Here is a 144,179-nt window from a genome sequence, read left to right on the forward strand (position 1 = left end):
TATGATGTAGTTCTACATTTGATTCTAAAATTAAGAAATAAAACTCTTTAAGAATAAATAATTTAGGACACATGGCGCAAAATTGAAACTCTAATTTGAAATTGTAATTTGAGTTTCTCTCAGTTTCACCTATTATTTTATATATATATATATTTCAATATGTTGAAAGTGGATTGTGCCAAAATTTGAAAATCTGCATCTTTTCTTTTTGTAATATACTAAAAAAAGAATTGAAGGAATTTTCCAAATTTGTCCTTTTACAAAAACATAAAAATAAAAATTGTCATATAATAATTAATAATAGTCCAAAAGACAGAGGGGCCATGATTGATGGTATGACAATATCAATTTCCTCCCAGCCCAAGTTCAGTTTTGCCCTTTCCCCCTCTCGTAAACTAATTATATTTCTGAAATTACAATTCTTGAAGCAATTTTCAAATATATTGGTTTTGGGAGCGGATTATGGCCAGTGCATTAGACCTATAGATATGATGACACGTATTTAAAAATGGATACATATCACAATCATAATAGGTCTAATGTCATTGGACATCGGACGTAACCTACTCCCATTGATTTTTATATAGACTTGTCACAGATATTACTTTATTATTTATTATTAACAATTTATTAACTCTTATGAAGTATTTTGTAAAAATTGGTGTTATAAAGTTATCCAACAATTTAAGGCATTCCATCTTTCCTCACAAAAGAGAAAAAGGAAAAAGAAAAGAAGAGATGAAAGCAATATTAGAAAAGAGAGTAATATTACAATAATTGAATTGACAAACTTTTACAAATCATAATATATATAAAATTTGTTATATCAGCAGACAGCGAGTAAGAAGGTTTTTTATTTATTTATTTATTTTTTATGGTGGGGGTGGGCGGAATATGTATAGAGACCTTTTCCTAATTAAAATGATGTTGATCTTCACTCCTCTCCTCAGCCACCACTTTAACATGTGGCCCAAAAGAAACACCCTTTATGCTGATTCATATCCCTGCTGGCACTACCGCCAACCTGACTTCCCAGTTACCCACCCAAAATTAAAAATGGTAAATATATAAATAAAATAAGGAAACACATTTAAAGAAAATTTATTTCCTACTTAAAAAAAAAAAATTAAAACCCCCACTTTATGTCTACTTGCCAAGTAATGTTACGTAAATAAAAAATTTGTCAATTTTTTATTTTCACAAGAGTAAGCAAGCTTTTGTTAGTTTTTATAAGTACTCCTCATTGATATTATCTTTTGTATTAATCACTCGTAATCTATTTCGTTAAATTTTTGTCTAATTATTTATGTATATAGACATTCTCCTAATTGCCAAGTTGTCTAGTACTGGTTGGTTCTAATTTGTTTCTTTTTCTACTACAAGTTGGACAAATTTGCCAGATTCTTTCTGATTAAGAAATTAATTTAATTTTAAAATTTTTGTTTTTGAAAAATGAAAAAGAAAAAGAAAGAAGAAGATGTTTCTCTTTATCCGGTTGTGGGTTCAAACTTTGAAAAAAAAAAAAAAATTTTTTTTTTTCTAAAACCTTAGAAAGTGTGTGTGTTTCTGTTTCATTGGTTTTACAAGGTTGTTAGGAGTGCATGTCTCAAGTGGGAGATCCAGCCATTAAGCTCTTCGGTAGGAATATTCCGTTGACTGACTCTCAGTTTCCGTCAGTTTCTCTTCAACACTCCGACTCTGACTGTCACACTCCGCCAATATCTCCACTCATGGTAATTCAAATTCCAGTTTTGTTTCCATTTATAGCAACTTGGGCTTAGGTATTTTTGTCACTTGGTCAGTGTGAGAATGTGTTTCATTGATGTTTGATTTTTTGCTTTCTACTTGTTGCTGAAAACATAAATTCTTGCATTGTTTTGGATTCTTTTCTTAATTAATCAAAATAAAGCTTTCAGTTTCACTTTTTGTTGAATCTGTGTAAAATGCCAATCATTCAGATTTGGTTTGAAAATTTTGACATAAAAAAGATGTGTTATTAACTTCTTGTCAAAAAGAGAGGGAGAGAGAGAATTTTTTTTTGGGAAGAAGCTGTTTGAGATTTTTCACTGTGAAAGTCTTGTCAGGATAATTAAATTTTACATTCAAGAAGATATTATCTTCTAAAATATATTGTAATTGGTATCACCACCATCAATCAGAGTACACGAAATTGTTCTCGATAAAAGAGAATTTTTATTGATACATGAAACATAGATGCACACTTTGCTACACACACCACACCATTCCTTTCACTTCCACTCTCACTACACTCAACTACACATTTTGGGTGAAGCTTTATTTAGAATACTTGAAAGAAAACCAACCTTTACCTAATTCAAAACAATTAAAAAAGAGACAAGACCAATAAAAGTAAATGAATGTAAGAAACCTGTTTAGAGTTTGGGTTCCTAAGATGATTCGGGTAGGTTCTTGGATGGGAAATGCTAGGGTTTAGATTATTGAGAACCTTAGCAACTCGGGTCTAGGATGTATCAAATGGTTTCTTGATGGATTGTATGAAATTATTTGATGGTTTGCATGAAGATGTTGATGGATTGTATGAATGTGGCTACTTCGAGAGAGTCATCACTCCCAAGAATGATATTTTTTCAAGGGAGTCTCTACCTCTAAGAGAAAAAAAAGGACTAGAGAGAGATTACAAGAAAAATAAGCAACTATTGGATTATTCTTCATTGTGGCAATTGATGATTACATTCATCTATTTATACAACTAATGACTTATTCTTATTGGCTACACATGCCTCCTTCTTATTGGGTCACTAATTGGGCATATGCTTTAAAGAATATATGCACGTGATCAATGTGCTACGTATCCATTAACCCTCACGCTTGAACTAACTAAAATACATGTGCTTTAATCAATCAAAGCTTGTGTCAAAATTACAAATGAGCTCCTTTTTGGCCAGTCAAGGTTCCCTCGTGTATGGAAATTAGGATGAGCTTAACCTAAAATTCGGGAGCCATTGGAGCATAAAGTGTCGATCGACACTTTGAGGCAGTATTGGATTGCTGATTGGACCACTCTATGTGCCAATTGGCAATCAATTCTGGTTATGGCTTTTTCACTTGTTTTAGCTTCTCTTGGGTTCCTAACATTGCCCTCCTCTTAATGCACCTTGCCCATAAGGTGAGGAAGTGGTAATGTACCCCTAAATGTCTCCATTCTCATCATTGAAGACATTTCTTTTATCTCTATCCAATTCTTGAACATAGGCTACCTCATATGCACTTGAATATGGTTGGTCCCCTTCTATCAAAAGTAACTTCAGAGCCTTGCACGTGTGACAATGTTCCATTTTTTGTCACACTTGTAGCACAACCTCTTCCTATGTTGGTCTTCTGTTTGTGCCTAGGAAATCTTTTGGATGGGTATCTCGAGATTTCATTCTATGACAAGGTCACTCTTAGATGGGAGGCTTGCCTGAATCTTGTGGTGCCTTGATAGCCTTCTTGGTACATAAGAAATCTTGGCAAGGCCCAAAGTGGCGTTTGATGAAAGATGATTCATCATCCTAACAGGTAGCAATGCTTCCATCTTTTAAGCCACTTAGGAAGCAGCTCAATTTGTGCCCCTTTGAAAGACCCTTGATTTGGTTGAAAAGAGCCTTGAACTGTTCCTTGTAATTGGCCACTGCTGATGTTTGTCTTAATCTTGCAAGAGCTTCCATTTTATCATCATAGGCTGTTGATCCAAGTTGAGTTTGTAAGGCTTATACAAATGCCTCCTAGCTCGTGATTAAGCCCAATTCCTCCTTGTCTTGGATCCACACCAAGGCCTCCTCCATGTGATAGGAGGCCATAAGAATCCTTTGATGTTCAGGGGTGTTGTAAAAGTTGAAGAATTAGTTGGCCTTTTATATTCAACAATAAGTATCTTCTCACAAGAATCCTGGGAACTCAATCTTAATGGGCTTTGGTAGATATGGAGCAAGACCTTTTCCTACCACTTGTTCCTGTCTTTGGACTCCTCAATCTCTAATGAGGGCGCCAAGGCTGCGTGGATCTCATCAAGATGGTTGCTGATGGCATCAATGGAATTTTGGTGGCTTTCTACAGATTCGGTAAGTTGTGGATCATTGCTCTGACACCAATTGTAAGGAACCCGATTGTGATTAAGGGTTCTTGAGATGATTCAAGTTGGTTCTTGAATAGGAAATGCTAGGGTTTAGGGTTTGACTTTTGAGAGCCTTAGGGTTTCAAATATAGGATGTATCAAATGGTGTCTTTGGTATGAGTGTTAGGATGGATGGGAGCACTCTAGGGTTATTGTTTGTATGGAATTATTTGATGGTTTGCATGGAGATGTTGATGGATTGTATGAATGTGACTACTTTGAGAGATTCGCCACTTCCAAGAATGAGAATACTTCAAGGGTTTCTTTACCTTCAAGAGAAATAAAAGGGCTAGAGAGAGATAACAAGAAAACTAAGTAACAATTGGATTATTCTTCATTATGGCAATTGGTGATTACCTTCATTTATCTATAAAACTATGCCTTATTGTCTACACATGGCTCCTTATTGGCTCACTAATTAGGCATGTGCTTTAAAGAATGTACACATGATTAATGTGTTATGTGTGCACTAGTCCTAACTAATTGAAATTAACTCTTGAACTAACTAAAATACATGTGCTTTAATTAATTCAAGCATGTGTTAGAATTACACGAGGAGCTTAGCCTAAGATTTGGAGTCATTGGAGCATCAAGTGCCTGAGTGGCACTTCGAGGCAGGAGTAGATTACCGGTTGGACCACCCTGTGTGCTGATTGGCATTCCATTCTGGTTAGGGCCTTTTCACATGTTTCAGCTTCTTTTGGGTTCCTAACAATTGAAGATACATTTTAGCCTATGACATTCACATTTGAAGCTAATTTATTTCACCTGCTGATAAGTCAAAGACAACAACTCACCTACTAAAGAGAGAAATTCTGCTTCTCATTTGTAATCTACCACTCTAAGATTAAAAGATATGCAAATTTACCAAAAGCAGTATGTGATAGAGTTCAAAAACTTTGTTATGGACTAATAAGATATAATTCAACTATGAATCTAAGTAACATCATTGGGCTCAAAATTGAAAAAAATATGGATTTTTGATATTGGGTGGTTTATAATTCTAATGCAAATTTGGTGTTTAAAGTTTGGTTAGTGTAGATTCATGCTTGTGTGCTGTAAAATAAAATTATCTGCAGTTAATTGCGTGCCTTTATTTTAATGTCACTGTTTATATTTGCTAATTATCTCTGTGGTTTTTTTATTGACGAATTTAGAAATCCAATTCAATTAAGATATGGAATAAGGCGTGCTAGATTTAGCCACTTTCTAATACATCAACTGTTTGTGTTACTACATGCCTGATTGAAGTTTAAGGCTCCGCCTTTAATACCAAAATTGTCTTTTAGATGCTGGATTAATGAGAATATTTGCTTCTGGCAATTTAAGTGATTGAGTTGTATCTCCAATTGTTATGTTCAATTTCAGTATGAATGTGAAGCAACAACAAAGGCAGAAGTGGATGAGCATCTCATGGAAGAGCCTTGCAAGGGGGATATTCCTTCTGGTTTAGATAATCAAGAAGATACCACGTGCCAAAATCATCCACTGGAGAATGAGGCCAATGTTGATAAAAAATCTGAAGAAGACCAAGTTACTAACAGTGATATTGGTGACCAAGAGAAGGTTTTAAAGAGGCCAAACAAGATCCTCCCTTGTCCTCGTTGCAATAGCTTGGAGACAAAGTTTTGCTACTTCAATAATTATAATGTAAACCAACCTAGACACTTTTGCAGGAAATGCCAGAGATATTGGACAGCTGGGGGAACAATTAGAAATGTTCCTGTTGGGGCTGGAAGGCGCAAGAATAAGCATTTATCTTCACAGTGCCATCAGGTAGTGGTGCCCCCTAATGTAGTATCAGTCACCAGAGCAGACACCCTTACCTCTGCCAGCAGTCAGCATCACTCGTGTACAGGACTTCCTTCCTCCTCAAAGGGAACTGGGGAAATCCTAAAGTATAGCAAAGATACTCCTCTATGTGAATCCATGGCAAATGTGCTTAATCTCAAAGAGCAGAAGGGAAGTGTTGAAATTGGGTCTTCAATTGTTGAGGATAATAGTGAGGAGCCCTTATCATCTGGCTCTTCCTTGGCTGCTGTTACTTCTGAGGAAAGTGAATTTTCAGAAAAGGAATTCAAGCCAGATGGTCTGCCTGGACATTGCGGAAATTTCAATCCAATGCATACACTGCAGTGTTACCCTGTTCCCCAATGGGCTTACCATTGGAACCAAGGTTGGCATACAATGATGTTTGGACTTAATAACTGTATCTCTAATAGTACTCATATGAGTTCTGCACCTGTGGTGCCAGTTCCTGGCTTTTCTGCACCAAGTATTACGTTCCCATTTCTACCTGCCTCGTACTGGGGTTGCATGCCAAGCTGGGATTCCAGGAATTGGAATACACCATTGGTTGGATCTACTGGCAGCTCATTAGCTTCATCTTCTACCAGCAACAGCAACTGTTCAGGTAATAGCTCGCCGATCTTGGGAAAACATTCAAGGGATGCAAAATCACAAGTTGAAGACACAATGGAACAGAACCTTTGGGTACCTAAGACACTGAGAATTGATGACCCAGAAGAGGCTGCAAAGAGTTCCATATGGTCTACTTTGGGTATTAGGCCTGATAAGGACAAGCCCATCATTAAAGGTGGTATATTTAAAGCTTTCCAATCCAAATCAGACACCGCTTCCCATACATCAGATGCTAATCAGGTTTTACAAGCAAATCCAGCAGCTTTCTCTCGCTCCCAATCTTTCTGGGAAAGTACTTAACAATTGTGGAGTTATGTTTATGTTTCGGTGGTCATTAAAAGTACTAAGGAAACCTGTGTTGTATTATGAAGTGCACAGGGCATGCTGTCATTTTTGTGTATGTTATGGCTACATCATGAGTTAATATTGTTTTAGAAGATTGCAGTCGCCCTGGAGGCCCTCTTGCTTGTGTAATCTTGATAACCAGTTCGATATAGATGTGGAAAGATCTATTTGGGATGTAAGTAGCCCCTTTTGTCATTTCTTGATATTCAATAAACACTTGCTAGCCTCTTGTCTTGTAGGCAAATATCGAACTCTCCAGTAAAGTAGTTGGAGAGAATTTCAGCTATTCATTAGGCTTTGTCATAGATAAAGGGCATCTACATCACTACTAACATTCAATATTTGTGACTTTTGCTTGAGTTTTGCCACTATAATTTGTGGTGAAGGCCAATTGTTCGAATCTTACGACTTCAAGTTATAGATTGAATGATATATGCATCTGATGTGTAATTCCTTGAAAGAAGAGAATTATCAGAGTTCAACACTGTGGAGCTCTTTATGTGTTTTCTGGGTTGTTGAGAAATACTTGTTGCTGTATCTTTTAATAATGGATTTTCTACCAACTGTTTATAATTTGTGAGTGTCTTAGGGCGTTTGGATGCAGCTTAAAGTTGCCGCGTCCACGTTTTGCTCTTTTTTTTTTTTTTTTTTTTTTTTTTTTTTTTTTTTTTTTTTTTTTTTTTTTTCGCTGCTGTGGGGACATGCGCGCACTGTGCGCGTACTTTTTTAGCAATTTTTTATTAAAAGTGAGTCCCGCAGCACTATTTACACATTTAAAAATTATTTTGCTACAGTGTTTTTAGTTTTCAGTTTTCAGTAATAAGTTCTATCCAAACGGACCCAGCTGTCAGACTGAAATGAGAGTTTGAGAGTTTGAACTTGAGTTTTTATAGGCTTGTTTTGTATTATCCTCAAAGCTAGCAGGGATACTAGAAACTACCTATTTTCCTGTAGGTTTAAAGTAGAGAGCATATGATTACACTCATATATGTGTCTATACATATATGTGACTTGCATTTTAGATATCATAGTCTTTTTGTAATATATTTTTCAGTACTGTAAGTAGTGAAATTTGGCATAAGATATCTTCCATTGGTGTTTTAGAAAATTAGATTGAGATTTTTGCTTAAAAACAAATTCAAAAGAATTCTGATTCAGGTATCATTTGCCTCGAGTGGATTTTTCAGATATTATACAGTTGATTCAATAGGTTAAATTATCAATTTTTTAAAAATGTTCAGACATTGTAATAATAGCTTTTACTTGTTTCTGCTACGTTAAGTTTGTTAGAATACGGTGAATGATTTTAAATTATTATGGGACTTGTGGCCTTGCTAATTCTGAATAAGTAGTTTAGACTTAGAGTCAATCATAGTAATTTCACTAAAACTAGATGATATCCCGTGCGATGTGCGGACTATTTTATAATTTTATTTGAAATAATTTTTATGTATATTAAAATCTACATATAATACTTAATACTTTTTTTTTGTATAATATTTGTGTTTGCCCACAATGTTGTTAATTTTGAAACTTGATTTTCTTAATTCATATTTTCTTTAAAGAAATTGTATAACACTATAAGATTATAATATTTACTATTAAAAATAGATTTTATTTTTCAAACTCAATAAATGATTTTGAAATCTACAAATAAGAATTTAAAGTATATAATATTTTTATATCCTAAAATTACATAAATTTTAGCAACCTATCAAACACTTTCTCAACCACTTTATTCTCACAACCAAATATAGAGACCTTGATCACAAAAACCCAATTAATTATCTCAATGAAATTGAGGAAATCATTTGTAAGTATCAACATAAAGAGAACGTGATTAAACAAAGAGAAATTTTCTAAAAACACATTCATTTATCAAGATTCAATCATTCTTTAGTTGGGCTTTTGTATCCTTAAAAAAAAAAACCGAAAAACACTTTTAAATCACCTTTGATTTTTGTTTTTATCACTATGGCTCATACTGCACAGAATTGCAGTAAAATAAACTTACAAAGAAACCTACAAATTATGAATTCTAACACAAAATTAAAAAAAAGAAAAGAAAAAGAAGCTAACTTCATAAATAATCAATTAGAATGTTTCTTTTTCTTTTTCTTTAGTTCTAAAAAAATACATTTATAACTTTCCCAAACCAAAATCTCAAACATCCAAAGACACTCCAAGAGAATCATAATCTTCACAAAAATCAAAATCGTAAGCTACCATCACTGAATAAAAAATGCAAGCCCCCTTCTTTGGTCATAGCGTACTCATACAGATTACGATCAAATGATATTATAATGTTGGAGTTATGTAGGTGTCATTGAAAGGTTGAAAGTAAATGACATTGTTTTTTGTCTAAGCGTATTTGAAATGGGATAGTATGAAAGGCTATGGACATGTGTATATAAAGGAGTAGAAGTGAAAAGGGTGAATGCAAATGCAAAGAGTTTTTTGTGTGTGTGTGTGAGATGAAAAGTCTTGAAACATTGAACCCAATAAAAAAAAAATAATAGTCTTAAAACATTGAATAATAATGTAACAAAAATAGTCTTGAAACATTGAACTAAAGGAAATAAAGAGTCTTTACTTTTAAATTTGTTCTTATCTCTAATGTGGCTGAAGGATATTTCAATTCTCTTCAGAGAGTGTGTCACATGGCAGAACCTAATGCTCTCTCGCATGAGGTCTTTGCTTTTATATATAGATATTGATGATTTACTCATTGGACACCTGGATCTTCTCTCATAGCCTTCATATCTTGGTAGGTTCTTTCAAATGGCTTCCCATTAAACATTTCAAATTCGTGCTACTGACTGCTTCATTATTAATTAACAATAGTAATAATCAAGAATTATATAAAAAATGTTAGATATTGTAATAGCTTTTAATTGTGATAGGCCAAACTGAAGGAAAAACTTTTTTTTAGAAGGATATCATTATAGCTAAATGTATGATTGCAATCGTGCTTCTTTTATTTTCTTTTGTCTGTTAGCTCCATTAGCTATACTATACATTAGCTTATAGAATGTTGGAAGATTGGTGTCTGCCATTAATATATGTGAAAAGAGGTAATTAAGTCAGAGGCATGTCACTTCTTTTCTTCTAATGACTATGTTCATAACATAATCTACATGGAATACAGGTAAGATCATGATTGGAATATTGCAGTCCTAAAACTTTGCCTTGTAAAGCAGCAAAGTGACTTGTTTTGCAATTTAGGATCCTCATTTGCATGTATGTTACTTGAAAGCTCGGATTTGTATTAAAACACAAGAGCTGTTTAGACCCCCAAATTAAATATTACGGCTCAGTTGATTTTACTCTAATTTAAACTAAGTTCGGAATAGAGTAAATGCGAGTGAACAAACAATAAAACTACTCAATTCAACACATTGGCGTTGAGGAAACCCACAATGGATGATGTAGAGGATTGTGGGTATGACAATCTCTAACTCTCAAGGGTTTGTGGCTAGGGTTTTCTCTCTAAAAAAACACTCATTTCAATATATGGGTAATGATGGTATATATATATAGTGTGTATGAGGATGTAGTGGAGCAGATATGACAAAATAGTAAAACAGACTGTTTTGCGGGTATCTCGCGGAAATGCCTTATTCGCAAGACACTCGCGAAAAACCAACTGTCACTATCTGTCATGACTCTTTGCATTTCAGTCATGTGCTGAACACATGCTTCACTTCGCGGGAAGGCTACTCACGAGCTACCCGTGAAAACTTTTTTAGTCTTCAATGTTGCCTTGAGTATTCACACACTCTCTCACACATAACCCTTACAAATAAATCACACATAAAATACAGGGAACACAAGATTGAGCATAATTACAATCAAATTTGGCACGGAATTAAAGCCAACACAAAATAATTGTAAATCACAACTTTACAATCTCCCCATTTGGCTATTTTGTGACAAAACACCCTATAACAGACTCTAGACTTAAACGTGAGTTTGGAAACAATGGCAAGCCTAATCTAGAAGCTGTGAAGCACTTGCATGAATACATCTGTATCCTGAAACACTTGCACACAAACAAAAACTTTCATTAAGCTCATGACAAGTTGAATACAAGGTATGTATAGGACCAAGTAAAATACGATCAAGGTAATAAGCAAGATATAAACTATGAAGCATAACTTGATCATACAGGAATAGTCATTAAAGAACAACTACAATGAGCATTTAACAAGTAAACAATTATTTGGACACGCAATGCAATTAAGTGCAAAGCAAAAATCAATTGCATGTCCAAACACACAACCAATGCAAAACACCAAAGTATTTGCATTTATGATACATGATCTAACTGTTGGGGTTTATACCCTAAAATCCAATTTATTGGCATGTTATAAATAATTAAATTGTTTAATTATATAAGACTATTTATAAATAAACTAATGGGACATTATCTTAGTCCATGAGATGCATAGTATGTGATTTATGTAAAAAGTCATAGAAGATATAAATTACAAGTTCTTTGTAAACTTAGAAGTTTAGTTCGTAGTCGGTGATGAAATTGGGCATTTCATCTGCGAAGACTATAACATATCAACTAAGATGATTTGTCTTGATCATGGAAATGAAGATTTCTAGTTGGTATGTTGATATGTTTTAAGAGTTAAGACATATTGAACTGGATTACTGTGAGATTTATTATTCTCCTAACGACTGTCAAATGAATCATAAATCTCACGACTTCTATTTACATCAATTCTAAATCCTGAGAGAATAATGAATGTGATCATGAGATGTAGGTTACTTTGATATATCAAGAGTGAGATCTATTAGTTTCGGTCAAAACCTCAGTATGTTGGGTAGCCACATTTAGTGTTGATGGAACATATATTCTCAAGATGGAGTTCATAGTCTCTTAACGGAGATACAAAATATTCCCTTGAGATAAATTTAATGGGTTTAGTTATTCAGAGAGTTGAGCTCAACCACTTTAGTAAAGAGTTACTAAAGTATATATTTATGAAATTGGATTTCATAAATATATAATAAATAACTTAAAGAATTAAACCAGGTACTCAAGGATAAGATGTAGTAATTTACAAAGTGACAGTCTACATTCATAACTTTGTATTACTACGAATATTTTATGAAGGGGTTGCATGTACAATAAAGTCTTAGAATATAATTTATAGATAAGGCCTAGAGTGCAATTATATTTATATAGTGGTATTAAATATAGTTAATGGTAACTTTGGACTTGTCAATAGTTGACAGAAAAGCTCAAGGCCCATTGGAGCTAGTGTCTTATTGGTCCATTTTGGTCCCACTCCAAGCCACACAAGAGCCCAATTGGAATGGCCCAAAATGCTAGCCCAATTAGATTATCAGTTATATATAAAGAGAGAAGCATACTGAATTTTAAGAAGATTTTTTTCATAAGTCTTTTTCATGAGTATTTTCATACAAGGAATGAAATGGCTTGTACGTGAGTGTTGGACACTCTCTTATTCTTTCATTGGAAACTGATTGAGAGACCACACATCTTGGGCATTAAGTGGAATTGGAGTGAAGATTAAAAGTCTTCCCAAGTGCTTCTGATCTTCAGTTTGAATTTCACCGCTCCAAGATACATTTTCTTGTTCTCTAATTCTGAAACTTACATAGTACATGTTATCAATTGCGAATGAAGTAGATCTGTTAATTTTTCCGCTGTGCATGTTTTGTATGAGATACAAACAAGTATTTTCCATGTATTTTTTCCAATAAATGGTATCAGAGCGGTCTTCAATTCAAATTGAATAACATGTTTTGTGAGTTTTGGAATTAGTGACAATAGTTTCATGTTGTGAGAAATTTAATTTTTTGCATGGTTGTTGAAACTACGATTTGATGAAAACTGATTTTGATGTTATGATGCTGTTTAAAATTTGAGTTTAAGTATGTTAAATTGGATTTTAAGGCTATAACATCAATGATATTTAGTGTAGATATCAATCTGTGTCCATTATGTTCATATGATGGTTGATTTGTTCATGAAAACGTTAAAAAACTGTCTTAGAAAAATTCTGGAAAATTCGAAATTCACGATGCTCAATTAACGATCGAGCATCTGTCGAGCATTGATCGAGCTGGCAGAAGTTTTCTCGATTGATTGAGGATCTGTCGAGCATCAATCGAGCTTCGTGGAATTTTTCTCGATCGATCAAGCATCTATCGAGGATCAATCGAGAATCCAGAACTTATCTTGATCGATTGAGAATCTATCGAGGATCGATCGAGAACTCAGAATTTTTTTGTAAATGTTTTTCACATATATAAAGAACAAAGATGTGTGTGATGAGATTACACATAGTTCTAACTAAAAGACCTAATGAAATCAAAGATATTAGTTAAATAAAACTCTTAGTCCTAAATAGTTTGGGACTTGTCTTTTAACAAACATTCTAATGAGATTGGAATTGTTGTATGTTTAAAAGTCCTTAATTTATTTTAATTAGAAGTTTTAATGAGATTAAAGCTTAATTAAAAGGTATATAGTTTCTAATGAAATTATAACCTTTCATTTAGGAAATTAAGGATAGAGTTCTATATAACTAATTTTTGATTTATTAGTGTTTAAGGAATCCTAAATAGTTTAGGACTTCCATTGTAGTTAGTGATTCTAATAAGATTAGAATCTTCAACAAGTGCAAGGTTATTAGTTGTGAGAGATCACAATTATTTAAGAAAAACCCAAATAACGAGTGGGAGTATTGAAATGACCCTTTGGTTAAGTTTATTGTAATGTGAATAGATACCTTGTCTTGACTTTGAGTCTTGCATTCCATGCGGAGGGTATTTGCTTCACGGGTTACAAGGTTAAACTTCTTTGTGTTTGCGCAAATGTTCGTTGCGCAAATGACGTGACTTAGTAACATCACATCGAATTTAAACAATTAAACACATTTGATGTGTAGTATTAAAATTGTGATTAGATCACAATGATTTCAAGACAATCCACTTGTTTCAAAATTTCTAGTGGGAGAGAGATACAAGGGTTGGATCTCACGGCTTCCATTATTGGTTCATAGTAGTGTGGGTAGGCATCTCGTCTTGGTGTATATGCCTCGCAATCCCAAAGGAGGGTGTTTACTTCATAGTACTACAAGATTGAACTTACCCGTTTAAAGTAGTGTGAACAAGCACCTTGTCTTGGCATATATGTCTCGCAATCCCAAAGGAGGGTGTTTTGTTTCATGGTACTACAAGTTTAAATATTATAAAGGGAGATGAAATGTGGCTACACATGATTTTAGATAATGGTGTACACTAGACTGTGTAATGTTAATCTTCCAAATGAGTTATGTCATTATTACTTAGAGGCTGAAGGCAATACGACATATTTTTGGTGTATGATAAAAGTTATCATGATAACACTAATAATAAGAATAGTTCTCAACCAATTAATGTGTTCATAATAAACTTGCTACCAAGGAATTATAGACATGGATTGGGTTGTAGTTGCACCTAGTATAGTATGTTTTTCAGGTTTTATACTATATGGTTATGGATGCAAAATATAATGTCCCTGTAATTATGTTCATAGTCTCAAAATAAAGTTGTCATAATTTTGTTCTCTAGCTACTATTTTTTATTGAATCACATTAACTAAGATCTAATTTTGGACATGGTGCTTAAAGGACTGAAGTACATATATATGTTTCGATTCAGCATTATCATAATTTCCTATGCATGATGCATTGATGGAAGATGGCTTATGATATAATCATAATCTCCATTGAAATGCTAATATGTTACATTGGCTTTTATCTCAAATGTACTAGAGCATGAGATGCAAGAGTTAATACTAGATTTAGACTTTATATTAAGTCTAAATGAGATGTTTTGGTATGAAATATCGTGCTACTAGACGATATTCAATATAAGTCATATTGAGTGCCAAGAAAATTTAAGGAGTTCCAATTCTATATCATTTTATGAAAATATTTTATTTTTAAAATGAATTGGAATTCTTGGATGTAGAGATTAAATGTTAATCTCTTATGGATATGATCCACAAGGCCTTGTTAGAATCATTTGATCAATTCAATTTTTTTTGAAAATGATTTTCTTTTATATTATCTGAATTGATGAGTGAGTTCTATGCAAAGGAAGACATCCTAAAAGCTAAGGCTAGGATCAATATGATTTAATTCAAATTCTTAGCCTAGACCGAAAGGTAACGGTGGTAAGAATAGGAATTACAATACCAAACAGTTGGGTAAGCAAGTTGCTCTAGTAGTTGCCAAAAGGAAATTAGACTCAAAAGCATTACCAAAAGGAAAGTGTTTCCGATTTTGGTAAAGCTAAGCATTGTCCATGATTATTTTCTAGATGGAAATTTACATGTTTTACTTTTAAAGAGAAAGTTTTCGTTCTTTAGCAATGTATGTTACACTTATGTCTAGTTCTTATTAATCTAAATTATATTCAAGATTGGTGATAGATGGGCTTGTAGAACCATTATTTTGTTATATTCCCAGTATATGAATTCTATTTAGAGAATAATACGATCTAGGGTTCCTTTATTGTAAAGGAATATATTTTCAATGACTTATTTAAGTCAGTGCATACATGAAAAAGGAATAAGACTCTTTTAGAAATAGTAAAGTACATGATTAGTATTTACATTTGCTTATTTCTTTTGGAGATATACTACAATTATTACTATACATTTTTTAAAAACTAATTTCAAAAGTTTGTTCCTAGGACATTAGTCAAATTGTGGATTGCGTGAAAACCTAGTATATGATACTTCCACTTTTGGGGATGTCCAGCACTTGTGCTAGAAAGGAAGTCTAACAAATTGAAATCAAAAGATAGAAAAATGTGTGTTTATGTGAGTATCCAAAAGGAATTGCAAAAGGTTATTTTTGGTAGTCATAAAGAAGAAAAGGTGTTTGTAGAGTACAAATACAAAGTTTCTTTAAGATGACTAAGTGAATAATCTTAAAGCAAAACATAGAATTGTTCTAGAAGAAAAATGTCAGAATTTGTTGTAAGATAACTATAGAATACATTTAGAAATGAGATGGTTGTATTAGATACACCACAAGAGATTATTCTAAATATATAGCTAGTACACAAGTACAATATCGTAGTGGGAGGATTATATATTACCAAATAAATTCATATTTTTGGGATAAACTTTTTGAAGTCATTCCATAAGGATATGAATTTGATCCTCGGTCCTACGTAGAAGCTATAGATAATATGAATATGGATTATTGGATCAATGTTATATAAATAGAATTAGATTCTATTTAAAATCTAGAACTTGTAGAGGCGCCTAATGACATTAAGCCTATTGTTCTCAAATAGGTCTACAATAAAAATGAGATTGATAGAATTGAAGGTTCAAACCTTCAAAGTCAAGACTAATGACGAAAAGATTTATTCAGAAAGAAATGGTTCGATTATGAAATGATTTTTTCACCAATAGTCAAGTTTGACACTATCTAGATTTTCTTATTCATTGTATTTCATTTGGATGAAATATGGTAACGGATATCAAGAAAGCTTCTTTTAGTAGCAATCTTGAGAAAGACATTTATATGATGTAACTAGACTTGTACATAACAAAGAACCAGTAGTGTTTAGTATGCAAGTTGCTTAAATTCCATTTATGGACTGTGGGAGTTCCTTTTTGAACAGTATCCAGGCCCAAGTTTAAACAAGGACCCCGGACTCCCTAATTGTAGTTTGAAGGGATTGGGCTTGGTCTACCACAGCTAAACAGGTTATTTAAAGACCAAGTAGTGCACAGGGTGAGACTCCTGCAATACACATACACTAACAATCGAGAATATACGTATTGACAGACTTAGATGATTCTTTTAGGTCTCCAAGACTTGCAAAATTTGAATCCTTTTGAATTCAAGCATGTACTCTGGTGGCTGTTTCTAGGATATCGGGAGGTATTCCCCTGTTTTCTTTGAGTTTTACAGAACTTTTTTTTTTTTATGATTCTATCTGTTCTTTTTCTTGCCGAATGCCCCCAACGTTGGCTGCTCTCCCCCTTTTGTAGTGTCACATTAGGGTTTTGGGGTACCATTGATTCTTCCCCCTTGGTCCCCTAGGTACTGGAGCCCCTGTTTATCTCAGCTCTTCTGACAACTGCTCTTTTCCTTATTTTCCATAGCTTCTTATTTTTTATGTTTTTTTCCTTGAAAGTGTCTTGCTGACTTCCTACTCTGAGACGCTTTTGACTTTCAAGTCCCCTTTTTGTCTGTCTTTTCTTTTCAGGCTTACCCCCTTTTAGCCACCCATTCCTTTTGTCATTTTTCCCAGTAACTGAAGTCTTCTTCTGGGAAATCGAAGGTTTCCCCAGCCATTTCCTTTTGTGGATTTCTTATTCTGGGTTCCCGAGACACCGACTTACTACCTTTGAGCCGTTGCTTTCCAAATCCTCAGGCCTTGCGCTGTATAACTGGTTGCTTCGAGAAAATGCCCATATGTTCCTTGTTCCTGGTACCTTTTGAACTATCTTAATCCTTCTTTAGCCATGCTGTACATCCAAAGGTCCTTGGCGATCCCCTCGGCGTCCTTCCCTAGCTCCTTTTCTTTCTTTAGTCCTTGCGGGCTGGGTTCTTTTCTTTCCCCTCTCTATTTTCCTATGGACTCTTCACTCCCTTTTGGGCCTCAGGTCCACCATCCCTCTTTCTTTTGTAGCCTTAATCTTTCTCTTCTTTTCCAATTTTTTTTATTTCCCACGGGTTGGCCCAATGTATTACTTCCTTGGGCATTTTATCATGTTTTCTTATATACATATATATATATATATATATATATATATATATATATATATATATATATATTTTTTTTTTAGACCTCAACATTTAGCCCCCCGAGCTCGTGGGTTGCCTGCAGCCCACGCGTGAGTAATGCAGAGTTTAAGTTCCCGTAGAGTTTCCCTCTTTGTTCATTCAGGGCCCCGACTTCCTTGACTTTGAAGTACCCTGGTCTTCTTCGCACGTTGTAACTCTCTTCCTCTTCATACGGGACGTGGCGGTTAACCTCTCATTTTTCTCTCTCTCTTTTATTTTATTTTATAATTTCTTATTCAAGAGAGTTGGGAAGAAAAACTTCCCCCCACTTTCCTCGTTTCCTGTAACTCCCATTAATAACTGCCAATAACTTTCTTCCTTGAAATTAAATTTTGCAACTGGCGCATCTTTCCACACATTGTCTTCCCTAACTACCGTTGGTGCCATTATTGTGATTGCTTCGTACATATATATTTTTTTACTTTTTCACTCTCAAACTTATCTCTTTCTTCTTAGCTAACTGTTGCCTTCCTCCCCTTCCTCACTTTTTTTTACATCCCTATGTTCTCCATTCTTCAACCTCTTTATTCCCAGCACGCCTTCTATTACGATGGCTTCTTCTTCATCATGGAGAAGGAGAGAGCACACTCCTATCCCCTCTGAAGGCGAGGGCTCCTCTAGCTCTGAGCAGCGCAAATCTCAGGGAGTTATAGAGCGTCCGACCTTCCCTTTATTGGACCAATGGTACACTCCTAGCCTGTTCTTCCTTGGGGCGTCTCATGGTGAGGCCCTCCATCTTCTCATACATGGGTGTTCTCTAGTAAGGCTAGTTTTGCTAGTTTTGCTCAGGTGCCAGACCCAAGAGAGATTTTAGATCTTCAGATCAGGCAGGGATCTCGTAAGGCGGTCCCTATCTTTTTCAATTTTGTCCCTGGCAAGATCTTTGGTTGGCCCATCTGGGTAGACAAAGAACTTTCTGATGGTGAGTTCGTGGATTGCCTGGAACGCACCGAGATCCTGAAGGCAATGGCAATTTCCAGGAACCTTGAAGGTTTCAGAGGTGCTAAGGGTCTCAGGCATTTGGTACGCCGTTGGTGTCCTTCCCTTCATACCTTCTTCTTTTCTATCGGTGAGCTTATGATTACTTTGGAGGATGTGGTCAACAACTTCCTCCTTCCAGTGTTTGGGGATGAGAATCCTTTTACCATCAATCTTTCTGACGAGAATCTCGATGTGGAAGATGGGTTTTATGCTCATTTTGGTGGGCGTGGTGCTTCTCCCAATGGGAAGTCGGCTAGAATGGGTAAATGGGTGATGAATCTTTTGTAGGAGAAAGACAAAGAAATTAGGCGAGCTAGGTTTCTAGCACTCTAGCTCAGCAAGTTCCTGTTTAGTGAGTTCCTCGGATACGGGATTAAATCCGCTTTCTTCCCTTTGGCGATCAGAATGGCCCAGGGTGTTCAATTTCCTTTAGCTCCCATGTTTTTGGGTCATGTTTATACTTAACTGGATCTGCTCCATGGAGATGAAGTTGAAGGTGACTCTTGCTATGTGATCACCTCGTCCCTCCATTGTGCCATCCTTTAGGTATTTATGTGGGACCGTTCTTCAGTTACTTTAACCAAATGTAGGAATTTGAAATTTGTAAAGGATAAATTTGAGGGATCCCCTGATGTAGTGAAAGGTTTATGTGGTAGTTCCACCGATAGTTACCCCATCATCTTTCGCTGGGCTAGTTTGAAAGGTGGTGGTCTTAATCTGGTCGAACTATTTGATCAGGCAGGGTACTTGAAGTGGCGATCTCCCCAGGAGTATAACCACAGGTTTGCTTATGACTCTATGTTAGCTTCTTTTCTTAATTCTCCAGGGAACACTTTTGATTTGCGTCCCGATGATGAGAGCAGCCTAGTCTACCTGGCCTGTATTAGTCCTTCATGGCTTTCGGTGCCCTCTTCAAGTGGCCTCAAGTATACCCACTACTCAGCACACTGGGTGCTACGGCAATTTGTCTTCGACCAGGATATCCTTCCTGTGTTTAAGGATGTAATACCTTTTCTCCCTTCTCTGGATCTATACATAAGACCTCAGGCCTTCTTGTATTGGTCGCGCAGAAGTTCCCAATTTGTGGTGCCCAACTCTCAAAGGGGAGTCTTTGCCTCTGGTGGTTTTGCTAGATATTGGAGAAGAGTACAGGAATCCTTTGTTGACTATGTGGGTTCTGGCAAAGTTGGGAGAATGCCTAGCCCCGCTATCCTCTCTGCTCTGACTTCTAATAGGCGCTTGTCTCTCCCTACTGCTGGTATTGTTTCTGCTACTGTAAGTAGTAAGACAGGTTTTGCGGAGTGGCATGCTTTCAGGGGTGGTTGGGTGTGCTATGCTCAGGATTTTTCGGAAGAGTGGCCAAGATGTGATCTTATGGTTGGTGCTTCCTCTAGAGTGCTAATTAAAAGAGGGGGGTGGAGGTGATTAGGGCTGCTACTCCCGTAAGTAAGGGCAAAGAGAAAAAGATTAGCCAGGAGAATGTTAAGCAGGCTGAACTTGAAGAAGGCGTTGAAGGTGTTGAAACGGGCCATGAAACCAAGAAAAGAAAAACTGCGAAGTCCCAGAAATAGCTAGTAATTTTTAAGGAACCTTGGGAGAGTGAGTTCCCTTACAGTGGGAAAAGAAGTTGGGCGTTCTTTAGCCCCCAAGTCTCGAGTAAAGACTAAGGTAGAGTCCTCTCTCTCTCAGGTTCCTGTGAGTTCTCCAGTCCAAGGTTTTTCGGGATCCTTTGATCTTGTATCCCAATCTCTTCTGGGACCCTCTAGGCATACCCGTAGTAAACAAAAGACCACTGGAGGTTCTTTAGAGAGAGAGAGAAGGGCAATGCCTCTTTCCTTCTTCTCTCCTTTTATTTTGGTGGTTTGTCATTGTTGTTGCAGTGCCTTTCTTTCTCCTTTAATTGATGCTTGACCATTTTCTTCCCTGCAGTCCAATTGCAAGTCTGACCCTAGGAAAGGCAGGAGTCAATCGTCTGGTGATGACGTGGTGCGTCCCTCTTCGTGCCTTTCTCTCTTTCTTCTTCTTCTTCTTCTTCTTCCCCTCTTTTATTTTATTTTATATTATGTACTTATGCCCATGTTTGTAGGTGGAAGTGTCCCCTCCTGTGGCGGGCGAGACTTTGGAAGAAGTAGTGGTTACCGCTTCTTCTGTTGGCTTCCCAGGCATGGAAGAGGAAGCTCTTGGTGGTGGTGCAGTTTAGGAAATCGGGCAACCTATGCATGATGTCCTACCTATGCCATCTACTGTTTCTCTGGCTACCCAGGATCCTAAATCCCCCCAGCCTCTTGCTTCCCAAGACCCCTAGCCTAAGCAGACTTCTCCTAGTCTTGCTAAAACTATGTTGCCTGATCCTTTGTTAAGCAAAGAGCCCTTGGGGGGCGCGTCTCCATCCATTCAAGCAGGTAAGCCCCTACTCTTCTTTTATGCAACGCCTGACCCTATTTTCATATGTTTTCCTTTTTAGACTTCCCTTCCTCTCTTCTCTTTGTTAGGTCAAACTAGTGGTAGATTTGCCCCTGAGGCTACTCTTTCTTTGGAATCAGAAGGTTCTGAAGGTGCGTGTTGATCCCCTTTACTGTACCACCTTCTCTTCTCTTCTTCTGTGCTCTTCCTTTGCCTCTTTCTCCTATGGCGAAGCTCCCAACATCCCTTCCTTCTTTTAGCTATTTTGCTAAGGTTTCCTCACCCTTTCTTAAACGTGCTGCTTGTTCCTTCACAGAGTCCTCTAGGGAATCAGAAGAGTGAGAGGGGGGAGTTCCACCACAGGAGACCGACACAGGTACTCTCTCTTCTCTTATTTTTGCACTTTTCTCTTTTTATTTTTATTTTTTTATGCCCTTTTCTTTCTTGACTCCGTTCTTCCTGTTAAGTTATGCCTGTTTTCGTAGGCACAGGTGCTGGGGGCTCTCAATTCATGGTCCCTGAGGCGGCCGCAGGAATTGCTCAGATTGCTGACTCTCAGGCCAAGACGCCTCAAGCTGTCCATAAGATTAAGAGTTCTCCAACGCCTGTGCGTGGAGATGTCTCGATGGGGGAAGCTTTAGACGCTGCTATTTTAGATCCCGCTTTGGGGCTTCCTGCCTTCTTGGCCCGTTTTGATCTTCTGGAATTCAACAACCTTCTTGCGAACCACTTTCATCGTTTTGGGGCTTCCTATGGCAACTTCCAGCATTTCTCCGTGCCTATGGAGGGTCTGCCGTTGCTGGAGAGGCTGCTCAAAGTCCATGGAGACTTCACCAGTGGCTTTGGGGGAGGCATGTTTCTGGGCAATATTCTAATGGAGCTGCTGTGTGCTGTGCTGATTTCCTTAAGGAATTCCTCATTTGACTCCTTATCTGAAGAGAAGCTCTTGGAATGGAGAGGAGTGGTGCAGGATCTTTTAGAGGCCAAATTCAACCTATCCTTCCTGTTAACTCACTTGCATTCACTAGCCTATATGCTATTCTAGAGGCGGGTTCCCAGGAGTATAGATGCTGAGATTGCTGCTGCCGAGGAGGCTCTAGCTCGTGCTCACAAGGTTTTGCAAGATTTGAAGGCTAAAAGGCAAAGAGTTCTACCTCCACCAGCTGTCCCCGCCATTTCTCCAGATGTTTCTTTGCTGATTGGCCTCCTCCCTTAGCTCTTTACTCCTTTCGGCTAGTTTAGATACATCTTCTTTTTTAGGCTGTATAAGATTTTCCTTTCTTAGACATTGTTTCTAGCTTGTCTTCCCTTTTTTTTTACATGGATTCTGCATCTATATTGCCTCTTTTGGACTACTTTCGTTCCTTAATATCATATAGGCTTGTTTTCTTTCCTCTCTCTCTCTCTCTCTCTCTCTCTCTTTAATGTATATTGCTTTGTTGTTTTTCTCTTCTCCTTTTGTGTGTGTGTGTGTGTGTGTATATATATATATATCGAGTCCTGGACCATGGTTCCTGCGGGTTTTACCGTAGGGGCTGGACTAGGTACCCTGGTGGTTACTTTATTGCTCAGGTGCTGAATTGGGTACATTGGGTTCCCCCTTCTTTTCTTTTAGGGAAGTCCCAATTCATGGACTAGGCAGGTCTTCTTTTGCCAAATACTAGGCTGAGTACCCTGGGTACTTATTATCTATTTTTTTTACTTGTGGTCCTAGGCCATGTATTTTGGACCAGTTGTGATGTGGGTCTTGGATCGTATGCCAGAGTTTTGCATCGGTCCAGGTATCCTCCTTAAGTTTATCCATGTTTGGATTTTTACAATATTTAGTCTGACCGTAGTTTAAAGGAAATAGACCAAGGCTTCATTGAATTAAAACATGGTTGTTCATTTTGAAGAACACATAACAGTTATTAGCATAGTAAGAAACCCAAAATGTTTGTTTTTTTTTTTCAAGGGTTCTTGGATAACGCTTCTTAAACAAAATTCATGATAAAGTAAAAGGGAAAGACAAAAAAAAAAACTTGGCGGACTAAAAAAAAAGGAAAAGAGGTTGTGATGCGCTGAGAACTTGTTTTCCTATGCATAGTACTACTTCAGCCACTTCCCATTTATGGCTCTGTCAGGACTGTTCCATCTTCCTTCGTGAGGTAGTAATACCCACTATCATGGGCTTCTTTAATGATGTAAGGTCCTTCCCATTTTGGGGCGAATTCAGAGGGTCTTGGGAGGTTTCTTTTTACATGTTCTACTGTCCTTAGTACCAACTGCCCTTCAGCGAAGGCTCTTGGGGATACCGCTTATGCATATGCCCTAGCCATTCTTTGCTAGTACCTCTGGCTCCTCCTTCTAGCCAGTTCTCTTTCTTCCTCAACCCCTTCCAGATCTGCCAACCTCTTTTCGTTTCTTGTGTCCTCAGTGTCCTCCTGGCTATCTTCAAGCACTACTTTTGGTGTAAGGACGACTAACTCCACAGGACTGATGGCTTCTGTCCCATAGGCCAGGGAGAATGGCGAGAATCCTGTGGCTGTTTTTACGGAGCTCCTATATGCCCAGAGTACGTCTGTCAAATGGCCACTCCATTTTCCACCATACTCATGCTTCATTTTTTTGAGGATTTTTCAGTATCACCCTATTAGTGGCCTCGGCTTGGCCATTTCCTTATAGGTAATACGGCGTAGACCTTCCATGCTTGATGCAGTATGCCTCAGTCAGGCTCTTCATGTCCTTGTTTATGAACAGGGTTCCATTGTTGATCAGTCTTTTGGGGATCCCAAACCTTGTAATGATATGTTCTCGAATGAAGTTTGCTACAGCTGCTCCAGTGGCGTTTTTCAAAGGGATAGCTTCTACCCACTTTGTAAAGTACTCAGTGGCTACCAGGATCCATATGTAACCATTGGAAGGAGGGTTTATAGGCCCTATGAGGTCAAGCCCCCAAGTGTGGAAAGGCCATGGTGTTGTCATGTTCTACAGTACATTTGGGTGAGTATGAATTGAATCTTCGAGTATTTGGTAAGCATGACAAGTTTTGACTAGTTCCTCAGAGTCCCTTTTCATTTTTGGCCAATAATACCCCAATAGTAGCAGCTGCTTATGAAGTCTTCTTTTTCCTGGATGACTCCCATAATCACTAGAATGGACTTCTCTGACTACTTCTCTGGCTTCCTTTAGCCCCAGGCATCTCAGGGGTCTCCATTGTACTCCTTCTTGAATAAGATCCCATTTTGTAAGAAGTACTTGACCACAAGTTTCTTGAGTTGGTGGGCTAAAGTCCCGTCAGTTGGTAGGATCCCTTGAGCCAAGTACTCCATAAGTGGAGTCCTCCAATCTTCCGTGACAAAAATGACATAGCTTTCCTCTTTGTCTATCGAAAGATGACACTTTTCGCACTTCTCCTGTATAGTTGCTGCCTCTTTGCTCATGCTGAGCCAATAGTACCCCATGCGTTGCATTCTTCTGTATAGACTAACCTTTTCTGCAACCCCACAGGCTTGGCTATGCAACTTTTCTAATCTCAGCCTCTCTTCCTTTTCATTGATACACCTAGATAGGATCCCTCTGGGTAATCGCCTGTATAGTTTCCCTTCTATCATTGTGTAGTCTTTTAGTTCTTTGATACTCCCCTCATGTCCTGACCCTTTTATTTTTTCTTTGACCTCATTTCTCCAGTCTTGCTGTTCTAGTTCCTCGGAGAACATCCTTCGGAGGACTTCTATGATGGAGTGTTCTTGCCTACTTACCCTTATCAGGGTGTTTTTTCCTTTAACAAACATTTGGGACCCTAAGGTGGCTAGTGCATCGGCGAACCTGTTTTCACTACTCTAGGTGTACTCGATGCTGAAGGTTTGGAATTCATGCTCCAGCCTTTATCGCCCAGGTCCTGTAGGCTGCCAAACTTTGTTCCCTTAATGCAATGTCTCATTTTACTTGAGAGACTACAAGATTGGAGTCTCCTAAAACCCTCATGTGCTTTACTCCTATAGCGATTGCTATTGTCAGCCTAGTCAGATACGCCTCATATTCAGCGGCGTTGTTTGAGCAGGAGAACCCTAGTTTGAAAGATAAGGGTAGGGTATCCCCATCTTCACAACTTAATACAATTCCCAGTCCATTTGAGGTTGCCGTTGTTGACCCATCGAACCTCATCGTCCACTTTTTTCCTGGGAGTTCTATCACTGCCACCTCCCTAGGGATCTCTTCACTTAGCGAACATTCTTCGCTTCCGAGGAATTGGGCTAGCAGGTCTACTATGGCTTGGCTTTTGGCAGCCTTGGGGGTCCTGATACCTATGTCGTACTGAGAGAGTAGAACCAACCATTGCGCTATCCTTCCTGTCAAGAGGGGTTGATGGAGAAGTGCCCTTATAGGGTGAGACTTAGTCACCAAAAGGATCTGATGGGTCGAGAAATATTGTATCTGCCTTTGGGACGTGTAGATCACCACTAGGCAAGCCTTCTCTATCTTGGGGTACTTGGTCTCAGCATTCTTAAGTGTCCTGCTCACATAATAAATGGGTTGCTCATTCCCGTCATCATCTTCTTAGCTAGTAGGGCTTCTATAGCTTGGGAGTTTAATGCTAAGTACAGCAATAGGGGCCGCCCACGTATCGGTGCTTGGAAGGTAGGGAGGCAGTTCATGATCTGTTGGATCCTTCGGAAGGCTTCCTGTTGCTTAGCTCCCTAAGTAAACTCAGTCCCCTTTTTCAACAATTTGGATAAGCCACTCGTGATCGATGCTAATCATGGCACAAACCTTCTGATGTAGGAGACCCTCCCCAAGAAGCTTTTGAGTTCCCTTGCAGTTGTAGGCCTCTTCATTGTGGCAATTGCCATGGCCTTTGCTAGATCCACACTTATACCTTTATGTTGTACCAGGAACCCAAGGAATTTCCTAGCAGACACCCCGAAGGCACACTTCATGGGATTCATGCATAATTTTTATTTCCTACATCTCTCGAAAACTTGTTCAAGTACCTGAAGGTGTCCTGCCCTTGTTTTTTATTTCACCACGATATCATCCACATAATCTTCCATCTCCTTGTGCATCATGTCATGGAAGATGGCTGTCATGGTTCGCTGGTATATGGCCCCTACATTTTTGAGGCCAAAGGGCATTACAGTGTAATAAAAATTTCCAATTAGGGTTCTAAAAACTGTTTTTTCTACATCTTTGGTGGCCATGCGAATTTGATTGTATCCACTATACCCATCCATGAACGAGAACATAGAACTCCCTGCGGCTGAGTCCACGAGGAGACCAATATTGGGCAGAGGGAACTCGTCTTTTAGGAATGCCTTATTTAGGTTGCAGAAGTCCACACAACAACGGATTTGGCCATTCTTTTTCTTCACGGGTACTATGTTGGAAAGCCACTTGGGATGTTGAATGGGCTTGATGAACCCTATTGCTAGCAATTTTTTGACTTCTTGGGTTATCTGAGCCTCCACATCAGTGTGAAAGACCCTTTCTGGCTGGACCACTAGCTTAACCTCTGGATCCACATTGAAAGCATGGACCACCCATTCTGGATCTAGACCGGGCATTTCGTCGTAGGTCCATGCAAACACGTCCATGTACCTTTGGAGTAGGGCTATTAACTGCTCCTTTTCGTGCTTTGTTAACTGGCTGCTGATGAAAATAGGCTTTTGGGACCCCAACTTAGTTCCCAGGTTTATTTTTGTTAACTCCTCTTCAGGCTAAATTTGGGCCCCCTGAATTGGTTCCTTGGGGATTTCTTCTTGGGTGACCATGCAACTTGGTGGCGGGACCCTCCCGCGTAAAGCATTCAGGCTTCGCGTATCTTCACAAATGATAAATCACCCTTCCTCCGAGTTCTCGTACTACAACACATTTCTGGGATCCCGAGGAGCTGGGCTCCCTCTTTCGTCTCTTTCTCTCCAAAAGGTTTCTCAGATCATGGGTACTTCCTCCTTCCTCTTCTCCTAGGATAGGCGACCCTAGGGTCCCTGGCATGGGGCTCTCGTCATCTGGCTCTAACTCATCATAGAACATGGTTTCCACAAAATTCACCTCTCCTTGGCTGAAAGGATTATGGTTGGCAGGAATCCTTACGGGCTTCCCATTTAATCTCCCCTTAACACATTGATGGTAGGTAAAGGGAATGAGGCGGTGCTTGTGGAGCCAGGGGCGTTCCAACAGTACATGGTAGGACACCTCCGAATTAATCACATGGAATCTTGTCAGGGCCACTATGGGTCCTACCCTTAGAGCCAGCTGCACATATCCTTCAGTTGATTCTGCCGACCCTCTAAATCCCGTTATCTCCATGGGGGCTCTTAGGATCCTTTTACCCGTTAGGCTGACGGCTTCCAAGGTGCTCAGAGCGATGAGGTTGAGTGACGCCCTTGTGTCTACCAATGCTCTTCTGACTGAGAGACCATTTATAGTGGCGATCAGGTAAAGGGGTTTGCGATGGTTAGGATGCTCAACTTCCATGTCCTCATCAGTGAAGGTTATTGCGTTTGTTGTCTCCAAGTAAGCCCGACTGGCATGGGACTCTGCTGTGAAGCATTCCATTCCTGAGTCTGCTGCTATACTCATGAGGGACTCTGTGGCTACCTTTCTAGCTTCTGGTCCAAATCCTAATTGGTTAAACAGCGATCTGAACTTGGGGTTCTTTTGGAGAGTCCTGATCGTGCTTGGGTGGAAGGATCCCTCAGGTTCTTCTGCTTCTGCTGGGTTCCCATGAATTACTATGGCCACCACCCCTTTTCCTTTGTGGTTAGGTAAAGGGTTCCTTTGTACCTCTGGTTCCTTTTGAGTGAGTTCCAGGGTTCCCTCCCTTAGCTTCTTGTGAAAAAGTCTACGGAGGGTCCAACAATCTTTGGTGGAGTGCTTGACATAGTTGTGAGTTTTGCAAAACAAGGGGTTCTTCCTCTCTTTTTCAGTTGGTGGCCTGGACACAATAAATGGCCTGAACATTCCATCTTCAATCCACTTGTCTAAAACTTGGTTCAATTCTTTCGCGGTACATGGGATTACTGGTGGTTCCTCGAATACTTTCCCGTCAGGCTTCTTCCTTTTCTCTCCTACTGATGCTGTCATGGCCTAAGGTACAAGCACCTTTTTCATTCTCATAGTCTGTGCTATTCTTCTGGTTCTCTGTAGTAGGTCAGCAAACTAAGTTATGTATATATTTTTGAGATTAAGCCTATAATCAAAGAGCATGTTGGATATGCAGGTCTCCACGAGCTCTTTCTCTTCATGGTCTCTGTAGCAGTCCAGAGACACATCTTCAAATCTTTTGATGGACTGGACAGGGTCTTCCCCTAGCCTTTACCGCACCATTTGGAGGCTCTAGAAGGTGACCTTGTCCTCTCCTGGGTAATACTTCACGCAGAACCTTTCCATCATTTCGTCCCAGGTTCTAATGGACCCAGGCTTCAGCGTGGTGTACCACGTGTATGCTCTGTCCACTAGGGACTTAGCAAACTCCCTTAAACATAGCTCTCGGTCTCCTGTGTAGGGGCCCATAATGTGTATAAACCTGCTCACATGTTCCACAGTGCTTCCACTCCTTCCATCAAAAGGATGGAACTTTGGGGGTTCATATTCTTTGGGATATGGCTTGCCGAGGAGCTCTAGCGGGAATGGAGGGTCCCGAGAAAATTGCTTGGGAATCCTTGAGAGCTTTTCCCGTTCCTGCTCTAGCAGGGCATTGACATCTACCAGCGTCAGGTACTGGGGGTTGGTTCCCCCTCCTACTGCTGACCCTCCTTCCGGCTGGGCTCTGTCCTAGTTGACCACAGGGGGAACATTATCCTTGATTTCTTGTGTCCTGCCTTCCTTAAGGAGGTAGATCTCTTACTGCAAATCCTTCAGCATTTCTATCATTCGAGCCATGGGGTCAAGCTCTTGTCCAGCATGCCTTTGTCCTAATATAACCTCCTGCTCTACCAGGGGCACTTCGTTCCTTTGTCTGGAGGCCACCTCGTTTTCTCCTACGGGTTCAGATGCTGCAGGTGGTACATTGGTACCTTTGCTGTTCCTTGCTCTTGGAGCCATGCTTTGCGGAGGGGTTGTTTCTTCCCTCTCCTTTTCCCAATCCCCAGTGAAGTTGCCAAAATGTGGGAGTTCCTTTTTAAATAGCATCCAGGCCCAAGTTTAAACAAGGACCACGGACTCCCTAATTGTAGTTTGAAGGGATTAGGCTTGGTCTACCGTAGCTAAACGGGTTGTTTAAAGACCAAGTGGTGCACAGGGCGAGACTCTTGCAACACACATACAATAACAATCGAGAATATACATATTGATCAGCAAGAAAAACAGAAGGGCGGACAAATGTAATAAAGGAACAAAGAAATAATTGCTCAGGATCTTGAAATCAGTGGGGGAATATTTCATTGATTTTCTTAGTTATGGATTACAATGAGCTCACCAAGACTTAATGCAAGGTTCAAACAAGCTCAAAGATTACAGACTTAGATGGCTCTTTTAGTTCTCTAAGACTTGCAAAATTTGAATCCTTTTGAATTCAATCATGTGCTCTGGTGGCTATTTCTAGGATACCGGGAGGTATTCTCCTGTTTTCTTTAAGTTTTACAGAGCTTTTTAAATTTTTTTTTTATTTATGATTCTATCTGTTCTTTTTCCTGCCGAATGCCCCCAACGTTGGCTACTCTCCCCCTTTTATAGTTTCACATTAGGGTTTCGAGGTACCATTGATTCTTCCCCCTTGGTCCCCTGGGTACTAGAGCCCCCTGTTTATCTCAGCTCTTCTAACAATTGCTCATTTTCTTATTTTCCATAGCTTCCTTCTTTTGATGTTTTTTTCCTTGAAAGTGTCTTGCTGACTTCCTACTCCGAGACGCTTTTGCCTTTCAAGTCCCCTTTTTATCTGTCTTCTCTTTTCAGGCTTACCCCCTTTTAGCCGCCCCTTCCTTTTGTCATTTTTCCCAGTAAGTGAAGTCTTCTTCTAGGAAACCGAAGGTTTCCCCAGCCATTTCCTTTCGTGGATTTCTTATTCTGGGTTCCCGAGACACCGACTTCCTACCCTTGAGCCGTTGTTTTCCAAATCTTCAAGCCTTGTGCTGTATTATTGGTTGCTTTGAGAAAATGCCCATTTGTTCCTCGTTCCTGGTACCTTTTGAATTGTCTTAATCCTCCTTTAGCCATGCTGTACATCCAAAGGTCCTAGACGATCCCCCCGGCATCCTTCCCTAGCTCCTTTTCTTTCTTTGGTCTTGGCAGGCTGGGTTCTTTTCTTTCCCCTCTTTGTTTTCCTATGGACTCTTGCTTGCTCACTCCCAAGTGCAGGAGATCGTAGCAATATAATTCTCGGAGTACCGAGGTCGAACCACAAGGAGCAAGGTAAATTTAGAGACAATATAATTAAATAACAATATGGGTGAAGAAGAAAAATAATTTTGCTTGGTGGCTGTTAACAAGAATAATAATAAAAACTGATTTAAATCAATAATGTAAATACTAGAGCATCAGGGTGTTTCCCTATATCGATATGAGATTCTTTGTGATCTAAGAAAATATCTATTTCATAATTGATTGTTTTTATACAATTAAAAACTTATGATTCGGTTGAACTGAGACAATTCAAGAACGCATGATAATCTCGATTAATAATGCGGTTAGAAAAGTTTTTCAGAAAAACCCATTCACTTTAAAATCTTATTTCTATTTGAAACTATTAGAAATTCATCTAAACAATAAGAAAAACATGATTGAACTTATTGAAAGCACGGAAGAACTAATACATCAAAAAAAATCTAATTGAACAATCAAATATGTTGTTGATAAAATCTTAGAAAGAATCACATTGAATAATCATACCGTATAGAAGAAACATAACCTCTAGCCCTAGCAAGAGTTTAGGCTGACATTAGAGAAAGGAAAATACAAGGTTTTCTCTCCCCCAAAATTCGTTCTCCATAGCCTCCCTCCAAACTCTAATGTAAAAATGTCCATAGAAAATAAAACTTTTCCCAATTTAATTTCCGTCTAGGTTTACAGCGGTAACTTGTGAGTTAATTTCGGCCTTCAAAACTTGAGAATTTCGAAAAACTCAAAACTGGAAAGTTGTAGATATTTAAGTCACAGTTCCAACCAATTTAGCCTTGTGTCAATTGGATTTTTGAGAAGAGAGATATGCCCAAAATACTGATTGGTACTCAGATCAGATTTGTCCTTTTCAGATTCTGCCTCTTTGATTTCTTTCCTTATTTGAATCTTCCAATCAGAGTAGACGATCCAAGCACTCCAGCTGCACCTCCTTAGACATTTAAGCACGGTCCTTTAACTCCACTTAATTCTAGTTTGGCCTTCATTCTCTCACAAATTCCTATAAACTCATCTTTCTCACACGATTTCCTGAAAGTAGGAAATTGCACACAATGAATGGCATCTTATTCAAGAAATTATGTAAAGATAAATAATAGGGACTAATATAAATCATGGCTTAATTATACAAATTAAGCATAGTAATAAGGAGATAACGCCCACATAAATACATAACAAGTATACATTTTAAGGCGTTATCAACTCTTCACTCCCTTTTGGGCCTCAGGTCCATCATCCATCTTTCTTTTGTAGCCCCAATCTTTCTCTTCTTTTCCATTTTTTTTTAATTTCCCATGGGTTGGCCCAATGTACCACCTCCTTGGGCCTTTTATCATGTTTTCTTATATATATATTGTAGACCTCAACATGGATTAAAGCAAGCATCTACATCATAAAATACCACTTTGATCAAGAAATCAAATTGTTTGATTTTGATCAAGTATTAAAAGGCCTTAGGTGTGTAAAAGCTATATAGAATAATAATTTTCTTAATGTATGTTGATGACATTCTAATCATTTAAAATGATGTAGAGATATTGTCATTAATGGAGTTTTTAGTTGTCTAGTCCAGTTTGATATAAAGTACTTGGAAAAAATTGGTCACATCCTAAGAATCAAACTTAGTTAAAATTCAGAATTTAGGATGTTTGGTCTATCTCAAATTGCTTAAATAGATTAGATTCTAGCTAAGTATAGCATGTAATACTTCAAGAAAGGATTCTTTCCTTTTAAGTTTGAAGTTCCTTTATATAGGATTGTGGTCCTAAGACATATAAAAGGAAGAGCATATAAAGACGGTTCCTTATATCAAATAGATAGGAAGTCTTTAAGCTATGCTACATGCTAGGCTAAATATCTATTTTGTGGTGGGCATGGTAAGGAAATATCAATTAATCAAAGATCACTTAATTTAGTGGGAGTAAAGCATATACTCAAATATCTTGGGAGAATGAGGGATTATATGCTTGTCCACAAAAGTGAAGTTTTGATAGTTACTGGATGTACAAATACTGACTTGTAGTTTGATTGTGATTCATGAAGTTGGACTTCAAGACATGTGTTCATCCTAGGTGGTGAAGATACACATTATGAAGTGGGACTTCAAGATATATCTTCGTCCTAGGTTGTGAAGATACATATCATGAAGTTGGACTTTAAGATATGTGTTCACTCTAGGTGGTTAAGATACATGTTAAGTGTAAATAATATCATCTCATTAGAGAGATATGAATACATGAGAAATAGTAGTAGAAAAGATAATTTATGCAATAAATTTGGCTGTAATTTGTTTCCAAGCCTTGCCTTAGAATGATTATGAATTATTCTAAAGGGAAATAAGTGTCAAATATATGATAAATTGTCTCTGAGGGCAAGTGGGAGATTGTTAGTGTTTATGCCCTAAAATCCAATTTATTAGCATATTATAAATAATTAAATTGTTTAATTATATGAGACTATTTATAAATGAACAAATGAGACATTATCTTAGTCCATGAGATGCATAGTATGTGATTTATGCGAAAAGTCACAAAAGATATAAATCACAAGTTCTTTGTAAACTCAAAAGTTTAGTTCGTAGTCGGTGATGAAATTGGGCGTTTCATCTACGAAGACTATAACATATCAACTAAGATGATTTGTCTTGATCATAGAAATTGAGATTTCTAGTTGGTATGTTGATATATTTTAATAGTTAAGACACATTCAACTGGACCGCTGTGAGATTTATTATTCTCTAACAACTGTCAAATGAATAATAAATCTCACGACTTCTATTTACATCAACTCTAAATCCTGAGAGAATAACGGACGTGATCATGAGATGTAGGTTGCTTTGATATATCAGGAGTGAGATCTATTAGTTATGGTCAAAACCTCAGTATGTTGGGCAGCCACATTTAGTATTGATGGAACATATATTCTCAAGATGGAATTCATAATCTCTTAACGGAGATACAAAATATTCCCTTGAGATAAGTTTAATGGGTTTGGTTATTTTGAGAGTTGAGCCCAACCACTTTAGTAAGAAGTTACTAAAGTATATATTTATGGAATTGGATTTCATAAATATATAATAAATAACTTAAAGGATTAATCCGGGTACTCAAGGATAAGATGTAGTAATTTACAAAGTGGCAGTCTACATTTATGACTTTGTATTACTACGAATAATTTATGAAGGGGTTGCATGTACAATAAAGTCTTGAGATATAATTTATAGATAAGGCCTAGAGTGCAACTATATTTATATAGTGGTATTAAATATAGTTAATAGTAACTTTGAACTTGTTAAGAGTTGACAGAAAAGCCTAAGGCCCATTGGAGCTAGTGTCTTATTGGTCCATTTTGGTCCCACTCTAAGCTACACAAGAGCCCAATTGGAATGGCCCAAAAGGCTAGCCCAATTAGATAATCAGTTATATATAAAGAGAGAAGCATACTGAATTTTAAGAATATTTTTTTCATAAGTCTTTTTCATGAGTATTTTCATACAAGGAATGAAATAGTTTGTATGTGAGTGTTGGACACTCTCCTATTCTCTCCTTGAAAACTGATTAAGAGATCACACATCTTGGGCATTAAGTGGAATTGGAGTGAAGATTAAAAGTCTTCCTAAGTGCTTCTGATCTTCAGTTTTGAATTTCACCGGTCCATGGTACGCTTTCTTGTTCTCTAATTCTGAAACTTACATAGTACATGTTATCAATTGCGAATGAAGTAGATCCTTTAAGTTTTTCGCTGCGCATGTTTTGTATGAGATACAAACAAGTTTTTCCATGTATTTTTCCAACACTAACAAGAGCATAAGTGTGTAGTACTCAAGATAATGCAAAAAAATCTAAAAGTACTAAAAAAATTGCTACAAAGCAAGGATACAAAAACAAAGTATTGAATATAAACTGAAAGTTTTAAACTAAGGTACTTTAAACGCTAAAAGAAAGCAATGTAAATAAAAACGTTCTAGAAACTATGACAAAAGAAAGAAGACAACTAAACTACCAAAAATTAACCAATATATCTATAAAGTGCATGTGCTATGCTATGCTCCCCCTCAAATTGTGCAACTCCCCCTTAAACTTTCTCCCCCATTTTGACCGAAATGACCAAAGGAGCTAGTCTTTGTCTTCCTCTAGCTTCCTTTGAATTTGATCCAATTGAGTTTGGAGAGATGTGAACTTTGTGTCAAAGCGAATGTGTTGAGAGTGCATGATAGATGCAAGTCCAGATAACTTAGTGCTAATGTCTTGAATGGACAACATAATGATGTCTAACTTCTCATCATGGGCATGAGAGCTAGAGCTTGAACTAGCACGAGGAGCATAACGCTCTTGCTTGGTCCCCTTCCAGGTGTGACTAATGCTAGCATTGAGAGTGCAAACGTTGATTAGATTTGGCCGTGGGTATGGTCTCTCATCTTCCAACAGGTGAACGCCTTTGAGCTTCAAAACTTTTGAGATAAGACAATTGAAAGGAAGGTAGTTCCTTGAGGCAGTTCTCTCAGCTATTTTGCTTAAGATGTGGAAGACATGAGAGCAAATATCAATCTCTTCATTATTGACCAGGTCATGGAGATATAAGGCTCGACCGAGATTCATGTAACCGGTGCTTGAGAGAGGATAGGGATTGTGGAACATGATTGTTGTGAGCAGCCTTAATTCAGGTGATAGTGATGCAACACTCACCGCTTTTCCATTGGAAGAGAATTCCAAGCCTTCTCCTAGAGTTTCCTGAAGTAAGTCCTTTTCAGGATCCAAATCATCATACATAGGAGGTTTTTTAAACAAGGGTCGGTTGATGCGCAATATGTCAGCAAGACACGTGGGTGTCACTGTGAAACTCATTCCTCTAACCCAACATTTTAGCTCATCTCCCTCAGCAATGGCCTTCGCATAGAATTCCTTCACCATATTCTCGTACGGTTCATTAAAGCTTGATAGAAGGAAATTCCAATCCTTGGTGGGAAACCATTTTGGAATGCTTGTATCGAGGAGATAGGATTGCTCAACTGAACTTTCAACAACAAGGGGGCATCTTTGAAATATTTCTCATAATCTTGAGATGTGGCATATGATCTGAACTTGTCAACATCATAAAGCCTTGTTGATGATCTATCATTTTTTATTTCGGGGGAAAACTGTCAAGATCTATCGCGGGTTCTTTTCCTTTGCTACTTCCTCCTTTTACTGCTGATTTCTTGAAAGGAGACATCTGCAAAATAGACACAAAGCACAAAAGGAAAACAAGTGCAAGAACACAAAGACAAGAACACAAACTTGATTAGTGTCAAGTTAGTTCATAAAAATAAGCACAAATTCTTAAAAAGAACAAAAACAGTGTTACACAGTCATGTTGAAAAGTGCTAAACATGTAACAACGTATATCTGGTGAGAATGATATGCAAAACATGACAAGTGAACAAGTGTGTGCATCAAGTGTGCATGTGGAGTGCATATGTAATACATGCGTAAGGCTTGACTAATCACATTTGGGTCAAAGTGTACAAAGCACATTCCCAATGATCAAGATATGATAAACAAGTCCAATCATGGTCATCCCCAAAGTTTGGTACTCAATGGAGTCCAAAACAACACCGAAATGCTTTTTGGGCATTTAATCAAACACTTGATATGCACTTATAAAACTAACAAGTAGGCAATGTATGAACATGAGTGAATCTTGCCTAAATACATGTTAAAATTTCCACAAGGGGCCAACACAAACACAAACAAATCAAGTGGGACAAATCCCAATCAAGAAATTGAAAGAAATTTCACACAATATAAAATTCTCAACCCTTTTTCAAAAATGAACCCAACTAAGGAGAACCTAGAATTTTCTGCATAATCTAAGTAAATAGAGAGAAAAGATTGAATAGACATACTTTAGATATGATTTGAAGAAGTTTTCTCTTAAGTTTTGGTTGGGTTTTTGAGTGAAAATCAATTTGGGGTTGAGAGAGGCACGAACGAGGCAAAGTGAGTGAAATAGGGCATGTTTGAAAAACTATCTATATTAGCCCTTTAAAACTGAAAATACGCGTTTTTCGCGGGTTACCTTCTCGTGAAATTACTCTCGAAAAATGCATCTAAAGCACAAAGTTTTTCGCAGGTAAGCATTACTTGCGAAATAGTCGCGAGATAGTTGCGAAAGTCTTTGTTTGAAATTTGTGTTTTCATGTTTTTGCCTTAATCCATTTTCGAGGGAAAAGCTTCATCGCAAGCTTCTCGCGAAAATGTATCTGAACAAGTTTTTGTTGAAAAACAAGGAAAATGCACTTTGAACAAAAACTCAAAACACGAAAGCATAAAAACACTTTCAAAAACATATAAAATACTCAAAAATCTTTTTGGGTTTGATTGACAAGCAATTGAGTATACAAATCACATTTGAACACGTACAATCACACAAATGAAATAAGAATTCATTGAACAAAGTCTTGTGTGTTGTGTGTGAGTATCAAAAGTGGAATAGTCCTTAGTCTAGAGTGAAGTTTCAATAATCAATTCAATCAAGTCATACACAACTAGTACTACGTCAAGTGGACTATCTCAATTATAGAAATGAACATATATGATCTCTTCTAAGAAAATGATTACATATCTTTGAAGCTTTTCATTTGGCTTCTTTACAAATCATAACATTTGATCATTTTTTAACAATACATCTCATTTTGAGATCGATGCCTGAAATTTTTGATATTTCAACTTTTTGAGTAAGCTTTTGGCTTTTTGAGACACCATACATTTCAATACAAGTCGCTTTCCCTTTTTCCTAGTCAAATACTAGTATGTGCAACGCACTTTTGCAGCTCAATATCTCTTTTAGAGATTTTACATTTGATGAGCTATGAAGCAAAAATATAAAAACGTGGGGAAAGATATAGGCACAAGTCTATGCATATATTAAGACCAACAAAACTATTAACTAATCATTCATGACAAGCTTGAAAATCGATTTACAACAGTCACACAGATTTCAAGATTTTTTCGACCAAGATAGATGTGCATACAAAACAAGCTAAGCTTGTAAATGCACTACGCCATTAGTACAAAGGTACTAGGTCAAACTCACATGTGATATACACAAAACAGGTGATCAAACTTTTTGGAGATTTTTCAATTTTTATGGGTTTTTGAATTTTTCAACACACTCAAAAACAGAACAAGAAAAGTAAGATCAACAAAAACAAGTACAAAACACAACTTGAAAAAGAAACATGTTATGAACCGGAAGCAATGACACAAGAAGATATTGCAAGACATGATGCATGAACCTATGACCCTAAACATTGGAAGTATTAATGCATGGACATACAGAGTGATCATGCATGAGTATTCTTCTTCACCCACAATTTACGAGTATTTTGGGTGAGAACCTTGAATGGAAGAGTACGACCAACATAGCTTTTCAACCTCGGAGTGAAGCTAGCAAGGCATAGAGAAATGTTCTTCAAAATTTCCATGACGTCTCCAATGAGATGTCCTTCATTTTCTCCCTTAGTTTGTGCTCCCTTTAGCCTTTTCTTTGAACTTTCTTGGCCACGCATAGAGTCATCCTTCTTGAGTGAATGAAGCTTGAAACAATTGGGTCTTGTGTGCCCTTGAACACCATAATGATGACACACATGCTTCATTTGAGGCGCCCTTTAATTTTTAGGTAGTGACTTCTCTTTATCCTTTGGTTTTGCACCAATGGTTCTCTTTTCAACAACAAAGGTCTCAGTCTCAAGCTTCACTTCTTTATGTTTCTCAACACTTTTGGCTGATCCGAACCTTATTTCCTTCTTGGGTTCGTTGCTGGAGCTTCCTTCTCTGGTATAACCCAAACCGGTCTTGTCATGTGAAGATTTTTGTGAGGACAGCACGCTGTCAAGTTTCTTGGTGGAGATTCGCTCAACCTTGACATTAGCTTGGATTATTTTAAGTTCAAGAAACTTGATCTTAGAGTAAGCTTCAACCAGCTCTCCCTTGAGTCCTTTTACTTCACATTTTGCCTCTCTAAGTTGCACAAGAGTACACCTATGCTCTTCTTCAATCTTCTTCATCTTTCTTACAGCATGGCTTGCAACCTTGGCATATTTTCCACAATCTTCTGGCAAAGATTCATATGCTTCTTGAAGGTTGTTCTCACCTTCATTTTGGCATACATCTTTATCTTCCGATTCTTCAACTTCCTCACCCTCGAAATTCTCACCAAGTTCATTTACCAAATTGCTCAAATCATCCTTAGAATCAACGGAGGTAATTGCCATGAAGGCCCTATAGTTCCCGTCATTGTCACACTCTTCATCCATGTCTGAATTTGAGTTTTCAAAGTCACTAAGAGTAGTGGCAAACACTTACCCTTCCCTCTCAAATAGTTGGGACATTCTTCTTGATGTGTCCATGGCCGTTGCATTTGTAGCACACGATTCCTTGAGGGGGTTGAGAGTTCTTCCCATCTTTATTCTTGAAATCCTTTCTACCACCTTTGGATGATGAAAACTTCCCTTTGCTAAAAGACTTCCCACTATTCTTCATTTTCAGAAATTTTTTGGAAGATCTTCACAAGGAATGCTACTTCCTTCTCCACATCATCTTCTTCAAAAGAGTCATCCATTCTCTCATTAATGGTTTTAAGAGCAAGTGATTTGCTTGGCTTGTGAGAAGGCAATCTGAACTCATATGTTTGGAGAGATCCAATGAGTTCTTGAATCTTGATCTCATCCAAATCTTTGCTTTCTTCTATAGCTGTGACCTTTGCATGGTAGCTCTCCGGTAAGGACCTCAAAATCTTTCTCACCACCTTAGCATCCTCAATCTTTTTACCGAGATTGAGCTTGGCAATCACGATTTCATTGAGCTTCTTATAGAATGAGTCAAATGACGCATCATCACTCATCTTGAGTTCTTCAAATCGAGTGGTAAGCATTTGGAGTTTTGTGTCCTTGACTTTCTTGGTATCTTCATAGGTAGTCTCAAGAATTGTCCAAGCTTCCTTGGCGGTCTTTACATGTGATATCCTATGAAATTCATCAATAGACACTACAAAAGATAGCATTAATTGCTTTACTATTGGCATTTTCCAAAGCAAGAGCTGCCTTGTCCCATTCGGACTTGGCTATCATGGGTCTAACATACCCATTCTTAACAGAATCCCATATGGACTCATCTATGGCGCAAAGGAATGCCCTTATATAGACTTTCCAAAAAGCATAGTTGCTTCCATCAAAGAATGGTGGAGCATTGAGAGATTGTGACTGATCCATCACAATAGGGGTCTTGGATCGCACTTTGGTAATGAAACCACAGCAAGTGCACCCGCTCTGATACCAATTGAAAGCTCAGATTTGTGTTAAAACACAAGAGCTGTTTAGACCCCCAAATTAAAATATTATGACTCTGTTGATTTTACTCTAACTTAAATTAAGTGCGGAATAAAGTAAATGCGAGTGAACAAACAATAAAACTACTCTAAGTCATATTCAACACATCACAGCAGTAAAATGAAAGCTAAAAGAGTAGGGAAGAAGAAGAATGCAAACATAAGATAACACGCCGATGTGTTATCGAAGAGGAAATCGAAGAACTCGGTGAAAAACCTCTTCGCCGCCCTCCAAGTGGTAAATTGATCTACTAGACAATAAGTTGGGATACACGAATAGCAATGGACCCTCCAAGCCTAATCTACCCAGTGCACCTAAACCCTCCAAGCTCCTACTCCAATAAGGCTTATCGGAACCATGTCTTGTCTAACTTTCCTAATCCCACAATGCGCCCAATTGCATCCCCCAAAACTTGGCTTCTTCCCCCAAAACTTGGCTTCTTCCAATGCTTTCCAGCAGCACTAAAACCTCACTTGACACTTAGAATGGGTGTGATAAGTGTTTGGGCTATCAACCTCTCAAGGATTTGGATATGGAGAAGTAGGAGTTGAGGAAAACCACAATGGATGGTGTAGAGGATTGTGGGTATGACAATCTCTAATTCTCAAAGGTTTGTGGCTAGGGTTTTCTCTTTGAAAAAACACTCCTTTTAATATGTGAGTAATGATGGTTTATATAGTGTGTATGAGGATATAGTGGAGCAGATATGACAAAATGACAAAATAGACTATTTCGCAGGTATCTCATGGGAAGGCCTTACTAGCGAGATACTCACGAAAACTAGCTGTCACCATCTGTCATGATTTTTCGCATTCCAGTCATGTGTTGAGCACATGCTTCACTTCGCGGGAAGGCTACTCGCGAGCTACCCGCGAAAACTTTTTTAGTCTTCAATGTTGCCTTGAGTCTTCACACTCTCTATAACACACACAACCCTTACAAATAAATCCCACATAAAATACGGGGTACACAAGATTGAACATAATTACAATCAAATTTGACATGGAATTAAAGTCAACACAAAATAGTTGTAAATCATAACTTCACATTACTGCATTGTCTATGTCATTTGATGCAATTTTGTTTATGGTTACTCAAATACCACAATCGCAATGATAAGACTTAAGAGTGCAAAATAGAAATAATGGATTAATATCTTGAACCCATTACCAGTATAAAAATAGTACTTCACTATCTTATAGTTGGAGTGAATTGTCAAAAAAGAAGTCATGAATGGGCTTGTGGAGTTTTCTGCCTGTTGATCTAGCAATGCTTGTGAAGTAAGGGTGGTGGGCAGCTTCGGGCTGAATAGTCTACTGAACATTGTTTTTAAACGCTGGTAAGGCAGGAAAACCATCCTAAAGGTGGGTACATGTTCAGGCAGGAAAATCAGTCAGATAACCCTTGGATCTCTGATCTTGTCACTTCTTAGGAATATTCATAGGGTGTATTTTCATTGAATCGTGGATCTAAGTGACCATTACAGACATGGAAGGATGGTTTGTTGAAGTCCTTGTTGAAACTGATGCTACTTCGATCTTACAAAGCCCTCTTGGTTGGACGGATTATGAACATTACTTCATTTGCTGTCCTATTAAAGCTATGAAACATTCTGCATAGTAGCACAGATATACCATGAAATGTCTCCTCAATTGAAAGAGCTGTTGTACTGTATACGAGATTCCTGAAGTTCTTTGGGAAGATAGATCTTGCTGAAAAACTCTAGTGCGTCTGGATGGCATGATTTTGGCATTTGGATTTGGGTGATTAAAATTCAAATATCTTGTTTGGACAGTTTAAAAAAGGTCTAGGATTTGAATTTGACAAATCCACCAAGGATTTAAAGGTTTAAAATCATTAGATTTGAAATAACACCTAAAATCAATGAATTTGAAATCAAGGCATTTCAAATCTATTAATTTAAAATCCATATCCAAATTCAAATCCAAGTTTCCAGATGCAACCTTAGTAATTTGTGTGTAAATGTGCAAGAAACATCCTACAAGTTGTTAACAAGCTGAGTGGGCCAAGAGGGTAGCTCGGTAGTACTGCTGCCCAATCTTCGCCATTGGAAACCTGAGTTCAAAGCCCCTCTCTCCCAGTTCTTGTAAGAAAAAAACAATTTGCCAAGTGGAAGTTAGTGGAGATAGGAAGCTCTTCCTCTCTTGTGCTAAACTTAGTTGGAGGCAAGTCTACACATTTGCACTTTTACAAAAAAGTGTCTTTTGCTGCCTGCTTCTATCAAGTTGATATTGTGCATCTCCATTTTGTTGTCTTCAAAGTTACTGAGCTATAATCAACAGATGTGGGTGAATGCAGTTGAGGATAAGCATCTCTTCTGGCTTGAAGTGTTCATTCTTTTTTCTTTTATTATTATTATTATTATTATTATTATTATTATTATTATTTATTTATTTATTTTGTGTGTGATGAATTTGGAGTGTTCATTCTTAAAGATTAAGGGAATGCATATAGTGGCCACCATTTAGTGTTGTTGATACCCATTTTCGCGACATATTTTTTTACAAGCCCAACTTCCTTGTGGACTCAATTTGTGTATTACATTTATTCTTTTAAGCATGGCCCAAGCCCAAGCGACTTATTGGGGGAAATTGAGGAAGTGTGGTTTGGAGGGTATGGGTCGGTTCCTTTCGGACATTTTGCATGAGCCTAGCCCATGCGTGCTACTAAGTGGGCAAGGGAAAATGGTAGCACCTCAGGCTTATGGAGGAGGTCTTGTATCCAAAATTTCCACCCCAAAACAGCTTTTATGCTCTGGGTGACTGTGGTCCAACTTTTCTGCTATACCATTTTTTGCCTAAAACACATAGCTAACCCTAAGTGGCTGGCCTGGTCTGCTGCAACAACCAAATGCAATCTCCAAGGACCTACCATGTCTAGGAAACATCAACCGATGAATTTAGTCTACTTTATTTCCCAAATTATGCAAAAAACAAGGCATCCCTCTTACCCAAATAAATCCAATCTGACCATAACTTTTTTGATTCATACCTTAGGGTTCAAAGCCTCTTCTATTGATCAAAAACAGTCACTTAGAGCACCCCAAGTTCAATACAAAAGGCCCCAATCAGATTCAAAATCAACCAGCCACGTTCTACCCATATACCTGAAACTTCAGAACAAAACCCCATTTAGCTAGTCAACAATCTCACAATTTCGAAGCTTGAGTGTAAAAATATGGGTACAGGGGAACCTTCCCTCTTTTCCTCACAACCTCTCTCAATTTCCTTTTCTCGGTGACTGTGGGTCAAAGTTTCAGACCTGTTGAATCATGTTTTCCCCATAGAGCTGAAACTTGAAAGTAAAAACCCACTGAGCCAAGAAACATTCTCACAATTCTAATCTTAGGGGTGAAAATATGGATACAGGGGAACCTTCTCTCTCTTCCTCACAACCTCTCTTAATTCCCTCTCCTTGGTGGCTGTGGGTCGAAATTTCAGACCTGTTATATTTTTATACTTTTTCTGCATTTTTGTTATTAGCATTTTGATCCTCTTTTGTTAAAACACCATTAGCCTTTGTTTTTAATACATTGTGAATTTTGGGCTTAATTCTCCACAAATAGACACTTTTAAAGAACTCAATAGGAAATTTGGGCCGTCCTCACATTTTTGGCCTTTGTCGCAAAAATGCCCCTGACAAGTGTCAATACTCTTAAGTAGTTAAGCAAAATGAAGGCTCAAGCAGTCCATGAAAAGGGATGCAGCTGTGGTGTTCAGATTTGAGAAGGAAGCTTTATTGCTGCTTAAGCAAAGAACTGCAAATCATCATTCAGGTAGGGTGGCAGAGGTCATATATAGCTTATAAAGCATGCATGAGATTTGCTATAGAGATTGGACTTCAATCATTTTTGGACGATACCAAGGAGGTAAGGCCATCACTCCATATGATGCACAGTCGACATAGTAGTTTACATTTATTGGGGTGTCCATTATCTTTTTTATTATACAAAATAGAATTCTACTCTAGCTTAATATAAGTGTATATGTGTGTGAAGTTTCCTCCTAGAGACTTGAACTCCGGCCCTTGCCCCCCCACACTCCACAAGTACTTATACTTGTGGAGTGACCATCACACTAAGGGTGTGCGGGGGTAGGTGTCCATTATCTGAACTAGCCGTGAACTTGCGCGTTGCACATGATAATTATTTTTATGGTAGTTTTATTAAAAAAAATTTATACAATTTAAATTAATTTAATAAAGAGTAATGTATTTTGTAATTATATTTTTATTTATTATAAGAATAATCATAAATGTAATATAGGAACAATCATAAATCATAAATTCAATAATTCTTCTCATACTAAAATGAAAAAAAAAAATACAAATTTTCTCAGAAATTCAAAAGGCAAGTTAACTAAAATATTTATTTTTTAATAAAATTTATTTATAATATTTTGTGAATCATTAAAAAGAATATAAAATATGGAAATTATTCTTTTAGTTTTATACAAACTTTCTCAAACTTATCTGCCTACCATCCAAAACACTGAAAAAAGTAACTAAAAAAATTAATAAAACTTAGCTATGATTAATTGGACTAATTAGGAAAACAATTTGTTATTTATAATCTATTAAGGTTATTTTCTTTGTAGAAATTGTAATTTCGGCCATCCAAAACATATTATCAAATAAACAATTATTAGCAAAATCTAAGAATTAAATTTCTATATATGCATTGTTATAAAATAATAATAATAATCAAAGTAAAATTACGAAAGATAAAATTTTTTCTCTCATCCAATAATTATTGTTTAGCCAACCTTTGCTTTTCTCTAAATAAATGACATTATAGAGTACTTTTAATACAATTATTAAGAGTACTTTGTCCATCACAAAGTGTGGGGAGTAAAAGGGCCCAAATGGGCATATGGGCCTTTGGGCTGTAACATGGAGGGCCGACCTGCTCCAGGATTAAACTCTATGAGTCGGCCCATACGCCAAGGGTCCGAGGATACAGCCGAGGACGAGCTTCTCCTCGGAAAAACCCTAGAGAATTCAAAGTTTCATTATGAAGGTCAAAGCACAACTCTGGAGAGACCAGTGGTTAAAAGGAGACATCTTGAATCTTCTAGATGCACCAGTATTAAAGAAAATATCAAGAATAAAGGCTGCTACCTCCGCATTAAAGGCTCTGCACCTACCTCCCTGGCCGCATTAATGGGGAGGTGACCCCTGAACAGTGAGGTGGAAACTTCTAGTCACTGTTCAAAAAGTATCAGGAAATGAAGTATAAAAGGGGGGTAAAGGCCAAAGAAAAAAGGGGATCGGAAAACTAAGAAAGAAATTAAGAACTTGTAATCTTGAAGGAAGAAAGAGAAATAATAAAGAAGTAGTCCTCGGCTCGAGTCCAAGGAGATCCATTTGTCATTATCGTTCGTTATTTACTTGTGTTTGCTTATAAAAGCCTGTTATCAAGCTCCCAGTACTTCTAACCTAGGTTTCAAGCCCACACTCTACAAATTTTATTGTTTAAGGCTCATTGGGCCTGAGCCCGTGATTGTCTTTGGGTCCAGGTACAATTGTGCACTTACACAAAGGATTAAAAAATAAACAAAAATGATTAAAGTCTCATAGTTTAACATCTAAATTGAGCACTATAAAAATCATGCTATCAAATTACAATAACTATCAAATTAAATTATCCAAATCATGCTATGTAGTAAGATAATATTAGATTTTTATATTTAATCATTTATACCGCAATAGGATAATATTTAACAATCAAAGAGAGAGATAAAAAAATGCAACAATTAAAAAAACAAAACTAAATCGCATTAACCTAAAGTAGATTAAAAAATATAAAAAATTATCAACCTAAAGTGAAGATGCAAAAAAAAAAATTATCCACCCAAAAATTGAGTGTGTGTGTGTGAGAGAGAGAGAGAGAGAGAGAGAGAGAGATAGAGAGAACCTTTTTTTTTGTAAGGGAAAACTATGTGTAGAATGAAAAAGATAGTGACAAATTTATAGTAAGAGGGTGTAAATAAGAAAAAACAAAAATTGAGGAAGATGAAGGGAAAGATGGAGAATGATATTAATGTAGAAGGTAGTGGGGAAATGAGAAGGTGAGGGAAGGAGAAAAGTTGGAGAAGTAGTGGGGAGATGAAAATGTATAGGAGGGAGAAAGGTTGGAGAAGTATAAATATGAGATAAAAAAATATTACAATAATTATTAGAAAATGGAAAGACAAAAATGATGACATGAATACTGACGTGGCTCAACGTGAGCGCAGTAGCATTAAATGCCTCAGCTTTTAGTAATATACAGATGGATGTTTTAGAGTTGATGACTGTTGGCATGTCTGGCAGCTCCACTTTGTGACAATTGTCATTTTTTTTCTTTTATCTTAAATTTGCTTGCTAATGTTTTAACCCAAGACCAACCAGGAATCCCACCCAACCTCTTGACCTCGATCCTGATCTCTAGGTTGTTGCCTTATTTTTCAGCCACTTTGTTCTATAAGATAACAGAAGGATAAAATTGCACTCCTGCTCATCCTCCCTGTGAGACTGAGGGGAAACTGGTAAATTAAAACCAAAAAACCCTCAAGGTATCTCCTATATTATGTTCAATATGAATCAGCAAGGGGAAGAATTCAGTGCCTTCTCTTGGCATGTCATTCCAGTGTATGCTAAAGGGCCCACTGGACTCTCTGCAAGAAACTATGCTGTTCTATATTTTTTGTTTGTTTTTTTATTGTGTATTCCATTCATGTAAGGACCACACAATACAAACGGACAATGGCAGTGCTGCATAGGACAAATGGATAAATACTCAGGAAAGCTACAGTTTCCTTTGAATAAGTTCTGCCGACTGTATAATGCATGCCTAATTGGTCACAACATGTATGTCATTATTTATTTTGTTGAATAATTCTAGAACCATAATAATTATCTGAACTTTTTCCACAATTGTTTTATGTGACAGATTCTGATTGATTATATGTCACTTTCACATAGACCTATTATTTTTCTTTTTACTATTCACAGTTTGTCACATCAGAATTGTGATAAAGTTCTCATGCAGTAATAGATTTTTTTGAATTTTGTTGGATGGAGTTCAGCTAAATCTATCTCCATATCCTAAAAAAAAAATGCAAATAATTGCAGTGAACTAATAATAAGATACTCTTCATATTAACATTACTTTCCTTGTTGAATGATTGATTCTCCATACAAACTTGCATTTACAAAATCTCGGTAAGATCACTTGCTTTGGCCAACCACATTTAAGATAGATTCATTGGGAAAATATGCATCCAGCAGAGAAAAACCCAAAGGAAGATCAAATATTTCTCAGCCCCTCTCAAAATGAGACCAACTAATTTTGCACTTCACCAAAAGTAAGATGGTGCGGACATAAGCTACAAGCCCCCAATTATACACATGTATGGGAGGAAGAGCAAAAAGAAGACGGCCCAACCTGTGGCCTTATGGAGAGAGCCTATTAGTTATTGGACTTGAGATTAAGCAAGCCCAAGCATTTAATAATTAGGGTTTCTTTATACATTTTGTTGTTAGCTATTTAAAGACTTTTTCTGATTATTGTAAGATAGCTTTTGAGAATTATTAAAAATGTGTGTTTTCTTTTTACACTGGTGCCGACTCCAATTTGCTTGGTGCTGACTCTAAGCAACCCTTAGGTGCTGACTCCTAGGGTTTATCTTATTATTTTTTCTATTCTATTGGAATATTGTGGTTATCCTACGTTAGTTTTGGTATCAAGGCAGACTTCCGGTCCATACAACACCACCGTAGCCAACCACTTCAAAGCAAAATCATCAAAAGAGCAAGCTAACCATGACAGTATCTTTCAAGTTCTTGCCTCATGAGATATTGAACAAACCCAAACCAACCCCTGCAATCCGTGTATTCCCCCAAGCCCCACATGAGTTTCTCACCCCCAAGCCAATAGAGAAGCCAGTGACGCCTCCTAAGCCAGTGACCACAATCCGTGCCCGCCTCTGATCACAAAACCCACAAACCACAACAAAAAAAAAAAAGGTAACCCATGGCAAACCTAAACAGGTAACCCACTGTCACAACCCATTACAAACCCGCCGCAGAGCCCAGCAGCCAGCAGCTGCCGAAACCAACAAGTCAGCACTCAGCCACCGCAGATCCATCAGTTACCCGCCGCCAACACCATCATCACCCTCACCGCCGCCGCTGAAGACGTTGAACCACCGCTGAAGCCGAGATCGAGACAGGCAACTGCTAGTCTCCTTGCTTCATGCCGCCGCTGCCTTTCCCGCCGTCGCGCAGCCACCAACCATCGATCCTTAGCGCCAGTCGGAGTCCATTACAGAGCCAACCTTTATTTTTCCTTTTATCCTTTTGTTAGCTTTGAGTTCTGTGGTACCTTTAAGTTCTCGTGTGACTTGTATTTTGTTACTTCTCATTAAAAAAAGAAAAGAAAAGAAAAGATATTATTGTTACTATGACAGCCAAATTGCATGTAGTGGGCTTGAATTGTTATGCACAGGTCTACTCCAAATCCACTCACTTGAGGAGCCAGGCCCGTGACTATCTAGTGCAATAAGTTGGCCACTGACTAAGGTACAATTCTTACTCTATTTTTTTTGGTGGATTCAATTTTGCCTCATTAAAAAATATTATCTTTATATTTTTTATGTGCATATCCCACCATACTCCATTGGCCTACCCATTTTGTGCTCAAATTAGCTGTTTTATTATTTGTGTTTTCTTTCAATACCCACTCTAAAATTCCAAAAAAAACAAAAAAAAACAAAAAGGACATAACCCAATTTCTTTGAAATATCTGATTCTCATTATTAATTGTGGAGCTTATTGGAATTTGACTTTTATTTGGGCTATCTCTTAATATTGTGAACACTGTCACTATTTGACTGCAATTCATTCCTTTGATTCATCGATCTAGTCTCTACATGCACTCTTGCTTGACCTTTAATTTTACATTGAGAATTGATTACTTGAATTTTTGGGAATCTCACTTGCATTCATAAATATTGTGTTGCATGCATCTACGTAGTGGTCGCATCATGTCAAACCCTGAACATCAATTTACTTCTGAATCTAGGCCCTCTTTAAAGCAACCATAGGAGACCTAGCAAAGAGTGTCCCTGATTTGCTAGATAGGGTAGGGTGAATTGAAGCATCTCAAAGAGAGACCATTAACCATGAAGGAGATAACATGCTTAGGAAAAATAACCATGGTCACTTTAATAGGGATCCAAACTTTGAACATGATCACTATAATCACTATGGCCCTAGGGATTATGATGATAGGATGTCTAAGGAGAAGATAGAAGCACCAACCTTTGATGGCTGCCTAGACCCATGGGTTTTCACTGATTGGTTACGTCAAATGGAGAAATTCTTTGACTATTACCATTGGGCTAAGAATAGGAAAGTGAGGTATGCTAGGATGAAGTTAATTGGGAGAGTTGATCTTTTTTGGGAGGACCTTGAGGAAACCCTTAGGTGACGACGTAAGCCCCCCATTATTGATTGGATTGGGATGAAGGATGCACTCTCGAGGAATTATCTTCCTCCAACTTATAGGAGCTCCCTCCTTGAGGAATGAGATCGCCTAAAACAAGGCACTGCTCCTGTGACTGAATACATAGAAAAATTCAAGGAATTCAAGAGGCGAATTCGAATAGTTGAGGAAGAGGTTGTCACACTCAATAGGTTCAAGAAAGGCTTAAATGTTAATCTACTATGTGAGATTATCACCCGAGGGGTCACTACCTTAAGAGAAGCCTATGACCTTGCCAGGAATTGTGAGTTAGCATCCAAATCTATCTTTTGGTGACGTTCTGAGCTCCGGAGTATTCCTACCAACCCTCAACCATTTGGTAGCAAACCTAAACTTGCCTTACCCCCTAAGGTCAACCCCAATAGCATCCCAATAGAAAAAGAGGACAAGGGAAAAGGTGTGATCAATGAGCCCTTAAGATTAGGCTTTTGCCTCCAATGCTTCAAATGCAATGGGATTGGACATGTCACAGCTAGATGTCCCTCTAGGACCCTTGTCATTCAAGAGGATGATGAAAAGGTAGAAAATGTTGAAGAGCTAGTGTATGATCCAAATGTTGAAGAAGTCCAAGATGTTGAGGCCGGATGGGAAGATGATCCCAGCTCCCTCGCGTGCATTAGAGCCATCTCTCCCCAGGTTGATGATTCTAAGGTTTTTTTTGGTGTCCCTAGAGTGAATGTGGTAAAGTGTGCTTTGACAGAAAAAAGGGACATTGATGATTGGCGAAGAAGTGTCATCTTCCAGACTTACACTAAGTGTGGAGACAAAACTTGCAAGGTTATTATAGATAGTGGGAGTTGCACTAATGCAGTGTCCTCTAACGTTGTTTCCCGCCTAGGCTTGAAATTGATCCCACACCCTAACCCATATAAAGTTTCTTGGGTGGATACTTCCTCCATAGCCATAAAAGAAAGATGTATTGTCCCACTTCAATTCCTCACCTACAAGGCGGAAATATAGTGTGACGTAATTCCCATGGATGTAGGGCATATTATCTTAGGTAGACCTTGGCTTTATGATTTGGATGTCACCCTTCATGGGTGATCCAATTCTTTCTCATTTATGTTTGAAGGCAAGGAGATTGTGCTTAATCCTTTGAAACCCAAGCCAATCGACATGAGCAAGAAGCTAGAAGCACCAAAGGCGAAAGGTCTGAACATCATAAGCCCAAAGGCATTTGAGAGGGTAGCAGTTCAAGAATCCATTGTGTTTGTCTTAGTTGCTAGGGAACTTCATGGAGAGACCTGTGAGGAGCAACCTGAAGAAGTGAGGTTTGTGCTCCAGGAATTTAAGGATGTTTTCCCTGAGGAACTCCCCGATCATTTACTGCCCATGCGTGATATCCAACACGCCATAGATTTTGTGCCCGGAGTGACCTTACCTAACTTGCCTCACTATAGGATGAGCCCTGCAGAACATGCCGAGTTGCAAAGGCAAGTAGAAGAACTACTTAGGAAGGGTTTTGTTCGTAAGAGCATGAGCCCTTGTGCAGTCCCTACACTTTTAACTCCAAAGAAAGATGGGACTTGGAGGATGTGTGTTGATAGTCGTGCCATCAACAAGATCACTGTGAAGTATCGTTTTCCTATCCGTCGGTTGGATGACATGTTGGATATGATGGCTGAAGCAACGATCTTCTCCAAGATAGACTTGAAAAGTGGCTATCATCAAATTAGGGTTCGTCCTGGTGATGAGTGGAAAACTACCTTCAAGACGAAAGATGGTTTATATGAATGGATGGTTATGCCTTTTGGATTGTCCAATGCTCCTAGTACCTTTATGAGAGTGATGACTCAAGTGCTTAAGCCTTTTATGGGGAAATTCCTGATTGTGTACTTTGATGACATCCTCATCTATAGTAAGTCTGGGGAGCAACACTTAGACCACCTAACTCAAATTTGTACAACCCTTAGGTTTATATGGTAACCTGAAGAAGTGCTCTTTCTTTACCGATAAATTTGTCTTCCTAGGTTTCATAGTGTCATCTGAAGGAGTTTTTGTCGACCCCCAGAAGGTTCAAGCAATTATGGATTGGCCCGAGCCCAAAAATATACATGAGATTCGAAGCTTTCATGGACTCGCTTCCTTTTATCGCCGATTCATCAAAGGGTTTAGTACCATTATGTCCCCCATCACTGACTACTTGAAACATAGGGAGTTTATTTGGACAAAAGCTGCTACTAAGGCCTTCAATGAGGTGAAGCAAAAGATGACTGAGGCACTTGTCATGCATCTCCCTGATTTCACCAAGCCTTTTGAAGTGGAATGTGATGCCTCAGGTATTGGCATAGGGGGAGTACTTAGTCAAGAACGCCACCCAATTGCCTATTTTAGTGAGAAGTTGAATGATGCTAAGCAAAAGTACTCCACATATGACAAATAATTTTATGCCATTGTGCAAGCACTTTGGCATTGGCGCCATTACCTGTTGTCTCGAGAGTTTATTATCTACTCTGATCATGAAGTTTTGCGCTATCTCAATTCCCAAAAGAAGCTGAATTTTAGGCACGGTAGTTGGGTTGAATTCCTGCAACGCTACTACTTTGTGGTGAAACATAGGGCAAGAGTTGAGAATAAGGTTGCTGATGCGCTGAGTCGAAGAGTGTCTTTGCTATCAGTCATGAGTGTTAAGGTTACTGGGTTTGAACGACTCAAGGATGACTATCAGTCATGCCTAGATTTTGGGGTGCTCTACACTAGCCTAAGTAATGCCTCACGGCCAGTCTTGGATGATTATACCCTTCAAGATGGTTACTTGTTCAAAGCCAACAAGTTGTGTATCCCTCGGTCATCGGTGAGAGATTTCCTAGTTTGGGAGATACATGCAGGAGGCCTTGCAGGTCATTTTGGCCGAGACAAGACAATTGAGGAAGTGGAACGTCAGTTCTATTGGCCTAGTCTTAAGAGGGGTGTTGCCAAGATAGTTGGTCAGTGTCATACATGTCAACTAGCCAAACATCGCAAGCAAAACACTGGCTTGTACACGCCTTTACCTGTGCCAGATCGCCCGTGGCAGGATGTGAGTATGGACTTTGTGCTAAGTTTGCGCTGCACCTTTAGGAAGCATGATTCTATCCTAGTAGTTGTTGATCGCTCCTACCATGTTCTAAGACTTCTGATGCTTCTAAGATTGCAAAGCTCTACTTTGATGAGATTGTCAAGCTTTATGGTCTTCCCAAAACCATACTATCTGATAGGGATGTTCGCTTTATGAGTTATTTTTGGAAGACCTTGTGGCATTTAGTAGGCACCAAATTGAAATTTTCTATGGCATTTCATACTCAAACTGATGGTCAAACTGAGGTGGTTAATCGTAGTCTAGGGAACCTCCTTCAGTGTCTAGTGGGTGAAGCCAATCGGAATTGGAATTCAATTCTTCCTATAGCCCAACTTGCATATAATAGCTCTGTCAATAGGTCTATAGGCGTTAGTCCTTTTGAGGTTATGTATGGATATACACCTAGGAAGCCCTTAGATCTTTTGCCCATGTCCCTACATGTTAGGATTTCTGAATCTGCTGAGGCATTTACACGACATGTTCATGATTTGCATACTAAGATTCACAAAAAAATTCAGGTAAGTAATTCTCGATATAAAATTCATGCTGATACTCATCGGCGTCATGCAGAGTTTTAGGTAGGGGATTATGTCATGATTCGGATCCAACCTGAACGGTTTCCCTCTGGGATCGTTAAGAAATTGCAAGCTTGTAGTGCTGGTCCGTTCAAGGTATTGAAACGAATGGGCCCAAATGCATATGTCATTGACCTTCATCATGATTATGGTATTAGCTCCTTTAATATTGAGGATCTAGTTGCTTATAAAAGCTCTACAACTATTCCTAATACTCCTTTTGATGAGCCTTTGCTTGATCCTATTGATGCCCCTATGCCTACCCCTTTACCCTTAAATCTGCCCTATGCACATAAAGAATCTATTGATGCTATTTTAGATGAGCAGATTTTTTCTACCAGGGATGGAGGAGTTCACCATTTCCTAGTTCAGTGGCACGGGCGACTAGATTTTGATTGCACATGGATTACTAGAGATGAGCTACAGCGACTGGATCCTGACTTACTGGAGTACTATCAGAGCTCTTCAGATTTCCACTCGACGGGGTCGAGTTCTTTTCAGCCAAGGGGAGTTGATGCGGACACAAGATACAGGCCCCCAATTATACACATGTATCGGAGGAAGAGCAAAAAGAAGACAGTCCAACCTGTGGCCTTATGGATGGATCCCATTAGTTATTGGGCTTGAGACTAAGCAAGCCCGAGCATTTAATAATTAGGGTTTCTTTATGCATTTTGTTGTTAGCTATTTAAACACTTTTTCTTATTATTGTAAGATAGCTTTTGAGAATTATTAAAAACGTGTTTTCTTTTTACACTGGTGCTGACTCCAGTTTGCTTGGTGCCGACTCCAAGCAACCCTTAGGTGCTGACTCCTAGGGTTTATCTTATTATTTTTTCTGTTCTATTGGAATATTGTGGTTGTCCTACGTCATAAGATGGAGTAGAACATAAGATGGAGTAGAAAATGAAGCATTTTGGAGTAGCCTTATGATCCTTAATTCCTTATATGCTTTGTATAGCATTAGCTAGACTTGTCCCCAAGACATACACTGCTCACTAACTCATGCAAGCTTAGGACATTGAAAGTTTTGTCAGGATAATGACACGGCTTAGTCTACATGGTTTGGAGTGTCTTCTCTCCATGAATCCTGGACCTGTGCTGCGAACTGCAAAGTCCAAAGAACATCTTCAACAGTAGGTCTATCACTTGGTTCACTGGAAAGACACCTGACGCATATCTCCATTACTGTCTTCAATGATTTGTCTGAGCACTCCTTGTGAACTGTATGATCAACGATACTCCTTCGCGCTATATCATCAGTGGTTATGCTTACTTGTAACTGCATAAGAAGAAAAGGCAAGTTGCTAGATTTAGAATAAATGACATTTTGAGCACAATTTGTTCAATAGTCTATTCTGGAATTGAAAGTGGACTAAACTCATTGTCCAACTAAGGGAATTTTTGCAACTCATGCATAATATTATAGTTTAGAAGTAAAAGAATCATTAGAAATTATGAAAGAAAATACTCACAAGATCTTTTAAAACGCTGACTTCATTGTAGAACATGATTGACCTTCCCAAAATGATCTCTAGTAAGATAACTCCTATGTCATAGACATCATTCTCATCCTCACGTTTCACCCTGTGAACATAGAAATGACAAAGCTATCTAAGAACAAGCACAATTTGTTTACATCAATCATTGATACTGTTTCAAGTTCCCCTCAATATCGATAGTTCATGTTCAGTGCATGCAAGCAGTAGGGGAAAAAAGGTTCTTAATTATATCATTGCAAGTGCAATGAAACTCTTTGAGAGAGAGAGAGAGATGCTGACTCTAGAATCTCAGTATAATTATAAATAGATGCTGTGTAGTTTAAATGCTCCAGAATATGCAGGAGCAAGATAAAATATAGAAAAGATGGTAGTTTCCATAGGTATTACATTTGTGAATAAAATAAGGGAGTTCCCATTTGTTTATCTTGGACCAATCTTTCAATGAAAAATGTAAAAACTGAGAATGGTTTGCTAGGATTATAATTGGATAGATGAAGAGAAGCGCTTCCTAAGTGTTATATGCCTGTGCAACCATGCAATCATATCTATTCAAAAGAAAAAATGCATAAGATGGAGGGTTTGCAATATTTTATGGTGTAGGGAATTGTATATTCAAGGCACAACTTTTCCAAAGACTAGCATAGCTGAAATAAGGTTGCTGACATGGGTAGCAGACTGGCAGTGTAAAAATGATCATATTAAAATTGAATGCATTTCAGTAAAAATAGAGTTGCTATTAATGAGGACCTCCAAATAAGATGGTTTGTTTCAATCATGACCAATCAGCTAGAAGTAATTTGACTTAGAATGAAGACACAAGAAGTAATTTATGTTAGCAGAAGAAAGGCGAGTGATGAAGAAGGATTTGTGTAGCCTCAACACCAAACAGTTGACATTTAAGGCTTTGTTGTTTTCAATTTGTACAGAAAGGCAAAGACAGCACTACATTAGCAACACTTTAGATAACAAACCATGTCACACATTCAATCAGAGCTAAGATGTGGATTTTGTACAATAATGGGAAGGGAACTTATTATTACCTTGCTTGAGAACTTACTCTTGATCCAGGGGATGAAAGTACAGCACCCATCTGAAAAAATTAAGGCCATATGAACTCAAGAGAATTGGCATCAAGGAACTAATATTTAGCAAAATGAAAGTACCAGCAAGTTTTATTGCCACATACCGTTCCCCTATTTTCGGCTAACAGAGGCAGTTTATAATAACTGCTGATTTTGACTTGAAGGTTATTATCCAATAACACGTCTGTTATCTTCAGGTTATTTGAATATACCCCTGGAACAATCCCAGTGTGCAGAAATTGAATACCCTTCACAACTCCAATTGCAGCTGCTATTCTTTGTGTCCAAGTAAATCTTTGTTTGGGAAGTCCTGCCAAACCAAGTGTTGTAATATGTAACTAAGGGAAGGCTTATTAGTGGAATACATAATTTAGAACTTGATTGTGAAGGATTTGAATATGTCTGAATTAGGTCGATGTAACAACTGATGAACATGGCTGTCCTTCCTAACAAAATTATTTGTCAGATAAATGGAAGTAAGATGCAATGGATACTGAATGTACCTGAGATGTAGCCCCTTAGTGTTCCATTTGGAACAAATTCAAATATAAGAAATATTCTGCTCATGCTTGAATCATCCTGGTAGCACTCAAAGCAATGTCCAAGAGAGCTAACCAAATGACAGTGTCTGAGTTTTGAAATCATCTCAATGTGGTGCGTATAGGTCTGGGGGCTGTATCTCTTTCTCATTTTCAAGCATCTTATAGCAATAAAAGTTCCATCAGAGAGCTTCCCTTTGTATACCTGACATTATAATTGGGATTGTGAATCAGTAGGAAGCTGAATTCATAAAAGCTAACAGTGGTTTAACAACTACAAACTGTCTGGACTCCTGTATCAACCTAGTATATCAGTATAATAGTACATACAGCATAAAAATTATAGCAAACATGTTTGCACTAGTGAAAAAATGCATTGTATGAACCAACTTAGGACAATGAAAGCAATAAGGTTGTACCTGTATTTCAAGAGACCATGTTAACTATTTGGAAATGGTGAAGGGTAGTTTAATTCATATCAAACATGCACTTGCAATTGCAATGTGCTCAGGGACGAAAGCAAGACATGGATGTGGTCATGGACATCAAGCATGTGTTTGTACGAGAGCATACTCAACAGGTGGTTCAAATATAAGGAGGAGAAAAGATTGCATGTTGGCATTTTGTTAAAACAGTCCCTTAGTTACTTCCTTTATGAAATCATTGCCACAAAAGAGGTTCAGTACAGTCTACAACACATTAGAATTGATTTAACCCTAGGGTATTAAGAATTAATACAGAAACCATGACAGTTTATCCTTGAAAATACTCTGCAAGGCCAGGGGACTAGACGAAATCCATCACCTAGACAAAGACATTCACCCAGAATGCATAAGTAACCAAGGTTATGTAAAATGTTCTTTTCTCAAATTTAATTAGAAAGAAGCTTGTAATGAAAGGCCTATTGTTTGGTTGTGTTATAGGTATGAAACTTCTTTGGTTATGAAAAAGGCCGTGTACATGAGTTTGTTCAAGGAAATGTATAAATGGCTTTGTCAGTAGGAAATCTTGGGTGTTCAAATAAAAAAAACAAGTGCTTAGCTCAACTCAACTATGCCTTAAGTCTAACTAAAAAGGTTTAACTACATATATCCTTTGCCACAATTCAGCCATATCTGAGGTCACAGACCTTAAATCTAGGAGATAAATGCAATAATAATGAAATACTTTCACAAGTTTTTACAACTCATTTCTGGTTTAACCGTTCGGAATCTGTACCTGACCATGTGAACCTTCACCTAAGAGAGATGATGCATCAAAGTTATTTGTAGCCTCCTTAAGCTCCTCCAAAGCGTAGCTTCGATAAGCAGGAAGGCTAGCTCCCAGCTTCATTGTTAGTGATATATACCCTACAAAGAAAAGATTTCAAACAGGTACATTTTCTTGTAAACAAAGAGCTAAGATTTCAGAGTCAATTCTTCTTTTCTCCAAGTGACTCAGTCCACTGATGCAAGCAACACTTGCCAAAGATTAAAAAAGAATCTGATATATACATTTTTTTTTTTTGGTAAGTAGAATCTGATACATTATTCAGCAAATGTGAACCAGTGAAGTCAAAATAGCACTGTTTTTTCAAAGAATAATATCCCCCACCCCCCCCCCCCCCCACCACAAAAAAAAAAAAAAAAAAGTTTCCATCAATAAATTTTTAAACTTTCAAGCAGGAATTTCAAATGGTATTAATGTTTTGGAATGGAGTTACTAGTTTAACTGGCTGAATCACCATATGGAAGGCCATCTTTGGTAATTAGATTAAATCTCCTAGTCAAGATTACCTTAGCAAACAGAATAGAGAGTACAGATAATGGGGATTCAAGATTGAATTTGAATATGTAGCAATGAAGGTGCATTTAGAACACATGTAATTGATGGAGGAGAAGGAAGAGGATTGGGAGGGGGCTTGAACTATAAGCATGAAGAGGGAACAACGCCTTAGTCTCAAATTTTTTGGGGTCGGCTATGGTCCGTGGATCTTAAAAGATTAGTTAGGTGCCGCCACATGTATTCTTTTTCCATCATTCCGTTCTATCTGAATTAATACTCTCCTCCTCTAGCCAAGTCAGAGAAAAAAGAAAAGAAAAAGAAAAAATAAAAACTAGAATAGGATCTTACTTGCATCTGAAAGTAGTTTTGCCGTGTTTATTGGTGATACACGCTCTGTTATTGACCTTGATGATAGTGCTTGAAAAGTAGCCTTACTGTGTACCTTCCTGACAGCCAAGAAAACTACTCCAACAATTGCAATTCCTCCCATAATCCCTCCTGCTGTTGATGCAAGAACTGCTTTAGCATAAGGTTTCTTATTCTTTTGTTCATGAGGAACTTTCACTGCAAGTGCTTCATTGTAACAAAAGCTAGAACGATGCTGATCTTGAGCTTCATTTGACAAACAATTTCTACCATACAGAACAACCCTGCTTTTGGTATCAAAATGCAAACAAGTTGGTAATTCTCCTGTCAAAAGATTTGAGGTTAAATTGACAAAAACAAGCTCAGAATTGCAAGTCATGTTTTGGAACAGCATCCCTGTGAACTTGTTTCCCGAGATATCAAGGTAATTAATTGAAGGCAGTGACAATAAGGATGGCAAGAATGGACCAACAAATGCATTTAAAGAAATGTCCAGCTTTTGAAGTTGATAATAGGAGCCTAATTCAGCAGGTATAGAAAATCGAAACCTGTTGTTTCTGAGCACTAGAGAAACCAACTTAGTAGGTAAGGTAGGAAAATGAAGCCCCAAAGAGTTATCTTCCAAATCCAGAACTTGAAGGTTTGTCAAGTTGCTAAGATCAGGCACTTCTCCTGTCAAGTTATTGTTTGAGATAGCAAGAACTCTTAGAGCCTGCAGAGTTGTCAGAGAAGTTGGCAGAGACCCACTAAGCATATTGTTCTTTAGACTCAGTACAGACAGAACTGGGAGTGAACTAAGCCAACCAGGTACTTGACCGGTGAACTTGTTATTGTCAAGGATGATTGTTTGGAGGTTCTTCAAAGATGAAAGTTGTACTGGAATATCACCACTGAAGTAATTTGAGCTTACATTCACTATTTCCAGTGAAGATAAATCACCAATACTTCCAGGTAGTGACCCCCATAAGCCCAGAGAAGCCAAAGAGAGCACTTTCAAGCTTGATAGACTTTTAAGAGTGGCAAAGAAAGTATCTGCGGAGAAATTTTCAGAAAGTGGAGGAAACCCATTGTTGCCAATAATGTGCAACTGTGTTATGTTGCTTTCATAGCACGCTACAGTAAAAGATGGGGTTGGTTCAATGCTACAGAAGTCCGTGGTATCATGAAAGCTACTCAAAGCTGGTTGGTAGTTAAGAAGTTGCAAGTTTTTTAGGAGGGCTTGAGTTTGAGAGGGTTGTAGCCACTGGTCTGAATGATGGATAGCAAGAAAAAGCATTAGCAGAAGGAGATGAAATGAGTGCAAAGCTGTTTTTGCCATTAGAACAGTGAATTTAGTTGGCGGTTGAATAAATAGTCTACAAGGGTTCTTTAAGAAACCCATGTTTCAGATACAGCATTGACTACAAGTAAACCTCTCTCTCTCTCTCTTCCTTCTATCTTTTTCAGAGTGATAGTTGGCTTGTTCTTGTCGAACTCTATAGAACTTGAAGCCAGGTGTTGGTATGACCAGTAGACACTTCAAGCAACGATATGACATTTTCAATTACACTAAACTCCCAAACGAGATGCCGACGACATTGTATCAAAAAGACAAAAACAGTATCAAAAACACTTTGGGGACGTCGGTTGCCGAATCGATAAACTTAAAAGGACATGTTGTAAATCGAAGGTTTCAAGTTTAATGCCTCCCATTATTAATAGGTTTAATGGATTTGAGGGATGTGTCGTAAATAGAAGGACTTGAAGCACCTTTTGTAAATCGAGGGGTCTCAAGTTTTATGTATCGTACTATCAATTGACTCAGTAGACTTGAAAGATATGTTATAAACTTAAGGTTTCAAATTTCATATAGGCGTAAATGCACTTTTAGTCCCTACATTTTGATTCGATTTTTATTTTGATCCCTACATTTTATTTTTACCACTTTTAGTCCCTAATTCAATTAACGCGTTTCATTTTGGTCCTTTCCGTCAGTCAACCGACGGAAATAGTTGAGGTGGCAGCCGGAGAAATTAAAATATTATAAAAAATATCACATCACCCATGACACATCAGCATATAAATTTAAAAAATTAATTTATTAATTTTAACTAAATAATAAAAATAAAAACAGAATTAAAAACTAAAATTATCATTTATTAAGATTGTTCTTCATGTTCTTCAAATAGTTCTTCATTTTACAACTTGTTCCTTATATTCTTCCCAAATCAAACCCAGCAACCAAGAAATCAAACCCATCACAAGAACACAAACCCAGCAACCTAAGAACTCAAACCCAGATCACTAAATGAAAACAAGAAGAAAAAACCCAAATTCAACCCCTCAAAGATCATCAAACCCAACACCATCAGATCTACCACAAATCAAGATCATCGAATTCTTCATGTTCTTCCCCAAATTCTAACACAATCAACACCGAATTCTCAGCAAATCAAACTCATAAACCCAGTTAACAAACCAACCCAAATTAAACCCAGATCAAGAAACCAATCACAACAAACCTGAGAAACATAATAACCTCCATAGATCCATAATTCATTTTCTTAAAAAAAGAAAAAAAGAAAAAGGAAGAATCCCATAAAACAAAACGAAAACCGCTGCTTTCTAGAAGATTCACCAGCAGTGGAATCGCTCCTGACCGTCCGATTGCAGGTTTTTTCTCGTCTACTTGAGAGATTCGAAGCAGAGCGCAAGCCGAGTTCTCTTTCGCCATCGGAGTTCCCAGTCTCAAAGCTCGAACCAGTGGCTTAATCGCGTCGGAGGAGGCTATGAACTCCTTGTTCTCGTCGCAGAGCGAGAGATTCAAAATCGTCGTGACGTCGTACTCTTGGAGCTGAGGATCGGCTAAGGAAATCAACGAGATTAACGACTTAACCGCGCCGGCTTTCGCGTGTTTGAGCCAATTCTCCAGCTTGTTCTTCACGATGAGTCTGATCTCCATGGGTTTGGGTATTTGATTTTCTGGGTTTGGGTATTTGTTATGGGTTTGGGTATTTTTTGGGTATGATTTCTTCCGTTTTCAGCTTCTTTTTCTTCGATTTGATTCTACTTTACATTTCTTTACTCGGATCAGATCTGTGTGTATCAATATTTGAGTTTGAGTTTGAGATGAGAGAATAGAGTTTGAGTTTGAGATGATTTTTTAAATTCTGTTTTAATTGAATTTTAGTTTTTAATTTTATTATTTAGTTAAAATTAATAAATTAATTTTTTAAATTTATATGCTGATGTGTCATGGGTGATGTGGCATTTTTTATAATATTTTAATTCCTCCGGCTGCCACCTCAGCTATTTCCGTCGGTTGACTGACGGAAATGACCAAAATGAAACGCGTTAATTGAATTAGGGACTAAAAGTGGTAAAAATAAATGTAGAGACCAAAATAGAAATCGGGTCAAAATGTAGGGACTAAAAGTGCATTTACGCCTTTCATATATTACACTCTTCGTGTTATTGTGTTTTCATAATCACAAAGCTGCATATATAAATATATATATATATATAAATATACGGGCTAGGTTCAAGTTACATGATCTAATATTTATTAATTAGATATAAATTTTGATAAATTCACCATTAAATTATATTATCTTTGTATATTCTTCATGTTTATAAAATTTAAAAATAATTAAAAATCAATAGTCATATTATTAATTAATTGTTTATATTCGAGTTTTTATAGTTTAAATAATGCATAAAAGATGAGTTTATGGGTTAAATGATAAATTACATCTAATTGACATAAAAATTAACGGATTCAGATCCTCTAGAATTCTTAGGTACTCTACCAAGTAGAGTTCATTAAATCATAACCACTCTTTAATGATTTAATGGTTTAGATTCTGCCATGTCAGCATTTCATTAATAATATTTTTAAAATAATAAAATAATGTTGTAAACAAAACAATTAAGATGATTGTTAATGAAATGTTGACAATAGAATACAGGCAATTAAATCATTAAAGAGTGGTTAGGATTTAATGAACTCTACTTGGTAGAGTACCTTAGGAACTCTAGAATATCTGAATCCAAAATTAACATATATATTAAGAATATATGGAACCTATAATTTAACAATTTAATTTTTAAAATATTAACGCAAATATTACTACACTCATTTTCACCCAAAACCAAAACACAGTATTAAATTTATAGCCTTCATGTAGAGAAATTGGGTCGCATTTACAGTGTGATTCTCAAAAAAGAGAGCAGCATTACAGTGCCTTTTAAGTCGAATGTCGTTATTATGTTGAATTTAATAGCACAATTATTATCACAATTATTCTCAGCCAAAAGATACCACAATTATTATCACATTGGCATCCCAAGTGGAATTGAACAGATCAGGTACATGACAACTGACAACTGACAACCGCCACATATCGATAACACGCTAGCCCACATGTGTGCGAGGCTACACTTAAAAAGATAATAAACACAAAATTATTTATTTATTTCATACTTCAATAGTTACCATGAGGAGGGAATTTGATCTGTCCGCATCTTCATTAAAAAAAATGAAAAGGTGTCAGTTGAGGTATAAGAGTATCAGCATTAGTTTATCTCAATTCTATCATATTTTACTATTTAAAAAGTCACTTTATTAATTATATAATACTATTTTACATTACACCAACATCTTAACTTTTATTTTACAATACTATACATTAAAATAATATAAAAATAATAGTATAAAAGTATTTTTGAATTCTCTTTGATCTCTATTTCTCTTCCTTTATCAACCTTTTCAGTCACACCACCACCACTGTCTACCTTCTCAGTCATACCACCCACCTCTGCTGAGCAAAATTTAGAAACCAAAAATCATTCACAAACTAGAAACCATCGTTCTGAATCAAAATCAAAAATCAAAAATCAAAATCAAAACCAAAAACCCACCACCGACCCACGCCACCGCTGCACCACTGACCTACACTCACATCAGTCACAAACCCACCACCACTAAAAACCCACACAACTCGCCGATCTCCACCGGTAAAAACCTAAATTACTCACCGATCTCTGATCCAAATCAAAATAAAAAATCAAAATCCAAAATCAAAACAAGAAACGCATAATCGACCCACGCCGCTGCTGCACCACCTTACCCACGCCCACATCAGTCACAAACCCACCACCACCAAAAACCCACACAACTTGCCGATCTCCACCGCTAGAAACCACAAAAAATAGCCAGAAATGAGAGACCGATTGAGAGAGAAAAGCTTGAGATTAAAGGGATTTGGAGATGGGTGGGTGAATCGGCGGCGATGGTGAGAGAGATAGAGGGGATGAGAGAGAAGAGAGAGGCTTGGTGTGAGAGAGTTTAGCAATGGAGAGAGAGATGAGAGACCATGGAGAGAACTGATAAAATATTAATATATATATATATATATATATTTTTTTAAATTGAGCTACAATGTAATTCTACATTTAGAATCACACTGTAGCACAATTGTAAATTGTAATCCTGAGAATTTACAACTTCCGCTGGAGTGGGCAAAATGGGCTTACATTTTCCATATGCCCATTCTAGTACTGATGCTCTAAATCTCTTGATAAAGACACCAATTAGTTTTTAGTTTAGGCGGAGATTGAACCCTAAATCTCTTATACAATTATCAGAGACTTTACTAATTGAGTTAAAGATAATAAATACTCTTAACTATTTTTTTTATTATATATAAGATAGAAATTCTACTGTAATTTAATTTAAGTGTATGTGTGTGTGCTTTAAAAAAAAGTGTATATGTGCGTAATATTCCCTCTTGAAACTTGAATTTCGGCTCTTGTCCTCCACACCTAATAAGAACTTATACTTGTGGAGTGACCATCATGTCAAGGGTACGTGATAGTAATACTCCTAACTATTAACAAAGAATTTTTGTATAAACACAATAAAATCTCGTAACATTTTTAGAACAAGTTGAATAGTCAATCTACCATAAGTCAAATTAAAATATTTTTAAAAATTATATGAAGACCTATTACAAATCAAAAAAAAAAAAGTATTGTAAAAATGTTATGAGATTTTGTGGTAATCTTAGCCTTTCTCATAGTAATTCAATGAGTAAAAACACTCCATTACTACCCAAAATAGAGATACCATAGTACATGCTAGCTTGTGTTTAAATTATGAGGTTGTTATGCTGAGGTGTGTCAACTTCTATGTCGTGTATTAGGTTGATATTATTTATATATATAAATCATTACCAACTACCTAAATTGCAACTATTTTTTGATAAATTATTAATTGTTTCAAAAAACTTAAGTTATTAAAAAAAATATAAATTTGATAATTTAATTAATATTTTAACAATCTTTTATAGCTAGGAGTGTATTTTATTTATTAAAAACACTTCATTTTCTTCTGTTTGCTTTACACTTGTGTAAGTGCACAATTGCACCTGGCCCTAAGAACAGTTACAGGCTCAGGCCCAATGAGCTTTAAACAATATGAATTTGTAGAGTGTGGGCTTGAAACCCAGGTTAGAAGTGTTTGAGGATTAAATGACAAGCCAAAGATTGCAAACACTTGAAAACAACAAGGAATATTGAAAATCAACCTGCTCGGACGTAAACCGAGAGCTGTTCTTATATTATCTCTTTCTCTTTTTTCTTTTTCTTTTTTCTTCCCAAAAAAGAGAGGCCTCCATTCCTGTTCTAGGTTTCTTCTTAAATACTCATCTTTTTGATACTTTGTACACGTGTTGCCCCAACTCCCCCTTAGCCTAGATATTTCTTTTCTTAGTGCCTTTGAATAGTAACCAGAAGTTTCCCTTCCACTGTTCAGGTGTCACTTCCCCATTAATGCGGCCAGGGTGGTAGGTGCAGAGTCTTTAATGTGGAGGTGGCAGCCTTTATCTTTGATATTTCTCTAACATCGGTGCTTCTAGGACATTCAAGGGTTCACCCCCTTTAACTATTGGTCTTGACCGTGTCATTCCCTAACCTTTACCATGAAGTCCCGGGTTCTCCGGTGTCCGTCCGAAGGGAAATTCATCCTCGGCTGGATCCTCGGATCCTCGGCGTATGGACCGACCGTAGTACTAACAAGTTCTAAACCCAAGAGCAGGTCGGCCTTCCTTAGCATGGCCCAAAGGCCCACATTCCCATCAGGATCTTTTTACTCCCCACAACTTGTTACCACTTTATTGAATTTAATAATTTAATTAATATTTTAACAGTCTTTTATAGCGAGGAGCGTATTTTATTTATTACCAAACTCCATTTTCTTTAGTTTTCTTTCCACTTGTTACCACTTTATTTATTAGTTATCTTTTTTTTTTCCCCCCTAACTCATTATTTGCAAGACTTGTAAGTTGTAAGAGTTTAGACCTCTATCTCATGCAATGAATCTAACACGGCTCTTAGCCTCATATACAGCGGTCTAGTGGGTCAACTACTCACCTACTTGAGAAAGGCTCCCAAATGTTGGGGCCAATAAGTGGTTTTTTTATAAAAAAATAAAATAAATTGATAATGTCAATATATATATATATATATTGAGTGATTTTAGGGACCCTATAACTTAATGAATAAATTTAAAGGTGCTATATATTGATAAAGCTTATAAACTAATATGAACTATGAATATAATTGGATGGTTTCAACCACCTAATAAATGAATATTTGAATAAATTAATACATAAATTTTTAATCTCCATGTAGTAAATTTATAGCATACTTAACATCACTAAATTTTTTTTACATAGGTCTTACAAATAGATGGGTCATCATTTATCAATCACAAGAAATAAGTTAAATCTAATTTATTTTCTTGTTAAAATGTAATTAATCACTTTCATTGCGATACTAGTTTGTAAGTTTTTCAAAGTAAAATTTATAGTGGTTTTAACATTTCCCCCCAAAAAATTATGGATCAATAGAATTCCAATCCAACCACCATTGTATGAATTAATCATATTAAAAAGTAAGAATAATTAATTTTAAATAAAAATTAGTATAATATAAAACAAATATAATTTAAGTGATATTTAAATATAAAAAGACCCATTTAAATTTATCACCTTAAACTTCAAAACTACATTGGCCCCCTACTCATATACAAAGCTTTATAAAGATAAATGCATAAGATAGGATTCTAATTTCTAAAATCCACAAAAATAAACTATTCAAGCAAGTATGTCTTATTATATTAATTAATAAAGGACAGGATCATGTATTTTACATAATCATGTTTTGAAACCCAGAACGTTTAATGAATTGGAAAAAGAAGAGTTTCAAGGTTTTTAAGGTTGGATCGAGATTCAACCGAGGTCAAACCATGATGTGTCATTTATTTTTTTAATATATTTGATACTTAAATTGGTTTATATTTATCCTAACCAACAAAATGTGAGTGGCCCAATGGTTTACATGCATATTTTCATCAATTTTTAGCAAAATAATGACATGGATGAATCGGGTTCTTATAGAACTAGTCCTTAGACCGGTTCCCAGTTAACTTGGTTGCACCAACCGGTCCGGTCCAAGTTTAAAAACAATGTACATAACTTCGTAAAAGAACTATAGAATCTCTACATTATTTAGCATAAAATTTTTGTAGGTATCATGTATGGATAGTATTTTTCTTAAATATAATACAATATGATCATTATATGCTAGCTATTTTTATTTTTAAAAGAATAAATAAGAAAGGAAAAAAAAAATCTTTTAACGTTGCATGAAAGTTGTGAGCAAGGAGTCCCAAATTCAGATCCTATAGATTTCTTAAGGTATTCTACTAAATAGATTTTCTTAAATGTTAACAATTCTTTAATGATTTAATGGTCTAGATTTTGCTATGTTAACATTTCACTAGCAATAATCTTAATTTTTTTGTTTGCAACATATTATTATATTATTTTAGAAGTATTATTAGTAGAATGCTGACATGACAAAATCTAGACTTTTAAATTATAAAAAAATAATTAAGATTTAAGGAAGTTTATTGATAAAGTACTTTAAAAAATCTAGAAAATCAGCCAAGGAATGCAACTTGTGCAAAACAATGTGATGATGCCGAAGAAATCACCAGTGAGCTGCGAGTACTCCTCCGATTGAAGCAACACTTGCGAAGAGAAAGTAGGTGATCGACAGAGAGCACCGGTGTGGTGCCGGCCAAAGACCCTCCGACGATCAAGTTAGAGTCTTTAAAACAACCCTAGAGTGCCAGAGTTGAGGTAATAGTGCGTACCTTTTGTCATGAGGGTTTTTGGGGTTTATATAGTGGTGTAGAGCCGAAATAAACGCCTTGGCGAGGAAGTACTTTCCTTTTAAAAGAGCAATTCGTGGATCTTTGCCTATTGTATTGAGCCCTTTCCTTATAGGAATCTTCTTGACTAAAGTCGAACGTGTAGCGCAAGAACTTTCCTTATATTCACATAAGCAGAAGTCAAGATAGGCTAAAAATGAGAGTTGGATTACTCCTTCAGCTTTCGCCTGCCAAGGTCGTCAGCCCATGTGTACCTCCTACACTGTCGTCAGCTTATGTACATCAACGTGATCCGTCAGCCAAGGACGTCGGCCCAAGGACCTTACGGCCCAAGGTCGTCAGCCCTGTCTCGTCCACGTGATCCGTCAGCTTATTGTCGCTACGTAAGGGATATAGCCCTGAATGCCAGAAAAGGCGGCATCCTAATGAGATTGGCTGACGGGTTGGGTATTCCCGTCAGCTTCTTAATGTGCCGTCACCTTATAATAACGTCACTATCAGCTGCCCCCCACTCCATTATCCCGTCAGCTATGGGCGACGGGTCATGGAGTTGGTGTTACCGGGGAAATGGTGTTTGCATGGTGATTTGTGCCATGTTCATTAAATGGTGGGACACATGTCATAGACTGATTGGCTCCGCGTCTGGACGAATGTGTCGCTTCGTCTTTCGCGCCTCCTCTCTCCTATATATACCTCACTGTTTACCTTTTTCCCACTTTTTTCGCCTTGTTCATCTTGAGAGAAAGAATCCGTCACTGCCAATTTTATCACATCGTCGATCGTGCAACCGTCACCTTCTCGAGACCGTCCACGTAAGTTTTCCTTTACTTTTTTACTTTTTCCAGTGACGCCCTTTAGCGAAGTCGTCTGCCTAGGATCTTAGAAAAACCCGTCGTTTGTAGGTAGTCAGATGTCTAGGGAGACGCTGAGTGATCAATCGTCAATCCGCGACGGAGCGGGTTACGACGAAGTTTTCCCATCAGGTCGTGAGCCCGCGGAGGGCCTATCCTGGTCATCAGAAAGAGAATCGTCAACTCCTTCTGACGGTGAAGTAGAGAGTTCTAGAGGAAGTGAGGTGTACGGTGATGAAGAAGGGGTAGCTGACGAAGACCAAGGGGTTCGTGGAAGGGAAAGTAGAAGTGACGGGGGTGAAAGTGACGGTGACGAGGAAGCCTCAGTGAGCACCTCGGGATCCTCTGGTGATGACCGTCCCTTCATCCTACCCCCCGAGTGGTCCGTCAACAATTTTCTCCCGACGATGTCAGAGAACGTTTTCAAAAGTTTGCGGTCCCGTTACCAAATACCAGACGACATTCCCATCCGTCTGCCTGAGGAGGGTGAGAGGTGCTACTCAGGACGAACCGCGGACGTCGGCATGTATAATGCCATGTTCGCGGCAGGACTAAGGTTGCCGCTGACAGCATTACACCGTCAACTGGCTAACTTCCTCGGGATTTCCGTCAGCTAGATTGCCCCCAATGCTTGGCGAACCTTCATTGGTGCCGAGATCTTGTGGGGTAGTCTAAGTGGTGGGAACCGTCAGCTGACCTTGGACGAGTTCTTTTGGTGTTACTGTCCTCAGCACATTTCCTCGTCAAAAGGAGTATATCATTTTGCAGTGAGGGATAAGGAGTTGAAGTTAGTGTCAGATATGCCCGACTCAAATAGGAAGTGGAAGGGCAGATACTTTTTTGTAGAAGGGACAAATTGGGTATGTCGTCAAGAGGAGTGGGAGTCAATGCCCAGTGGTTTTGATAACACATGGGCTTACGTTAGAGATTCAGGTTAACCCCGTCGACTCTTCTCGCCTCGTCTACTCTTTTGCTATCCTAACCCGTCACTTTTCATTGCAGCTAATAATCGTCCACGTATTACCGAGGAGCAGGAGGATTTCATTCGTCGAGTGACGGCCATTCCATTGGACGAGAGGAAGTGTCGGGATCTAATCACGTTAGATACTCTTCACTTATATTGTGGAGGTCCTGAACCGACGGAGGAAGCTTGCAAATTGAACGCTTATTCACGTCGTCGTAAGTGCTTTTTGACTTCTTGCCTTTATCCTGACGTTGTCTCTTTCTAACCCTTATTCTTCGCAGAAATGGAGTCAGCTAAACAACGGATTCGAGCTGCTACTGCAGCCAAGAAGAGACAGCAGGAGAAGGTTGGGGACGAGTCAACCCCACCGTCAACCCACAGGCCCGTCAGGAAGGTCGGGGCCAAGAGGAAACCTGACGGTATGGAAGACCGTCAAGGGAAGAAAGCAGCCCCAACCCCTGGGGACAAGTCTTCACGAAGGCCGTCGCCTCCCAGGCCCGTTCATGGGGCAGGTAAGGGGCCCATGACCTCGTCAGGCCCTATCTCCCAGGGGTCTGCTCGTCGCCTTCGGACCCACAAAGATTACGCTGTAGAGGTGACGGAGTCCATTTTGAAGGATGAGGAAATGGACCTTTGTGCCGAGCAGACCATTGACGAGATAAAGGCGTCAGGCCTTTTTGACCTTACCAGGGTGAGTCTCGCTTTCTATTTTGATGCCCGTCCAACTTTTTATGCCCTGACGTTGTCCTGCCCCCTTTTTCTTTCAGGCTATGGTTCGCATGAAGGCACTGTCAAGCAGGTGCTCTGCCAAGGAAGGGGTGATCACCCGTCTGAACGAGCGCGTCAAGTACCTAGCTGACGGTCAGGCGCAGTTCAAGGAGGCGAACAAAATCTTGGGCACGGAGTTGAGGGACTACAAGGAAAAGCTGACGGAGGAAACCCGTCGACGGGAGCTGGAGACAGAAGCCAAGGTGTCGGTGGAGAAGGAGTTGAGGTCCATCCTAGTCCAAGTGGAGACGGCTAGGAATGACGCTGTGGCGGAGTTTAAGGAGTCGTCAGCCTTTATAGACGCTTGCGCTGCCTACTACGGGGACGGGTTCGAGGACTGCTTGAAGCAAGTGAAATCTGCCTATCCTGACTTGGATTTGTCAAGGATTTCAATGGACGAGTCCATCTCGTCAACCCCTGCAGGGGACGCCGTTCATGAAGAAGCTGACGACAATAACCAGAGAGACAACAGCGTCGTCCTAGCCCAGCCAGCTGCGGATAACTCCGTCACTCTGACTCCAAATCCTCGCAACGGCGACCCAAATGCCGTCAGCCCTTCCCTCTCCTGTGCCCAGCCTTTTACTGTCGAAGACGATGGAGGACACTGACGCTCCCCTATGAACTTAAAGTTTTCTTTTTTTTTTTTTTTTTTTTTTTTGAGAAGTGTAGACGGAATAGTACTTGACGCCCATTTTTCTGGGCCTTTGTAAAGACATTGCTTACTTTAATCTTAATGTCATTTTATGCTTCAAGTATGTGTGTTTTTTTATTGCAATTCAGAATTGTTATTTATGTGCTTCGTCAGCTTAGGGGTGACGGGATTATTTTCTTTCAATTCAATTTTTTGAACTGATGACGGCGTCAGCTTCTTTTCCATAAAAACTCAGGGTCGTTTTTTATCATTCCGTCAGTTTCATGGGCGACGTCGTTGGACAACTTAATTGTATGCCTTAGTTTCTTAATGGCGTCACCTTTTTCTTTCAGCTAATCTAGCTTGGCGTATCCATTTGGCAATATGCCCATTATTTCTACGAACAATGCCGTCAGCTAACTTTGAACATAACACCGTTATTAGGCCGTCACTTCGAACAGAACACCGTCACTATGAACATAACACCGTCACCTTGTTGCATCATGGCAAGGTGACGAGCTCAAGAGGGAACATATCAGCATTTTATTGCCCTTGTGCATCTTATGCGTTTGGTGGTAAGGCCTTCTAGTAACGAGGTCGTCCACCTTGTTGTCCTTAGATTGGGATCGTCCACTTTGTGGATTTTAGGTGTAAGATTGTCCACTTTGTGGACTTATTTATGACGCCGTCCACTTTGTGGACTTGGATGTAGGCCGTCCACTTGGTGGACTTGGATGTAGGCCGTCCACTTTGTGGACTTGGATGTAGGCCGTCCACTTTGTGGACTTGGATGTAGGCCGTCCACTTTGTGGACTTATAAGCAGGTCGTCCACTTTGTGGACTTGGGCGTAGGCCGTCCACTTTGTGGACTTGGGCGTAGGCCGTCCACTTTGTGGACTTATAAGCAGGTCGTCCACTTTGTAGACTTGGAAGTAGAGGACCTGTTGTTTTCTTCAAGACATAAAAAATTCATTAGTCGTTTCTGAATGAACCTCCTCTTATTATGATGAATACATAAGCAAAATTTTGTTCAAAAATAGGAAAGATAAGTTTTCAGCCCTTTGGACTTAAAATAAACTGTAGACAAGAATAAGCTAAGACAAATAATTAAGGATCCTAAACTGGCAATGAGGAGTAACGTTCTGCTTGCTATCTTCTCCTGGTAGTACTTTCTGAGGTGCTCCGCGTTCCATGGGTGTCGCAGCTTCTGCCCGTCGAGAGTCTCTAGGTGATAGGTGCCCTTTCTTCGCCATGATATGATCTTGTAGGGTCCTTCCCAGTTCGGGCCGAGCTTTCCTTGTGTGGGATCTCTGGCTGTGCCCATTACTTTCCTTAAAACAAGGTCTCCGACTTTGAAGTCTCGGTGCTTGACTCGGGAGTTGTAGTGCTTGCTTACGAGGTCCTGGTATCGCGCGAGTCTCTGCTTAGCCACCGCCCTTACTTCGTCAATTAGATCCAGTTGTAAACGAAGCTCTTGATCATTTCTTCCCTCGTCGTGATTGGCCACCCTATAACTTGTGAGTCCTATCTCGGCTGGAATGACCACTTCATTTTCGTATGTCAGCTGGAAAAGGGTTTCTCCTGTAGGGGTTCGCACTGTTATTCTGTATGCCCACAACATGCTGGGTAGCATCTCAGGCCATACGCCCTTTGCCCCCTCGAGCCGAGTCTTGATGATTCGAAGCAAGGATCGGTTGGTGACTTCTACTTATCCGTTTGCCTGAGGATGGGCTGGGGAGGAATAATGGTTCTTGATTCCTAACTCTGAACAGAAGGCTTGAAAAGAGTCGTTGTCAAATTGTTTACCGTTGTCTGAGATTAAGACTCTTGGAATTCCATACCTGCAAACAATGTTTCTCCATACAAAACCCCTTATGTTCTTTTCAGTAATTGTGGCTAGGGCTTCAGCTTCAACCCATTTGGTGAAGTAATCGATGCCGACGACGAGGAACTTCAGCTGCCTTGCTGCCATCGGGAATGGCCCCATGATGTCCAACCCCCATTGGGCGAATGGCCACGGGGCAGTTATGGGGGTCAATTCTTCCGCCGGTTGTCGAATGATGTTACTGAACCTTTGACACTTGTCGCAAGCTCTTACATAAACCTGGGCGTCATTTTGCATTGTTGGCCAATAGTATCCGGCCCGAATCAACTTTTGTACCAATGACCGTGACCCGGAATGGTTGCCGCATATCCCCTCGTGTACTTCTCTCATAACATAGTCTGCTTCTTCGGGGCCTACGCACCTTAGGTATGGTCGAGAAAAGCCCCTTTTGTAGAGAACGTCCTTTATCAAGACAAACCGTGCAGACCGGACCTTCAGCTTCCTGGCAGCCTCCTTTTCATCAGGCAACGTGCCATCTTTTAGGTAGGAGATCAAGGGCGTGGTCCAACTGATTTCGGAACCAATTTCCTGTATGCAGACAACGTCAATTAATGGTGAGGGTTGAATGAAAGAAAGTACCTTGTCGATGGGGGTCATAGTTTTCGCAGATGCGGCTTTGGAAAGTCAGTCGGCATGTTCGTTTTCTCCTCTTGGAATTTGGACTATCTTGGCTTGCAGCCCGTCCATCCTCTTTTTTGCTTGTTCCCAGTACCTCTTCATTCTTTCACCCTTGCACTCGTACTCGCCGTTTACCTGGCTTGTGACGACTTGGGAGTCGCAATGAACAACCACGTTCATGGCCCCTACAATTTGAGCAAGGTCTAGACCTGCTATCAGGGCTTCATACTCAGCTTCATTGTTGGTTGTAGGAAAATCGAGGCGAATCATACATTTGAGCTCGTCGCCTTCCGGAGAGTTAAGCACGACCCCTACCCCGCCAGCCTTCTTGTTGGATGACCCGTCAGTGAAAATGCCCCATTAGGGAATCTTTTCCTCTTCGCCTTGCGCGCTGGTGAACTCAGCAATGAAGTCGGCCACCGCTTGTCCCTTGATGGCGACGCGGGGGCGATATTGTATATCAAATTCACTTAGTTCTACGGACCACAACGCCATCCGTCCGGCAGCCGCAGGGCTGCCCATTGCTCGCCGCAAAGGTTTGTCAGTTAGGACGACTATTGTATGGGCTTGAAAATATGGTTTGAGCTTACGGGCCACTGTAACCAAAGCGAAGGCAAGTTTCTCCATGGGGGGATATCTCTTCTCGCACCGTGCAATGCCTTGCTCGCATAGTACACGGGTCATTGGACCTTATCGTCTTCTCTAATTAAGGCCGCGGCGGCGGCTGCGGGGAAACGGCCGGATAGAGGAACGGTTCTTCTCTGGTTGCGAGGGGCTTAGCAATGGCGGGGAAGAGAGGTAGGCCTTTAAATCTTCGAACGCTTGTTGACACTCGGCAGTCCATTCAAAGGATTTTTTCAATGTTCGGAAAAAAGGTAGACATTTATCTGCAGCCTTCGACACAAATCTGCTAAGCGCGGCGACCCTACCGTTGAGGCTTTGTACTTCCTTAATATTTTTAGGAGGGGCCATCCCCATAATGGCCTGAATCTTGTCTGGGTTGGCCTCAATCCCTCTTTGGGATACCATGTACCCCAAGAATTTTCCTGCCGTCACTCCAAAGGCACACTTGCTTGGGTTGAGTTTCATGTTGTAGGAGCGAAGAGTATCAAATGTTTCCTTAAGATCCTCCAGATGAGCTTCTTCCTCTTGGCTTTTGACCAGCATGTCGTCGACATACACCTGGACGTTCCTTCCAATCTGCCGTGCAAACATCTTGTTCATGAGCCTCTGATAGGTTGCGCCAGCGTTTTTCAGGCCAAAGGGCATGACTTTGTAGCAAAAAAGGCCTTGGCTTGTTACAAACGAAGTCTTCTCTTGATTAGCCTCATCCATTCGGATCTGGTTATACCCGGAGAATGCATCCATGAAGCTTAGCAACTGATGTTTGGCTGTAGAATCCACCAGGACGTCGACCCGCGGGAGGGGGTAACTATCTTTGGGGCATGCTTTGTTTAAGTCCGTGAAGTCGACGCACATCCTCCATTTCCCGTTGTTCTTTTTGACCATTACGACGTTCGCCAACCAATCGGGGTAATACACTTCCCTGATAAATCCCGCTTCTTGCAGTTTGCGGACTTCTTCTGCTATTGCTTGGTCTCTTTCTTGGGCAAAGGTTCTTTTCTTCTGTCGGACGGGCGGAAAAGATGGCGACACGTTCAACTCCGTGCACCATGACCGACGGGTCGATTCCCGGCATGTCTTCGTGGCTCCATGCGAATACATCTTTGTTTTCTTTCAAAAAAGTTGCGAGTTTCTGACGTACCGCCGGGTCGGCCAGGGTTCCGACTTTTGTCGTTCGCTCCGGGTGGGCTTCGTCGAGATGTACGTCTTCGAGCCTCTCGACGGGTTCTGTCGCCACCCGACGTTCTTCTATGTTCATGGCTTGAATGTGACTGTCCATCTCCATCATGGCCACGTAACATTCTCGTGCGGATACCTGATTTCCTCTCAATTCTCCAATTCCATGATCAGTAGGGAATTTTATCATTAAATGGTATGTCGAGGTTACGACTTTCCATGAGTTGAGGGTTGGACGCCCTATGATGGCATTGTAAGCCGACGAGCAATCGACTACCAGGAATGTTATGTTCCGGGTGACTTGCTGTGGGTAGTCTCCAACGGTTACCGCTAAAGTGACGGTGCCAAGTGGGTGTACCCTCGCCCCTCCAAAGCCAATGAGTGGGGCATTAACCGGAATTAGTCGCTCCCTTTCAATTTGCATCTGTTGGAAAGCGGGATAGTAAAGGATGTCTGCTGAGCTACCGTTGTCTACGAGAACTCGGTGTATGTTGTAATCCCCTGCCCGTATGGTGACGACCAAAGCGTCGTCGTGGGGATGGTGAAGGCGCTGAGTGTCCGCTTCCGAGAATTCAATGGGGGGATTTCCAATCCGTGACCTTCCAAGCGCAGGACTTGCCGACTGGACGTTCTGGACCGTTCTGATGCATGTCTTTCAGGCTTTCTTGGAAGATCTGGCGCTCGTGGTGCCCCCTACAATCATCCTTATGTCTCCTACAGGTTGCCTGGGGCGATCATTATCTCGCCGAGGGGCTTGATTTTGTGGCGGGTCCGCCCTTTCTTTGTTGACGAACCTCTGTAACCTCCCTCGCCTAATGAGAGCTTCTATTTGCTGTTTCAGGTCGTAGCAATCGGCGGTGTCATGGCCGTGGTCTTGATGAAATCGGCAGTATTTATCCCTTGGTCTCCTGTTGGGGTCTCCCTTCAGTTTTCCAGGAAAGGCCAAGGTTTCCTCATCTTTAATCTGCATCAACACCTGGTCTATGGGCGTATTCAGGGGAGTGAAGTTCGTGTACCTTCCTGTAGGCGGCTTGGGTCGTCGATCATCTCGTCCCTCTCTGGTTCTCCCCCTCTTTCGTCCATTATCGGGTTTCGTATCTTCCTGTCTCTCCCTTTTTCTGGGTTTATGGTCGTCTCTGGCCAGCAAGGCATCCTCCGCGTTCATGTACTTCGTCGCCCTGTAGTATACGTCGGACATAGTCTTTGGGTCATTCTTGCATAGAGAGAATAAGAACTTACCCTCTTGTAGCCCGTTCGTGAATGCTGCCACAAGTATCTTGTCATCCGCATCGTCTATTGAGAGGGATTCCTTGTTAAAGCGGGCTATATAGGACCTTAACGTCTCGTCTTCTCGCTGCTTAATGCCCAGTATACACGCAATAGACCTCTTGTGCCGATGACTTCCAATAAAGTGTGACACGAACTGTGCGCCCAGTTCCTTAAAGGTGCTGATAGAATTAGGCGTCAGCCTGGTATACCAATCCCTCGCAGGCCCCTTCAAGGTGGTGAGAAAAGCCCTGCACATGATTTCGTCCGGTACACCCTGAAGATGCATTAGGGTTCTAAAAGACTCCAGGTGGTCCAACGGGTCTTTGGATCCGTCGTAGTTTTCCACATGGGGCATGCGAAACTTTGGAGGAACGGGGCATGAATTCACCAACGCTGTGAAAGGTGAATCCGTTCTATGGACTAGGTCGTCCAGGTTGCTCGACACCCGTCCTCTAAGGGCGTTCATCATCACATCCATGCGTTCCCTCATCTCCTGCATCTCGGCCGCGATATGAGGTGGTAGGGAGTCCGAGGCAGATGGCGGGTTTGTCTCCGGCCGCTCCAGCCTTGTTGGTGCGGTGCTACCTTCAGGCCTAACGACATTCCTCCCTTCCGGGCTTGCTACTTCCTGGTCCTCCCCTGGTGCACTTTGGTACGCAGTCACCTGCCGTAGTTGTTCTTCTAAGTCGTGATTCTGTTTAGTAAAGCGCTCGACGGCAGCAGCCAGCGTCTGAACTTGCCTTTCTAGCGCTGTAGCATGCGGTTTGTCGCCTTGGTTGTTGATTGTTGCCATCGATCGAGTGAGTACCATACAACTCTTTGTCTCAGGAACAGAGTAAGGCTGAATATCTCTCTTGTTCTTTCCAACAGACGGCGCCAACTGATGATGCCGAAGAAATCACCAGTGAGCTGCGAGTACTCCTCCGATTGAAGCAACACCTGCGAAGAGAAAGTAGGTGATCGACAGAGAGCACCGGTGTGGTGCCGGCCAAAGACCCTCCGACGATCAAGTTAGAGTCTTTAAAACAACCCTAGAGTGCCAGAGTTGAGGTAATAGTGCGTACCTTTTGTCATGAGGGTTTTTGGGGTTTATATAGTGGTGTAGAGCCGAAATAAACGCCTTGGCGAGGAAGTACTTTCCTTTTAAAAGAGCAATTCGTGGATCTTTGCCTATTGTATTGAGCCCTTTCCTTATAGGAATCTTCTTGACTAAAGTCGAACGTGTAGCGCAAGAACTTTCCTTATATTCACATAAGCAGAAGTCAAGATAGGCTAAAAATGAGAGTTGGATTACTCCTTCAGCTTTCGCCTGCCAAGGTCGTCAGCCCATGTGTACCTCCTACACTGTCGTCAGCTTATGTACATCAACGTGATCCGTCAGCCAAGGACGTCAGCCAAGGACCTTACAGCCAAGGTCGTCAGCCCTGTCTCGTCCACGTGATCCGTCAGCTTATTGTCGCTACGTAAGGGATATAGCCCTGAATGCCAGAAAAGGCGGCATCCTAATGAGATTGGCTGACGGGTTGGGTATTCCCGTCAGCTTCTTAATGTGCCGTCACCTTATAATAACGTCACTATCACAATGAGTCCTAATGCAAGCGAGGGATGTAACAAAAAACATGGTGGGGATTTTGATTAAAGAAGATTTAGCAAAAACAAAAAGGAAAGTAAATTAATTAAATCAGTCTCAGTTGTTTGACTGTATCATTGTCTTTTTTGAACGTCAGAAATTGGCACATTATAGCAAAAAAAAGGAAGCCAAGCCAACAGCATCTCGGTATTCTAACATTTTTGGAGCATATACATGTTTGTACTATCTTTTACATATGTGTTGGTATGGCCGACATGCTCATGTTTACGTATCACTTCTTTTTAATTAATGGGAAATAATGAATTTGATTTAATAATCAATATTTTAACACCCCTCTCTACTTTTTTTTTGTCTACTTTCTAATTAGTAATTATATTAAAGAAGTGTTAAAAAATATTCCAAAGTATTTTTTTTTTTTGTAATTCAAACTGATATGACCAATTTTTCTTAATACAAGCATCGATGTCTCTTCTCTTAAAAAAAAGTTTTTATAATATAATAAATAAAAAGCTTATTATAATCTTAATGGAAACGTAGAAATAAGTAATAAGTTCCGATTTAGGAAACAATTTGGTATCATTAAATAGTTGCATTTGGGGAATTGTTAGGAAAAATATTGAAATAATTATTCTCAAATTTTATCAATTATAAACGCATCATCTATATATATAATAAATATAAACCATTGCCTTGTGGACAGACTCGATTCGACGATACCACACATTTTCCTACAGTATTATGACACGAGAAAAAAGACAAACGTACGTGACTTGAAAAGTGGTTCACGGGTATTGAACTCAGAAGCAAAATAGAAAAAAAAGAAAAAAAAAAAAAGTATGCATCTGTGAACTGACCACATAATTTTTAATTTGATATGGAAAAGATGTAAAACCCCAATAAAGGTTCAGCAAGTTCTTTATACTTCTCTTTCATAGGAATCAGTTTTCACGGGAAAAATTCCATGTTTTGGATGTGGTGATGAGTGATGAGACTGTCATGTCTCTGAATAAAACAAATCAACACTCTCTCTTATTTAGTCACGGGTGTGTGGCCTTGGAATTCGTTTAAGTGCGGGGTTGCTTCAATTAAAAACGATGAATTCAATGATTGAGAGTTACATTATCACAGAATAATAGCTTTGACATAAAATAATTTTGTACGAACCATTATGCTGAGTAAGACCAATAAAAATATAAATCTATTCCTACCTAATTCCCTGTAATTAAAATTTGACAATTATGGATTACACTAACAAGCCACAATCAAAACTGTAAGCAATAGGTAATTGCGCAACACATTGACCCACATACTCGAATTGGGACAAAACCCATTTGTTTTTTGATAAAAAATTTGACATTTATTGTACTTTTGGGCCTTGGTCATAGCCAAGTTGCCAGTCATGTTGGGCCTAGGAAAAACCATGGTGAGTCTATAATATTCCTACCTAATTTCCTGTAATTAAAATTTGACAATTATGGATTACACTAACAAGCCGCAACTAAAACTGTAAGCAATAGGTAATTGCGCAACACATTGACCCACATACTCGAATTGGGACAAAACCCATTTGTTTTTTGATAAAAAATTTGACATTTATTGTACTTTTGGGCCTTGGTCATAGCCAAATTGCCAGTCATGTTGGGCCTAGGAAAAACCATGGTGAGTCTATAATACGTTGGTGGTGGGGTGGTCCACCCATAACAAGGAATTTTTTTAACATTATTATTTAAACATTTTCATTAGTTGTTAAGTTTGCAAAACCATATAACAAACTAGCATCTCAAGACTCTAAAACTAGAGTTTAAGGTAGAACTTGAGTCTCTAACACTCGAGATGCAAGGGATGGTAAGCTTACTTGGACAAAATATCCACGTGGAACTCGAGGCTTTGTTCACTAGGTTTCTCTTTTTTCTTCTTCTTCGGCATTCTACATCATCTGCGTTCTCTATATCCATATCTTTTTCTTCTTCAGATCTGTAAAGTTGTGATTTAGAAATATGTTTTGTGTTGGCTTTATTCCATGACAAAATGTGTTGTAGTTGCTTTAATTTGTTCCTTGTATTTTGTGGGATTTTATTATATTGGGTTTAGTATTAAGTTGGTGAAGAATCAAGCTTGAAATGAAGAATTAGTGCATTTTCGAGATTGGCTCACAAGTAGATCGCGAGAAGAGTATCTCGAGAAAAGGGCACGTGAGAAGCACATGCTGGAAGCTGAAGAGTCGTGTTAGCCTGGAGGATTTCGCAAGTGTCTTGCGGGTAAGGCCTTCTCGCGAGATACTTGCGAAAATCTCTGCCTAGAGGAATTTTAAAAGTGACTTTCTTATCCTTCACCCATACTATATATACCCTCATTACCCACAAATGTGTAAGGAGGTCATTCAGAGAGAAAAAACCCTAGATAAGTTTTCAACAACACACACACCCATCTTTTAGAGAGAGAGCTACCCATACTTAGTGAGAAATCATTGTAGCCTTTTCTCCTTCCCTCTCCCATTGCCATACCTTGAGAGAAGATTTTTACCCAAACACAACCCACACCTTTTTAGAATGTAGAGAGTGTTTTGGAGATCGGGAAGTGTTGGGGATTTGCCAAAGCAAGCCGGTAAGGCTTGGCGGATGCAATCGGGCGTATTGTGGGATCTGGAAAGTTAGAGAAGACATGACTTCGTGAAGTCCGTTGGTAGCAGGAGCTTAGAGGGCTCAAGTACATTGGGTAGACTAGGCTTGGAGGGTCTTTTGTTATTCGTGTACTCCAACTTTATTCTCTAGTGGATAGATTTACCGCTTGGAGGGCGACAGAGAGGTTTTTCATCGAGTTCTTCAGTTTCCTCTTCGATAACACATCAGTGTGTTATCTTGTGTTTGCATTCTTCTAGCTAGAGTAAAATCAATTTAGCCGTAACTTTTTTTTTTGGTCTAAATAGCTCTTGTGTTTTTAACACAAATTCGAGCTTTTAAAATCCAATTTTGATCTTCTTCTTTGGTGTTCTATATCATCTGCGTTCTCCATCTCCAGATGATCTTCTTCTTCAAATCTAGTTTTCTTCTCTAGGTCATCTTCTTCTTCTTCTTCTTCTTTTGATTCGGATCTTCTTTTCCTTTTCTCCTTCTCCTTCTTCAAATATGATTTTATGGACCTCGAGTTTCTCCAACTCGAGTTCCAAGTGGCTAAATTGTTCCACGCTAGCAGTAGAACTCGAGTTTGAAAGCCTCGATTTTGTCATCGAACTCGAGTTTTTCAAACTCGAGATGCTAGTTTACAATATTGTTTCAAAATGTTCTTATTTATTATATTTTTTTCCCACAATTGTGCTAGCCTGCAAATTACCTCCCATAACAAGGCCCTGGTTGTCCCATTTTAATGACTAGTTGTGGCACCTTTGTCCATCAATGTTCGTAGGGGTGATTATGGGTTGGTCGAGCTTGGATTTAGTATTAAGTTTGGGTTTATTTTGACTAAAAATGATTTCTAATTGTAAAATAATAGGACTGCAAAAAAAAATCTTTTAGGTGTTTGATTGTGTTTCTAAAAATGCGTTAGAAACTATTTCCAGGTGTCTGATTTTGTTCCTGAAAATGCATTAAAAAACATTTTCAAATGTTTGACATATATCTAATAAAATTATCTTAACACATAATTTAAACTCGAAAAGGGTCACTAGGGGTGGGTTGCAATCACTAGAGTGGTGGTTGTAGTGGTGTTGGGTGGGTTGATCTCAGAGAGAGAGAGAGAGAGAGAGAGGCTGGGATAGTCTTCGAAAATTGTTTTATGGAGTGAGAGAGATGTAAACTAATTTACGCCTCGAAATGGAGTTATTTCATGGTCAACCTGAAAATAATTTTTGGTTAACGAATATTTTCAGCCAGACCAAACACCTTAAAATGGGAAATTTCTTTTCAATTGAAACAAACAGGGCCTAAACCGCGTGCCAACTCGATTACATTAGGTCTGAAGAATTTTAAACTGTGCTCAGCGTGGATATGTAGGTTGTCAATTGAACTGATTCGATAATAATTTAAAACTATAATGTTCCTTAATTTTGCAACGATTTACCTTAGATTGTGGTTCACCTTTAACCAAAAAAGTAACCCTATTGATGATATGAGTTGTATGAAACTATGAATAACTCTAGCTTGGCTCGGAAAATTTTTGTTTTATGTTTGCTCATTTAGTAAATGAGTCAAGCTCAAATCTATGTTTAGTCTTGATTTTTAAACAAGTTGAGCTCAATACAAAATGACATATAGATAGTGTACCAATAAAAATACAAGTAAAAGCCCATGGAAAAAAATGAAATTGTTATGTTTTCCCCCTAAAGTTTGTATTAAAATGAAACTTCATCTAAATGAGTATTAGGATTTTATTTTACTCCAAAATTTAAGGGTGAAAAATGTTGTAGTTGAAAATTTTATGAGACTAAATTTCGAAATGACTAACCCACAATGGTGGAAATAATTTGTCAATAAAATTTAAAATGTGATATTTAAATGGGACTCTAATGATTTTATGTTAGTCCAAACCTTAGGAGTTCAAATATAGCAATCGAAATTTTGTGGACTAAATTGTGATATGATCAAACTATAACTATAGAAATAATTTGTTCATAAAATGCAAAACTTGTTATCCAATTAAAAATAAGAGCTCATGAGAGCTTATGTGGCAAAAAGTACTCATCTAGCTTCTTTCAAAGCACTTAAAGCCCGTTTGTAGTGGTATTGGGGTTTTGGTTTTGAAACAAATGTGAAAGTTGTGGTCTAAAAAAAGACAGAAGATAGGAGAGCGAGAGTTGTAGAGATGTTGTGCAAGAGAGAGAGAAAAAATCATTGTAGAAGAGATAGAAAAAAAAGCCACTTGTGACTTGTTTCAATCAACTCAGTGTGTGTAGGTCTCACGTTCTTCCATAATATTTACAACGTGCCACTTAAGTCTGTTACTTGAGTTTTGAAAACATCCTCTGAGGGGTTCTCTAAATGCATGCTTAAAATCACTTAAAGTGAGAACTATTATCTAAATATCATTAAGAGGGTTCTCTTACCAAACACACAACTTAAAAGTAAGGTACACTTGTTTGAGCATTAAAATCACACAAAACAGTTTTCAAATTTTGTTACCAATTATGGGCCCTTAGTTTTACCATCATGCCTCTTTGTTAAAGCGTTTAGGGTTTTACCATCATGCCTATTTAGGATATAAGCTTTAAGATTTAGGATTTAGGATTTAAGGCTTATGGTTATAGGTTTTAGGGGTTTAGGCTTAGGATCATAATCAAGCCACCGTAGTTGAGTTACTTTCACATATTTTTTAAAGTACACGTTAAAATAAATAAATAATTATCTTCAATGTAATGTTCGATTGTCAACAAGGCCTTAATCCTAAAAACTTATGTAGACTAAAGATTTCAAATAAACTAATCAAGGACAGTCACATCAATATATATATATATATATATATATATATATATATATATGCTAAAAGCTAAAGCATAGCATTTAATATTGCTACGCTCATATTGAGTCACATTAGCAGCCACGTCATTATTTTTTGTTTCCAATTTTTCTTATATATTTTTTTAAAACATTTTCTCATTTAAGGTGACTTAAAAACTCCATTATTTAAAAATTAAAATATCTTTTAACCATTATTTTTATTATTAATTTTCGAAAACTCTCCCTCCCTTTTACCTCTTCATCTCCCCACTACTTTCTACTTTAATATCATTCTTTCTCTACCTTTTTATCTTCCTTTATTTTGGCTCTTCTTATTCTGAACATCTTACTATATATTTGACATTTTCGTTTTCATTCTATGCATAGTTTTTTCACACAAAAAAGGTTACTCCTCTCTCTCTCTCTCTCTCTCTCTCTGTCTCATAATTTGTTTTTCATTTTTTGTTTGATTTTTTTTATTTTTATTGCATCAATTCTTTAGGTTGATAAATTTTTGTGTTAATTAGAATTCTACCTTGGGTTGATGCAATTTAGTTTGTGTTTTAAGTTATTATCTTTAATATTCTCTTTGATTAAATATTATCCTATTGCATTATACATATAGCATATAATAATATAATGTTATTATATTATATAGAATGACTTAGATAATTTGATGTTTATTGCTATATATTTTATTTTTACTCTTTTTTCCTCTCACTTTATTTTATTCAACATTTAAATCCAGTCACATTCTCTATACTATTAAATTATGCAGCATAAATCAAGAAAATGACTAGACACAAACCAGTTTTTCTTTACCATACATTGGGGGAATCAATTATTTGTGTGATAAATGGTCATATAATTTATAATTTTGATAGCACCCTTTGAATGTGTCTGGGTCTATAGTGTTAGGACATATGTGATTCATGTTAGGAACATATGTCATCATGTATTGGCTAATCCTTTGACAAAATGCACTTTACTTGTAATTGGGTAGATCTAGGATATGTTTTATGCTTCAAGGAACAAGGTTTCAAGTTCAAGTGTTAAAGCCATGCAAGTTTGTCCAAGAATCAAGTGATGAAGTGCTGAATTTTAAATCTTGACAGCTAGTATCTATCGAGATTTAATAAGCTGTTTAAGCCCTAAACTCGATAGCTGTTCAATAGATAGGGTATCTATTGAGATTTAAGAAAGTCAGTTTTTTAGTTTTGATTTTCATCAAATCCGTGACTACATGTTTAGGTTTTCTTTTCTCACAACCCTAAACATATATAAGGATTATTTTAAGGGCTGTCAAAGGTTGCACAATTGCACGAGTGTGAAGCAAAGTGTTGTTCATGCAAATTGTGACTGGAAATCTAATTTGCCCTAGTTCTTCTTTCTCTTGAAGAAGCTACTGTGTTTGTACACCGTAGGGTTTTGTGACCAAGCAGCTTCGTGATCTTCATCATGTTGATGAACTAAAGAACTTTACAACCAACATCTTTCTCAAGTTGGTGATTAAGTCATGTACTGAGATCCGTGCATCTATTGGTTAGTCACGTACTAGGAGCCGTGCATTAAAAGGAGAGATTGACACTACAGAACAAGTCCAATTGGGTATTAGGGGTAAGAGTTCAATTGTAGGTTGGTATAAGGCACTGAGATTCCTTTACTTGTAACCTCTTGTTGTGATGATAGTGAGTTCTTAGGAGTGGTGACCTTAAAATCACCTTGTGGGGTTTTTGCCTTGGAGGTTTTCCCTATTCATAAACAAATCACCATATCAACATTATTTTCCGTTGCATTTTATTTTAGTTGGTAATTTTTTTATGCTACCACACATATTGTATGTTAATCTAATTAGTTAATCAACTTGGCTAATTAATTGGTCAATTCATCACAAGGGGTCAATACATTCTTGACCAATCAAATGGTATCAGAGCAGGCACACTCTGATTAGGTTTTAATCTTTGTTGTGTGATCCATTGACCTTTGTTTGTTATGGATGGAGGACAGTCACTAATTATACCTCCTTTATTTGATGGTACTTACTATGTATACTGGAAGTCTTTTGATGAGAAAGTGTGGCAAGCTGTGGAGATAGGCTGGACCAAGACGAAGGAAGCGTTGGCTGATTAGGATGATGCTAAGATCAAGGTGGCAAACTCAACAGCAGGGCATTGAATGCTTTATTCAGTGTGGTCACAATAAGGAGTTAAAAAAAGAAGATATTCTCTATAGAAACTGCTAAGGAAGTTTGGACCATTCTCTAGACAACCTATGAGGGAACAAAGGCTATCAAGGATTCAAAGCTTCAGAGGCTCACTACAAGCTGTGAAGAGATCAAGATGGATGACGATGAGTTGTTTGATGAGTTTTATGCCAAGCTCAAGGACATAGTGAACTATGCCTTTAGTCTTAGGGAAACCATTCCCGAACCTAAGATTGTGCGAAAGGTACTCAGATCTCTACCTGAGAGATTTCATGCCAAGATCACCGCTATTGAAGAATCAAAGGACATCGACAAAATTCCTTTGGCAGAGCTGGTTGGCAATGTATAGACCTATGAGTTGCATTTGAAAAGGATTGGGAAATTGAGTAAGGGTAAAAGCATGGCATTGAAGGCCAAGAGTAGTGACATGGATGAGTCTTTAGACAATGAAGATTCTTAAATAAAGTCCTACATTATTAGGAGATTCAAGAAGTTTATGAAGAATGCCAATACGAAAGGCTTCGACAAGGACTATAGGCAATCTAGTTCTTCTTAGTCTAAGAGCCAAGACAAAGGGAAGAAGGATGCTAGGGATGGCGGTCAGTACACTGTTCCCTCAAGACCCAAGTGTTTCGGGTGTCAAGGCTTTGGACACATGAAACAAAGTGTCCCATATATCTCAAGACCATTGGGAAAAGCAAGGCACTTGCTGCTACATTGAGTGACACCGAATCCGAGGATGATTCCGAAAATGAGGATGACGGAATCCTAAATGCCGTCACCGCCATTGTCAATCATACTGAGGGGATTCTAGAAGATGTGGATGAAGAAGAGGACTTGGTAGAGTCAAAGTTTGAGAAGATGGATGAACAAGATGACATCCACATAGCCTATGTAAAGTTATACTAGGTCTCCAAAAAGCATGAGAAGTTGTATAGATTGGGCACCAAGAAGCTTAGTGATGTGGAGCTTGAACGAGAAGAAATCTCCACAAAGTTTGATGAAGCCAATTAGACTATTGGAATACTGAGGTTTGAGAATAATTTATTGGCTAAGAAGACCAAGAAGCTTGAAGCGGAGTTGTTTCAAGTCAGAGCTCAGCTAAAGAGAACTTCGAGTGCAAAGCTTGATGAGATTCTCAGCCTTCAGAAATTTGCTTCTGATCGAATTGGTTTAGGGTATGATTTCTCTTCTCCTAATACTGCTTCCTCTAGTACTACTGTTTTTGTTTCTCCTGCTAATAATGTTGAATTTGAGAACAATGATATCAAAACTGTGTTAGCTAATGAGAACATAGACAAGGGTAAATCTATCTTAGGAGAACCCCCTAAGCTTGCTAAGAAAGAAACTTAAAACCCTAGGGCTAAGAAGAGTAATGCTCATAAGTCTAATTCAAAGAAGTAGCATCTCTGTCATCACTATGGAGCTATTGGACATACTCGACCTAATTGCAATAAGTGGCTAGCCACTCAACAGAGCAACAATATGATCTCATCGAAAAACTAGAATCAATTCCCATCCTCTCTTGCTCCTCTTGGAGATCTCCTCAAAGCGCTCATGTTCTTTTTGAACTTGAACGGTTGCAATTCTTCCCCCTCTTCGCCGGTTCAAGGGTTCGCTAAAAGGAAAGGTTCTTCCAAGGTATGGAAGGAAAAAAGGCTCTAAGTGATTTAGTCACTTTTCTCTTTCTCACTCTTTTTGTGTGTTTGCATTTATGTGTCTTGCTTTATTGTTTTGAGTCAGTCTAGTTTATGCATTGCTTTATTTAACATATTTTTGTTTGTTTTTAGTTTTGCTTTATTTTGTTTTTCATAAAAAAAATTGAAAGATTAGAAAAATACAAAAACAGTGTGTGTTTGTGTACATTGGTACTTGTGTACCTTAATTGGCCAATGAAACAAAGTTTTCTAAACTTTGTATCTCTTGTAGCTTAGATGAGCATCTCTATGCACAACTAAGCAAGTAAGCTTTGTGGCTCATGTTTGTGATGAGTAAGATTAAGTAATCTCTTGTACTTAACACTCGTATTACTCTTTTTGATGGGAAAGACCAAAAAATCCTAAGAGAAAGGCATAAATAATCATCTCACCACTGTTGCCCGCCAATCACGAAATGACATCTGTATGCTTCGGCATAGCAATAGTGCAATGTCAAAAGCTTAGCATAATTAGGTATATTTCTTTTCTCTCTCTTATATCACCATGCATGATATGCTTAGTAAAAGAAAAATATGCAAAGAAAAATTAAAGTAAAAAGAATCAAAATGCTTTATATATGATTGTAAGCGTGTCTTCTAGGAGATATGGGAGTTATAGGATGTACCTCGAATGTGATGGTCCCCATCAAGTAGTTATGATTGTGTGTGAGTAAAATGGTTTTGCTCATATCTCAAATCGTCAAAATATGTAGGCGCTTATGCAATTTTGCAATGTTTTTCACACATAACATGCAATATTCTTTGCTACTTTTGATACATGTGCAAGTACAATGTGATTTGGATATCATACAGTTTACATGTGCAAATGTATGCTCATTAAACTGTCTTGACTTATTTTTGACATATAAAATTGGTTAGACTTGTTGTGTGTGTGTGTGTGTTTTGGGATCTATGTGCTTTACATTTTCTTTGTTGAGAGATGATTTTGAGAGCTTAAAATGTTGTTTGGATCCTTGGTTGTGTAGCATGCTTGATTGCATTCATGTCTATGTTTTTCTCTTCTTTGAAAAACTATTTTTAACCAATCTCGACAGCTGTTGGATACCTCTTGATAGCTAGGCTATTTATCGAGCTCTTCAGCTTCTTTTTATCGCAATCTCGATAGCTTCTCAATCCATCGAGAAAGTTTCTGTCTCTTCGATAAATGCTCGGTAGCTTCTTAATCCATCGAGCCTCTTTTGCTGTAAACACCTCTAGATAGTTTCTCGATAGCTGTACTTGTCAAAGTTTAGAGATTGACACCTCTCGACACCTCTCGATCTGTCGAGAATTATGGATTTCTATATAAAGCCTTCGACATGATTTTCTCTTATTTCACTCTGATCTCTCTTGACAGAAAATCACTTCTCTCTCTCCCAAACACTTCTCACTCAACCTCTTCATCTTCCTTACTCAATCTTCGGTCTTTTCCTTGCATTCTTCATTGGTATGATCTCATTTCTATCTCTTTATCATACATTTCATGCATTCTAACCTAACTTTTGGGGTTTTTGAAAAATTTTGGGGTTTTTCAAAATTGATGAAGTTTTTGTGAAATTTTTTGGGATGGTTTTGTTCAAATGATCTTAAAAAGTTCATGCATTGCATCACATTTGCATTTTAACAATGCTTCATGCATTATAGATGTGTGCTATATGTGTTGATTACATGTGTGCTAGTAGGATTAGATTGGGCTGAGCCTATGATGTTTTTACTTTTGCATGTCACATGTTTATGCATTTTCCATGCATACGTACCTTCATCTATCTTTATCTTGATATTGATTTGTGTTGGAGCTTTTTTGCGTGTTTCTTTCACTCTCTCTCGTTTCTTTTGTTAGTTGCTCTATTGCACCTAAGCGAAAATCTGCTCCATCTCGGAACCCTCTTCGTTCCGGGGCATCTTCCCCTGATCCTACTCCTTCACATGTTAGGTTCCATGATGATAAAGCCCGTAAGGACCTTTCAAAGAACTTTTTCTAACGAGGCATTTATTCAGAATGCCAAGTCATCCTATCAGACTTTTCCAATATTGACCTTCCCATTGTCATTCATAGTAGGGGTTGGGAGTCATTATGTGGCATCCCGGTCACGTGCCCTTCCATGATCATACAGGATTTTTACTCCAATATATATGGATTTGACTATTCTGTAACTCATTTTATCACTTGCGTTCGAGGTGCGCGCATCATAGTTACTCCGGAGCTTATATCCGTGGTGCTACACGTCCCGAGGGTAGCGTATCTTGACTACCCCGGCTATGATTGTCTTAAGACTGTGCTTAAAGACGAACTCATGTCTCTATTTTGTGAGACATCTTCTTCTTGGGGTGACCGTCAAAACACCTCTTGCTCAGCCTTTGCTAAAAGTCTGAGATTCCTTAACATGGTGATGACATTTATTCTCCATCCATTGTCTCACTATAACTCTATCACAGAGCCTCGTTCTCGATTTTTGTTATCCCTTTTAGAGCACATTTCTATTGACTTCCCTTCTCACTTTATTCTATCCCTCATAAATGTCTATAGGGATACGACAACCTGTGATAAACTCATTTTTCTTTCAGCTATCACGCAGATCATTCGCCATTTTTCTATCTCCTATCCCGACTTGGACCACATCTTTGTTATGTGTGCCATAGACACTGCTACCATTAAACGGAGCGACATGTAGCTTCAACCGAGGAGGACAAAGACTAAGACGAAGACACCTCCGGCTTCTTCAGCTCCATCCACATCTACTCTTTCCTATTTTGCAGGCAATGTGACTTTTGATGCAATCATGTCACAACTTCAGCGCATGGATGCTCGCCTTGAAACTCTCAGTGATGAGTTGTGTCAGGTGAACACTCGTGTCAATTGTATTGCACGACAACAGGCTCGTCTTGGTGGCTTCGTCAAGTCTCCCTCTCTTTCTCCAGAGGCTTTTGAGGACGAGGATGATGATGGTGACTCTGATGGTGATGATGCTGAGGATGAGGATGCTAGCTCTTCTAGTGCTGATGAGATGACTGCTTGAGTTACTTACCCTTTGTCATTGGTGACAAAAAGGGGAAGTAGTTTTGGGATGAGAGTAGTCATGTATTTAGGGGGAGAGTTAGTACATAGAAGATTTTTGTTAGGGGGAGTGACTATACTTTAAGGGGTGTAGTGAGGACTTATGTATCTTTTCTTTTCTTTATCTTTTAGATACTTTGTTCATGTACCTTTGGTCTTGTGACCACTTTGTGATAGTAAACCTTGTATTCATTATTGATATATATATATATATATATATATATATATATATATATATGATAAGGTTATTATTACAGTTTTTTCACCTATCTCTTCATGTATTGTTTCTTTTCTCTCTTTATGCACATGCTTCTTATATATTGTATGCAATATTTTATTTTTGTTTCACACTAAGATGCCTTGACGAGTTTTGTTTAAAGTGTTTCAGAAATACAGGTTGTCAAAGTCTTCCTTGTCATGAACTCTCTTCTTGCAAAGTTTTTCAAGAGTTTATGTTAGGATAGATTTTATTGTATTTAACAAGTGAGTATGAGTTGAGTGATTCATGACTTCTCTCATACTTCAGTTGTTTGTTGTGATTTTGATACGAATTGTCAAAGGGGGAGATTGTTAAGACATATGTGATTTATGTTAGGAACATATGTCATCATGTATTGGATAAACTTTTGACAAAATGCACTTTACTTGTAATTGGGTAGATTTAGGATGTGTTTCATGTTTCAAGTTCAAGTGTTAAAGCCATGCAAGTCTATCCAAGAATCAAGTGATGAAATGCTGGATTTTAAATCTCGATAGCTAGCTTGACAGCTAATATCTATCAAGGTTTAGTAAACTGTTTAAGTCTGAAACTCGACAGCTATTCGATAGATAGGGTATTTATTGAGATTTAAGAAAGTCAGTTTTTCAGTTCTTATTTTCATCCAATCTGTGAATACATGTTTAGGTTTTCTTTCTTCACAACCCTAAACATATATAAGAATTATTTTAAAAGCCGTCAAAGGTGGCACAGTTGCATGAGTGTGAAGTAAAGTGTTGTTCATGCAAATTGTGACCAGAAACCTAATTTGCCCTTGTTCTTCTTTCTCTTGAAGAAGCTATTGTGTTTGTACACCATAGGGTTTTGTGACCAAGCAGCTTTGTGATCTTCATCGTGTTGATGAACTGAAGAACTTTGTAGCTAACATCTTTCTCAAGTTGGTGATTAAGTCACGTACTGGGATCACATCTATTGGTTAGTCACATACTGAGAGCCGTGCATTAAATGGAGAGATTGTCACTACAGAACAAGTCCAATTGGGTGTTGGGGCAAGGGTTCATCTGTAGGTTGGTATAAGGTATTGGGATTCCTTTACTTGTAATTACTTATTGTTATAATAGTGAATTCTCGAGAATGGTAACCTTAAAATCACCTGGTAGGGTTTTTACCTTGAAGGTTTCCCCTATTCGGAAACAAATCACCGTGTCAACTTTATTTTCTGCTGCATTTTATTGTAGTTGGTGATTTGTTTGTGTTGCCACGCATATTGTATGTTAATCTGATTAATTAATCAACTTGACTAATTAATTGGTTAATTTATCACAAGGGGTCAATACATTCTTGGCCTATCACATCTTAGTGTGAAACAGAAATAAAAGATTGCATACAATATATAAGAAGCATGTGAATAAAGAGAGAAAAGAAACAACACGTGAAGAGATAGGTGAAACTATAATAACAACCTCAATATATATAACAATAAGAGTACAAGGTTTGCTATCACAATGTAAGAACAATGTATCTAAAATAAAAAGAAAAGAAAAAAAAATACAAAAAGTCCTTACTACATCCCTCATAAAAACACTCCCCCTAACAAAAATATTTCCTATACCATGACTACTTTCATACCTAAAACTACTCCTCCTTTTTGTCATGAATGACAAATGGTAAGTCACTGAGAAGCAGTCATCTCCTCATCATCAGAAGAGCTAGAAGCCTTATCCTAATTAGCATCTCCATCAGAGTCACCATCATCCTCAGAAGCCTCTAGAGAAGGAGAGGAAGACTCAACGAAGCCACCAAGGCAAGCTTGTCATTGAGCAATATGACCGACATGAATGTTCACCTGATACATCTTAGTAGTGAGTGTATCAAGGTGAGCATCCATGCTCTAAAGCTACGCCATGACTGCCTCGAGGGTCACACCACCTGCAGAAGAAGAAGGGGCAGATGAAGATGGAGCAAAAGAAGCCGAAGGAGTTGCCATCTCGATCGGTGGCCACTTCAGTCGAAGCTAGGCCTCGCTCCGTCTAACGATTGCTGCGTCAGTGGCACACATGACAGAGAAGTAAGGAGACACGGGATAGGAGACAGACACGTGGTGAAGAATCCGCGTGATAGCAGAAGGGAAAATAAGCTTATCACAGGTCGCCATATCCTTATAGACATCTTTAAGGGAGAGTATAAAGTGAGAGGGATAGTCTATTGTAAGCCTCTCAAGGAGGAACAAAAAAAATCGAGCATGATGCTCAGTAATAAAATTATAGAGAGACAAGAGATGCAAAACAAATGTCATCACCATATTCAAGAACCTCGGACCTTTAGCAAAGGTCGAGCAAAGGGTGTTTTGACGGTCACCCCAAGATGAAGGTGTCTCAGAATAGAGACATGAGCTCGTTTTTAGACACAATCTTAAGACGATGGCAGTGGGGTAATTAGGATGTGCTACCCTCGGAACGTGTAGCACCTCGGATATAAGATTTGGAGTGACTATAATGAATGTACCTCGAACATGAGTGATGAAATGGGGTACAAAATAATCAAATTTGTGCATATTAGAGTAGAACTTTTGTATGATCACGGAGGGACAAGTGACTGAGATGTCATAACGGGACTCCCAACCCCTACTGTAGATGACAGTGGGAAGGTCAGTATCACAAAAATCTGAAAGAATGACTTGGCATTTCGAATGAATTTCGCTCCGAGAAAAGTTCTTCGAAAAGTGCTTATGGGCTTTATCATCACGGAACCTGACATGAAAGGGGGTAGGATCAATAGAGGAAGAAGATGATGCCCTAGAACGAAGAGAGTTCTGGGACGGAGTAGACTTAATGCCTTTGGTGCCATTGCGCAGACTACGCGAGAGAGAGAGAGAGAGAGAGAGAGAGAGAGAGAGAGAGAGAGAGAGAGAGACATGCAGAAAAGTACCAAACATATTAATATCAATAAGAAGGAAAGGAATGGTACATATGCATGAACATGTGACATGCAACAATAAATACATCATGGGCTTAGCCCAATCTAATCTAACTAGCACACATGATTTCAACATATAGAACACACATCTATAATGCATAAAACATTGTTAAAATGCAAATGTGATGCAATGCATGAACATATAGGATCATTTAAGTAAAAACCAACCAAAAATTTTGCAAAAACCTCATCAATTTTGAAAAACCACAAAAATTTTCAAAAACCCAAAAACCTAGATCTATATGAATGAAATGCATGAAAAAGAGGAAGAACAAGATCATACTAGAGATGGGAAGATCAATCTAGGCCGAAGATCCACTGGGTAAGAGGTTTAGAGAGAGAGAAAAGTGTTTGGGGAGGTGGAGGGTCAGAAACTATCGAGAAAAATTCTCAAAAACTTCGATGGATTGAGATTGCATTAACTTCTATTGAGAAAGAAAGATCAAGAAGCTCGATAGATAGCTTAGCTATCGAGAGGTATTGAGAAGCTGTTGAGATGAGAAAAAATAGTTTTTTGAGGAAGAGAAAAACACAGAAACGAATGCAATCAAGCATGCTACTCAACCAAAGATCCAATCAACATTTTAAGCTCTTAAAAACATCTCTCAATAAGAAAAATGGCAAGCATTAAGATCTAAAACACACACACACACACACACACACACACACTAAACAAGTCTAACCAATTTTATATTTCAAAAACAAGTCAAGACAGTTTAGTGAGCATACATTTATACATATATCCCTTGTGATGGCCAAATCACATTGTACCTGCACATGTATCAAAAGTAGCAAAGAATATTGCGTGTTATGTGTGAAAAACATTGCAAGATTGCACAAGTGTCTACATGTTATGTTGATTTGAGATGTGAGAAAATCAATTTAATTCATACCAAATCATAAGTGCTTGGTGGGGATTATCACCTTCGAGATACATCCTATAACTCCCACATCTCCTAGAAGACACACTTGCAATCATATATAAAGCATTTTGATTCTTTTTGATTTTATTTTTCTTCGCATTTTTTCTTGTAAGCATACCATGCATGGGCATATAAGAGAGAGAAGAAAATACCCATTGATGTTAAGCTTTTGACATTGCACTTTTACTATGCCGAAGCATACATATGTCATTGACATTGCACTTTTACTATGTCGAAGCATATAGATGTCATTTCATGATTGGTGGGCAATAGTGGTGAGATGGTTATTTATGTCTTTCTCTTAGGATTTTTTAGTCATTCCCATAAAAAAGAGTGATACGAGTGTTAAGTACAAAAAATTACTTAATCTTACTCATCACAAACACGAGCCACAAAGCTCACTTGCTTAATTGTGCATAAAGATGCTCATCTAAGCTACAAAAGATACAAAGTTTATAAAACTTTGTTTTAATGGCCATCCAAGGTACACAAGTACCAATGTATACAAAACACACACTGTTTTTATATTTTTTTGATTTTTCAATTTTTTTTTTGTTTTTATGAAAAAACAAAAATAAAGCAAAACTGAAAACAAACAAGCAAAAACATGTTAAACAAAGCAAAGCATAAAACTAGAATGACTTAGAATAAGAAAGAAAAACACACAAGTGATGCATAATCAAAAAGAGAGGGAGAGAAAAAAGTGACTAAATCACTTAGAGCCTTTTTCCTTCCACACCTTGGAAGAACCTTTCCGTTTAGCAAACCCTTGATCCGGTGGTAAGGGGGGAGAATTGAAATCATTCAAGTTCGAAAGAAATATGAGAGCTTTGAGAAGATCTCGAAGAGGAGCAAAAGAGGATGGAAACTGATTCTGGTTTCCCGATGAGATTATACTGTTGCTCCGTTGAGTGACTAACCATTTATAGCAATTAGGTTAAGTATGACCAGTCGCTCCACATTGATGATAGAGATGTTGCATCTTCTATTTAGACTTTTGATAATTACTCTTCTTAGCCCTAGGGTTTATAGTCTCTTTCTTTACAAGCTCAGGGGGTGCTCCTAAGATAGATTTACCCTTGTCTACGTTCTCACTAGCTAAAACAATTTTAGTATCATTGTTCTTAGAATTAACATTATTAGCAGGTGGAACAAACACAGTAGTACTAGAAGAAGCAATATTAGGAGAAGAGAAATCATACCCAAACCAGTTCGATCAGAAGTAGATTTATGAAGGCTAAGCATCTTATCAAGCTTTGCACTTGAAGTTCTCTCCAATTGAGCTCTGACTTGAAATAGCTCCGCTTCAAGCTTCTTGATCTTCTCAGCCAAGAATTTGTTCTCAAATCTCAGTACTCCAATTTTCTGATGCTTCACCAAACTTCGTGGAGATTTCTTCTCATTCAAGCTTCACATCATTGAGCTTCTTGGTGGCCAACCTATACAATTTCTCATGCTTTTCCAAGATCCTGTACATTTTGCATAGGCTGCGTAGATGTCATCTTGTTCATCCATCTTCTCAAATTTAGACTCCAACAAGTCTTTTTCTTCATCCACTTCTTCAAAAATCCCCTCAGTAGGATTTATAGTGGCAATGAAGGCATTTAAGATTCCATCATCCTCATTATCTGAATCATCCCTAGACTCAGTGTCACTCAAGGTAGCAGTAAGGGCCTTGCTTTTTCTAATGGTCTTGAGATACGTTGGGCACTCTTGTTTCATGTGTCTAAAGCCTTGACATCTGAAACACTTAGGTCAGGAGGGAACAGTATACTGATTGCCATCCTTAGCATCCTTCTTCCCTTTATCTTGGCTCTTAAACTGAGACGAATTGGACTGCTTGTGGTCTTTGTCAAATCCTTTAGCATCGACATTCTTCATAAACTTCTTGAACTGCCTTGTGATACAGGATTTCATCTTAGAGTCTTCATCGTTAGAAGACTCATCTTTATCACTGCTCTTGGCCTTCAATGCCATGTTCTTACCCTTACTAGATTTTCCAATCCTTGTCAAACCCAACTCATAGGTCTGTAGATTGCCAACCAGCTCTATTAAAGGAATGTTGTTTGTATCCTTGATTCCTCAATTGTGGTGATCTTGGCATGAAACCTCTTAGGTAGAGATCTGAGCACCTTTCTAACAATCTTGGGTTCAGGAATAGTTTCCCATGATTAAAGGCCGAGTTTACTATGTCCTTGAGCTTGGCATAGAACTCATCGAACGACTCATCCTCTTATATCTTGATCTTTTCAAAGCTTGTAGTAAGCCTCTGAAGCTTCGAATCCTTGACAGCCTTAGTTCCTTCATAGGTTGTTTGGAGGATGGTCCATGCTTCCTTTGTAGTTTTAGTAGAGGAAATCTTCTTAAACTCCTTATTCATGACTGCACTGAATAAAACATTCAATACCCTGCTGTTGAAGTTATCCGCTTTGATCTTTGCATCATCTCAGTCAGTTGGTGCTTCCTTAGGCTTGGTTCAGCCTATCTTCACAGCTTGCCACACTTTTTCATCTAATGACTTCAAGAAGGCTCTTATGCGTACTTTCCAATATGCATAGTTAGTGCCATCAAATAAATAAGGTATAATAAGAGACTATCCTCTATCCATGACAATAGGGGTCAATAGATCACACAACAAAGATTAACCCTGATTAGAGTGTGCCTGCTCTAATACCACTTGATAGGCCAAGAATGTACTAACCCCTTGTGATAAATTAACTAATTAATTTGCCAGGTTAATTAATTAATTCAATTAACATGTAATACGTGTGGTAGCATAAACAAATCACCAACTAAGTTAAATGCAGCAGAAAATAAAGTTGACACAGTGATTTGTTTACAAATGGGAAAAACCTCTAAGGCAAAAACTCCACCGGGTGAATTTAAGGTCACCACTCTCAAGAATCCACAATTATCACAATAAGTGGTTACAAGTAAAAGAATCCCAATACCTTATACCAACCTACAGTTGAACCCTTACCCCAATACACAATTGGACTTGTTCTGTAGTGACAATCTCTCCTTTTCGATGCACAGCTCCTAGTATATGACTAACCAATCGATGCACGGATCCAAGTACATGACTAACCACTAACTTGAGAAGGATGTTGGCTGCAAAGTTCTTCAGTTCATCAACACAATGAATATCATGAAGCTCCTTGGTTACAAAACCCTACGACGTACAAACGCAACGGCTTCTGTAACCAAGGACATATGTCTCCGGTCACAATATGCTTGAATAAAACCTTGGCATTCACTTGCATCATCTGAGACAGCTCTTAAAATGATCCTTATATATGTTTAGGGTTGTGAGAAAAGAACGTCTAAACACATACACATGGATATGTGTGAAATCAGATTTGAAAAACTGATTTTCGTAAATCTCGATAGATAAGTTATCTATCGAGCAGCTATTGAGCATCAGGCTAAATTTGTCTTTTAAACCTCGATAAATGCCATCTGTCAAGCTAGCTATCGAGCCTTTAAATGAAACACTTCTTCACTTGTTTCTTGGACAGATTTGCATGGCTTTAGCTCTTGACTTGAACAACATGTTTCTTGAAGACTTAAACCATACTAGATCTATCTAATTACAAGTGCGTTTTGTCAAAGGATTAGCCAATTCTAAATGACATATGTTCTTAACATAATTCACATATGTCCTAACATACATTATATGCACGGATTATCTGGATTTATAGAGATTTTGGATTATGTGGATGTAGATACTTGATTTTGCACCCATAATTTAATCTTGGAAGATGACTAGAATGACCATTTATATACTCAAAATTCATAATTGCATTACATGCATTAATTTATTCATTGCATATCATAAAAATGATCTTGAGGTTCTAACAGTCGTGACGATATGCCTAATTTTCAAATTGGATCGTTGGATTAAAAGATATTGCATGATCAAGTTTGCACAGACTGCGTGCATTTTGTTTGGGTGGAACCAACCATGCATGATTAATTTAAATTAATTCTGATTGGTTAAAAAATTAAAATTAATTAAATAATTTTGTGGTTGGTTGTCAATTAGTGTCAAAAATAGACTTGCTTGCATGGGAATAAAATGGGTAATCAGATAACAACAAAATTGTGGATAATCAAGACCTTTTGGAGTGTTTATCTACAAGATAATCATCACTTTAGAGACATGAATATCCAAAAAAAGGGGTTTAATTTTAGCATAAGGATTAAGAATGCGTCTAAGTGCAATTCGCGGCTAAAAAATCCTCAAAAAAGGAGTCCAAAGTGGACCAAAATTCAAATGCGGGTCTGACACCCAAGAGGGCCATTCGACACATGAAAAGTGCTAATCGGCACTTCCCAAGTGGCGATCGACACTTCTCAAGTGCTGATTGGCACAAACCCGAGGCCCAGCTCGAGGACTCCTGGATTGATATAAACCTTACCCTTTTTAATTTTTTTGGGATAAGGACGCGTTCCAATTCGTATCTGATCATTCAGCTAATTTTTGGAAGCATTCCAACCCCTATAAATAGAGGATGCCTCTCAAAATTCTGCATACTTTTTACACTTTTTGACCCCCTACTTTCTAGCTCTTCTCTTTTTTTTCAATTCCCTCTTACGTTAAAGATGTTTTGGAGGCTTTTGCCATAGGAATTTCTTTTTTGTAAGCAAAGTCTTTTAGGCTTCAAAGAGTTGAATAAATTTCTTTGAATCCTAAAATATTCTTTCATTAAGAAGAGCACGCTCATGCAAGAGGTTTTTTTTTTTTTTTTCTTTCTATTCTTCTCTATTAATTTTGGTTAATGATGCATGAAGAGGTTTAATATATTTTATTATTTCTAGTTCTTGATATAATTGCCATGCTTTGTTTGAAATGTTTTTTAATAATATGTTCTTTGATGATTGTTTGTTGTGACTTCTTTCTTAAATCTCAGAATCTACTGACTATCAAAGATTTCATTAAACATAAAAAAAATGATTTGAATTTATTTAGATCTGATTTTTTTAAACACAAAGTTGATATGTATTTTCATTAAATACAGATTTGATTTTTTTAACTCTCAACCTGTATTTTCATTAAATATAGATCTGATTTTTTTAACTCGCAAAACTGATTTGTATTTTTAGCAAATACAGATCTGACTTTTGTTACACAATTACAGATTTCGAAATTTAGAAGAAGGGATTGAAAATTAGGTTGAAGTCTTTATTTTTTATTTTATTTTTTATTTATCAAGTAGATATACTCTGGGGAAGCAGTAAGGTTGATGGACTTAGATGCAAACCCTTTTACTGAGCCAACCAACGTGGATCAATTAAAGAAATACCACGTTTGAGGTAGTAGGCTGAAAACACCACATTTGAAGTGGTTGTGAATTATGCTATTTCCCTTCCTAGGTTTGTCCAAAAAAAAAAAAGGTAGATTGAAAACCCAAAAGGGTGATTTATGCAAAAGGATAGTAAAAAAAGAGAGTGAGAGAGCCTGCTAGGTTTAAAACCTGAAAAGGTGGCCTAGGAAAAATTTAAGGCAAATAAAAATGAACTACGTGATGACCAAATCCTTTTGCCAAGGAGGTACGTAGGCAACCATACATTGGTCCGGTCATAACTTCCTCAAACCCACCATTTACCCATCAAGCAAAAAAAAAAAAAAAAAAAAAAAATTGTTCCCAAAATTCAACCATTCCATTAAACCATGTCATTACACAAAATCCAAAAACCTAAACCCTAAATAGAGCCCTAAATCTAGAGGTCCTAAATAATTCCTAAACCTAAGAGTTTCACATCAACTTTTAAAATAAACATGTTCAAAGCCAAAAAATAAGAAGATCATTTTTTCTTTAGTCTTTTCTTCTTTGGTTGTTCTTTGATTTTATCTGTGCTAGGAACTTTGTCATCTTTGACCCTCCTTTTAAACTCATAGTTGTTAGCCTCATGTCCTTCTCAGTTGTCTTTGAGAAATTGTTTTCTCATAGCAACCATGCCAGCCTCCTTGTCCGCAATCTTGTTCACCAGCCAATTAGAATAGTCTGTGGTCATCCTTTGAAAGTGAACCTTAACAAAGGATTGATCCACTTGGTCAGCCATCTCCAAGCCCAAAAACATGTTCCTTATAGAAATCGGATTTTTTTTCACAGGAGTGAATGGTTTTCTTCTTTTTCCACCAAGCATCCTTGTTCATATTGGAATTGCCTCAAGAGTTTATCTGCCTTATAGAAAGTTGCTCTCCTTAATCCAACTAGGATGATGTGATCTGATCCTAGAGACCACAACAAAGGGGGTGGGCACTTCCACCAATAACAATTCCATTGAATTGAGACACTGGATTTCTTGTTCAAGAATTTCACTTAGTCGCTCTCAGTTTGACACTCGATTTTGAGGACAGTCCTACTGAGGAAATTGTCAGGGCCATAATTAGCAATAGTAGGTGTGGCAATCATGTCCAGTCTTTCCATCAACCATATCTACAAAGCCAAGGGACTCCCAAGAAAGTTGTGTGACTCTCCACCATGAAATACATAGTCCAGTCCCATAAGAGTTTCCGCTAAGATCAGAGGAACATCACCATCTTTAATCTGACTCACAACTCCTATGGCTTAAGCATCCATAAATCCAGGCATTCTAGAGCAAAGTGAAACTTTTCCCACGGAGCAAAAAGCTAAGCCAAAATTCTTTTGCATGTTGTCAGTCACTCCATGAGTACACTTATTAATCAGTCTTGAAAGAACTGTACGAAGATTCACCATGTGCCCTTCAATCATGCTATTGGTAATTGAAGTAGGAAGTCCAAAAGCATCAGACAAAATCTCCTTGTGTCTGGGATCATAAGAAACTGCTACAGATTTCTTGCTAGGATCATAACCCAGAATAGCTGAAAATTCTTCAATTGTGGGACAAAGTTCAACAGTTTGAAACCGAAACACATGATCTTCAGTATCACAAAATTTCACAGCAGCACGGAGGAAATCCCACTTGATCTTGACATTCCTCAAAGCTCTGATTCCCCCTAGTTTGTTGGCTATAAAATTGGTCTTGGTACTAAAATCAAAGCTACGAACCCCTCTATTGATATCATGAATTGTTGAATAAGAAAAAATTTGGTTGTTAGGCATGGATAACTCTTGCTTGTGATTATTGTCTCTTGCTAACCTTGATGTAGAGATGTGCTTGAAGGATAGATGTCAAAATAAGCTACCTGAGTCCTTAACTAGGTTTAAATAAGTTTTAAGAATTTGTAGCTGACTAGGAAATTGTTTCATGGTCTCAAATGGAGAAAATATTTTTCAAAAAGCTCAAAAATTAAAAAAAAAAAACGTGTTGGAAAATCGCGAGGAGTTGGCCCAAAATTGGGTGTGCCTATTGGCACCTTAAAGTGCCATTCAGCACTCCCCAAGTGCCAATTAGCACTTTCCAAGTGCCAATTGGCACCTAGCTTGGATAAGACCCATTTACCCTATTTTGTGTTTTTGGGCACTTTTCAGATCCATTTTTTACTCAAAAAGTTTTTTTTTTTTTTTTTTTTTTGTTAAACTGTGGCATTCAGACATGCCTTGTCCATTTGTTTCAAAAAATCACTTGCATCACTAATTTCAAAAAAGGGAGAGAAAATTAATCAAATCAAGATTTTTTTTTAAAAAAAATCATGAATTCATCTCTTAAACTAGGGTCATTCGGCTATGCCTTACTCCTCTTTAACAAATAAAAAAAAAAGTCACTCATTCCTTTTCAAAAAAAAAAATCTTTCCAAGAAAATAATTCTTTTAAAAAATGAAGGGTTATCATGCATACAATTTTCAAATTAGGGGCATTCGGTTGTGCCTCATTCAAGTGAGTGCAAATCCCATTAGAATTGGTCAGATAAGCTTAAATTTTTGCTATAAAACTTCATCAGGCGAATTCTAAACTTTTCTCATCTAAAGTTTTAACAAGATTAGAAACAATCCAAAGGACAAAGAGCTAAAAGCTGAGATTAATAAAAATTTGTCTAAGAACTTCTTGTTCTTGAAAGGGAAATTAAAACACAAATCAAGCATCATTGGGACTCCAGGTCCGCCTGCACAAAGATCTCCTCGACCCACCTCTAGAGGAGCCGCCCTCAGTGTCTCCTTCCTGACTTGCATAAAACTGAGACTCTTGTTACCAGTTCTGAAGTTCAAGATTTTTGATCCTTTCCTCCAAGATCTTTTGTTGGTATTAGCCAAATATATTCAACTCGCCTGAAAAATCAACAAAGACAAGTGCTAGATCAATTATCAGGAAAGTCCAAGAAATAACACTCAGAGAGCATCATCTTATACCCAGCTCGCTTCATTGATCACATATTGAGAAGATTGAGTGCGTGCTACCAGTTGCAAACCTCCAATCATCGGCATGCTTTCTTCCACAAGATAACATTGACTTGAAACACAAATTCACCAGTTCATGAACAATTCAAAAAAAAAATGAGGACAAGAAACTAAAAGATTTAGGAACACACTAGGTCAGGCCAACGAAAATTTAGGGTATGCTCTGGACTATCTAAAGTCATGGAGCTGTACGACCCATCAGGATTTATCACTTTATATTACCATGTAGAAAATGAGGATAGGTCTCCATGAAAGAACTAGAAGAGCCTCTAGCATGACTAGGAGGGGGATTCTCTTCTTCAGAAGATGAAGCCTGAAAGTGCAACATATAGATATTGTCACAAAGCTGAAATGCATACCTAATTTCAGAAGGAAAGAGAGATACCAAGGTTACAGAAATGCTAGCTAGACAACCCTATAATTGAGTTTGAATGAATTCAAAATAATCTCTTGGTGTCCTTGAAACAACATAGCCAATTCGAGTGTGAGCAATCTCTTCATTAGTTAGATGGTCAGCCAATCGAATGGAGGGAATGATCACCGAGATCCTCCCATGGCCACACTCAAACAATGCTTGATGACCATTCAGCTCTAGAGGCCATTCACACTCAGCATACTCCTCACATCCGAGCAAAGGATCCAAAGACATCTAAAAATCACAAAGAACCTAGAATGAAAAGAAGATCAAATGACAATCAAACACAAAAACCATTAAACACAAAATCCCACAAAAATACTCACATTAGCAATAGTTAAGTTGTCAATCAACATACGCCAAACTTCCAAAGAATGCTTGGAAGGTGTTGACAAATGGTATTTGGGCAACCAACGGAGAAACCTTGGATATATGCCATCAACATCTTCTTGAACTTGAGGATCAACCCCAAAATATTCATTCATCCAAACCTAAAAAAATCAACATACATCATTATGACATAGCCAAAGTGACTTTCCAAAACCCACACATAGCCAAAAATTCCAAACCTCACTTGTTCCAAACCTCCCTTGCCAAACAAACGGTGCACCTCCTAAGCTGGAGAGACTATGCTTGGAAAGTAAAGTCATGAAATACCGAGTCATGAAATGCAAGAGAGTTGTGTAAGCCATGCCACCCCAATAATAGTTTTTGATTCAGTCAATATCCTTCAGACTCCACAAATAGCGCAAGCTCACAGTACTACACAAGTCTAGACACAAGAAAATCCCAATGAAGATGAACATGCATGTGTTGGTTGCTATAGTTTTACAGTTCTCAATATTCTCATATAGCCCCATCAGAGAGACATTTTTGCTCTTTAGTTTTGAAGACACTACGCCTAAAAGACTCTTAATCTCTTTCAAAGTAAGGAAATCATTGACCTTGATTCTTTTGCCACCCAATTTTAAGCCATCAATGACAGAGAAGTCATAAGGTGTCAATAATACCTCACCAATGCCTAGAAAATGGAAAGTGCACGTAGTGTCCCAAAACCGTTCTGACAAAGCAAGGAGTAGTTGGAGATCCTTGTACTCATGAGTTTCTTGATTCAATAAAGTTTGGAAAAAAGTTTAGAAGCCTGCTTCATTAATGATGTTCTTAATATCTGGAGACAATATCTTCCATATGCCCTTTAGCATTTGGAGGCTACCTCGACTCTTGAGGTTTTGCAAAACAAAGTTTAGCCCGTCATCAAGATGACCACAAATTACTTGTTCGAAAATACTCACTCAAAAATAAAATCCCATGTCCAAAAAAAATCCCATGCCCAAAAAAAAAATTTCATGTCCAACAAACAAAAATATTTTTCATGTCCAACGACATAAAAAAAAAAAAAAAAAATCCCATGTCTAACAAAAAAAATTCTCCAATGTCCAACCCAAAATTTTTCCATGACCGACACCAAAAATTCGCGTGTAACACAAAAAAATCCATACCACCAAATTTTGTTTTGCCATACCCATATCCCATTCATCAAAAATGAATTTGTTCAACCAAGCCTACACAACAAATTTTCATACCTTTAAGGCCTTGAAAATTGAAGACAAAATTCATCCAACAGTACCACAAATTACACACATTGCCGAAATTCATGAGTCATCAACATTGTCCAAATTTCATCATGCCAAATAGCTCAACAACTCAAAAATGCTCCAAGGCCAAGATTACAACATGATCATAAGAATTTCCAACCAAACCATACAATGTCCAAAAATTCAACAAGAGCAAACAACAATAAATTGACAATGTCTCAACACCAAACTCTCAATGAAGCATGAAATCAACAAATTTCCCAACAAGAAAAAAAAAAAAACTCACCTTGAAGTCCATTTTGGAGTGTGGAGCATGGGTCTTGGGGTCTTGAAGGAGCCCTTCTTCATCATTCCATTCAAGAGATGGGTGGTATTTTTTCTCATTAAAAGTGAGAAAGGAAGGCCCATTGGAAGATGCATTGTCAATGCAAAAAAAAAATGGAGGTTAGGAGATGGGTTTCAAAAAATGGGTTTGTAGCAAAAAGGTTCAAGAACACAAAGATCTGAAAAGATATTGAGGGAGATGAGTGAAACAAGGTTGAGAAGCTTAGGAAAGTGATTTTTTGGAGAAAAAATGGTGTAGTGAGGGAGAAAATGCAAGTGGAAGGGGAGAGTGAATAGTAACAATGGAGGAAGAAAGAAGAGGGAAGAGGGAAAAGCAAAAAAAGGAAAAGAAGAAGACAAGTGAAATGGGGGCCAAAAATCCCCCCCCCCCCCCCTTTTCTTTGTAACCTGAGTTGTTGAGTCAACTCCCAAAAGAAAAAAAAATTTGAAGGAAAATATATTTTCAAAGTTGATCAAGAATAAAGAGATACCATTTTTTAAAAGAAAAGTTTCAAATTCTAAATTCTAAATTTCAAATTTCAAAAAAAAAAATATTTTTCAAGGATTGCAAAAATCAATCAAGGTTTTCTTTCTAAAAATGAAAAATCAAGAAAGAATAAATGAAGATCACACATCTAAGAACAATGGAACAACATATCACTCATCATCTAAAGTCTAATTAAAATTTTAATCTTTTGCAGGCAAAACCCTAGGTTCCAAGGTACAAAAGCCCCTTAGTTTACCTTCCATCAAGATCGAGATAGGGAAGTCCCTTAGTCGTCACACTTTAAGATTGAGATAGAGAAACCTCTCATTCACCCCAGGTTCCAAGGTAGAGAAGCCCCTTGGACACCTTCCATCAAGATCGAGATAGAGAAGCCGCTTAGTCGCCCACAATTCAAGATTGAGATAGAGAAGCCTCTCAATCATCCCAGGTTCCGAGGTAAAGAAGCCCTTTGGTTACCTTCCATCAAGATCAAGGTAGAGAAGCCACTTGGTCACCCATAATTCAAGATTGAGATAGAGAAGCCTCTTAATTGCCCCAAGTGCCGAAGTAGAGAAGCCCCTTGGACACCTTTCATTAAGATCGAGGTAGAGAAGCCCTTTGGTCGTCAAAGTTTCAGATCGAGGTATAAAAGCCCCTTGGTTGCCCATAATTCAAGATTGAGATAGAGAAGTCTCTTAATCACCCCAGTATCTAAGGTATAGAAGGCCCTTGGACACCTTCCATCACAATCGAGGTAGAGAAACCCCTTGGTCGCCTACAATTGAAGATTGAGATAAAGTAACCTCTCAATCATCCCAGGTTTTGAGGTAGAGAAGCCTTTTGGTCACCACAATTCAAGATTGTGATAGGGAAGCCTCTCAATCACCCTAGGTTCTAAGGTAGAGAAGCCCCTTGGTTACCTTCTATCAAGATCAAGGTAGAGAAGCCCCTTGGTCGTCACAATTCAAGATTGAGATAAAGAAGCCTCTTAATCACCCTGAGTTCTAAGGTAGAGAAGCCCCTTGGACACCTTCCATCAAGATAGAGGTAGAGAAGCCCCTTGGTTATCTTTCATCATGATCGAGGTAGAGAAGCCCTTTAATCGCCCCGAGGTAGAGAACCCTTTGGTTACCTTTCATCAAGATCGAGGTAGAGAAGCCCCTTGATTGCCCCCACATGCTGATTGAGATAGAGAAGCCTTTCAATCCACCACAGATTCAAACTAAGATAGAGAAGCCTCCTAGTCACTCCAGATTTCAAGATTCACTTCAAGCTTATCAGTTATCAAGTAGGTCAAATATTCACAATTTTCATTTGTCAAAATAGCAAAACACTAGTTATATGTTCCAAGGTTTTAGGTTCTAGGGCTAGGTAATCTTTGAAAGATCCACCTCAATTAAATCAAGGCTGCTAAAATCAATGTCTTTATTTTACATTGACATTCGCTTTACAAGCTTTGTTAATGAGTGGCATTCTGTAGACACTTGATTTTGCACCCATAATTTAATCTTGGAAGATAACTAGAATGACCATTTATATACCCAGAATTCCTAATTGTATTACATGCATTAATTTATTCATTGCATATCATAAAAATGATCTTGAGGTTCTAACAGTCGTGATGGTACGCCTGATTACCAAATTGGACCGTCGGATTGAAAGATATCGCATGATCAAGTTTGCATAGTCTGTATGCATTTTGTTTGGGTGGAACCAACCACGCATGATTAATTTAAATTAATTTTGATTGGTTAAACAATTAAAATTAATTAAATAATTTTGTGATTGGTTGTTAGTTAGTGTCAAAAATAGACTTGCTTGCATGGGAATAAAGTGGATAATCAGATAACAACGAAATTGTGGATAATCAGATAACAATGAAATTGTGGATAATCAAGACCTTTTGAAGTGTTTATCTGCAAGATAATCATCACTTTAAAGACCTGAATATCTAGAAATGGGGTTTAATTTTAGAATAAGGATTAAGAATTCATCTAAGTGCAATTCCCAGCTAAAAAATCCTCAAAAAAGGAGTCCAAAGTGGACCAAAATTCAAATGCGGGTTTGGCACCCAAAAGGGCCATTTGGCACATGAAAAGTGTTGATTGGCACTTCCCAAGTGCCAATCAGCGCTTCTTAAGTGCTGATTGGCACAAACCCGAGGCCCGGCCCGAGGACTCCTAGATTAAGATAAGCCTTATTCTTTTTGATTTTTTTAGAGATAAGGACGCGTCCCAATTCGTATCTAAACATTCAGCTAATTTTTCAAAGCATTCTAACTCCTATAAATAGAGGATGCCTATCAAAATTCAGCACACTTTTTACACTTTCTAACCCCCCCCCCCCTTCTTTCTAGCTCTTCTCTTCTTTTCAATTCCCCCTTACGTTAAAGACATTCTGGAGGCTTTTGCCATAGGAATTTATTTTATGTAAGCAAAGTATTTTAGGCTTCAAAGAGTTGAATAAATTTCTTTGAATCCTAAAATATTCTTTCACTAAGAGGAGCAACCTCATGCAAGAGGTATTCTTTTTTTTTTTCTTTTTCTTTTTTTCCTATTCTTCTCTATTAATTTTAGTTGATGATGCATGAATAAGTTTAATATATTTTATTATTTATGTTTTTTGATATAATTTCCATGTTTTGTTTGAATTTTTTTTAATAATATGTTCTTAGATGATTGTTTGTTGTGACTTCTTTCTTAAATCTCAAAATCTGCTGACTATCAAAGATTTATTTAAACATAAAAAAAACTGGTCTGAATTTATTCAGATCTGATTTTTTAAAACACAAAACTGATATGTATTTTCATTAAATACATATCTGTTTTTTTAACACCCAAAATTGATCTGTATTTTCATTAAATATAGATTTGATTTTTTTAACTCGCAAAACTGATATGTATTTTCATTAAATACAGATATGATTTTTTTAACTCTAAAACTGATATGTATTTTTAGTAAATACAGATCTGATTTTTGTTACACATTTGCAGATTTCGAAATTTAGAAGAAGGGTTGAAAATTAGGTTGAAGTCTTTTTTTTTAATATGTGATGTATGCATAAATTTATCTCATGAATGTGGATCCTCTTTCAAAAAGTTTTTTTTTTTTTGCTTGTAAAAGCAAATCTGAATTTTGTTTTACAAACCTAAAATTATTTTTTACGTTTCAATTTTCTGAATTTTCATTATATGTACGAAATGTCTGGATTTGCTGAAAATCTAAATTCTGCAGATACATTGAATGTATAGAATTTTGTAAATCCGAAGGGAAATTGTGTAAATTAAATGTACGGATTGTTTGGATTTGTAAAAAGAATGAATATACAGAATTGCGTAAATCCATAAGGAAACAGAGTAAATTAGATATACGGATTTTCTAGATTTGTAGAAAAATTGAATGTCTTGAATTACATAAATACAACGATAAATTGTGGACATTCTATGTAAGGATTTTTTGGATTTGCAGAAAATATAAATTTTGCGGATGCATTGATTGTATAGAATTGCATAAATCCAATAGGAAATTGTGTACAATAAATGTATGGATTGTTTGGATTTGCAAAAAAATTAAATATCTAGACTTGCATAAAATTGACAGGAAATTGTTTACATTAGACGTACGGATTATCTAGATTTGCAAAAAAAAAAAAAAAATTAAATATCCAAGATTGCGTAAATTCAATAGAAAATTGTGTACATCATATGTACAGATTGTCTAGATTTGCAGAAAAATTGAATTTTTAGAATTGCATAAATTCAATGGTGAATTATGGACATTATATGTACAGTTTTTCTAGATTTGAAGAAAATCCTAATTCTATGGATACGTTGAATGTATAGAAATGCTTAAATTCAGTAGGAAATTGTGTACATTAAATGTGCAGATTGTTTGGATTTGTAGTAAAATGGAAAATCTAGAATTTTGTAAATTCAATGGAAAATTATGTACATTGTATGCACAGATTGATTGTATTTATGGGGAATTTGAATTATGTGGATACGTTGAATGTACAGAATTGCGTAAATCTAACGGGTAATTGTGTACACTAGATGTATGGATTGTCTAGATTTGGAGAAAATATGAATATCCAGAATTGTGTATATTCAATGGGAAATTGGCTACATTATATGTGCGGATTGTTTGGATTTGCAAAAAAATTGAATATCCCGAATTGCATAAATTAACTGGGAAATTGTGTACATTAGATGTATGAATTGTCAGGATTTGCAGAGAAATTGAATATCCAAAATTGCGTAAATTCAATGGGAAATTGTGTGCACTAGATTTTTGGATTGTTTAGATTTGTAGAAAAATTGAATATCCAAAATTGCATAAATTAACGGGAAATTGGGTACATTAGATGTATGGATTATTTGGATTTGCAGAAAAATTGAATATCCAATATTGCGTAAATTTACTGGGAAATTGTGCACATTAGATGTACGGATTGTCTGGATTTGCGGAGAAATTGAATATCTAAAATTGCGTAAATTCAACGGGAAATTGTGTGCATTAGATGTGTGGATTGTCTGGATTTGCAGAAAATTTGAATATCTAAATCTGTGTACAGTGAACGAGAAATTGTGTACATTAGGCGTGCGGATTGTCTGGATTTGCAAAGAAATTGAATATCCAAAATTGTGTAAAGTCAACGGGAAATGGTGTACATTATACGTACGGAATGATTGGATTTACAGAGAATTTGAATTCTCTGGATACGTTGATTGTACTGACTTAGTTGTTCTGATTGTCTAGATTTGTAGAAAAATTGAATATCAAGAATTACGTATATTTAATGGTAAATTTTGGACATTATGTGTGCGGATTGTTTGGATTTGTAGAAAATATAAATTTTGTGAATATGTTGAATGTATAGAATTGCGTAAATACAGTAGAAAAATTGTGTACATTAAATGTGCAGATTTTCAAGATTTGCAAAAGAATATCCAGGATCGCGTATATACAACGGGAAATTGTGTACGTTTTATGTACGGATTGTCTTGATGAATCAAAATTATGTGAATACGTTGAATGTACAGAATTGTGTAAATTTAACAGGAAATTGTGTACACTAGATGTACGCATTGTCTGGAATTTCTGAAAATGTGACTATCTAGAATTGTGTAAATTCAATGAGAAATTGGGTATATTATGTGTATGGATTTTGTGGATTTGAAGAAAAATTAAATATCCTGAACAGCATATATTCAATGGGAAATTGTGAACATTATGTGTATGGATTGTTTGGATTTGCAGTGAATCGGAATTCTGTGGATTCGTTGATTGTACTGAATTACGTAAATCCAAAGGGAAATTGTGTATGTTAGATGTATGGAATATCTGGACCTGGAGGGAAATAGAATATCTAAAATTGTGTAAATTAAATGGGAAATTGTGTACATTACATGTATAGATTTTTTGGATTTGCAAAAAAAATTAATATCAACATTTATGGAAATTCAACTAGAATTGTGTACATTTGATGTACGGATTTTTAGGATTTGCAAAAAAATTGAATATCCAAAATTGTGTAAATTCAATAGGAAATTGTATACATTAGATGGAAGAATTTTTTTTGGATTTGAGGAAATATTGAATATCTAGAATTGCGTAAATTTAACAGAAAATTGTGTACTTTAGATGTAAAAATTTTTGGGATTTACGGACAAATTGAATATCCATAATTGCATAAATACAATGGAAAATTGTGTACATTAGTTGAACGGATTATCTGGCTTTGTAGAGAAATTGAATATCCATAATTACGTATATTCAATGGGAAATTGTGTACATTTGACATACAATATTTCTAGATTTGCAGAAAATTGATTATCTTAAATTGCCTAAATTCAATGGAAAATTGTGCACGTTAGATGTACGAATTGTTTGGATTTGCAGAAAAATTGAATATCCATAATTCCCTAAATTCAAGGGGAAATTGTGTACATTAGATGTATGGATTGTCTAGGTCTACAGAAAAATTGAATATCTAGAATTATAGAAGTCCAATGAGAAATTGTATACATCATATGTACGGATTGTCTGGATTTATAGAGAATTTGAATTCAGTGGATACGTTGAATGTACAGAATTGTGTAAATTTAAATTTTGCGAATACGTTGAATGGACAAAATTGTGTAAGTCCAATGGGATTGTGTACATTAGATGTACGAATTGTTTGGATTTGCAGAAAAATTGAATATATATAGTATTGTGTAAATTCAACAGGAAATTGTCCACATTATATGCACGAATTTTTTGGATTTGGAGAAAAATTGAACATCCAGAATTGCATAAATTCATTGCCAAAGTGGATACAATATATGTATGGATTTTCTATATTTGCAAAAAAATTGAATATATAGTATTGTGTAAATTCAATCAAAAAATGTGTACATTATATGTACTGGTTTTTTTGATTGGCAGAAAAATTGAATATCTAGAATTGTGTAAATTCAATGGAAAATTGTGTACATTAGATGTAAGGATTATCTAGATTTGCAGAGACATTTAATATCCAGAATTGTGTAAATTCAACCGGAAATTGTGTACATTATATGTATGGATTGTCTGGATTTACAGAGAATCTATATTCTGCAGATATGTTAATTAGACTAAATTGTGAAAATCAAACAAATTGTCTGGATTTGCAGAAAATATGAATATCTAGAATTGTGTATATTCAACGGGAAGTTAGGCACATTATATGAGCAGATTATCTTCATTTGCAGAAAATATGAATATTTAGAATTGCGTAAATTCAACAAGAAATTGTGTACATTAGATGTACGGATTTTCTAGATTTGAAGAAAAATTGAATATCCAGAATTGTGTAGATTCGACGGGAAATTGTGTAGATTCGACGGGAAATTGTGCACATTAGATGTAAGGATGATCTGGATTTGCAAAAATGTTGAATATCAAGAATTGTGTAAATTCCACAGGAAGTTGTGTACATTATATGTACAGATTGTCTAGATGTAGAGAATCCGTATTTTGCGGATATGTTGATTGGACTAAATTGCGTATATCCAAAAGGAAATTATGTACATTAGATGTACGGAATTTTTGGATTTGCAAAAAATGTGAATATCCAAAATTGCATATCTTCAACGGGAAATTGGGTACATTACATGTACGGATTGTCTACATTTGCAGAAAAATTGAATATCCATAATTGCATAAATTCAATAGGAAATTGGGTGCATTATATGTACGAGTTGTTTGCATTTACAGAAAAATTGAATATCTAGAACTGCGTAAAATCAACGAGAAATTATGTGTATTAAATGTACGGATTGTCTGTATTTGCAGATAAATTGAATATCCAAAATCGCGTAAATTCAATAGGAAAATGTGTACATTAGATTTGCGGATTGTCTGGATTTGTGGAAAAATTGAATATCCAAAACTGTGTACATTCAATGGGAAATTTGTGCATTAGGTGTGCAGATTGTCTAGATTTGTAGAGAAATTGAATATCCAAAATTGCGTAAATTCAACGGGAAATAATGTACATTAAATGTACGGACTATTTGGATTTGTAGAAAATCTGAATTCTGTGGATGTGTTGATTGTACTGAATTACGTAAATCTATCGGGAAATTGTGTTCATTAGATGTGCGGATTTTCTAAATACCCAATTCTAGATATTCAATTTTTTCTACAAACCAAACTATCCGTACATCTAGTGTACAAAATTTCCTATGGAATTTACACAATACTAGATATTCAATTTTTTTTGCAAATCCAGACAATTCGTACATCTAATGTACATAATTTCCCATTGTGTTTACGCAACTTTGTGCATTCAACGTCTCCACAAAATTCAAATTTTCTTCAAATCCCAACAATTAGTACCTGCAATGTACGCAGTTTCCCATACATCTAATGCACACAATTTCCAGTTAAATTTATGGAATTCTATATCTTCTACAATTTCCTGTAGGATTTACATAACTTTGTATATTCAACGTATTTGCAGAATTAAAATTTTTTGAAAATGTAGACAATCCATACATGTAATGATGCAATTCTAGATATACAAGTTGTTGACAAATCAAGGCAATTTGTACCTCTAATGTACACAATTTCTCGTTGAACTTACACAATTCTGTACATTCATTGTATCTGCAGAGTTCCGTTTTTCTGTAAATGTAGGCAATCTGTATATATAATGTACACAATTTCCCGTTGAATTTTCAGAATTCTGGATATTCAATTTTTTTGCAAATCTAGACAATTTGTACATCTAATGTACACAATTTTCTGTTGAATTTACGCAATTCTAGATATTCAATTTTTCAGCAAATCTAGACAATCTGTACAACTAATGTACATGAAAGTTCAATAAGTGTGTAAAACACCTATGAACATTTAGACCCCCAATTTACAAATTACCAACTCAAGCTTATTATCAAATAATGTATGTGCGGAATATGAAAATAAGCTAAATCAGAATTGGTAAAACAATCTAACCCAAAATTAACCACAATTACAATAGCAATTAAAAGGTAAAGATTAAGGGAAGAGATATGCAAACACAAAGACAACACAGTGATGTGTTATCGAAAAGAAAACCGAAGTCCTCAGCGTAAAACCTCTCCGCCGCCCTCTAAGCGATCAATAATCCACTAGAGAATGAAGTTGGGATACATAAATAACAGAAGTCCCTCGAAGCCTAATCTACCCAATGTACGTAAGCCCTCCAAGTTTCTAGCTCCAATGAGGTTACGCCGAACCTTTGTCTTCTATAGCTTACTGAATTCCGTTATAGCTCATAGCATTAATAAATATCAATTGGTCCCTTCCTAACTATTTCCCAAGCACCAAATAACATTTTCATAGATATGGGTATGGTGAGAAAATGGTTTGGCTAAATGTACCTCTCAAGGATATAACAATGGAGAGGGTGAGAGTAGAGAAATTTGGATAATCAAAGGATGGAAATTGTGGATGAGTCAATCTTGTTTTTCTCTAGGGTTTCTCTCTTAAAATTATCTCTGGAAGCTCTCTACAATACGTGGGTATAAGGGGTATTTATACTGGTGTGTGTTTGGAATGTGAAAGGTCAGTTTTTCCCAAACATAGTGGTTTGGTGACTTGACCTCGCGACTTGACTGAGTCGCGAGCTAACTGCCTGGCTAGACTGAAAGTTTTGTCCTGTAGTGCTCCAGTTGGCGTGACTCTTCAACTCCTCTGCATGCTTCACATGTGTGCCTCCTTTGGCGACTTGCCAGTCGCGAGATCCAATTGCGAGGCCCAACTTGTGTGCACACTCTTGAGCTTTTCTTCACACTCTCTCACACACTACCCTTACATGATTCCCACCTAAATACAAGGTTTCTAAATGAAGAATTACAAGTAAATTGGCACGGAATAAAGCCAAAAAAATGATCGAATAAATTCAATCTTACAGTACACAATTTATCATTGGATTTAAGTAATTCTATACATTCAATGTATTTGCAGAGCTCAATTTTTTTGAGAATCTAGATAATTCGTACATATAATCTAACACAATTTCCCGTTGAATTTACACAATTCTAGATATTAAAATTGTTTGCAAAATCTAGATAATTTGTGCATCTAATGTACAAAATTTCAGGTTCGATTTATGCAATTCTATACATTCAACGTATCTGCAAAATTCAGATTCTTTGTAAATACGACAATTCATTCATATAATGTACACAAGTTCCAGTTGAATTTTTGCAATTCTCAATATTCAATTTTTCTTCAAATCCAGACAATCTGTGCATCTAATGCGCACAATTTCCCATTCAATATACACAATTTTGTACATTCAAACGTATTCACAGAATTCAAATTTTCTTCAAATCCAACAATCTATAAATATAATGTACACAATTTCCTGTTGAATTTATGCAATTATGGATAGTTAAATTTTCTTTAAATCCAGACAATCCGTAAATCTAATGTAAACAATTTCTCATTGTATTTACGCAATTCTCTACATTCAATATATCGGCATAGTTCAATTTTTCGGTAAATCTAGACAATCGATACATATAATGTACACAATTTCCCATTGAATTTACACAACTTTGAATATTCAATTTTTTATCAAATCTAGACTATCCGTACATGTATTGTACGCAATTTCAATATGAATTTATGCAATTCTAGATATTCATTTTTTCTGCAAATCCAAACAAGATGTACTTCTAATGTACATAACTTACCGTTGAATATACTTAATTTCATACATTCAACATATTTGTAGAGTTCAAATTTTTTGCAAATCCAGACAGTTTGTACATATAATGTACACAATATCTCATTGAATTTATGCAATTCTAGATATTCAAATTTTCTACAATTCTCGACAATCCGTACACCTAATGTACACAATTTCTCATTGAATATATGCAATTCTGTACATTCAATGTATCTGCAAAGTTCAAATTTTCTATAAATCTAGACAATTTGTACATATAATGTACACAATTTCTCGTTGAATTTACGCAATTCTGGATATTCCATTTTTCTGCAAATCCAACAAGTTGTACTTCTAATGTATATAATTTACTGTTGAATATATGTAATTTTGTACATTCAACGTATTCATAGAGTTTAGATTTTTTGCAAATCCAGACAGTCTGTACATATAATGTACAAAATTTCTCATTGAATTTATGCAATTCTAGATGTTCAAATTTTCTACAATTCTAGACAATTTGTACACCCAATGTACATAATTTCTAATTTTACTTATGCAATTCTGTATGTAGAATGTATCTACAAAGTTCGGAATTTCTATAAATCCTTACATATAATGTACACAATTTCCCATTGAATTTATGCAATTTTGGATTTTCATTTTTTTGCAAATCCATACTATCCGTACATCTAATGAATACAATTTCTCGTTCAATTCATGCAATTCAAGATATTCAAATTTATGGCATTTTGGATATTCAATTTGAATGCAAATCTAGACAATCTGTACATATATTGTACACAATTTCCTGTTGAATTTATAGTACTAGATATTCAATTTTTCTACAAATCCAAACTATTCGTACATCTAATGTACATAATTTCCCTTTGAATTTACGCAATTCTAGATATTCAATTTTTTTGCAAATCCAGATAATCCGTACTTCTAATGTACATAACTTACCATTGAATTTATGCAATTCCATACATCCAACATATCCGCAGCTTTAAGACTTTTCGCAAATCTAGACAATCTGTACATATAATATACACAATTTCTCATTGAATTCATGCAATTCTAGATGTTCAAATTTTTTGCAATTACAGACAATCCATACATCTAATGTACACAATTTCTCTTTGAATTTATGCACTTCTGTACATTCAATGTATCTGCTAAGTTCAATTTTTCTATAAATCCAGATAACCCGTACAAATAATTTACCCAAATTTGCATTGAATTTATGCAATTCTAGATATTCATTTTTCTGCAAATCCAAACTATTCGTACATCTAATGTACACAATTTCTCATTGAATTTACGAAATTATGGATATTCAATTTTTTTAGCAAATCCAGACTATCCATACTTCTATTGTACCCAATTTCTCATTGAATTTATGCAATCCTGGATATTCAATTTTTCTGCAAATCTAGACAAGCCATACATCTAATGTACCTTGTTTCCCATTGGTTTTACGCTATTCTGTACCTTCAACATATCCGCAGAGTTCAGTTTTTCTTTAAATCCGAACAATTCGTACAAATAATGTAACACAATTTCTCCTTGAATTTACGCAATTTTGGATATTCAAATTGTATGCAAATCCAGATAATCCATGCATCTATTGTATACAATTTCCTATTCAATTCATTGTACATATAATAATGTAAATAATTTCCCGTTGAATTTATGAAATTTTGGATATTCAATTTTTCTTCCAATCCATACTATCTGTAAATGTAATGTACACAATTTTCCTTTCAATTTATGTAGTTCTGGATATTCAATTTTTTGCAAATCTAGACAATCGGTACTTCTAATGTACATAAGTTACCATTGAATTTACGCAATTTTGTACTTTCAATGTATTTGCAGCATTAATATTTTTTGCAAATTCAGACATTCTGTACATATAATGTACACAATTTCTCATGAAATTTATGTAGTGTTGGATATTCAAATTTTCTGCAATTCTAGACAATCTATAAATCTAATGTACACAATTTCTCTTTGAATTTACGCAATTTTGTACATTCAATGTATCTGCAGAGTTCAGTATTTCTGTAAATCTAGATAATCCATACATGTAATGTACACAATTTCTCATTGAATTTACGCAATTCTTTATGTTCAATGTCTATGCAAATCCTGACAATCCATACATATATTGTACCCAATTTACTTTTAAATTTATGCAATTCTGGATATTCAAATTTTCTCCAAATTCACAAAACTCGTGCATATAATGTTTTCCCGTTGAATTTATGCAATACTAGACATTCAATTTTCTTGCAAATCCAAACAATCCATGCATCTAATCTACACGATTTCTTGTTAGACTTATAAAATTCTGTCCATTCAAGGTATCTGCAGAATTTAGATTCTCTGCAATTCTAGACAATCCGTACATCTAGTGTACCTAATTTCCCATTAGATTTACACAATTCTGTTCATTCAACGTATCCACTGAATTTAGGTTCTCTATAAATTCAAACAATCCATACATATGATGTATACAATTTCCCGTTGAACTTCTGTAATTCTGGATATTCAATTTCTCCATAGATCCAGACAATCCATACATCTAATGTACACGATTTCCCCTTGAATTTACGAAATTATGGATATTCAATTTTTTTGCAAATCCGGACAATCCGTACATCTAATGTACACAATTTTTCATTGAATATAGGCAATTCAGGCAAATCTGGATATTGTGTACATCAAATGCACAAATTAACTGGATTTTGTAAACAAATTGAATATCTAGAATTGCGTAAATTCAACGGAAAATTGTGTTAGATTATATGTACGGATTACTTGGATTTTCAGAAAAACTGAATTCTGCGAATACGTTGAATGTACAAAATTGTCTAAATCCAAGTGGAAATTGTGTACATCAGATGTACGGATTGTCTAGATTTGCAGAAAAATTGAATATCCAGAATTATGTAAATCCAATGAGAAATTGTGTACATTAGTTGTATGGATTGTCTGGTTTTGCTAAAAAATTGAATATCTAGAATTTCATAAATTCAACGGGAAATCGTGTACATTATATGAACAGATTGTCTGGATTTGCAGAAAAATTGAATATCCAGAATTCTGAAAATTCAATGAAAACTTGTTTACATTATATGTATAGATTGTCTGCATTTACAAAAAAAACTAAACTCTGCGGATACAATGAATGTACAGATCTATGTAAGTTCAACGGGAAATTGTGTACATTAGTCGTACGGATTGCCTTGATTTGTCAAAAACTTGTATATCCAAAATTGTGTTAATTCAACTATTAGCAGTGTACAACACATGTATGGATTGTCAGGATTTGTAGAAAAATTGAATTCTGCAGAAACGTTGAATGGACAGAGTTATGTAAATCCTATGGGAAATTATCTACATCAAATGTAAAGATTGTCTGGATTTGCAAAAAAAATAAATTAAATATCCTGAAATTGTGTAAATTCAACGAGAAATTGTGTACGTTTATATACGAATTTCCTAGATTTACAGAAAAACTGAACATTGTGAATACGTTGAATGTATAAAATTGCGTAAATCCAAGAAATTTTGTAGATTAGATGTACGTATTGTCTGGATTTATAGAAAAGTTGAATATCCATAATTGCGTAAATTCAATGGAAAATTGTGTACATTATATGTACGGATTGTCTAGATTTGCAATTAATCTGAATTCTATGGATACGTAGAATTGCGTAAATTGAATGGGAAATTGTGTAAATTAGATTCACAGATTATCTGGATTTTGCAGAATATCTAAATTCTAAGAATACGTTGAATGTACAGAATTGCGTAAATCCAACAGCAAATTGTGGACATTAGATGTATAGATTGTCTGTGTTTGCAGAAAAATTGAATATCCAAAATTGCGTAAATTCGAAGGGAAATTGGGTACAATGTGTGGATTGTCTGGATTTGCAAAGAATTTGTATTCGGTAGATACGTTGAATGTACAGAATTGTCTAAATCCAATGGAAAATTGTGTACATTATATGTACGAATTGTCTAGATTCGTAGAAAAATTAAATATCTAGGATTGCGTAAATTCAATGGTAAGTTATGTACATTAGAAGTACAAATTGTTTGGATTTGTAGAAAAATTAAGCATCCAAAATTGTGTTAATTCAAAGGGAAATTTTGTATGATACATGTATGGACTGGCAGAAAAATTGAATATCCTGAATTTTGTAAATTTAACGGGAAATTGTTTACATTATATGTACGAATTTTTAGGATTTGCAGAAAAACTGAACTCTGCGGATACGTTGAATGTAAAAAGTTGCATAAATTCAATGGGAAATTGTGTGCATTAGATGCACGAATTGTATGGATTTGAAGAAAAATTGAATATCTAGAATTGCGTAAATTCAATTGGAAATTGTGTATACTATATGCATAAATTGTTTGGATTTATAGAGAATTTAATTCTCTGGATACATTGAATGTATAGAATTGCATAAATCAAACAAGAAATCTTGTACATTAGATGCATAGATTATCTAGATTTTGTAGACAATTTGAATATCCAGAATTGCATACATTCAAGGGGAAATTGTGTTATGATAGGCCAAAAACATATTGACCCCTTGTGATGGATTAAGTTGATTAATTAGCCAAGTTATTAATTAATCAAATTAACATGCAAACACGTGGTAGCACAAACAAATCACCAATAAACTAAAGTATGCAGCGGAAATTAAATAACACAGTGATTTGTTTATGAATAGGGAAAACCTACACGGCAAAAACCCCACCGGGTGATTTTAAGGGCACCACTCCCGAAATTCCACTATTATCACAACAAGTAGTTACAAGTAAAGGAATCTCAAGTACCTTACCAACCTACAGTTGAACCCTTACCCCAATACCCAATTGGACATGTTCTGTAGTGACAATTTCTCCTTTCAATGTATGGCTCCTAAGTATGTGACTAACCAATTGCGCAGATCCCAGTACGCAACTTTAATCACCAACTAGAGAAGATTGTTGGTTGCAAAGTTCTTCAATTCATCCACACGATGAAGATCAAGAAGATGCTTAGTTACAAAACCCTACGGTGCAAAGACATAGCAACTTCTTCACAAGAGAGATGAACTAGGGCAAGAACTTTGTCTCAAGTCACAATTTGTATGAACAAGGATTTCTCAATGCTTGTGCAACTTGTGTACCCTTTGATGACCCTTAAAATAATCCTTTTATATGTCTAGGTTTAGGAGAAAAGAAAGACCAAAGACACATCCATGGATTGGAATCAAAACAGAACTCAGAATCTATTTTTCTTAAATCTCGACAGATAGAAGTATCGAGAAGCTGTCGAGCAGCTGTCGAGCCACGGAGCTGGAACAGCTCTTTAAACCTCGACACATGCTAGCTGTCGAGCTTTAATGAACTTGCACTTTTCAACTTGTTTCTTGAACAAACTTGATGACTTTAACACTTGATCTTGAAACACAGTTTCTTGAAGTATAAAACTCATCATAATCCTACCCAATTACAAGTAAAATGCGTTTTGTCAAAGGATTAGCCAATTACATAAATGAATGACATATGTTCTAAACAAGTGGAATACATATGTCCTAACAATCTCCCCCTTTGGCAATCCGTGACAAAACCACAACCAACAAATGAACACATGAGAGAAGTCATAAATCACTCAACTTATATTTACTTGTTGAATACAATAAAATCTATCCTAACACAAACTCTTGAAAAACTTTGCAAGAAGAGAGTATATGACTAGTAGACTTTGACAACCTGTATTTCTAAAGCACTTTAAACAAAACTCATCAAGGAATCTTAGTGTGAAACAGAAATAATAGATTGCATACAAATAAAGAATGATGTGTATAAAGAGAGAAAAGAAACAACACATGTAGAGATAGGTGAAAGAGACATACATCATCACATATATAACAAATATAAGCACAGTGTATGTAAAAATGGTCACAAGACCTAAGTACAAGAAGAAAATGTATCTAAAGTGGAGAAAAGAAAAAGATACAAGTAATGCTCACTACATCCCTCAACACTCCTCCTATCAAAATTGTCCCTATACTAATGCTCTCCCCCTAAATATGACTACTCTCATAACCCAAAACTACTTCCCCTTTTTGTCACGAGTGACAAAGGGTAGAGTGTCAAGTAGACATCTCAACGGTAGAGCTAGAATCTCCATCATCATCATTCGAAGCATCATTGTCATCACCATCATCATCCTCAGACACAGAAGCCACAGGAGGTGGTGGAGGAGAAACCTCAGGAGCAAAACCACCTATGGTAGCCTGTCGCCGAGCAATGTGACCAACACGAACATTCACCTGATACAACTCTGTAGAGAGTGTATCTAGGCAAGCATCCATGCGCTGAAGCTGTGCCATGATGTCTCCTAATGACACATCGCTTGAAGAAGAAGAGGGAGCAGATGAGACATAAGCAGATCTAGATGAAGCGCAACATGAGGAAGGAGCTGCTGAACCTATCTATCGCGACCTAAACTGCGCCTCACTACGTTTTACGGTAGTGGCATCTATGGCAACCACGACATGAAAAGGGTCGGAGACAGGAAAAGGGATGAAAAAGTAGCGTAGAATCCTCATGATAGCAGAAGGAAAGATGAGCTTATCACGGGTAGTTGTATCCTTATACACATCTATGATAGAAAAGATGAAATGTGAAGGAAAATCAATGGTGAGATCCTCAAGAATAGACAACAAAAAATGAGCACGAGGCTCTGTGATAGAGTTGTAGTGAGAGAGAGGATACAACGCAAAATTCATCACCATGTTTAAGAAACGAGGACCTTTAACAAAAGGTCAACATGTCGTAAACTGGTGCTCACCCCAATCAAAAGGGCGCTCACAGAAGGTGGTGATCATCTCATCTTTGGACACAGTCCGCAGACGCTCACAACCAGGGTAATCAGGATGTGCAACCTTTGGTATATGAAGCACATCAGATACCAACTTCGGTGTGACAACAATGCGCGTACCTCGAACGCGAGTGTGAAAGAGAGGTACTGAAGAATCAAATCCATGCATATCAAAGTAAAACTCTTGGATAAGCACGAAAGGACATGTGACCGGGATGTCACACAGTGACTCCCATTCCCTTTTGTGAAAGACATCGGGAAGATCAGTGTCGACGAAGTCCGCCAAAACAACTTGGCATTCCGAATGAACACCTTGTTTAGAAAAGTTCTCCGAGAAGTCCTGATGGGCTTTCTCATCACGGAACCAAATAGAAAGAGGAGTAGGATCGGAAGATGAAGAGGCCCTAGAACGAAGAGGGTTCTGGGTCGAAATAGACTTACGTTTTGGTGCCATAGACACTACTAACGCAAACGGAAAGAAAGGGGAGGGGAGAAAGAAACACTCAGAAAAGTCCCAAAGAAATTCAAATATGACAAGTTTATTGAAAAGAGAGAATGTATGCATGGGGAATGCATGAGCATGTGACATGCAAAATAAAAACATTATGGGCTCAACCCAATCCAATCCTACCAGCACACATATAGTTTGCACACATCTAAATGCATGAGAATATAGTTAGAATGCTAATGTGCTGTAATGCATGGAGTTTTTAAGATCAAATCTACAAAACCCATCCCAAAAATTGCAATAATAACTCATCAATTTTGAAAAACCCCTAAATTTTTCAAAAACCCCAAAACTTAGGTTTCAAAACATGAAATGCATGTAAATGAAAAACATTAGATGCTTACCAAGTGAAGAAAAACTTGAATAAGCATGAGGAAACCTTGGGTAGAGGTTTCGAGTGAGAGAAAGAGGTTTGGGAGGTGAAGAGACAGGGCTATCGAGAGAGAGATCGAGAGAAAAGAAGACCGAATCACACAGAACCTATATATAGATCCTCAACAAATCTCGACAGATACAGGTGTCGAAAGGTATCGAGACATCTGTCGAGGAACACAATGTCGATAGATAGAGCTATCAAGGAGGTGTCGAGGAACAAGGCAAAGACACGAGAACAAAAGCTCGATCGATCCACCATGTGTCGAGAAGCTGTCGAGAGGTCAGGAGGTTTCTCGATCGATCCAAAAGGTGTCAAGAAGTTGTCGAGATTGCGATAAGAAAAAGATAAGAAGCTCGACAGACAGCTAGGTATCGAGGAGGTGTCGAGCCAGCTTTTAAAAATAGTTTTTCAAAAAGAGAAAAACACAGACATGAATGCAATCACGCATGCAACTCAATTAATGATCCAATCAACATATTAGACTCTCAAAATCATCTCTTAACAATAATTTAAAGCATATGGATCCCAAAACTCACACACACACACTAAACAAGTCTAACCGATTTTATATTTCAAAAACAAGTCAAAACAGTTTAGTGAGTATACATCAACACATGTAAACCTTGTGATGGCCAAATCACATTGTACCTACACATGTATCAAGAGTAGCAAAGAATATTGCGTGTTGTGTGTGAAAACATCGCAAGAATGCATAAGTGTCTCAAAGTTATGACGATTTAAGATATGAGAAAATCACTTTAACTCACACACAATCATAATTGTTTGATGGGGACTATCACCTTCGAGGTACATCCTATAACTCTCACATCTCCTAGAAAACACGCTTGCAATCATATTTAAAGCATTTTTGCTTTTATTTTCTTTGCATATTTTCTTTTTATTAAGCAAATCATGTATGGGTATACAAAGGAGAGAAAAGAAATACCCAAATATGTTAAGCTTTTGACATTGCACTTTTGCTATGCCGAAGCATACAGGTGTCATATCATGATTAGCGGGTAACAATGGTGAGATGGTTATTTATGCCTTTCTCTTAGGATTTCTTAGTCCTACCTGTCAAAAAGAGTGATACGACTGTTAAGTACAAGAGATCACTTAACCTTACTCATCACAAACAAAGAGCCACAAAGCTCACTTGCTTAGTTGTGCATAAAGATGCTCATCTAAGCTACAAGAGTTGCAAAGTTTAGAAAACTCTGTTTCAAAGGCCATTTTAAGGTTTACAAGAACCGATGTACACAAATACACATTGTTTTTGTATTTTTCTAAATTTTTCAATTTATTTATTTATTTTATTTTGAAAAACAAAATAAAGCAAAACTGAGAATAAACAAACAAAAACATATTAAACAAAGCAAAGCAATGCATAAAAGAAAGATGCATATGCATGAAAGCAAGAAAGGAGAAAAATGCAGATGCATGAAAGCATGATTCCAAAAGCAGATAAGAAATCAAGTAAAGAGAGTCCTATTGTAGATAGAAAGAATTAAAGCAGAGGACAAACAAGAAAGACAATTAAGTCTTAGGCTCCTTTCTCACCCACACAGCACGAGTCTTTAGCTGTGAAGATGAAAGGCATGTGTCCTAGTATGGCTACTAAAGGACATAGAGGAATTAGAATTTCCCTGAAATTGAGTTAAAAAGCTCAAAGCTTTTAATAACTCACCAAGAATAGGTACTGAGCCTTTAGAAAAAGGCTGAGACCTATTGGACACTCGCTTATGAGGAAACAACTTGAAACAATTAGGATGAGTGTGTCCAGAAACACCACAATGGTGACAAACATGAGCAGTTTTAGGGCTACTCAACACCCTAGAAGGAGGTCTAACCTTAGAGGTTGACAAAGACCTTAACTTGGGACAATTTTACCTAATATGACCAACAATATGACAATGATGACAAGTGAGGACAAATTCAGAATTTTTATTCAACCTAGGAGGAGTTTTAAACATTGGTTTAGAAACTTCAGCGTTAATATCATATTGTTTATGTTTGTCTATCCTAGCAATATTAGCCTTCAACTCTTCATTATTCCTTTTAAATGAGGGAATATAAAAATCTTTTTCTTTTGAGTTAGGCTCAACAACAAGTTTGGTACTAGTTAAATTTTCAACTTCAGTTTTAAATTCAACTAGTTGCTCTTCCAAACTCTTAATTTTGTCCACATAAGATGAAATTTGATTTTTAAAATTCTCATTCAAATTATTGGCTTCATCCAATTTTGCAATCAAATCATCTTTTTCAAGCGTGACCTTTTAAAATTTAGCTTTTAATTTTGTAGAACATTCAAGAGATTTCATACAAAAATTATAAAGCTTGCAATAGGCATCATGAATATCATCATCATCATTCAACACAAGATCATGCAAATCAAAACAATAAAGAGTTTCCATGACAATAGGGGTCAATGGATCACACAGCAAAGATTAAACCCTAGTCAGAGTGTGCCTGCTCTGATACCACTTGATAGGCCAAAAATGTATTGATCCCTTGTGATGGATTAAGTTGATTAATTAGCCAAGTTATTAATTAATCTAATTAATATGCAAACACGTGGTAGCACAAAAAAATCACCAATAAACTAAAGTATGCAGTGGAAAATAAATGACACGGTGATTTGTTTACGAATGGGGAAAACCTACACGGCAAAAACCCCACCGGGTGATTTTAAGGTCACCACTCTTGAAATTTCACTATTATCACAACAAGCAGTTACAAGTAAAGGAATCTCAAGTACCTTACCAACCTACAGTTGAACCCTTACCCCAATACCCAATTGGACATGTTCTGTAGTGACAATTTCTCCTTTCAATGTATGGCTCCTAAGTATGTGACTAACCAATTGTGCAGATCCCAGTACGCGACTTCAATCACCAACTAGAGAAGATTGTTGGCTGTAAAGTTCTTCAGTTCATCCACACGATGAAGATCAAGAAAATGCTTGGTTACAAAACCCTACGGTGCAAAGACACAACAACTTCTTCACAAGAGAGATGAACTAGGGCAAGAACTTCGTCTTAAGTCACAATTTGCGTGAACAAGGATTTCTCAATATTTGTGCAACTTGCGTACCCTTTGACGGCCCTTAAAATAATAATTTTATATGTCTAGGGTTAGGAGAAAAGAAAGACCAAAGACACATCCACGGATTGGAATCAAAACAAAACTCAGAATCTATTTTTCTTAAATCTCGACAGGTAGAAGTATCGAGAAGCTGTCGAGCAGCTGTCGAGTCACGGGGCTGGAATAGCACTTTAAACCTCAACACATGCTAGCTGTCGAGCTTTAATGAACTTGCATTTTTCAGCTTGTTTCTTGAACTGACTTGATGACTTCAACACTTGATCTTGAAACACAGTTTCTTAAAGTATAAAACTCATCATAATCCTACCCAATTACAAGTAAAGTGCGTTTTGTCAAAGGATTAGCCAATTACATAAATGAATGACATATGTTCTAAACAAGTAAAATACATATGTCCTAACATGTTACATTATCTGCACGGATTATTTGGATTTACAGAAGAACTGAACTCTGCAGATATGTTGAATGTACAGAATTGCGTAAATCCAATTAGAAATTGTGTACATTGGATGTACGGATTGTCTGGATTTGTAGAAAAATTGAATATCTAGAATTGCGTAAATGCAACGGGAAATGTTTTACATTATATGTACTAATTGTTTGGATTTACAGAGAATTTGAAATCTGTGGATACGTTTAATGTATAGAATTCCATAAATCGAACAGGAAATTGTGTACATTAGATGCACAGATTATCTAGATTTTGCAGAAAATTTGAATATCCAAAGTTACGCAAATTCAACGAGAAATTGTGTTACAATATATGTATGGATTTTTTGGATTTAAAGAAAAACTAAACTTTGCATAAATTCAATGGGAAATTGTGTACATTAGATGTATAGATTGCCTATATTTGTCAAAAGCTGGTATATCCGGAATTGTGTTAATTCAACAGGAAACTCTGTACATTGCATGTACGGATTGTCGAGATTTGAAGAAAATTTGAATTCTGTGAATATGTTGAATGTATAGAGTTATGTAAACGCAACAGGAAATTGTGTACATTAGATGTCCGAATTATCTTAGATTTACAGAAAAATTGAATACCTTAAATTGCATAAATTCATTGGAAAATTGTGTACATTAGATGTACGAATGGTATGGATTTGTAGAAAAAATGAAAATCTAGAATTGCATAAATTCAACGGAAAATTGTGTACATTATATGTACAGATTATCTGGATTTATAGAAAATATGAACTTTATGGATACATTGGATATACAGAATTGCGTAAATTCAACGAGAAATTATGTAAAATCCGTACATTATATGTATAGGAAACCTCAAAATTCACGATTATCTGCCGAATGTGTACACTGTGTGAGTTTGCATCTAATATCCAGAGTGGCGTAAATTCAACAGTAAATTGTGGACACTATATGTATGGATTGTCTAGATTTGTAGAAAATATAAATTCTATGGATACGTTTAATGTATAGAATTGTGTAAATTTGACAGGAAATTGTGTACATTAGACGTATGGATTGCTTGGACTTGCTGAGAAATGGAATATCCACAATTCCGTAAATTCAATGGAAAATTGTGTACATTAGATGTACGGATTTTTCTGGGTTTGATGAGAAATTGAATATCTATTATTAGGGAAATTCAATGGGAAAATGTGTACGTTATATGAACATATTGGCTTGATTTACAGAGAATCTGAATTTTGCGGACACGTTGAATATACAGAATTGTGTAAATCTAAAGGGAAATGGTGTATACTAGATGTACAAATTGTCTGGATTTGTAGACAATTTTAATATCCAGAATTGCATAATTTCAACGGGAAATTTTGTACATTATATGTACAGATTTTTTGGATATGTTGAAAATATGATTATCCAGAATTGCGTAAATTCAAAGGAAAGTTGAGGACATTATATGTACGGATTGCCTGGATTTGCGAAGAATTTGAATTCTGCAGATATGTTGAATGTCCAAAATTGCGTACATCTAATGGGAAATTGTGTACATTAGATGTACGAATTGTCTAAATTTGCAGAAAAGTTGAACATCTAGAATTGCGTAAATTCAACGGAAAATTGTGTATATTAGATGTACGGATTGTCTGGATTTGCCGAAAAATTGAATATCTAAAATTGGGTAAATTCTATGAGAAATTGTTTACATTAGATGTATCGATTGTCTGGATTCTAAATATCTAGAATTGTGTAAATCCAACGGGAAATTATGTACATTAGATGTAAGGATTGTCTAGATTTGCAAAAAATATGAATATCTGGAATTGCGTATATTCAACGGGAAATTGTGGTCATTATATGTACGGATTGTCTGGATTTGCGGAAAAATTGAATATCCAAAATTGCGAAAATTGAATGAGGAATTGTGTACATTAGATGTACAAATTTTCTAAATTATTAGAAAAATTAAATGTCTAGAATTGTCCAAACTCAACAGGAAATTGTGTACATAAAACGTATGCAATTTCTAGATTTACAGAAATATTGAATATTTAGAATTGTGTAAATGCAACGGGAAATTGGTACAATATATGTACGGATTGTCTTAACTTGTAGAAAAATTGAATATCCAGAATTGTATAAATTCAATGGTAAATTGTGTACATTGGATGTACGGATAGTCTGGATTTGCAAAGAAATTGAATATCTAGAGTTGCGTAAATTCAGTAGAAAATTGCATATCTTATATGTATGAATTATCTACATTTATAGAGAACATGAAATCTAAGGATGGGTTGATTAGATGTAGGGAAATTGTGTAAATCCAATGGGAAATTGTGTACATTAGATGTAGGGATTGCTTGAATTTGCATAAGAATTAAATATTCAAAATTGTGTAAATCCAATGGGAAATTCTATACATTAGATGTATGGATTGTCTAGACTTGTAGAAAAATTGAATATCCAGAATTGTATAATTCAACGGGAAATTGTGTACGTTAGATGTAAGGATTATTTGGATTCACAAAGAAATTGAATGTCTAGAATTGTGTAAATTTAGCTAGAAATTGTGTACATTATTTGTATGGATTGTCTGGATTTGCAGAGAATCTGAATTCCGCGGATACGTTAATTGGACTAAATTGTGTAAATCAAACGGATTGTCTAGATTTGCAGAAAATATGAATATCTAGAATTGCGTATATTCATCTAGAATTTGGGTACATCATATGTACAGATTTTCTGCATTTGCAGAAAAATTGAATATCAAGAACTGCATATTTCAACGGGAAATTGTGTACATTAGATGTACAGATTGTCAGGATTTTCTAGAAAAAATTGAACAACCAGATTTGCCTTAATTCAACATGAAATTTTGTACATTAAATGTACGAATTGTCTAGATTTGCAAAAAAATTAAATATCCAAAATTGCGCAATTTCAACGGGAAATTGTGTACATTAAATACATGGATTATCTGGATTTGTAGAAAAATTGAATATCTAGAATTGTATAAACTCAACTAGAAATTGTGTACATTAGTTCTACGGATTGTCTAGATTTCAGGAAAAATTGAATATCCAGAATTGTCTAAATTCAACCGAAAATTGTGTAAATTATATGTACGGATTGTTTGGATTTGTAGAGAATCTGAATTCTACGAATACGTTGATTGGACTAAATTTTGTAAATAAAACGGATTGTCTAGATTTGCTGAAAACATGAATACCTAGAATAGTGTATATTCAATGAGAAATTGGGTACATTATATGTACGAATTGTTTGCATTTGTAAAAAAATTGAATATTCACAATTGCGTATATTCAGCGGGAAATTGGGTACATTATATTTACGGATTGTCTGCAATTGTAGAAAAGTTAAATGTCCAAAATTGCGTAAAGTCAACGGGAATTTGCGTACATTCTATGTATGGATTTTCTGGATTTGTAGAGAAATTCAATATCTACAATTGTGTAAATCCAACGGTAAATTATGTATATTAGATGTATTGCTTGGATTTGCAAAAAAATTGATTATCAAGAATTGCATAAATTCAATTGCAAATTGTGTACATTAGTTGACAGATTGTTTGGAATTGCAAAAAAAAATGAATATCTAGAATTGCCTAAATTCAACAGGAAATTGTATACATAATATGTTTGCAGTTTTTGGATTTGTAGAAATATTGAATATCTAGAATTGCGTAAATTCAGTGAAAAATTTGTACATTATATGTACAAATTCTCTTAATTTGCTAAAAAATTGAATATCCAGAATAGTATAAATTCAATAGGAAATTGTGTACATTATACGTACAGATTATCTAGATTTGCAGAGAATATGAATTTTATGGATGCGTTGATTGTATTGAATTGCATAAATCCAAAGGGAAATTGTGTAAATTGGATTTAGGGATTTTCTAGATTTCAGAAAAATTGAATATTCAGCTTTGCGTAAATTCAATGAAAAACTGTGTGCATTCTATGTACGGATTACCTAGATTTGCATAGAATACGAATTTTGTGGATGTGTTGACTGTACTAAATTATTAAAATACAATGGAAAATTGTGTACATTAGATTTAGGGATTGTCAGGGTTTGTCGAAAAATTGAATATCCAAAACTGCTTAAATCCAATTAGAAATTGTGTACATTGTATGTATGGATTGTCTGGATTTGCAGAAAAATTGATTATCTAGAATAGCATAAATACAATAGGAAATTCTTTACATTAGACGTACGGATTTCCAAGATTTGCAGAAAAATTGAATATCCAAAATTGCATAAATTCAACGAGAAATTGTGTACATTAGATGTACGGATTCTTTGGATTTACAAAAAAATTGAACATCTAGAATTGCCTAAATTCACCGAAAATTTTTGTACATTACATGTAGGGATTTTCTTGATTCATAGAAAAATTGAATATCCATAATTACGTAAATTTAACTGGAAAGTGTGTAAATTAGAAGTACAGACTGTCTGGATTTGCTGAGAAATTGAATATCTACAATTATGTAAGTCCACCAGGAAATTATGTACATTTGTTATTCGGATTGTCTGGATTTGTAAAAATTATGAATATCCAGAACTTCATATATTCAATGGGAAATTGGGTACACTATATGTACGGATTGTCCGGATTTGTAGAAAAATTGAATATCCAAAATTGCGAAAATTCAATGGGAAATTGTGTACATTAGATGCACAAATTGTCTGGATTTGTAGAAAAATTGGATATCTAGAATTGTCCATATTCAATGGGAAATTGTGTGCATAATATGTATGCATTTTCTAGATTTGCAGAAATATTTAATATCCAGAATTGCGTAAATTCAACGGAAAATTGGTACAATATATGTACGGATTGTCTTGACTTGAAGAAAAATTGAACATCTAGAATTGTATATATTCAATGGTAAATTGTGCGCATTGGATGTATGGATTGTCTTGATTTGCAGAGAAATTGAATATCCAAATTTTCCTAAATTCAGTGGAAAATTGTGTATCCTATGTGTATGGATTATGTATGTAGATGTAAAGATTATTCGGATTTGTTGAGAAATTAAATATCCAGAATTGTGTAAATTCAACCGGAAATTGTGTAGTTTATATGTACAGATTGTCTGGATTTACAGAGAATCTAAATTCCGCGGATACGTTGATTGGACAAAATTGAGTAAATCAAACGGATTGTCGGGATTTCTAGAAAATATTAATATCCGGAATTGCGTAGATTCATTTGGAATTTGGGTACATTATATGTACGAATTGTCAGCATTTGCAGGAAAATTGAATATCCAGAAAATCATAAATTACACGGCAAAATTGTGTGCATTAAATGTACGTACTGTCTGGATTTGCATAAAAATTTAACAACCAGAATTGCCTTAATTCAACATGAAATTTTGTACATTAGGCGTATGGATTATTTGGATTTGAAGAAAAATTGAAAATCATGAATTGCATAAATTCAACGCGAAATTGAGTACATTCGATGTACGGATTATTTTGATTTTCAGAAAAATTGAATATCCATAATTTTGTAAACTCAACGGGAAATTCTGCACACTAGATGTACAGATTGCCTGGATTTCCAGAATAAATTAATATCCAGAATTGTCTAAATTTGATCGGAAATTGTTTACATTATATGTATGGATTGTCTAGATTTGCAGAGAATCTGAATTCTGAAGATACGTTTATTGGACCAAATTGTGTAAATCAAGTGGATTGTCCGGATTTGCAGAAAAATTGAATATCTAGAATTGCGTATATTGAATGGGAAATTGGGCGCATTATATGTACAGATTGTCTAGATTTACAAAAAAATTTAACATCTAGAATTGACTAAATTTAAAGTGAAATTTTAAACATTAGATATACTGATTGTCTAGATTTGCAGAAAAATCGAATATCCAGAATTGCGTAAATTCAACGGGAAATTGTGTACATTCGATGTACGGATTGTTTGGATTTGCGAAAAAATTGAATATCTAGAATTGCATAAATTTGACGAAAATTGTGTACATTAGATGTACAGGTTGTCTGGATTTGCAGAAAAATTGAAGATCCAGAACTGCGTAAATTCGACGAGAAATTGTCTACAATAGGCGTAAGGATTGTCGTGATTTGCATAGAAACTGAATATCTAGAATTGCGTAAATCCAACTGGAAATTATGTACATTTGATGTATGAATTGTCTGGATTTGCAGAGAAGTTGATTATCAAGAATTGTTTAAATTCAACAAGAAATTGTGTACATTTTATGTACGGATTGTACGGATTTGCTGAGAATCAGAATTTTGTGGATATGTCGATTGGACTAAATTGCGTAAATCCAATGGGAAATTATGTAAATTAGATGTGCAGATTTTCTAGATTTGCAAAAAATATGAATATCCAAAATTGCCTTTTTTCAACGCTTAATTGGGTACGTTATATGTACAGATTGTCTGGATTTGCTGAAAAATTGTTTATCCAGAATTGTGTGGATTCAATGGGAAATTGTGTACATTAGATGCGCCCATTTTCTGGATTTGCAGAAAAATTGAATACCTAGAATTGCATCAATTCAACTAGAAATTGAATACACTAGATGAACGGATTGTTTGGATTGTAGAAAAATTGAATATCTAGAATTGTGTAAATCAGACGGAAATTATGTACATTAGATGTATAGATTCTCTGGATTTGTTGAAAAATTAAATATCCAGAACTTTGTAAATTCGACGAGAAATTGTCTACATTAGATGTAAGGATTTTTTTTTTTTTCATTTGCATAGAAATTGAATATCTAGAATTACATAAATCCAAAAGGAAATTATGTACATTAGATGTACGAATTCTCTGGATTTGCAATAAAATTGAATCGTAAAATTGTGTACATCACATGTAGGGTTTGTCTGGATTTGCAAAAAATTTGAATATCTAGAACTGTGTAAATTCAAAGGGAAATTGAGTACATTGGATGTACGGATTGTCTAGATTTGCAGAGAAAATCAATATCTAGAGTTGTATAAATTCAGTGGAAAATTATGTATATTATATGTACGGATTATCTAGATTTGCTGAGAATACGAATTTAGTGGATGGGTTGATTATACAACATTGCCTAACCCAATGGGAAATTGTGTACATTAGATGGAGGGATTGTCTGGATTTGCAAAAAAATTGAATATCCAAAATTGCAGAAATCAAAGGGAAATTTTGTGAATTAGATGTACGGATTGTTTGGATTTGCAGAAAAATTGAATATCCAGAATTATGTAAATTTGACGGGAAATTGTGTACATTAGATGTACGGATTTTCTAGATTTGCAAAAAAATTGAATATCCAAAGTTACGTAAATTCAACGGGAAATTGTGTACATTAGAAGTACAGACTATCTGGATTTGCTGAGAAATTGAATATCTACAATTACGTAAGTCCACCAGGAAATTATGTACATTTGTTATTCGGATTGTCTGGATTTGCAGAAATTATGAATATCCAGAACTGCATATATTCAATGGGAAATTGGGTACACTATATGTACGGATTGTCCGAATTTGTAGAAAAATTGAATATCCAAAATTGCGAAAATTCAATGGGAAATTGTGTACATTAGATGCACAAATTGTCTGGATTTGTAGAAAAATTGGATATCTAGAATTGTCCATATTCAATGGGAAATTGTGTGCATAATATGTATGCATTTTCTAGATTTGCAGAAATATTTAATATCTAGAATTGCGTAAATTCAACTGAAAATTGGTACAATATATGTACGGATTGTCTTGACTTGAAGAAAAATTGAATATCTAGAATTGTATAAATTCAATGGTAAATTGTGCGCATTGGATGTATGGATTGTCTTGATTTGCAGAGAAATTGAATATCCAAATTTTCCTAAATTCAGTGGAAAATTGTGTATCCTATGTGTACGGATTATGTACGTAGATGTAAAGATTATTCTGATTTGTTGAGAAATTCAATATCCAGAATTGTGTAAATTCAACTGGAAATTGTGTAGTTTATACGTACGGATTGTTTGGATTCACAGAGAATCTAAATTCCGCGGATACGCTGATTGGACAAAATTGAGTAAATCAAACGTATTGTCGGGATTTGTAGAAAATATTAATATCCGGAATTGCGTAGATTCATCTGGAATTTGGGTACATTATATGTACGGATTGTCAGCATTTGTAGAAAAATTGAATATCCAGAAAATTGTAAATTACACGGCAAAATTGTGTGCATTAAATGTACGTATTGTTTGGATTTGCATAAAAATTTAACAAGCAGAATTGCCTTAATTCAACATAAAATTTTGTACATTAGGTGTATGGATTATTTGGATTTGAAGAAAAATTGAAAATCCTGAATTGCGTAAATTCAACGCGAAATTAAGTACATTCGATGTACAGATTATTTTGATTTTTAGAAAAATTGAATATCCATAATTTTGTAAACTCAACGGGAAATTGTGCACACTAGATGTACAGATTTCCTGGATTTCTAGAAAAAATTAATAACCAAAATTGTCTAAATTCGATCGAAAATTGTTTACATTATATGTATGGATTGTCTAGATTTGCAGAGAATCTGAATTCTGAAGATACATTTATCGGACCAAATTGTGTAAATCAAGTGGATTGTTTGGATTTGTAGAAAAATTGAAGATCTAGAATTGCGTATATTAAATGGGAAATTGGGCACATTATATGTACAAATTGTCTGGATTTACGAAAAAATTTAACATCTAGAATTGACTAAATTTAAAGTGAAATTTTAAGCATTAGATATACCAATTGTCTAGATTTGTAGAAAAATCGAATATCCAGAATTGCATAAATTCAATGGGAAATTGTGTACATTAGATGTACGGATTGTTTGGATTTGCGAAAAAATGAATTTCTAGAATTGCATAAATTTGACGAAAATTGTGTACATTAGATGTATAGGTTTTCTGGATTTGCAGAAAAATTGAAGATCCAAAATGGTATATATTCAATGAGAAATTGTGTACATTGGATGCACGGATTGTTTGGATTTGTGGAGAAATTGAACATTCATAGTTGCGTAAATTCAACGGAAAATTGTGTACATTATATGTACGGATTTTCTAGATTTGTAGAGTATATGGATTTTGTGGATGTGTTGATTGTACTGAATTGTGAAAATCCAATGGAAAATTATGTACATTAGATGTATGGATTTTCAAGATTTGCAGAAAAATTGTTTATCCAGAATTACGTAAATTCAATGGAAAATTGTGTATATTAGATGCAAGGATTGTCTGGATTTGCAGAGAAATTGAATATCCAGAATTATGTAAATTCAACGGGAAATTGTGTACATTATATGTACAGATTGTCCGAATTTGCAGAGAATTTGAATTCTATAGATATGATGATTGGACTAAATTGCATAAATCTGACGGGAAGTTAAGTACATTAGATGGACGGATTGTTGAGATTTGCAGAAAATATTAATATCCTGAATTACGTAGATTCAACTAGAATTGGGTACATTTCATGTAAGGATTTTTTAGATTTGTAGAGAAATTGTATATCTAGAGTTACATAAATTGAACGGGAAATTGTGTACATTAGATGTACAAATTGTCCGGATTTGCAGAAAAATTGAATATCCAGAATTGCGTAAATTCCACAGGTACTTGGGTACATTATATGAATGGATTTTTGGATTTGCAGAAAAATTTAATATCTAGAATTGTGTAAATTCAACGGGAAATTTCATTCATTATATGTACGAATTATCTGGATATTCAGAAAAATTGGAATTGTAGAATTGCGTAAATCCAATAGGAAATTGTATGTAGTATATGTATGGATTTTCTAGATTTGCAGAAATATTAAATATCGGGAATTGCAAAAATTCAACGGGAAATTGTGTACGTTTGATGTATGGATTAACTAGATTGGCAAAAAATTGAACATCCAAAATTGCCAAAATTCAACCAGAAATTCTAGACATTAGATGTATGGATTGTCTGGATTTGTAGAAAAATTGAATATATAGAATTGCGTAAATTCAACAAGAAATTGTGTACAGTATATGTTCGGATTTTCTGGATTTACAGATAAATTGAAATCCAGAATTGCGAAAATTCAATGGGAAATTGTGTACCTTTGATGTATGGATTAACTGGATTTGCAGAAAAATTGAACATCTAAAATTGCCTAAATTCATCCTAAAATTCTAGACATTAGATGTACGGATTGTCTGGATTTGTAGAAAAATTGAATATATAGAATTGCGTAAATTCAACAGGAAATTGTGTACATTATTTGTATAGATTTTCTTGATTTGCAGAGAAATTGAATATCCAAAATTGCAAAAATTCAATGGGAAATTGTGTACATTAGATGTATGGATTAACTGCATTTGTAGAAAAATTGAACATCCTGAATTGCTCAAATTCTACTCGAAATTCTTTACATTAGATGTGCGGATTGTTTGGATTTGCAGAAAAATTTAATATCTAGAATTGCTTAAATTCAACGGGAAATTGCAGACATTAGACGTATGGATTGTTTGGATTTGCAAAAAATATGAATATCATGAATTGCGTATATTCAACGGGAAATTGGGTACATTATGTGTACGGATTTTCTGGATTTACAAAAAAATTCAGTATCCAAAATTATGTAGATTGAACTATGTCCAGATTGTCTTTATTTGCAAAGAATCTAAATTTTGTGGATACATTCATTGGACTATGTTGCATTAATCCAAGGGGATATTGTGTACATTAGATGTTCGAATTGTTTGGAGTTGCAAAATATCTGAATATCTGGAATTGCGTATATTCAACGGGAAATTGGGTACATTGTATGTACGAATTGTCTGGATTTCCAAAAAAATTGAATATGTAGAATCTGGTAAATCCAATACAAAATTGTGTGTAGTATATGTACGGATTTTATGGATTTGCATAAAAATTGAATATCCAGAATTGCAAAAATACAACGGGAAATTGTGCACATTAGATGTATGGATTAACTGGATTTGCAAAAAAATTGAACATCCTGAATTGCGTAAATTCAACCCGAAATTTTCTACATTAGATGTGCGAATTATCTGGATTTGCTAAAAAATTGAATATCCAAAAATGTGTAAATTCAATGGGAAAATATGTACATTAGATCTACAGATTGTCTGAATTTGCAGAAAAATTGAATATCTAGAATTGCTTAAATTCAACGGGCAATTGGGCAGATTATATGTATGGATTTTCTGGATTTGTAGAAAAATTGAATTTCCAGAATTGCGAAAATTCAACGAAAAATTGTGTACCTTTGATGTATGGATTAACTGAATTTACAAAAAAATTAAACATCCAAAATTGCCTTAATTCATCCTAAAATTCTAGACATTAGATGTACGGATTGTTTGGATTTGTAGAAAAATTGAATATATAGAATTGCGTAAATTCAATAGGAAATTGTGTACATTATTTGTACAGATTTTCTTGATTTGTAGAAAAATTGTATATCCAAAAGTGCGAAAATTCAACGGGAAATTGTGTACATTAGATGTATGGATTAATTGCGTTTGTAGAAAAATCGAACATCCCGAATTACTCAAATTCTACCCAAAATTCTTTACATTAGATGTGCCGATTGTCTAGATTTGCAGAAAAATTGAATATCCAGAATTGCTTAAATTCAACGGGAAATTGCAGACATCAGATGTACGGATTGTCTGGATTTGCAAAAAATATGAATATCATGAATTGCATATATCCAACGGGAAATTGGGTACATTATATGTACGAATTGTCTGGATTTTCAAAGAAATTCAATATCCAAAATTATGTAGATTGAACCGGAAATTGTGTACATTATATGTCCGGATTGTCTTGATTTGCAAAGAATCTAAATTTTGTGGATACGTTCATTGGACTATGTTGCATTAATCCAATGGGATATTGTGTACACTAGATGTTCATATTGTTTGGAGTTGCAAAAAATATGAATATTTGGAATTGTGTATATTCAACTGGAAATTGGGTACATTGTATGTACTGATTGTCTGGATTTCCAGAAAAATTGAATATGTAGAATCTGGTAAATTCAATACAAAATTGTGTGCAGTATATGTACGAATTTTATGGATTTGCATAAAAATTGAATATCCAGAATTGAGAAAATACAACGGGAAATTTTGTACATTAGATGTATGGATTAATTGGATTTGCAAAAAAATTGAACATCCTGAATTGCGTAAATTCAACCCGAAATTATGTACATTAGATGTGTGGATTATTTGGATTTGCTAAAAAATTGAATATCCAAAAATGCGTAAATTCAGTGGGAAATTATGTACATTAGATCTATAGATTGTCTGCATTTGCAGAAAAATTGAATATCCTGAATTGCTTAAATTCAACGGAAAATTGTAGACATTAGATGTACGGATTGTATGGATTTGTAAAAAATATGAATATCCAGAATTGCGGATATTCAACGGGCAATTGCTTACATTATACGTACAGATTGTCTGGATTTTCAAAGAAATTCAATATCCAAAATTATGTAGATTGAACCGGAAATTGTGTACATTATATGTCCGGATTGTCTTGATTTGCAGAGAATCTGAACATTGCGGATGCGTTCATTGGACTATGTTGCATTAATCCAACGGGATATTGTGTACATTAGATGTACGGATTGCCTGGAGTTACAAAAAATATGAATATTCATAATTGCGTATATTCAACGGGAAATTGGGTACATTATATGTATGGATTATCTAGATTTGCAGAAAAATTGAATATGTAGAATTTGGTAAGTTCAATACGAAATTGTGTGCAGTATATGTACGGATTTTCTAGATTTGCAGAAAAATTGAATATCCAAAATTGCGAAAATACTACGGGAAATTGTGTACATTAGATGTATGGATTAACTAGATTTGCAACAAAATTGAACATCCAAAATTGCCTAAATTCAACCAGAAATTCTAGACATTTGATGCACGGATTATTTGGATTTGTAGAAAAATTGAATATATTGAATTGCGTAAATTCCGCTGGAAATTGTGTACATTATATGCACAGATTTTCTTGATTTGCCGAGAAATTGAATATCTTGAATTGCAAAAATTGAACGGGAAATTGTGTATGTTAGATGTATGGATTAACTGGATTTGCAAAAAAAAATTAAACATTCTAAATTGCGCAAATTTAACTCGAAATTCTATACATTAGATGTGTGGATTTTTGGGATTTGCTAAAAAATTGAATATACAAAAATGCGTAAATTCAATGGGAAATTATGTACATTAGATGTACGAATTGTCTAGATTTGTAGAAAAATTGAATATTTTGAATGCTAAGAGTGCATTTGTTCTAGACTGCTTAATTGCTGATAGCACTACGGTAGCATATGAGTTGCTTCACAGGATGCGTAACAATCAGAAAGGAAAGGTGGGCAAATGGCAATCAAACTGGATATCAACAAAGCATATGATAGGGTGGAGTGGTCATTCTTGAAAAAAATGATGGAGAAACTAGGCTTTAATCCAAGATGGGTTCAGTTGGCTATGGAGACAGTTACAATAGCTTCCTACTCGGTGCTTATCAATGGGGAGCCAAAGGGTTTCATCAATCCTTCATGGGGAATAAGGCAAGGGGACCCTCTATCTCCATATCTCTTTTTATTGCAAGGAGAAGGCTTATCTGCCCTCTTGAGAAAAGCCGAGGAGACAAGAGTGATAAAGGGGATCAAGTCTAGCCAACATGGGGTGAGCGTCTCTCATCTACTATTTGCTAATGATAGTCTTTTATTCTGTCGTACAACAATAGGTGAATGCCAGAGATTGTTACACCTTTTGGGACAGTATGAAGCTGCCTCAGGCCAAGCCACTAATAGATAGAAAACCTCACTCTTTTTTAGCAAGAATACAAGACCAGAGATCAGACAAGCAATACAACAATTGCTAGGTGCAAGGGTGATGACCAAATGTGACAGGTACCTCAGGTTGCCTATGGCTAGTGGCAAGTCAAAGGTTAACACCTTTAAAGACCTGCAGGAAAAGATTACCAAAAGAGTAATGGGGTGGAAGGAAAAATTCTTCTCAAAAGCGGGGCATGAGATACTTATTAAAACAGTGGCACAAGCAATCCCTACATACTCAATGAGTCTTTTCAAGTTGCCAAACTCCATATGCGATAATATAAACTCCCTCCTTGCCAAATATTGGTGGGGTAAAAAACAAAAGGAACAGAAGATCCATTGGATTAATTGGAAGAAACTGTGTACGACAAAGGAGGGTGGAATGGGTTTTTACGATCTTCATGCGTTTAACTTAGCAATGCTAGCCAAGCAAGCATGGCGGTTAGTGCAGGATGATCGGTCTTTGTTTTACATGGTGTATAAAGCATGCTACTTCTCAAATTGCACTTTCATGGAGGTTGAACTAGGCAACAATCCATCCTTTATTTAGTATAGTCTCTTAGTAGCCAGGGAAATCATCAAAGAAGGTGCACGGTGGAAGGTTGGAAATGGCAGAAGTATTAAGGTCTTCACACATAACTGGTTGCCCCATTCTCCTGTGCCTTTGAATGAAGCCTTACCAAATATGCGGGTTTGTGACCTTATCGATCAAGACACTAGACAATGGGACCGGGGAAAGATCTACTCCACTTTTTCCCATCAAACACGGACTGAGATCATGGTAGTACCACTAAAAAACATAAACTCAGAGGATTCTTTCTTTTGGAATGAAAACAGAGCACAATGCTTCACAGTTAGATTAGCCTATCAAGTCGCGTTGCGCCTAAAAGACCAACCTAGGGTTGAACACTTAGCAGCTCAGACACATGGGGCTACGCGGAAGGTGATATGGACCCTCAAGGTGCCGCCAAAAGTCTAAAATTTCATGTGGAGAGCCTGTTCAAACTGCCTGCCAACCCGAGATAATCTACACAAGAGACGCGTGAAAGTGGAACCAACATATGAGCTTTGTGAACAGCAACCTGAGACGGTCAGTCTTATACTGTGGACAGTCCTTTTCGCAAGAAATGTTTAGGCTCTAATCAAGGGAAGAACATAGAAAAGCAGCAATGAGGCCTGTGTCTTCTTCCTCTTGTTCAAGCAAATGCACGGAAAGTTGAACAAGGGGGAGCTTGAGAGGTGGGCAATCACAACATGGGCTATTTGGAATGCACAGAATAAATACCTTTTTGAGCAGACTCAATACCACCCAAAGCGGATATTGGATAGCACTGGAGGTCTGTTTGAGGAGTACCAATGATTGCTAGATACTCAACGTGTAGCATAAGCCAACGTACCTGCTACTGGGCTGATGTGTAGACTAATCTAATTTCAGGATGTGTTTTTCTTTAAAGTTTGTTTTTAAATGGGGACCAATACTAATGTATGGCTGGTCCCCCCATATCCTAGAAATTCTTGGACTATTGTATACGTTTTTTACTAGATCAATACAATTTCTATCTACTTATCTCAAAAAAAAAAAAACAAAAACAAAAACAAAAAGAAGGAAATTATGTACATTAGATGTATGGATTTTCAAGATTTGCAGAAAAATTGAATATCCAGAATTGCGTAAATTCCACAGGAAATTGGGTACATTATATGTACGGATTTTTGGATTTGCAAAAAAATTTAATATCCAAAATTGGTGAATTCAACAGGAAATTGGGTACATTATATATACGGATTTTTGGATTTGTAGAAAAATTTAATATCGAGTATTGTGTAAATTCAATGAGAAATTTGGTACATTATATGTACCGATTGTCTTGATTTGTAGAAAAATTGAATATATGGAATTGTGTAAATTCAATAGGAAATTGTGTAAAGTATATGTACGAATTTTCAGGATTTGTAGAAAAATTAAACATAAAAAATTGACATTAGATGTATGGATTTTCTGGATTTGGAGAAAAAGTTAATATATAGAATTGCGTAAATTCAATTGGAAATTGTGTACATTATATGTACAGATTTTCTGGATTTGCAGAAAAATTGAATTTCTAGAATAGTGAAAATGCAACGGGAAATTGTGTATGTTACATGTACGGATCAACTGGATTTGCAAAAAAATTGAACATCCAGAATTGCCTAAATTCAATTTGAAATTATGTACATTAGATGTACGGATTGTCTGGATTTGCTAAAAAATTGAATATCCAAAAATGCAAAAATTTAACGAGAAATTATGTACATTAGTTGTACAGATTATCTGGATTAAACGGGAAATTGGGTACATTATATGTACGGATTGTCTAGATTTACAGAAAAATTGAACATCCAGAATTGTGAAAATTTGTCGAGAAATTGTGTACATTAGATGTATGAATTGTCTAGATTTGTAGAAAAATTTAATAGCTAGAATTGTGTAAATTCAACTGGAAATTGTGTACATTAGATGTATAGATTGTCAAGATTTGTAGAAAAAATGAATATCCAGAATTGGGTAAATTTAATAGGAAATTGTGTACATTAGATGTACGAATTGTCTGTATTCTTAAAAAAAATTGAATATCCAGAATTGCAAAACTTCATAGTGAAATTGTGTATATTAAATGTAAGGAATGTCTTGATTTGCAGAGAAATGTAATATCCAGAATTGTGTAAATTCAACGGAAAATTGTGTACTTTATATGCACAGATTGTCTAGATTTGCAGAGAATTTGAATTATGTGGATACGTTGATTGGACTAAATTGTGTAAATCCAACAGGATGTTATGTTCATAAGATGTACGGATTGTCTGGAATTGTAGAAAATATTAATATCCTAAATTACGTATTTAAAAATTGAATATCTAGAATTGCGTAATTTGAACGGGTAATTGTGAACGTTAGATGTACGGATTGTCTGGATTTGTAAAACAATTAAATAACTAGAATTGCCTAAATTCAACGGGAATTTGTGTACATAATATGCATGCATATTCTGGATTTGCAGAAAAATGGAATATCCATAATTGCGTAAATTCAATAGGAAATTGGGTACATTATATGTATGGATTTTTGGATTTGTAGAAAAATTGAATTTCCAGACTTGCCTAAATTCAATGGGAAATCGCGTACATTAGATGTACAGATTTTCTAGATTTGCAAAGAAATTTAATATCTAAAATTGTGTACATTATATGTATAGATTGACTTGATTTGCAGAGAATCTGTATTTTGCAGACATGGTTAATGTAAGGATTGTTTCGA

At 36.6% G+C, this 144,179-nt stretch overlaps 3 protein-coding genes across 5 annotated transcripts; 1 reads left to right on the forward strand and 2 right to left on the reverse strand.

Annotated features, from left to right (window-relative positions):
* The first annotated feature begins 1,565 nt into the window (after positions 1–1,565).
* Positions 1,566–7,383, forward strand: LOC142615108 (cyclic dof factor 1-like). Its single transcript, XM_075787802.1, has 2 exons — positions 1,566–1,733; positions 5,504–7,383. The coding sequence occupies exons 1-2, from the start codon at positions 1,602–1,604 to the stop codon at positions 6,854–6,856; spliced, it is 1,485 nt and encodes a 494-aa protein (XP_075643917.1). The 5' UTR covers positions 1,566–1,601; the 3' UTR covers positions 6,857–7,383.
* A 17,661-nt stretch (positions 7,384–25,044) lies between these two features.
* On the reverse strand, positions 25,045–26,045 carry LOC142616418 (uncharacterized). Its single transcript, XM_075789277.1, has 2 exons — positions 25,879–26,045; positions 25,045–25,621 (listed from the first exon to the last, which is right to left on the reverse strand). Exons 1-2 carry the CDS (start codon positions 26,043–26,045, stop codon positions 25,045–25,047), a joined length of 744 nt encoding a protein of 247 aa, XP_075645392.1.
* A 27,867-nt stretch (positions 26,046–53,912) lies between these two features.
* On the reverse strand, positions 53,913–59,835 carry LOC142617495 (putative inactive leucine-rich repeat receptor-like protein kinase At3g03770). Of its 3 annotated transcripts, none has more exons than XM_075790379.1 (8): positions 58,787–59,834; positions 58,221–58,522; positions 57,327–57,457; positions 56,073–56,313; positions 55,674–55,879; positions 55,528–55,577; positions 54,461–54,572; positions 53,913–54,267 (listed from the first exon to the last, which is right to left on the reverse strand). In XM_075790379.1, the coding sequence occupies exons 1-8, from the start codon at positions 59,617–59,619 to the stop codon at positions 54,037–54,039; spliced, it is 2,106 nt and encodes a 701-aa protein (XP_075646494.1). In that variant the 5' UTR covers positions 59,620–59,834; the 3' UTR covers positions 53,913–54,036. The 3 variants fall into 3 exon arrangements, with proteins under 3 accessions (XP_075646494.1, XP_075646493.1, XP_075646492.1); XM_075790378.1 differs by having other exon boundaries at positions 58,221–58,525; XM_075790377.1 differs by having other exon boundaries at positions 58,221–59,835.
* Positions 59,836–144,179: the final 84,344 nt, after the last annotated feature.

This window comes from Castanea sativa, chromosome 11 (assembly GCF_040712315.1).
Source record: "Castanea sativa cultivar Marrone di Chiusa Pesio chromosome 11, ASM4071231v1".
In the NCBI taxonomy this organism is placed as follows: Eukaryota; Viridiplantae; Streptophyta; class Magnoliopsida; order Fagales; family Fagaceae; genus Castanea; species Castanea sativa.

What these genes read in the sequence shown, in the direction of transcription:
- LOC142617495 (XM_075790377.1), bottom strand. Translation starts at nt 59,619, where the DNA reads ATGGGTTTCTTAAAGAACCCTTGTAGACTATTTATTCAACCGCCAACT. An exon ending in GTGAAGGTTCACATGGTCAG is followed by an intron (nt 56,314 to 57,326) that starts GTACAGATTCCG and finishes TTATAATGTCAG; the next exon opens with GTATACAAAGGGAAGCTCTC. An exon ending in AGAGTAAGTTCTCAAGCAAG is followed by an intron (nt 54,573 to 55,527) that starts GTAATAATAAGT and finishes CTATGTTCACAG; the next exon opens with GGTGAAACGTGAGGATGAGA.
- LOC142615108 (XM_075787802.1), top strand. Translation starts at nt 1,602, where the DNA reads ATGTCTCAAGTGGGAGATCCAGCCATTAAGCTCTTCGGTAGGAATATT. An exon ending in CGCCAATATCTCCACTCATG is followed by an intron (nt 1,734 to 5,503) that starts GTAATTCAAATT and finishes GTTCAATTTCAG; the next exon opens with TATGAATGTGAAGCAACAAC.
- LOC142616418 (XM_075789277.1), bottom strand. Translation starts at nt 26,045, where the DNA reads ATGAAGTGTGCCTTCGGGGTGTCTGCTAGGAAATTCCTTGGGTTCCTG. An exon ending in AGGGTCTCCTACATCAGAAG is followed by an intron (nt 25,622 to 25,878) that starts GTTTGTGCCATG and finishes TTATGTGAGCAG; the next exon opens with GACACTTAAGAATGCTGAGA.